The 127,840-nt window shown below is 41.4% G+C and overlaps 4 protein-coding genes across 6 annotated transcripts; 3 read left to right on the top strand and 1 right to left on the bottom strand.

Moving 5' to 3' along the window:
- Positions 1-9,554: 9,554 nt before the first annotated feature.
- On the bottom strand, positions 9,555-19,532 carry LOC128948355 (RING finger protein 151-like). Of its 3 annotated transcripts, XM_054293158.1 has the most exons (7): positions 19,480-19,532; positions 16,769-16,882; positions 15,585-15,808; positions 14,221-14,360; positions 12,236-12,428; positions 10,744-10,864; positions 9,555-9,788 (listed from the first exon to the last, which is right to left on the bottom strand). In XM_054293158.1, the coding sequence occupies exons 3-7, from the start codon at positions 15,788-15,790 to the stop codon at positions 9,555-9,557; spliced, it is 894 nt and encodes a 297-aa protein (XP_054149133.1). In that variant the 5' UTR covers positions 15,791-15,808; positions 16,769-16,882; positions 19,480-19,532. The 3 variants fall into 3 exon arrangements, with proteins under 3 accessions (XP_054149133.1, XP_054149050.1, XP_054149216.1); XM_054293075.1 differs by lacking the exon at positions 19,480-19,532 and having other exon boundaries at positions 16,769-16,936; XM_054293241.1 differs by lacking the exon at positions 19,480-19,532 and having other exon boundaries at positions 12,236-12,398; positions 16,769-16,932.
- A 1,713-nt stretch (positions 19,533-21,245) lies between these two features.
- RAD54B (RAD54 homolog B) lies at positions 21,246-84,598 on the top strand. Its single transcript, XM_054274530.1, has 15 exons — positions 21,246-21,303; positions 24,274-24,427; positions 25,081-25,252; positions 60,453-60,653; positions 63,856-64,143; positions 66,525-66,687; positions 67,371-67,596; positions 73,661-73,868; positions 74,372-74,511; positions 75,078-75,368; positions 76,710-76,885; positions 79,002-79,263; positions 80,564-80,630; positions 80,953-81,153; positions 83,836-84,598. Exons 2-15 carry the CDS (start codon positions 24,290-24,292, stop codon positions 84,060-84,062), a joined length of 2,760 nt encoding a protein of 919 aa, XP_054130505.1. The 5' UTR covers positions 21,246-21,303; positions 24,274-24,289; the 3' UTR covers positions 84,063-84,598.
- Positions 38,560-45,355, top strand: FSBP (fibrinogen silencer binding protein). Its single transcript, XM_054274403.1, has 2 exons — positions 38,560-39,428; positions 43,681-45,355. The coding sequence occupies exons 1-2, from the start codon at positions 39,058-39,060 to the stop codon at positions 44,204-44,206; spliced, it is 897 nt and encodes a 298-aa protein (XP_054130378.1). The 5' UTR covers positions 38,560-39,057; the 3' UTR covers positions 44,207-45,355.
- A 34,116-nt stretch (positions 84,599-118,714) lies between the features above and the next one.
- Positions 118,715-127,523, top strand: GEM (GTP binding protein overexpressed in skeletal muscle). The gene is made up of 5 exons (XM_054291478.1): positions 118,715-118,784; positions 120,479-120,821; positions 123,891-123,967; positions 124,469-124,673; positions 126,294-127,523. Exons 2-5 carry the CDS (start codon positions 120,488-120,490, stop codon positions 126,569-126,571), a joined length of 894 nt encoding a protein of 297 aa, XP_054147453.1. The 5' UTR covers positions 118,715-118,784; positions 120,479-120,487; the 3' UTR covers positions 126,572-127,523.
- Positions 127,524-127,840: the final 317 nt, after the last annotated feature.

Genomic DNA, 127,840 nt, shown 5'->3' with positions numbered 1-127,840 from the left:
GAAGCTCATCCGATTCAGAAACTCCCATCTGAGGTGAGAGGGAAATCTGGAGAAGGGATAGTTTGACTGAACACCTGCTTTGTTTATTGCTTCCTCTAGGAGGGAAAATGCAGCCTTGCTTACTCCAGGGCACCAAGCCTGTGACTGCAGTGCATTTGTGACTCCTGTGCTCTGCAGGCCAGTGTACCTAAATGTGATAAAGAGGTACTCAAACTTCTGTACAGAATGAAGTGAACCAAAGTGTGTTAATTATGGTGTAGACCCTTTATTAGTTCAACTTTTATACAAAGTGTACTTCAAAGTAATACAAAGTGTTACCATTTCTTATACACACTAGAGATTAAGATCTGTTGACTGCTGGTTTATCCTTGTGCATATAAAGGTAGAAAATGTAAATAGACTGGCAGCGACCCATAATGCTGGAAGACAGTTCAATGTTTACTCAGTTAATAGAAAGTTGCATAGAATTGTAGGTCTTGATAAAGGCATCTTCTGCATGCTAAAATCTCCCTGACCTACTGTACTCCACCTGACAACAGTACAGAGAAAGGCAAGGCTAGTACTGCTCCTGTCAATACTACCCAGCACTTCGAAGGAAAGTAGCTGTAGAGAAGCACCATGCCAGAAACATCCAAGAGGACAGCACATGGAAAATTTCATTTGCAAGGCTACCAATTTCTATAAATTGCAGGAGCTCTTTGCAACCAGGGACTATTAAAACGTTACTTCATACAAACACCTAAGAACGGTTCAGATAAAAGCATTTTTGGCCAGCCAAAATACATCACTATAGCAGGTATTTTGCTTGACTGTGCAATTCCCTTCCCTTCTATGCTGCCAAGAAACTCTTGTTTATGCAAGTTCCACATACCTTACTTAATCACTTGCTCTGAGCTCTGTTTCTGAATCTCCCAGGCTTGGTACTGTGACACTGTGCATCCACCTAACTGTGGACCATAATTTAATCCCCATTTAATTCTAATGCCATGTTAACTCCCTGCCACAGGCTGGCAGCTCACACTGGTAAGCTGGCTGATGGCACAAGCTGGTGAGGCCACATCTCTGCTTTTGGGCAGAAGGAACAGTCACACCACACTTGTTCTCTCTCTTTGCTCTCCCTCTTCCAGGTGCAAAGAGACAGAAGCTGCAATTCAAAATACAACAATTTGCACAGTTACTGGTACACTTGGAGCAGCAGTTCCACTTGTGAGGAAATGGAACTGATTAAAGTGTGATTTAGTATGAGGACAGTAATACCAGTAATTCCATGCTGGAATCCTCCTGTAATGCACTTTCAGCAGTGTCTCATATAATGCTAAAGAATATGATCATGACTAGGGAAGTATCATTTTCAAGTGAATGTCTTTAACTTATGTCAAGTCTAGTACAATATTCGGAGTCTTAGTTTTTGTGAACAGGATTAAGAGACTATTTGAAAGACAGAAAAAAAAATCCCTTGCTGCTGCCAACTGCTATTAAGAGCTGCATAATATGTGAGACTGGAGAAGCAAGAAGTAGATGAAATATTAACATAATGGGCTATTTAATGTCAGTCTAGTCAATTGTAAGACAGGTCAAATGATGATAATACTTCAGCAATGCCACCCTCTGAGGGGTTCATTAGCAGAGGAAAATCTGAAGTGCAGAACCATTACCAACCCAGAAGAATGGCATAAAGCCTAAAGTCACCAGAGGGACCTGATGCCATTAGCTACTGTGTGCCTATTTAAAACATCTCTGAAAGTGCTTGTTTGCTGCTAAAGGAAGCCCAAACTGACAGCCCATGCTGCAGCTGTGGACCCAAAGCATTGCCACATTTCCACATTGGAAGTTCAGACTGTCAGAGCTCAACAGCACAGCAGGAGTCCTTCCTTGCACCTAGGACATGTTTTCTCACAGTTTCATGTCCATCACTTAGGAGAAAGACAGCAGGTCAAATGCTAGGTAAACATTAAATAAACCCTATTTCCCATACTAGGAGGAATTTAGTCAGAAATGTGTGGGTGAAGTTTCTAAAGCAAACAAATGCAGAGATCCCATTATGGGGAACGCACAGAGCAAATAGCTTGCTTTCTTCTGTGGTCAGAACAGAAAAGATTGGGTTACTGCCCTCTGACTCAGGAAAGATGATCCAGCTCATCAAGTTCTAATGGATTCTGGAGTAATTTTTGTCTTTACATTAGGCAAAGTAGATAAAGTCACATCACAACCACACAGCTACAGTACACAGAAAAGCACTAACTGAATCTAATAGCGTGAAATCTCTGGTGCTGCGAAAAAGCTTGAAAATTAGTGTGAATGCTGCAATAATGTCACACAGGGCACAGACACTCACAGCTTGCTTGTTCAGAACACAAGAATAAACAGCATTCTTACTTTCTACCTATTGCTTTAATACACACTGATGTAAGTGAAGTGACTCCTGAACATTTAGTGTGAATGAAGGTCTTCCCAAATTATAGCTACAGGTTTACTGCTTTAGGTTATTAAATATGGCTGCTTAAGAGATGTGCTATGGCATGAATTGGTGAGATTGCTAGTGCCCCAAATACTCTCAATTACTTTACAGAAGAGCTATTTATGTCAGTTTTTAAATACACAAGACCAGTTTTTAAATACTCAAGACCTGAATATGTGCACATCTGCCTCAGTGGTACTAACGAAAGGGCAAGTTAGAAGGATTTATTAATGCCTGAAATTCAGACAGCTCTGACCACAGAGCTTCATAATGCAGACTGTGCTAAAGAAGATTGCTGCCTCTCTCTTTGGTTATGCTATTAGCTATAAAAGCATTGCTCTGAGCAACAGCAAGGCATGCACAGTAATGCATATAAATGCAATAAAACTAACATATTCGGGTTGTTGAATCTGCACACATCTTCCTGAGCCTCCAAAACTGATTTAATGCATTCAGTAAACAGAAGGCCAGGTATCTCTATAGTTAGTCCACTGGTGAGCTGAGAATATGGCTTAGTTAATCCACTGAAAGCAACATGAACAGGCTGTGTAAAAAGTTTGGAGAAAGTCCTTGAACACATTTCTCATGCAGTGCTTACAGATAAACCCCTCCTTTATTTGTGGGTCTGTTAAAAAAATCCAACTGCAAACTTTGAATCATGGAATCATCAAGGGTGGGAGAGACCAAGTTCAACTTTCAACCCAGAACTAGCCCTGCAACCCCTAAACCATTAACCATTGCTCAGCCCCAGATCCTGACAACTCTTCAACATCTTCAGGGATGGTAACTCCAACCAGCTCCCCAGGCACCCTATTCCAATGCTTGACCACCGTAACAGTGAATTTTTTTTTCTAACATCTAATCTGAATCTCCCCTGTCTGAGCTGAAGGCCATTTCCTCTTATCCCCTCCCTGTGGACACAGTAGTAGAGACCAGTCCCCACCTGGCTACACCCTCCTTTCAGGCAGCTGTAGAGAGTGAAAAGGTCCTCCCAGAGCCTCCTCTTCTCCAGACCAACAAACCCAACTCTTTCAGCTGCTCCTCACAAGACAAGCTTTCTAGACCTTTCATGAGCTTTGTTGCCCTTTGCTGGACATGCTTCAGCATTTCAATCTCCTTTTTAAAGTGAAGGGCCAAAACTTGACACAGTACTCGAGGTGTGGCCTCACCAGTGCCAAGTGCAGAGGGACAATCCCTGCCACACTATTTCTGATACAGGCCAGGATGCCATTGGCCTTCTTAGCCACCTGGGCACACGCTGGCTCATATTAAGCTGGTTGTCACACCCAAGTCCCTTTCTGCTGAACAGTTCTCGAGCCACTCTGCCCTCAGCCTGTAGCACTGCATGGGGTTGCTGCAACCCAAGAGCAGAACCCAGCACTTCACCTTACTGAACCTCGTACACTTGTCCTTGACACATTGAGTTTGTCCAGGTCTGTCTGCAGAGCCTTCCTAACCTTAAGCAGATCAGCAGAATCACAGAATTTCTAGGTTGGAAGAGACCTTTAAGATCATTGAGTCCAACCCATGTTCTAACACCTCAACTAGATCATGGCACCAAGTGCCACATCCAGTCTTTTTTTAAACACATCGAGGGACGGTGACTCCACCACCTCCCTGGGTAGATGATTCCAGTATTTGACCACTCTTTCTGTGAAAAACTTCCTCCTTAATTCTAGCCTGTATCTCCCTTGGCGCAGCTTGAGACTGTGTCCTCTTGTTCTGTCTGTTGTTGCCCGGAGAAAGAGACCGACCCCCAACTCACCACAGCCACCCTTCAGGGAGTTGAAGAGAGTGATAAGGTCACCCCTGAGTCTCCTTTTCTCCAGGCTGAACAACCCAGCTCCCTCAGTCGTTCTTCATATGGTTTGTGTTCCAAGCCCCTCACCAGCCTTGTTGCTCTCCTTTGGACACACTCAATCATCTCAATGTCCCTCCTAAAGTGAGGGGCCCAGAACTGGACACAGCACTCAAGGTGTGGCCTCACCAGTGCCCAGTACAGGGGAAGAATGACCTCCCTGCTCCTGCTGGCCACACCGTTCCTGATACTGGCCAGGATGCCATTGGCCTTCTTGGCCACCTGGGCACACTGCTGGCTCATGTTCAGCTGACTGTCAACCAGCACCCCCAGGTCCCTTTCCATCTGAGCACTGCCCAGCCACACTGCCCCCAGCCTATAACGTTGCAGGGGGTTATTGTGGCCAAAGTGCAGGACTCGGCACTTGGACTTACTGAACTTCATCCCATCGATTCTGCCCATCCATCCAACCGTTCCAAGTCCCTCTGCAAAGTCCTCTGTCCCTCTAACAGATCAACACACGTTCCCAGTTTAGTGTCATCTGCAAATTTGCTAATGAAAGACTCTAAATCCTCATCCATGTCATCATTAAAAATATTAAACAGAACTGGCCCCAGCACAGACCCCTGAGGGACACCACTGGTGACTGGCCGCCAGCTGGATGCAGCACCATTCATCACCACTCTCTGGGCCCGGCCATGCAGCCAGTTCTGAACCCAGCAAAGAGTGCTCCTGTCCAAGCCACGGGCTGCCAGCTTGTCTAGGAGAATGCTGTGGGAGACAGTGTCAAAGGCCTTGCTGAAATCCAAATAAACAACATCTACAGCCTTCCCTGCATCCACTAGGCGGGTTACCTGGTCATAAAAGGTGACCAGGTTGGTCAAACATGATCTATCCCTCCTAAATCCATGCTGGCTGGGTCTGATACCCTGGCCATCCTGTAAATTCTGTGTGATGGCACTTTATATAAACTGTTCCATTATTTTGCCAGGTACTGAGGTCAGGCTGAGTGGTCTATAATTACCAGGATCCTCCTTTGCACCCTTGTTGTGAACAGGTATCACACTGGCCAGCTTCCAGTCATCCGGAACCTCACCAGTGAGCCAGGACTGTTAGTAAATGATGGAGAGTGGCTTTGCAAGCTCATTTGCCAGCTCTCTCATTACCCTGGGGTGGATCCCGTCTGGTCCCATAGACTTATGAACATCCAAGCATTTCAGTAGTTCTATGACTGCCTCCTCTTGGATAATGTGGGGACCATTCTGCTCCATGACACCATCAACCAGCCCAGGCGGGCAGGTGTCTTGAGGGCAAGTCATCTTCCCACTAAAAACTGAGACAAAGTAGGCATTAAGCACTTCTGCCTTTTCATCATCTTCAGATACTAAGTTCCCTCCCTTGTCCAATAAAGAACAAAGGCTGGTCTTACCCTTCCTTCTAGCATTAATGTATTTGTAAAAACATTTCTTATTATCCGTTACAGAAGTCGCCATTTTAAGTTCAAACTGAGCTTTGGCCTCCCTAATTTTTTTCTGCATGCTCCAGCAGCCTTCTTGAATACTTCCTTAGAGACCTGACCCTTCTTCCAACGCTGATACATCCTCTCTTTATTCCTAAGCTCCTCCAAAATCTCCTTGCCCAGCCAGGCTGCACGTTTACCCCGTTGACTGATCTTTCGGCACACAGGGACAGTCTGTTCCTGTGCCCTCAAGATCTCTGTTTTGAGGCATGCCCACCCTTCCTGAACTCCTTTGTTTTTAAGGACTGCTTCCCAAGGGATGCTCTGAATAAGTCTCCTAAACAGGCCAAAGTCTGCCCTCTGGAAGTCCAATGCAAGAGTCTTACTGGTGCTCTTCCTGACCTCACCAAATATTGAGAACTCTATTATTTCGTGATCACTCTGCCCCAAGTGACCTCCAACCACCACATTTCCCGCCAGCCCATCTCTATTTGCAAACAGCAGATCTAACATAGTCCCTCCCCTGGTGGGTTCACCCACCAGCTGCGACAGAAAGTTGTCCTCCATACACTCTAAGAATTTCCTGGACTGCCTCTTTATTGCTGTATTAAGTTCCCAGCAGATGTCTGGTAGGTTGAAATCACCCACAAGAACAAGGGCTGATGATCCTGAAACATTACCTAGCTGCTTATAGAATAAGTCATCTACCTCTTCTTCCTGGTTGGGTGGACGATAACAGACTCCCAGTATGGTGTCAGCCTTGTTGGCCTTCCCCTTTATTCTTACCCATAGACATTCAACTCCATCATCATTAGTTTCAATTTCTACGGCATCGATAGTCCTGCTTAATATGAAGGGCCACCCCTCCACCTCTTCTTCCTTTCCTGTCTCTCCTGAGGAGCTTGTATCCATCCAGCGCAGTACTCCAACTATGTGAGTCATCCCACCATGTTTCCGTGATGGCAACTGCATCATAGCTCTGCAGCTGCACCATGGCCTCCAGCTCTTCTTGTTTGTTGCCCAAGCTGCGTGCATTGGTATACATGCACCTCATCTGGGCTACTGACTTCACCCCTAACTCAGCCTTGCAATTCTTGGGCCTGTTTCCAGATAGCTCAGCTGGTTCCCCTTCCCCCTTCAAACCTAGTTTAAAGCTCTCTCAATGAGGTCTGCCAGTTCATGAGCTAAAAACCTTTTGCCCTTAATAGAGAGATGTACCCCATCTGGTTCCAGTACAGCAGATTCTGTAAAAGTTTCCCCATGATCAAAGAATCCAAAATTTTGCCGATGACACCAACCCTTAAGCCACTTGTTGATGATGCAGATTCTCCTGTTTCTTTCACTGTTTTCCTGGGTTACCAAAGGGACTGAGCAGAACACTACCTGTGCTCCTGCCCTATCAACTACCTGACCCAGTACCCTGAAGTCCTTTCTAATTGCCTTGACACTCCTCAATCTCATCACTGCCAGCCTGGAGTATCAGCAGTGGGTAATAATCAGAGGGCTGAATCAGCCCAGGAAGTCTCTCAGTGATATTTTGTACCCGGGCCCAAGGGAGGCAACAGACCTCCCTGTGGGATGGGTCTGGTCGACATATGGGGCCCTCAGTTCCCTTCAGGAGGGAATCACCTACTACGATTACCCTTCTTTTCTTCTTGGTGTTAGAGGTAGTGATCCATCTTACAGATGAATCATAATTGGGGGGCTCACTGGACAGACAATTTTCTCCTAAATCATCCAGGACCTCATACCTATTCTGAAGTGGTATCTGGCTGGATGATGGGGATGGGGAGGAGTTTTTGTTATTACGTCCCCAAATGGGGACTCATTTCCACTCCTCTTCATCTACCAGGTGCCCTTCTGTTACCTGAGACGGGGAGGCATATAAGTCCTCAGTCTCTTGGTCACAGGGCTCCCTTAAAGATGGAAGGGCTGAACTCCACCAGTCTATTTCCCTTTCACTTTCCCTGATACTCCTTAACCTTTCAACTTCCTCCCTAAGCTCAGCCACCAACGAAAGGAGGTCGTTCACTTGTTCACACCGCAGTCAGGTCTCCTCCACAACACTCCCTGAAGCCACTGATAACCTCAAACACTCTGGGCATGGATGGGTCTGTACAGACACATACTTTTTGGAGGGCTCGACTTGGTCACTTACACTTATACCAGCCACAGTTTTTGACCATGTAGAAACCATTACTAACAGACACCTCAAACACAACCAGGCAGCAGAAAGACCTCAAACAACACAGAGGACTCCTTACTAGCAAGAAAGCTGGCAACCCTGCCTGCTTGCCCTGCCTGTGCCAACTGCCGCGCAAACTGCCGTGTATACGCCCCAGAGACTCACCACACCCGTCTGCCCGCTCCGGGTCGCCGCGCTCCCCAGACACCTCTTATAATCAGCCACTCAGCAGCAACACAGGAAGCTCCACCCCTTGCTCCTCACTGACTCACGATGGCCAATGTCTCTTCTACAGAGTTTATATCCAGCCATTGCAGCACTCCCATGATGATGGTCATCCCACCATGCTTCTGTGATGGTGACAACATCAAAACCCTCCTGCTGAACAATGGCTTCCAGCTCCTCCTGCTTGCTGCCCACACTGTGTGTTGGTGTAGATGCACTTTAGCCGGGCCAATGGTTTTGCCTGCATCACAGACCTGCCACCCTAGGTTCATCTTTAGTGACCCTCCCCTTTCTGAGGTGCAGTTGACTGGTACACTTGCCTCAGGGGAGGCAGAGAATGCTCTATCAGTCAATCTCTTCCTCAGATGCTCTAACATCCCTTAATCCTTCCACCTCCACTTTTGAGTTGTACTGCTAAGTAGAGCAGATCACTGATCTACTTCCACCCAGGTGTTCTGTTACCCTCTGATGACAGAGCCAGGCTCTGGTACGCCCTGAAGCCTGCTTGAGCACTAACACAGATGTCTGAAGCCCAAGTGACTGTGCAAATATTCATCTCTTGTGCATATCAAGTAGCCTTAAACCTGCCACAAGAAAATAAAGGATATTCGAGGTATCTATATATACTTTAAAGACATTGAGTACCAAATGACTGGTCTTATGCTTAAAAGATCCTGTAGAAATACTTGATAGTTTCACATATAAAAGCTTCAAAGTTTTAAGTAAGAAGCAGATCCATTCCCACAAACTCAAAGTTATTCACACATATGTTTAAAGGTTATTCTATTACCTCAGGCTTCAGTATTAGTCTCTTAAGTGTGTTATCAGCCTCAGAAATGAGAAGAAGCTCTAAAGCAATAGTCAACCTCACCCAAAGCTGTTACATAGCAGAAGAATTACAATTTAAAGTGCTTGCTTTCCATCTTTGAAATAAGACTTTCTACTGACCACAAACAAACAAAATATTATTAATTTCTATTACTGACTTACTGATTCTACTATTTACTTTTCCCCAAATTAAGTACATCCCAAATGATCACATTTGCTTTTTTGTTTCAGAAAGAGATACTGAAATGTTTTTTTCTTCCTGGTCCATAACAGTCAGTGTCTTTGACTTTAAAAGGCTGTAGTTTCAGTCTTGAAAAATTCCTGTAAGTGATGCAGTAAAGAGAGAACAAGACTCCTTTCCCTTTCTATAAAAACATTAGCTAAAATTATGTCTTCCAATTACTGGTTTTAATGACCAGTATTCCCTCGGGGAAAAAAATCTTCTGTTTGTTTTTATGGCCCCAAAGGAAATACAGTTCTAATTTAGACTTAAAAAAACCCCAAGTAAATCAGAAATTATATAAAGTTTACCAATCATTCAAAGAAAGTAGTTTGCCAGAAGCTGGTATTTGAAGAAAATGCTTTTTGAGCTCAGTACTATTTAGATAACAGTAACTTCCCTAGGTTTTCTTTTCACACTCTCTAGTCGTGTCAAAGGACGGAAATTTGACTTCCTGCTTCCCTCTGTAGTAGTCAATCTGCAGTCCTTCTGCAGCCCCTTCAGCAGCTCCATTAACTCCCGCTTTTCCAGCTCTGCCTGCTCCAGCTCTTGGCGGTGCTGCCTCTCTGCAGCCATCAGAGACCGCACATCCGACATCAGCCGTGACATCTGACTCTGAAATGCAAACACCAGTTTACTGCAAGAAACAAACTCTCTTCTAATGATGCTGCAATGAAGTGGAGCTGGCCACGCGTGTTGGGTAATGGAGTCTTCAGAATAAAAACCACCAAATTTTTTTTTTGATAGTGCAACAAATGTAAACAATTTGAGACACAATCCAGCATTCACCTTGTGGGATGGTCTTGTTCTAAAGATTCCAATATGTTTTACGAAAACATTTTGTTTGCATATTTTGTTTCTCATGAAGTATGGTAAGAAACAGCCAATTTACCTACATGCTGCTTTTATTTTCTGTTTCAAGAATCCAAACAAAATATGGTTGTGGTTATGTTCAGATACATTTTTCAAGGATTTAACAACAAATCCAGTAAAAATAAAACTGTGAACTATAAATTTTTTAAAACTTTTTAAAAGCTTTAAAAATGATTGCTTTAAAAATAATTTTTCTGTGATATAATAAAAAGAGGATGAATAAAAGGATAAGACAGCCTTGCTTGTTACTTGATGAAGTTTACTGTGAACCTTTCCAACCTGATCACAGTGCAAATACCACTCTTGGTAGTAGGGCTCTGTGTCAGCTCTGGACTAAGCCACTTTGGATAGCAATTAAAAATGGAGCTGAATGTTTAATTACATCCAGTTTGTGAGGCATACTCTACATTTAGACACTGAAAGCAGCTTCAGATTGATCTGCTGACAATGTTATGCATGCACAGAACACGGGTGGAGTACCCAGGTGAGCTCCAGTGAACCTGAAGCAGTAAACCACAGGAATACAGAATCCAGCCTGCTTCTCCACAGAGATAACCTGGCAAAGCTTTGATGGTTTTGTTCCCCATACTTAATGCCATTTTCCTCTGTATGAGACTTTATTTACAAAATAAGAAACTGCAACTGGGAAAAGCAAAAAGCTAGACTGTTAAGAGAGGAAAAAAAAAATTGTATTTACCTTTAGTTCTTCAATTTCATTTTGCAGAATACTCTCTTTTTGGACCATATGCCTTCTCTGTGAATCTAACCTCGACTCCATCTCATGTTTTGCCTCCTCCACTCTGCAGATCATTTCTGACCTAAAAAGTTTATTTCTCCTTGTTAAGTCTTGTAAGCAGAGAAAAGAATGATCTTCAAAATCCAGAAAGCCTTCTTGCAGCCAAGCAGACTGAACTGATTCCCATCAAGCTCTACAGAATGCCTCCGTAGAGGCCTGATTTATTTATTTAGAAAGAAAAACAGCATAAAGAAGTGCATTGTGCCCAGGGGCATTAAAGTGCCCATGAGGAGGCTATAGAGGGACAGTCAAATCATACTCCTCAAATAAAATATTCCTAGAACTCAAGAAGGTGTATTTATGACTTTAAGTGATTTTCTGGTGTTTGCCTACAGTATGTGCTTGCTGAGTGTTATGAAATAAGAAGCAGCCAAGATAAAAAGTCTGAATCCTGTAGTACTGCTAAACATGTAAGGAAGTGAGACAGCCTGTGTGTGTGGACATGGTAGGCACTTACAGACACAGTTTAGTGGTGGGCCTGGCAGCACTGGATTGACTGCTGGACTCAATGATCTTAAAGCTCTTTTTCAATCTAAATGATTCCATGGTTCTGTGTGTAACCTCGTTCAGTTTTATGGTGGACACTAAATGACAGTATGCAGTAAACTGTTACAGCCTAGTCACTCACACAGCCCCACAGCCAAAACCAGATGGCACTACATTAACCTTTTGAGCTCAGAAACCAGGCAGCAGAATCACTTGTGTCTCAATGCATTTAAACCATATTTGAGCCTGACTTAACAGCAGTGTTCAAAAGCACAACACTTAGGAGCTGAAAGATACAAATGGGAAGGAGCATGAGTGGGGAAAAAAAACAAAGTACAACTGGAATATAGTACAAAGGGAAAGCTACAGAAACTTACGTAAGAGGAAAACAATGATGCTGGTAAGAAGAGTCATATTCACTGACTGTTTATCTACCAGAACTTAAAAAAAAATCATAATTAGACCTTCAGTGGTTGAATCTACCTGTACTTGCCAAAATACTTACAGATTTTTATCTTCTCAATCTGTAAAAACATAAACTAAATACAATTCTTAAATAATGTGGCTTCATCTGTATAAGAGGCCAACGGAAAAATTAAATTGCCAGCTTCCATTTTCTTAGGTTTTTTGTCATTTTAAATAGTAAGCTTGCGATTCTGTTCAACTGCAAGCATTGGTATTTTAAGATTTATGGTAACTTGGAAAAAAACACCCAACAACAAAAGAATCAAACCAGCAAGAATTTAAAGTCCATGCTGACACATGATGAAGTTCTGGCCCGTTAGCATCAAGTAATTAACGGCCCATTTAACACATACCAGAATGCAGTGCTAGTATTTCAAAGTGCTTCCTGCAGTGACTTTGAGCCCAGCCCAGCCCAGCCCTGAGAGAAGGACAAGCTCTGTACCGCAGCAGCTCCAGCTCAGTCCTCAGCTCTGCCACACAGTTGTGCTGCGTGTCCTCGGCGCTGAGGATGGTGAAGCCGCAGCCGTTGGGGCACTCGCGGCTCCGGTACTCGCACACCGCCAGGTGCCCGTCCAGGTTCCGCCGCTCGATCTGCACCGTGCAACCTGAGCAGGGGGAGCAAGGCAAGACAGCATCTACAACAAAAGCACTCTCAGTCATTCCAAACAAAATCAGTCAAGAAAGGAAGCTGAGAGAAGTGATTTCCTTAGGACATGAAATATGACAGTTACACATACATAGCTACTCATACAACTCTCACTAAGATACTTATCCATTAGAACACTGAAAAGCTGCAAGGAGGTATTTTCTGTATTTTCTGTAAAGTCTTCTACTGCTGGTCTGGCATTAAGTCAACTTCAGTAATGACAATCCTGATGCCAAGCTAAGACACTAGCAGTTTGCCTGTGCTACCATCATAGATTGTAATGACTGGAATTTATAAAGAATACACATGTATTCAGTGTAAAAAAATATTATGCTATCAAACTTAAAGAAGTAGTAAAGAGAGATGTGGATGAGATGGAATGTAAACTTGTTTTCCAAACAATTTGTTGGGTCTTCTCGCTAATGTACTAGACCATAATAAGTTAGAACATTTATTTATGAACATTTAATAACTCACACAAAGATAGAAATATTTCCACAGAAATTCTGGGATACAAACTTTGCAGTTCTGTAGTGATTAAAAGTAAAGTGTAAAGAATCAAAAATTAGCACTATATAAATTACTGCTATATTCAACTCTCTAAACTTGAAGTTTGTAGTCTCAACTTATGAAGTCAAACTTAGGAAGTTTGTAGTTTAATTACTGAGACTGACTTTGATGAAGTACACACTTGCATTTAATTCAAAGAGAATAATGCATTAATGCAAAGAGAATATCAACTTAAGAAAACAGAAGCAATGGAGTATTGAAACTTCCCAATAAACCAAGCCAGAAAATGACAAATGAGTTCTCTAGAAGAGCTTTACTAATAAATGTAATGATTTGTAACTGAGGTACTCAAAATACACTCCATGTATTTTTGGAGAAGAGTTGGAGCAATAAGAGTTGGAGTGAGAGCCTTCACACCCCAAACACCAGTGCAGTGTAAAAACATAAATCTGTAAAACACAGTAAAATACATAAATCTGTAAAACACTACTGTTTCTGTAGGAAGTAGAACAGGTGAATCAATTATCTGCAGAAGTCACTTATAATAACTTATAAAATTATAAGAGAAAAATTATAACTTCTAGCAGAGCAATTCTAGTACCTTCATAATCTCATAATTAATTACAATGGCAGCCCTTAGCATCATTAATTAGATTTTATCTTTATCTAGGAACAGACAACATTTCAAATGAATTCAACTGGGAAATTTTAACAGTATGTTCCTTTTTAGAGGTATGTTTCTTTCTCAGGAGGTGTAGTCTTGCTTTAAATAAAAACCTCAACATGAACAATTCTAACTAGAATTTTGCTTAGAATAATTCTTATTTCCAAGATATGTTCTTGTTAAAGCTATGTCACAGAGCTGACAGCTTCACATGCACCAGGCAATCAGGTATTTTATAAATAAATTATGATCCCCAGGTCTTCTGCAGGGGCTACTGCATTCATTCAAACATCAAAACATGCAGTCAGAACTGGAAAACAAACTCATCATTTGACAGAAAACAAAACTAATGCACTACTACATTTTCATACATTTGAAGTTCATCATATTCATTTTGGTTAGTTTTTGTATAAGAAACAGTTGCTAATCATCATGACTGCCATATACTGGTACTATATTTTGTTCAAAAACACTGCTGTAAAGGGCAGATTGTGCCAAAGCTTTGAATTTCTGTTAGGAAATAATGGCCATTATTGCAGTTCTGTTGACAGGAAGATGACAAACGTGTTTGTTTAATATAAAGGATTCAACTTTGAATGCTACTCACCAGCATTGGAGCAGGGTATCTGACTGTACTCACACTCCCTTTCATGCCTGTCTATAGACTCCAGAGAACAAACCATTTCACAGCCATACTCTCTGTTTCTGCAATGTAGCTGAAGACGGTTTAAATCATTTTTCATATATCTACGTGCAAAGAAAAGAATTTGTTCTTAAACCTGCGAACATTATTGAAAAATTTCTATTTTCAACTTTTGAGAAAAGAAAGCAAGATTCCAATCTCCATTAGGAAAAATTGTGAGTAACTAGCTGAATTTATTTACTTTCTTAAGAATTCAAGTGACCATATCAAGAAAAAACAGCTTGAAAGAAAGAATGAAATATTCAGTCTCCAAATTTAAATGTGCAAATGAAATCTTTATTTTTGAATAATTTTTAATTGTGACCTTTCACTGGCTCAGCAGATATTATCAATAACAAACACCAGGGCTACTCATTTGCTATTTAAGTTCTATGTTTCTAAACACGCCAGACTAAAGGACTACAGTGAGTACAGACAAAACAATCTAAAAATTAAACTCTAGTACTCTGTCTACACTATAGCTAACTTCCAGATAGTAAAATCTCCTGAATGAAAAATTAAGTTATGAGTACTAAAAACGTTAAATTTACTGTAGCTGGAGACTATAAATACATAACTGTTAATCTGAGCAAGATTAGATAATGCAGATGTTAACCAGCAAGCAGCATCTACTGTTGAAACTGTTTTGTTCTGACAGTAGCAGGAATTACAGTTTGAAATAGAACAGTTTGTTTGGGGAAGACCAACAACAATCATATGGTCCAACTGCCTGACCAGTTATAGAAGGCACTAGTGAGAACAGCCCACTTTACACAACAAGGTGGTTTACAACAGACATTCCTATGTCTAAAGATCTTTTTTAAAAAGGATTTGAAGGTCATAAATTTGGTTAATATCTCCAGGAATTGTTAATTAGAAACACCACTACAGGACCTAACTAAGTCTGAAAAGAAAAGAGATACAGAGTGTGTAGTGACTAACATCAAGAGTCGTTTTGCTTGCTTTCTCTGAAATCAAGTATGGAAAAATTTTGGTGCGGTAAAGGACATTCAGAATAATATCCAGACAGGCATCTGGAATCAACATTCAAGATATAAAAAGGTAGAGAACAAACTAAGTGTCCTTTCAGCTTTGAAATCCTAACACCCTAACAGTTATAATAAATAGAAAATGCTAATGCTTTCTTGTAAGTAAGCAGTTGGTGTCTGCCACAGGCATACTGGATAAGACAGCCTGAGCAACAGTATCGACAGGAGATGAAGCTGTGCAAGCAAAACTGAGAAATCCTAAATTCATTAATTTCAACACACAGCAAGATTACTGGGTACCTATAGAGAGGTCGTAGCAAAGACACATCAATGACTTGTCTGTCCTCAGGGCAGTTGCTGTGATGAACAAGCCAGCCATGGATGCAGGCAGTGCAGAACGCGTGCTCGCAGGGAGCCTGCAGCGGATCCTCCAACACATCTCGGCAGATGGAGCACAGCAGCCCCTCATTGACATAGCCCACGAAGCGCTCAATGTCGTAACCCATGCTCTCCACACCTTCAGCCTGCTCAAAAACCCCAAGCACGCAGAAATAAAGCAATCTTTGGGCTGAATATGTGTGGGTAGATCCACAAAGAGGCCTGACAGCAATTCTAAAAACATGGAGACCATACAGTGAATAAAGAAGTGAATGTGTGAATGCAAGCAAACATTTACACACTTCAGAGACTTTCAGATTTAAGGGAATTTGAGAATTGTACTGCTGGATGTCAGAATCACAATTTTCTATCAAGAAATTCTGAATTCTGAAAGCAAAGACTTTGGCACAGTGGAGCTGCACTTCTTCTGAACGCTGTTATTGAACATAACTGTAGCAGCCACTCTGAAACATACAGCTTTTTTTTAACATGAATTCTACCTGAAGCAGAAACATCACACAAGTTCAAAAGCAAATGTTTGCTTTCCATTTTAACACCTTTCATATAATGCCCAACAAACTTAGAAAATGGTGTTCTTACCAACAATAGCTGTGGCACTTTCAGCTAGCAAATCCTGGATTTATGAACTGCACATCACTTAAGATGTTGTTTTCCTACTGAAAAAAAGACTCTCTAGTCACTGTAGCCTTCCATTTCAGAGGAACAGCATGAAATCTCCACATGCTTAAAGACACACTTAATATTCAGGAAGTAAAAGAAATCAAAACTGCAGCTAACCCTGAAATCATGAAGAGCTACTGTCTTTTCCTACATGATCTATTTTATAAAACTGAGAAGCTTTTGAATGGATTTGAAAGCTTTGTGAAGAAGAACTAATGGGCAATCTGCCTTCATCTAAATCCTATAATGAAAAACCTCGTGAAATTTGGCAAGACTCCACAGAACTTGCTTAAAAGAATAAGTTTTAGGCTCCACATTGCTCCTTGACATATAAAGTTACTTTTGTAAACCCACTGAGACTCATGAAAGAGGTTTTCATTAGTTATGAGATTTTCTAAATAAAATAGAAAAGGAAGATATCTTACCTTTGTAGATTTTACTACATATACATGTAGTTTGCCCAAATACTTCAGAAACAGTTTTCTGACCAGTAAGGCATGTAATGCTTCCTTCAGTTTCTCTTCACTGCTTTATTATGCCTATGAGAAAAATTACAAAGAGTAAGGCTCAGTAGTGTTTCCTAAGTGACTGAGTCCTATGCCTAACAAGCCAGCTACTGAATAGATGCTGTCCTAACAGCCCCTTAAAACCAAGTTTTCCAAAGCAAGCCACTGAAAACCTACAATTCAACACAGGATAATTGACTAGGTTAGGGTGAAAATAATCATCAGTCTCTGTTTCAATTACTACTGATGCAGATATTTATCAAAAAACTGAACACCCTGCTGATGATCCATTTTGAAGCCAGCTTTGTTTGTAAGACTGAAGACAACAGAATTAGTATTATTGAAAAGTAGCAACTGAAATCTGGTAAAATTATATTCCTGAAAAAGATAGAAGTTCCTTATTGACCTGTTTTAATCCAGTCATGACAGGCACTTAATTTTTTAAACAAAACTATTACAGTCAAGTCTGTTGTATTGGCAAATATCATTGCTGTGTAGCATAACTAGAGTTGCTCACTTAAAACACCACAAAAGATGCCATTACTGAACCCTTTAAGTTATGCTAGAGGACTTAAACTGCATATACAGATTAGTTAATATGAACTGTAAGCCTAACACTTTGATTTGGTTTGGTGAATCCAGAGGATTCTGCTTTTAGAAAACTTTCAAGGACAGGTAAGAGAGAAAAACTAAGCACTTTTACTGTCCTAGAGTTCTACTCTACTGTTCTAGTGGAATTGTGGATGCTGTGAGCTACATTTTGCACAAACACTACTAGTCCCTGAGGATCAAGTCTTCAAGACACTCTTCAGCATATTTTAGCAAGTTTAAAGACTAACACAATGCAAGAAAGAGTATTTTTATCAAATGGGGAACAAAAAAAACTTTATTTGTGCTTAACAAGAAATGAAGCGCAACAGCAACAAAAAATATATATATTATATACATATGCATCAGTATATAAATATATGTGGATGTATAATATAAAACCCCAGCCAAACTGAAGTTCAAATGAAGAGTGGATGGGAACTTTGAGGCAAAAAATACAATCAAGGGGGATTCTTCAGGACATTTTGAAGACTCATGTTGGAGCAGCAAAACACAGCACTGGAACCCTTGTGGCAATGGATCTGGGACCTATGCCAGCAGCTGTTACTGAAGTCCCAGACCTCTTCCAGGAGAAGTTTCCTGACCTGAATAATCAGAGATGTTTTATTTTCTTATCAACTTCAAGAGATGCACCTTAGTCAAGAGATAAGCAGAGGCAGAGCATCTGATGAACGTCATGCACTTTAGCAGTACAGATCACTTTACCCAGTATCTTTACCACAAAATGAGATAATTTTCAGCTTCTGCTTATCCCCAGAAACTTCTCACTTCTCCATTTGGCCTCAAACTTATTTTCACAATTGTACTGCAATTCACCAATTGTCACACTCCTTTTTAGATTGCACCTAGAAATTATTTTGTTGAGAGATGTCAGTTGCTTAAGCAAATAACTTCTAAATAGAGTAAGTCACATAGAATTATAATACTACTACTAATAATAATACTGTGTGATTTAGAATGCTGTTTGCTTATATCTACTTGCTTAGCATATGCAGCTTGGGTTGGTGGAAGCCTTAGGCTGAAAGCTGTGGACTTTTGCCTGGACATGCTTTTGGCTGGAACTGAGTTAATTTCCTTAGCAATTTTCCCGTAGCTGCTACAGAGCTGTGCTTTGCCTTTAGAATGAGAAGAATGCTGCCAACACACCGATGTTTTAGTTGTTGCTAAGTAATGTTTATCCTGAGCCTAGGACTTTATTTTAGTTTCCCACGCTCTACCGGGGAGCAGGTGCACAAGCAGCACAAAACAGGAGATGAGGAGCTCATGGTCATCAGCAGAAGCTGCAACTCGAGATAAGAACGGCTAAATGCCTGCATGGACATGGAGAGAGAGCCCAAAAAGCTGTTAGAAGACCCCAGACCAAAAATCACCACTGCATGACAAGGGCGTGTGAAGATCATGTAGGGGAGGGTGCATAAATTGTAAGGGTATCATTGTGCAGAGATTTCTTTGTTTGGGAGATAAAGCGCACTATTTACCTCTTTTTGCCTCTTACTGTTTCATATGCTTTATTTTTCCCTGCAGTTCTGGACAAGCAAAAATCTCCTCCAGACTTCAGAGGATTTTTCAACAGTTGTCATCCCACGTGGTTTGCCAGGCAGATGCACATCCACAACCAGCCCTGAGACTTCCCTGCCCTCAAACAGAGATTTGGTGTGGGTATGGTAACAGGGAGAATACAGGTGGGATGTACTTCCCACATCATCTCATAGCATGCTAAATGCCTGGCACTAACCAAAGCTATTCCACTGTGAAAGGGCACTGAAATGAAATTAGTGACCTTCATTTTTGCATCTGCAGTAGCTTCAGATTTTTAAAAAACGCTTCTTTTTCATGTGACAAAACAAAGCAAAACTGTTTGAAAGTCTGGAGTGAACCACGCCAGAACTACAGATGTGCACGGCTAAGAGAGCATTTTCAGAGATGCTGCAGGAACAGAGTCCATGCAGGGCCCAGGGAGAGGTGACACTGAGATATCACATTTCTTCAGTCTTTATTTTCACAACTTCTGCTATACAGACCCAATATTTCAGTGTGTTTTTTGCCACTCTGACACTGTAAGCCACTTCAGGCCAGCATCAGTGCCCAAAGGGGCAGACTCACCCCTTCAGCTGTGACTGTACAAGGCACTTGATGCATCACTCTCAGTAACTGACTTGTTTTAAGACTGAACTGGGGGGAAAAAATTAACTTTAGCAGTTTTCTTATAGTAGTCCAAGCCTATCTATCCACAAATAAATGTGCTCCCCACCTCCCTCCACCCCCTCCTTTGAATCAGTGAGAACATTTAATTTGCCCTTTTCCTGAACTAGCCCATGCAACTCACCATGCAGACAACCATACCCTGACTTGATTAGTTAGGCTAGAATTTCTTGTAGATGGCTCAGCAAAAGCTCGAGGGACTGTGTAAGTAGGGCATGACCAGGCATAAGAAACTGCAGCCAGGGCAGAAAGGGAAGAAAGACAGACAGCAGCAGTCAAGGATGCTGAGGGATGCTACTCCCTCAGCTCAGCTCCCCTAACTGGTACATTGGGGAGTTGGATGAACATTTGTGTAAGAGAGAAGGTACAGAGGAGGGTAAGAATAAATGAACAATGCAAACAACTGATTTTTTTTTTTTTTTCAGAAAAAAGCTTATATAAAAATTATGGGCCAATTTAAGGCCTGTACCAGGAGCTACATAACTACTATAGCTATTCTGTCAAAGAACATTTTTGTATGACACATGCTGTCCTGCACAGCCTACTCAGAACAATGCCATCCATGACATGCCTGGCACAGACCAGAATCCAGAGAAGGGCAATGGAGCTGGTGAAGGATCTGCAGAATGGAGTTGGTGAAGGATCTGGAGCACAAGTCCTATGAGGTGTGGCTGAGGGAGTTGGGGGTTGATTAGCCTGGAGAAAAAGAGGCTCAGAGGGGACTTTATGGGTCACCTGAAAGGAGACTGTAGCCAGGTGAGGGCTGGTATCTTCTCCCAGGCAGCCAGTGACAGGATGAGAGGCCAGCGCCTCAGGCTGGGATTCAGCTTGTACAGCAGGAAGAATTTTTTCACAGAAAGGGTGGTTAGCCATTGGAATGGGCTTGGTGATCCTAGAGGTCTTTTCCAACCTAATTAATTCTGTGACCACCTTCGGTCACAGGTGCAGGGCCGGGCTCTGCGGCCCCGAGCCAAGCCCAGGGTCAGAGGAGCTCTCTCCCCTCGGAATTCTGCACAGCTAACAGGGGAAAGGCCTCCGGATTCGGCGCGGGAAAGCGCCTCAGGGACGGACAACGATCCCAGCCACAGAGCACACAGCTGGCCTGGAAACACCTGGAGGAGGGACCCGACACCAAGACAGAGCACCTGCGCTGCCTCGGGCAGCGGCAAACACCCTTACAGCTGCACGCGCCCTTCCCGCTCCCTTCCCCACACGGCAGCGATGCCGCCGCCGGCCCGGCGCAGGGCCTGACAACCGCTGAGCACAAACCCCGCGCGGCGCCTCCCGCCCCGGGCCCGGCCCCACCGGGCCCCGCTGCCCCCGGCCCGCTCGCCGCCACTCACCCCGCCCGCCGCCGCTCGTCGCCGCGCAGCCCAGCTTCCCTTTACGGCCGCTCTCGCTTGACGGCGGCGCGGCGGGCGGCCGCTCCGCCATGCTGTGTGTGGCACAGACCCCGCAGGCCGGCACTGCGCACGCGCACGGCAGCGTCTCTCTGTCTCGGGTCCCGTCCCGCAGCGCGGCCCCGGCGCACGCGCGCCCGGCGGGAAGGGAAGGCTGCGCAGCGCGCACGCGCGGTACGGCCGGTGGGGCTGCCGGGAGAGCGCGGCGGGACAATTGAGCGCGGAGGCGGGACCGGAGCGCAGGTACGGGCGGCACGGGCGGCACGGGTGGGGAACTCGGTGGAAGCTACCCTGGGAAAGACGCTACAAATGCTCTAGCTCCAACCCCTCTGCCGTGGGCACGGACATCTTTCACTAGACCAGGTTGCTCAGAGCTTCATTCAAGCTGGCCCTCAGCGATGGGGCATCCACAAGTCCTCTGGGCAACCCGTTCCAGTGCCTCACCATCCTCAGAGTGAAGAATTTCTACCTTACATCTGATCTAAACCCGCTCCCTCAGTTTGAAGCCATCCCCCCTTGTCCTTTCACTACATGCTCTTGTAAAAGTTCCTTACAGCTACTCCTGATCTGAAGCGATTTTTCAGTAATGTTGATGCTCAAGACGATGCACTCGCTGCCTGCAATTTAACTGAGTAAAGCCGGTGCTGTGTCACACTCTGCAGTTGCCCACAGCCCCTTTTTGCCTTTGCATCTGTGCCGGCAGTGCCTCTTCAAACACTGCAGGAGCAGCTGTTAATTTTGGGCCGAGATGAGCATTGCGGCTGCCTTCAGCAGAGCTCCGTGCACACCGCGTTGAGCTGGATGTGTAAAATCTTGAAACAGTCTTTGTATGTATATTTAATTTTCAGTGCAGCTACAAATGTACCTTTAGGACCAAAGTACTGAAGCGGATTCAGTGCCTGACACACCAGGGGCAGCCGTGAGGCGGTTCGGGCTGTGGTTTCGTGGTGTGCTCAGGCATGGTTGCTGAGAAGAGCCAGGAGCAGTGCTTTCTGCATGGCTTGCAGCTGCTTCCCTGCCAGACATAACAGCAAGGCAGGTGCAGTGTGCCCTGGTGTATCGGTGCTGTCTCTGAGGAAAGGGCATATTTGCATATTCTTTCATTTTGTTGTAGTCTGGAGCTGTTCCTTGCCTTGCTACACTCACTCTGATCTTATCTGAAAGACCTGGCGTCAGTGGTTTACTGTACATCCCTGATGTTCTATTCCTCTTGGGTAGTAGTGTAATGGAACAAAATGTAAACATTTTTGTTATTATTTTTAAACATATTTTTACTATATTTTATGAAAGCTTGTATTTTAAAAGAAATATGTATTTCTGGATGCAGTGTTTAATTTTAAAACCCACAAACCCATAAAGGTCTTTGTAGTTGCAAGTAAGTAATACTGGTAATAGTGAAGTTACTGAGTTATCAAGGATGTTGTCTTCAAATGTCTTAGTAATTTTCAGATCTCCTAATGAGTTTGTTTTTATGGTTTTAGACCAAATGACAGTGCAATGGTCAAGTGGATTTAGAAAGCAGAACACTTTAATCATGGATATGTGCAATTTATGAATTGTGCAGCTTCTCTGTCCCACAGAACCTGAAGTGCAGTGGGCAGGGTTAGTGTAGCACTGCAGCCACGCCATGCACAGGCCTCATGCAGAGCCCTGGGGTGTCCTGTGCTGTCTTCCCAAGTGTCACTCTGCAGTGTAGGGTTGGGTAGAGAGCTTGCTCAGATTCCTGTGGCAGCTGAAGCTGGCTCTGCTGAGCACTGGCAGTTGCAGTCTGCTCCCCCTGAAGGTTCTTGACACCTTTGCAGCATTCACAGTGACTTTTCACACCACAGATACTCCTGTTATAATAACCAAGCTACTCCCTTAGTGCATAGGGTTAACTAAAACTCATTTGCTATCACTGTTGTCAGGTAAGCCCAACTTGAGTGAACAGCTGTACACACAGAGGCTTCTTTCCTTGTATTTTTAATAACAGCCACAGTGGAAGTGACAGGACTTGAGACCATTTTGCCCCTGAGATTTATGTCTAGTAACAGCATCATATATATGCTAATTGTGCAGCTATGGGGAGAGCAGTACTCCTGCCAGCAGTCTCGGCATGTTTGCAAAGTGTTTTGGCAGTGCTCTGTCACTGCTTCAGGGCAAACCTTGGGAAGAACGGTGGTTGTGCCCCAGGAAGCCACTGGAGTGCAGAGTAGCACCAAAAAAGGTGCAGAACCACACAGTCTGCTGCAGCAGGATGCAAACATGCTTTTCAGATGGTACAGAAGTTTGATTCTGCAATCTGTATTATGGTTTATTTTTGACCCAGTAGTTGGGGGGATAATTTAAAATAAACGTGTAAATGGGGAATTAAACCTGTAACTGCAGTGTAAGTTGTGCTTGCCTTCTTCATTTTGGCTGCTGTGTCTTTCTGTTGGAGTTTTCTTCTTTTGTTTGATTTCTGTCTACTACTTTGAAGGATTAAGACTATAACTGGTTTTTCTATTGGTTGCAAAGTAAACTTTGTCATATTAACATTGACATATGTTTGGTTTTGACCTAAGGCTGCTCAGGGGAATAATAGTTATATTTTGAGGGAAAATCTATAATACATTCCTTCCACTGTTCAAGTGGACATAACATGGAGCAATAATATCCACTGTAATTCAGTGATAATTTTCTCCTGAATGTTAATCTTATTATGGTGAACCTGAGTGACCAATGTAATTGACTGTTTAATGCAAAATGCTGGTCCCAGATATGAGACATACCTTCAGGATTCATTGTGCACTAATTCATTGTTCATTGTGCACTAATAATGAGCTTTTCAAAATTATGTTTCCAGTGTATAGAATAGTAAGTTTTGCTTTAAACTGTCTTTCTTTTTGTAAACTGGTGTAAGTTTGCTAAGTAGCCCTATATTGTGCATCTCTAGAGCATTTATTGCTATTGGGAACTGCATTTGTGGCTTTTTAAATGAAATTGGAGGTGCTCAGCTGCAGAATTTGCTGTAGTTGATCTTTCTTAGTAGTTAAACAAAGCATTGCAACAATACTACTTTTTATTAAATGTTATTATGCTTGTGAGTTAATATTGTTATTTGAAGATCTTGTATGCTCCTTTATATTTTGAAATAGTGCTTTTGTTGTCATCTCTGGATATATTTTTATATTTAGAGCCTATCCTGACTACAGTTGTCTTTATCTGCTTCCTTCCTTCCTGTCCCCCCTGCAGAGCAGTACAGCTGAATATGAGACGATCTGCAGCTCCCAGTCAAGTCCTAGGAAATGCTGGCAAAAAGCCAAGGTTTACACCACCAGGAAAATGCACTGCTGTTTGTATCAAGAATGAAACTAAGGAGATGGACCAAGAAATTAAGTTAAAGGAGGTAAACTGAACAGTGCACTAAAAAGTATTTTGTACAGTACTATGATTAAAAGATAACATCTGAGCTCATCACAAACAATCTCTGCTTAAAAAATCTATTTAAAACAAATTTTGACAGCTTTGCTGTCAGTACCTTTGACCTTGCTTCTCAGGTTAGGCTTCTCTCACTGTGGAGTGGTTGCAGAAAAATGTTTTTCAAATAAGTAAAATTAATCAGTATTGAGTCCAAATGCAAATCTCAAGTGTAAATGAGGTGGGGATTGCATCTTGGCAGGGGCTTTATTGGATTTTTGTAAAAGCAGTTAAAAAGCCAGGATACTTGTCATAAAGTCTCAATATGCTGAGTTGCAGTTCTGCTGCAAAGGGACTTTCTCTGAAACCTTTAATACTGACACAGAAAAGCAGCACAATTTAAATTTATTTATCTACAGAAGACTTGTATTAAACTAAATTCATAAACTATTTCCACAAGTGTTTGGTACTGTGTGCACACACATGTTGTGATACATATAGTTTTGCAGAGATGGACATATTTATATAACAATTTGATAATGACAGTTAATATGTCTTGAAATCCCTTCTTGTTGCTCCTTTCTCTATTTCTCTTCACCTGCATGCAGGAAATGCTATTGTGAACTTGTTTCTCTTTTGCAGATACATGAGAAAGAGGGAGGTGCTTCATTGCTATCTAAAATAAATATCAAGAATCAAAATGAAAATTCTACACAGTCTATGGAGTCAACTGGAAAAGTAAAGACAAAAGCATGTTTCAGCATTAACAAGTGTAGCAAGGCAGAAAAGAAAACACTAAATGTGCCCAAAGCTGGTAAGATGCTCTTTCTTTTTTACTACCATGTACCATAACAGAATTTTAAAGCTTATGCATGGCAGACTGCATATACTAAACTTTTGTGAAGTACTATTATAATCATTGTGCAGTGGTGGCATTATTTGGTGTTATACTGGCTAGAGTGAAGGAAACAAGTGTTAAACAAATTTTTTAATAAAAAAGGAAAGAGCCAAGGTGTTTTGGAAGCCATTTGGTAGTGCTGCTATTCAGGTTTGTGTCTTCCTGAAAAGCCTTTTAGTCAACTCACTCTAATCTACAGTTGGTGCAATACAAGAATTGTAATACCTTAAATAGTGGGGAAGTGTTGGAGACCTTGCTGACCTCATGCAGAGAAAGCTAACAATTCTGAATGGATTCAGGTTTTTTCAGAATTAATGAGGTTTTCTTTTCTTCAGTGTCTCCAGTGGGCACTTAAGGTTTAAGCCAACTTTAGCCACAGAGCAGAACTGGCTTTGCTCATTTGTGGGTGTGCACTTCATCAGCTGTGTCCTGGTAATGAATGCCTCTGACAAACCAGGGAAGAAAGCTCTGCAAAGACACTGAAGTGTCTGAACTATAGTAAGTGCACTTGGATGGACCTGAACAACATTGTGGGGTTGAGTGTCTTCATTTCCCAGTCTTGGTGTGCCCTGACCACAGATGCAGCACAGTTCTGTGTTGTGTGAATGCAAGTGTATGACCTCAGGAGCCAAGTACATCTTGAAAGCCTGGCACTTGAACTGGATTACTAACACTGATGGATGGAAACTGCTCCTTTTGGAGCCAGCTCAGGCATTTAAAACACCTGTCTTACAGTTATTTCACTATTGTATCTTTGTTATTAATTACACTCATAATAATGGTTTAAGGTTCGTTTAATTAATAACACTTTGTGTAGTGAGTGAAGTTTTAAAAGAGCATTTCAGGGCCTCTTATCACCTTGAATTATTGGAAGGCTTTAACAGCTGCATTTTATTTTGTTTATAATAAGACCTCTTAAATCTTGAAGCCTCACTGAAGCAAAACTGTCCCAAAGTCCAGCCAATAGTGAGGCTAATTCCCAGAAGGGAATTGTTCCCAACAGGCACACATATGTCCTATATACACATACACGAGTGGTCACATAGGCCAGCACAGACATGGAACACAGCACTCAGGCAAGCACAAACAGTGCCCATGGACACATCCCTTCCCTTCTCTGACTGCTTGGGTGAAAGCCTGTTTGTGGGAAAACAAATGAATGGATTTATATGTAAATACACATGCACACAGAGAATTTAGATCCCTGCAGTAACTGACCTTATGCACTGCCTCTGTTCAGTAGCTGGCTCCTTGATTTGTTGGACACCCCAGCTGTGGGCACATCAGCCACAGAGCCCACAGCTCCCAGTCCAGCTCCTGGTACACAGACCTGCACTCCCACAGGTACAAGGACACTGTGGGTCCCACAGTAACTTGTCTTAGCCTTCTTACCTTGGTCTACTTAGTGGTGGGCTCCTGGACTCAGTGATCTCCCAGTTGCCTTGTGCCCAAGACATGCACATGTACAGACATTTCTGGCTGGTTGCTGAACTTACCAGGAGCCAACCCCCAATATGTCCTGGTCTCTTGTGTAACTTGCATGGACTTTTTGGTCCCTTCAGTGGTCAAGTCTCAGACCCTCTGGTCTCTCCAATATCTGGTCCAGACTCATGGCTGCTCCAGTATTTGGCTTTCAAGCCTCTTATCCTACTTGCCAGCTAGTCCACGTTGGTGTTTGTTAGCAGTCTCACACAGTGTGTCCAGGCAGTGCACTTGGTCTCTGGCCTCTCTGCTAGCTGACATAGCAGGTACCTGAGCTCTGTAACCTGTCCAACTCCAGCTTGCACCTGGGAAAATATTTAGAAGTGTAGTTTGGTAGGAAGATGGGACTTGGTCTGGCAGTAGGATGTAGTGCATTGCTGAGGAAGCTTACTGACCTTCAGCTGTTTAAAAGGGTTGCCTTCCCTACATGCTTGTTCCTGCCTGAACCATCTTTGTCTGTCCCTTCTGCATGTCTGTGTAGTTTTTGATTCTCTTTTTCTCCATCAAAGCCCTTTCTAGCATCTGGGGATTGCACAAATTCCAGGCCCTGGTAGGCAACAATCCTCTCCATTCTCCAAGGTGCTTTGGAAAGCCTTTCCCATTGACTGTTCTGGATTTCAGTCCCAGAAAATGGGAATGTGATACCCTGATAAAATGCTGCCACTGGCACGGTTTGTGACCCAGAGTGTGTGCACTCTGTTTGGCAGAGCTTATGTGGGGAAATTCAGCTTCCTCACATGTCTTTGTCTTATGGCTTTCATGTGTTTCTGCTGCATGCTCAAACTTCCAGTTGATGCCTAGACTTCAAGAAAATTTTCAGTGTCTATGGGACATATTGAGGGGTAATGCTTCCCTATAGGTACATCTACAAGAATTTGTATCTGCTAGTTCTGCTTAGCAGTGCACTTAAAAGATAAATAGTGGATTTAATTCCAAAATAATCTGTGAAATCAGCAGTCATTCCAGAAAAAATGTTATGAAGTAGAAAAGATACTAAATGTCTTTTCCATATCATGAATTCTGGGTGCAGCTGGTATGGGTCCTCTGTGATGACTTTAGAAAAATAACCAAAAAGTTGTGGAGTGAAACTGGGTGAGCTGCTTCTGTTGATGTGCTGTTGCCTTTCTGAACAAGGCATTTTGTGCCAAAAGCCTTTCTATGCATGCAGAATGAGGCTAACCCTGCAAGCCTTTGAAAAGCTGCCATGAAATGTGCTATAAAAGAAGGAAGTCTAATGTCTGTGTTAGTTATTGTCTTCAGGTTCACTGGTGAGGAGAGCACTGTAGTGAAAAAAACAACCTGTACTGAGTCTTCCTTAAATCTTAAGTAATTTTTTAATAACTTAGACTTTCCAAGACAGTTTCTGCCTTTACATCACTTTTGTCAGCTATTCATCACAGCTAATGTAATGATTACATTGATTATGTAAATCATGACCTTCTTTGTAGTGTGAAGTTAAATTGTTTTGTCAAAGCTGGCTTTGGTATGAAATTCAGAAGTAATGGAAACCAGTTGTAAAAGCCACAGTCAGTTGGGGGTTTTTATTACTATTAATATTGTAATGGAATTATATTTGACTGTCAGTCTCTGGAGCCTCATACTTCTCTGTTAAAGGGGCATTAAAATAATTTTAAGATTGAAAAAGTCTGTGTGTATGCATTATTTTGGTCTCCATATCATTTAATGCAGATGATAAACAGTTTGATAGTTATATATCACACTCAAAGCTGCTGTGTTTGGGTTTCCAGTGCAGCAGTGGAATGTGTAAATAAATACCCTAGGTTCCATTGAAATTCTTTTGAAACACCTGTGAGCCATTGGACGACTGCACTGTTCACAGACCTAATCTTTCTGAAACCCAGCCCGTGAAAATGCTGTACATTCTTTCAAAGAAAAAAAACAACAAAAAAACCCCAACAAAACTCAGTTATCTGACACATGGTGTCCATTTCTTAGAGCAGACAAGTAAGAATTTTATTAGATGGAATCAATCTTAAAAATAGAGCATATCTGGCTTAAAAGATATTTGTTTTTCTGCACATCTTTAAAAAAAACCTTTGCACTAAAACATCATTAATGAAAGTGAAGTGCAAGGGACTCTGAAATTCTGTGAGATGAGGTATTTCCAGAAACATTAAATAAGTTTGTAGCAACAGTTGAATGAAACCTATGTATGTGTTGTAGTTTTAGGAGTGTTTGAACTATAAGATTTTGAACATGTTCCTTGGGCAGTTTATGACTTGTGATTATAATAAGTTCTGAATACTGGAAAATAATGTTACATGTTTATTTGTAGGAAAATGAACTTTACTACTCCTTTAAGAATTGGTATTTGCTTCTTTTTAAGAGGAATGAACATGGCAATCTCTTTGGTACCTTTGTTTTGTGTTCAGAATATAATACTTGTTCACACAATGGATCTTTGGGAGGGAGGTGATTTAATTGACATTGTCATTAATACTTTTTCTCACATGCTTCCAAAGAATTCAGCTAAGTGTGCATGCTCTTTACTACTTGTCCTCATGACATTCTGAGGTTCTATTAGCAATAACAAGAAAATACAAGTAATTTGCATTTGAAGAAACAATGGACAGGCAGATCCCTAAACTATACTTAGTAGCGAGCGGGATTGGCAAGAACTGAGGTTTTTACCCATGTTGCCTTCAATTTAAGGATTTAACATATATTTATTTTATTTGTATGCAGCAAACATAATTTAATTTATGTTTATTGTCTGAGTTTACAGCTTACTTTCTGTTGGTACTTTTAACCTAGCAGAATGTTGCTGTGTTTTGCCCCTTGGGCTCACTGTTTTGTGTGTGGAAATGAACAGCTCTTTCACCTGAGCACTTGGACGCAGCATTCCAGCGGGACTGAGATTTCATTGTTTGAACCGGATGTAGGTGAACAGAAAGAATGGACAAAGAGTTTTTTCTGTTACAGCTCACCACCTGTTTGGTTGGTTTTTGGTTCAAGAGTACCTTGTTTTTCATCCATGGCTAACATCTGCTAATGCATCTTCCGAGAGGAACTTTGCCAGAAGTCATGGGCAGATACTATCTTTGAGCTAACAGTGAGGACAAATTGTAACTGTATTTCATAACGTGGTTAATGTGCTCACCCCATGTCTCTAAATAGATATTTCTGATAATATCAGCTGTACTTATTATTTGCATACAGCTTTGAATATATTTTCTCTATCTTCTCTGGAATATTAATGTCTACTGACTACATTCGTCTGTAAGATTGGGATGCTTTGCATACTTAAGCTTCATTTTTCATAATGTGGTTCCTTCAGCTTTCTAGAACATTGTTACAGGTCTGTCTGATACCTCTTATCACTTGATATCAGTAAAGTCTTTTTAACCAATTAATGTGAATATTGAGAGAAAATCCACTGTTCATTTACCACAGTAGCAATCAATTACCTGTCACTTTTAATCAGAAGATTAAAAAATTTTATTTTCAGGACTTTCATATTGTCTAGTTTCAGTCTTAAATGTGTACTTACTGTTTCTAGTAACAGAACTAAAACCATTCATGCCTGGCATCTCATAATGAAGCAGATTATTCCTAGAATTACTTTGATATCTGCAAAAGTACAAGTATTAATTTAATTTTTGTTGTTGCACTTCACAGATGAACTAGAAAAGATATTTCAGTCAGTCTATTTTCGTGGTGGAGCTGCATGTGTAGTTGCAGTTCTCTGTGTCCTTTAAATGTTTAATAAACAGCTGGTAAAGCAGTTAAATCTTTGGGTAAAAGATACTCCATAATCATCTGTAGCTCTTAATAATTACCAAGCACATCTTAGAACAGCTAGATGTGATTGGATTCCTGAGTGTAAGTAATTTATTACTGCATTGTTTGCAAGTAATATTTTACAAGTCTATAAATTTTGTTGTAATTTCTTATTCAAAATAATATCAAATTAGTCTAACAGATCTTTATGATTTAAAATGTTCTCCTTCTCCCTGCAATGTTCTAGAAGAATAGTTTATAACAGCAAACAGACAAATTTATAGACAAGTTTGTTCTCAATTCAGGACAGTTTCTTTACTGTTTAGGTGTCATCTGTGCCTGTTTGATCAGCCCATCTCAAGAGATGGGGACTGGTTAATAAAACTGGGCTGATGTAAACACATTGTAAGATAAATTGTCTGTATCTGACTGGATGCTGATTCCAGAAGTGTTCATTTACACATCAGTCACAGTGGGTCTGGTGTTTTGTGCTCTGTAGCTTTGGGATTCTCTGACATCTCCTCAAGACAACTCCTTTTACTTGGTGCTCTTCCTTGGGGTGTGAAATGATGTCTTCTACTCTGCTGCTGTCCTAAGGCCTTCCCTAGTGTTTCCCCAGCTGATTGTGCACACTGGGTGTTCCCTGGGCTGTTGTCACATTCTAACTGTGTTTATTCATCTTGAATTTGGGATGCCCACCAGCTGAGTGCTTGTAGAATTAGCAAGTGCTAATTCTTGTAGAATTAGCAAGCAAGAGTGAGATGGGAAGAAGGAACTTTACAGCAGCTTCACCACCAAAGGCAACATCTCATATAATGTTTAGCAACTGCAGAACTGCTTTCCTGGATGGGGCAGCCGTCTGCAATGCTGCTGTAAGACAAATCCAGACTTGCATAATTCTAGTGGGATATTTCCACAGTTAATTTATAATTTGGTATGATCATATCTTGCTGTGATATGAATAACTAAGCTTTATGTAATTATAGATGATATAACCAGGATATTCACACTGGAGAAAAGAGCAGTGAATTGGCAGAGAAATGTACTTTTCATTTGCCCCAGTTAAATGTGCTTTGCATTTGAGCTAATGAAGATAATGAAGGAGAGGGGAAGGAAACCAGGAATCAGAAAGGTATTACATGATCAGAAAATAAAGAAAAAGAATTCTAGTAGATGTAAGATATTCAACATTTTCCAAGGAAATTGGAGGGATTAAAATGAAAGTTTCACAGTAGTAATTTGTCTCTTAAATGGAACTGTTGTTGCTTCTTTGCAATGAAAAATAAAAATTTTCTGATTCTTTACTTTTGAGCGATGATATATCCGTTATTGAAGAAAGCTGTGCTCCATGTAAAGATGATAGTCTTTCATGCATTTTAAAAAAGGTATTAAGTTATTGAAAGTGAAAATTTATAAACAAACAAGCAGAAAGACTTAAATACTCATGCAGAAAGAGAGGTCTGCTTGGAAACTGCAGATATAAAGCAAATACCCATTTCCAAGGGCTGGCAGGGGATATGTTGGGAAATTAACTTACTATCCTAATATATTTATTACAGTTTAGCTCCCTAGAGTGGTAAGCAAACACACAGCATATAGTCTGCAATATACAGAAAAATAAATTATCTAATACTGTAACTTTAAAAATGAGGTACTTGAAAAATACCCTGCAGAGAGATTATCTTAAAGAATTCAGGTTTATCAGTAATAATTCTTTCTATTCCCTCATCCATTCTGAGGGGAGCTGTACACATAGTTTCTTCTTACTTCTTTTTTGATTTTCAAAATCTGTTACCAGGCTATACGAATGTAAGATGGGCGAAAAAGAGAAATGCATGGCTATTCACATTTTCTCACATGTCTTTATTTTCCTTTCTCTCACTATTTGTTTTCTAGTTTGGAGTGTGGGGATTTGGTGAGTGTGCATTTCCCAGCTCTCCTGTCTCCAATAGATACAAAGGTGGACTTAAGAGAAGATGAGGGAACACAGCTTTTAGGTGGGGGGACAAGAAATGCCTTACTGAAGGGACCTGGGTGTCATGAGTGTGATGACAGACTAGGCCTGAATGCCTTCAAAGCTAGTTGTCAAATCTTTCTGTGGCTGTGCTCATTGTTTGGATCCCCTTTGTTGCCATGTCAGCCTAACTAGAGTTCAGTCCCAGCTTTTGGCTTTGGGCCTTAAGTTTTCCTTCAAACAGAAGCTTTGTCACAATATGACTTTCCTTGAGCCAACAAGATAATGATAAGATTGTTATCTCACTGTCTTCAAAACATCCACTGAGCAAGATTAGAAGAATGGAGAAAGCTGTTTCTCTGTCAAATGCAGGGAATAGTGCACAGGATAGTATTTTCAGGATAGTATGTCAAAGCATAATCTCAACAATTTTAATCTCTCTGAACAAAACAGGAAACTTGCAGAAACTTAGCCTCTCTTTGACTATTTCGTTTCCTAGGGGCTATCTTGCTAGTGAAGAAGTGAGAATTTAAGGAAAATACCCTGGGAAAATCGTACTTTCAAACCTTTCTGTATTTCTCAGCTGCTTCTGATTAGTCATCAAAAAGCTTGTTGAGAGGATCAGAGAAGGTATAAGCATGTATTAGGAATGGATGCATTTCTTAATTTGTAAGTAATGGGGCTCTTAGCTTTTCTATTTTTAAGGACACAGCTTATAAAGTGAAGAGCTAATTCATGGAGCTGTACAGTCACATAGTATTAGAGAGTCCTGTATTTAAGCCAAACTTGGTTTGAAGGATGGTTACTGATATGAATGTGTGGGTCTTGGAATGGCACACTGAGATGAAGATAAATTCTTTAAAATTTGGCATGGAGGGCATTTTAATTGGCTAATTCATATATTCCCCATTTCAGTGGGCTAAATGTTGAGAGAATGCCTTATATCAGCAGAGAGGACAGAATTGTATTTATCTTTGATGCTTGGAATTTTAGCTGATAAGAGCTCTGAAGGAGGCTGGAACCCTTGTTCTTGCAGCAGTTTCAAGAACTGTTAGAGGTTGGAAATTAATACATGCTAGATGCTGATCACAAAAATAGATGCAGGACAAAGAAAAGAGGTAAAACTTCACCTTATTTGTCTCATGCCCCATGCAGGACAGAGGTTTAGAAATAATTGTGCAGGAGAAAGGAAAGGAGTGGTCTGAGAAGTTCAGGTACATCAAAGATAAAAACAATAAAATATAAAACTGATGGTGAAAGTGCTGATGAAGACGAGAAAAAAAATCAAGTGACATAAGAAAGCCATTTGAAACACAAATGACCTAAAAATATTATTTCTAAAGGGTCTGGTGTGAATATATTTAAGCCCTATAACTTCCAGGTAAAGTTAAATTACAGCTTTTGGATCACAAAACCTTGTCATCTTCAACCCTCTCCTTAGTGATTAATGCCTGCAACCCTTACCTTTAGACACTGCTCATGAAACAACTGTCCCTGTGAGAAACCTTCTGAGTGGGAAGTTTTCTTAGGCACCCTTTGCTCAGCAGGCTCTTAGAGACAGGCAGATCGAATGACTTGGCACTGCCTTGCTGTTCTGTCAGTAGAGAGGACTATATGATGACCTAATGGAAGTTTTGCAGCCCTTTCTACCTATAGACACTCTCATCTTATGCAGCTGCCAAATTCATTTGCAAGGGTAAGCAACTGCCTTGATACTTGCCAAATGTTTCCACTGCCATAATAGCCCAGTGTATTCAGTGATGTGTAACATACCCCATCCTAGCTGCTGAATCTTTCTACATTTTTGTAAGCACAGGGGTGCCAGGGTTCCATTTTAGCTTTGATCCAGATCTTGCTATCATCCTATTCTTCTCAAGGATTTTCAGGCTCCTAGGTGATTGCAAATGCTAACCACAGGTCTCTGCAGAGCTGGTTTGCTTGCATATTACTAAACAGGAACAGAAGTCCTTCAGACTTATCCTGGGGCTACTACTTTGTGGGCACAGCACCTTCACAAGGCTTAGCAATCTGGTGATTTGATATTTTTTGCACTAGAAGGTCCCAGCCTGAATCACTTAAACTGGTGTCCTTCCTTTCAACATTCATGTTTGTTGTCTGTTCCAAATGGCATCTTTCAAGACACATTCCTTCTTAGGGCATCCTCAGTTTTCTCAAATGTCTTTTTCATGTACCTTAGAGTGATTCTTTTTCTAAGACTGTCATGGAGAGATTCTTCCTCAGTTCTGTGTGACAAAAGGTCTTCCCTCTCCCTCCAAAATGTTCCCCTCATTTAAGACATTCTCCTTCTCAGGGTGTTCTGTCTTATAAAGTGTCTAAATTTACATGGGCCACTTGATGCAGTTAGTGGCTATGATACAAACCTATCACTTGTCAAATTTGTGGCCACTGAGCTCTTTCAGCAATCCATAGTGATTTGGCTACTTTAATTCCTGACTGTATCATAGCTGTGATTCTTTCCTCTCAATAGTTCTCCAGGATGCACTGTTTGTATCATTTTCTGGCATTAATTCCAGACTTTTTCAAAGCAAAATCAGAAGGTATAGAAGGTAGTGAAGTGATGTAAGGGGTGCATATATGTTTATTTTCTTCAGTGGTGAGCAGAATTTCTCTCCTGCTACCTGTTGTTTGCTGTTCCCTCGGTTGTGGTAATACAAGTCTTTAGGAATATGGTTTGCAATTCACCCTACAATGATCCAAATAGAGTTTGAAAAAGCTTTTTCAATATATTTATTTCTGTGAGTTATTTGTCCTGTGGCATACTGGATTAGGGAACTGTTGGTGATTAAAACTAACCCAGTTTAGAAAAAAATGATTAATATGAGTTGTCCAGGTTTGTGAGTGCTCATATCAGCACAGTTAAGGAGCAGGAACATGACACGGTTGGGGGGAGGCAGAAATTACTGTTTTGACAATGTACCACATCTATGTTGACTTAAACCAATTATTAAATTCACATTAAATTCTTATGCTTGCAAAATAAATAGATTATTCTGTAGCTAGATCATCTTGCTGAACTGGCTGTGCACTGTGTTGCATAAGTGCAAGTGTTGGTGGAAGGTGTAGGATGAAGGGTGGATTGTGGCAACATCTTTGGTTTTTGTAATTGTCTTGGAGCTACACCTGCTGTTTCAGCTTGAAGATGTCTATATGTATCATTAATATCCAGGCTTTTCAGATTCTGTGATTTCTTATCCAAGCACTGATATAACCTTAGGCTGATGAGCAGAACTATTTTAAAAAGGGAAAAAAAATAGGAAGGAAAAAACATCTTGGTTGGCAGCCAGCTTCATTTTACACTCATGCAGAACAATATGCAATTCAGGCATTTTATCAAGCTTTTGCTCAAAAGAAAACTTTATAGCAGTATTTTGCTATAATTACATTAGTGTGGAAACTTAGTTTCTCTAGCAACATTAAGCACTAAGGTAATAAAGTAATACAAGTTTAGATAAGTCTAATACTGGGAGTTGCTGTATCTGGTAGCCCATTATAGAGGAGACTGCTGCAGCTCCTGGTGCCAGGACCACAAGGATGTATCTTTAAGAGGCACATGTGCACACTATATGTGAATATACAGACAGAATCAACACGTTCAGCACTCATGCAAATACAAGCAGCTTCAATGGCCTCATCCTTTCCATTCACTGGCTGACTGCGAAGAAAGCTTGCTTCTGGAAATGCTTATGTACACAACATGGATCCTCCAGCAAGAGGCCTTAAATTCTTATCTGCTCAGTTACTGGTCCCTGGATCCCCATGTCTCCCAGCTAACAGACAAACATGCATTGGGTCTCTGGTAGCTGGTCCTGGTGTCCCTCCAGTAGCCAAATCTCAGACTTTCTGGTCTCTGCAGCATCTGGCCCAGACTCATGGTTGCTCGGCTCCCAAGCCTTCTGCATGGCTGGTCTGGTTGGGGTTTGCCCGAGGTCACACACTGGCACAGCTACCCAGGCTGTGTGCCTGGGCTCCAGCCTCTGCCTTCTGGTGCCCCTGGGCCCCTGCCACCCGTGGTGGTACAGCTCCAGCTGCTGGCATCTCTGTTTCTGTACACTGTCACACCCAATGGAGATTTTCCCTCACCCAGGAAAATAGTTACAAATGTAGTTTAACAAGCAGGTAGGACAATCTGGAGTGCTCAGGCCCAGGGCATGGCTGAACCACCATACTGGGCAGCCACTGCTTACATACACCTGGCCCCTGGTAGCCCCTTTCCCCCCTCCCACTATCCTCCTGTGCTTGCTCTTTCCCAAACCACTTTCATGGGTCACTATCCCTCGTGTTGCCTTCAGTTCTTCTTCTGAATACCCAGTACTGCCTTCTGCAAACCCAAAATACTCCTTCAGGCATCTCACAATGAGTCCCATACCCAGTGGGCAGTAACCCCCTCCCTAGGTCTGTGAGGTGGTCTAGAGAGCCTCTCCTGTGAACTCTGGGTCTCTCTCGCCCCTGGGGTCTGGGAGCAGCTGGACTGAGGGCTTGGTTTCTTTCATTTGAGTTGTTGAGGTTCCTCTGCCCCACACTGTTCATTTGTGCTCTTTGTGTCTGTGGGGAGGAGCCTTTAATCACTGACTTATTTTTGTCTCTAAAACGTCAAGAGTCTGGGTGGGCACTGCACAACTGCTCCAACAGTGGAGGGTGCAGCGTAGGCTCACCTGTGACTCCTCAATGCTGACACTGCCAGAGTCTGAACTATGTGAAGCACATCCAATTCTTGTTCAGTTACTGAAGAACAACTAAGAACATAAATTAAAAAAACCTCAAAACTCTAACCACCAGCTTTATATTCTTAATAATAGTAAAGTGCAAAGGGAGGGGAAATAGGAAAGGATTAGGTGTTTATAAGTAATGGTTTTCATACAGTGCTTCTAACCACAAGAGTATTTTGTTTCTCAAATTTAAATGTAATAGGCTTCAGATTATAAAATGCTTTATTTAATCTTGGCTTGAAAGCAATGCCAGCGAAGTGGACTGGTCACAATTTTGTTAGGTGGTACTGACAAGCCAAGTCTTAGAAATGGTTCCAAAAGTGCTTGTTATTCTAAATGCTAATTGATTTTTAGCAGTTAAAAGTCTCCCTTTGTTTCGTGTGAATTTCTTGTTTTAAATGCGGCTTGTGTCTGCTTTGGGATTTTTCCCCTTAGAGCAAACAAGTTTATACCTAGATCTTTATAGCCTTAGGATATTTCAAGCTATAATTATTTCTCTTTCCTTCCCCCTGCTTCTAGGCTCCCTTGTTTTCAAGGCTGGACATGTTAAGCTTAGGAAGCTGCTGCCACTATTTCAAGTGGTGTTTGTTTCCACCCTCCGGACGCTTTCAGTGGAGTACATCATTTTTCAAACTTAGTTTTTGCTTTTTGTACTTGAGAACACCTTTCCTTCCATCTACTACATTTTCTCTTTTTCCAATTTGTTGCTTTAGTTTAGACCACAGAAATTTAAAGCCTTGCATGCGTTTTTATGTGAAGGCTTGCTTTAAGGTGATACGTTGTTGAGCAAACATTAGGAATTGGAGGCACATCTTGTTAATAAAAATCAGATTTTTTTTTATCCTGAAAAAACGCCCGGATAAATATAATAAAAGTCAGTTGTTTGCTGGTGGATATTATGAAAACCCCAGTATCCACACGCTGTAACGCACTCGGTAATCTGTCACGGCCGCGGGCAGCCCCAGCCCTTGCGGGGCCGGCTCGCAGCCCCGGCCGCGGGCCGAAGCCGGGGTTCGCCCGGGAGCCGCCTCAGGGCCGGCGCGGCGGCGCTCGGGGCCCGCTCGCACCGAGGCGTTCGCGCCGCTCCTCCGGCGCCGGAGCTCGGCCGGGGAGCGCAGCGGGCTCTTTAAGAAGCCCCCGTGCCGGTGGCTGTCGCCGGCTGCCAAGTGCGGGAGAAGCCGAGCTTTGCGGCGAAGCCCGAGCGTAACCAGCCGGCTGGGGGAGATGCCGCCCCGCAGTGACTGACAGCAGGACCAGCTCTATGCAAATGGCGCCGGGGGCTCTGCCGGGGCTCTCTCTCTCCACACGCGCCGCCGCCTCTCGCCTCCCGCTCCCCGTAACGCGCCCTGCCTCGCACAAAGCAATTGTTGCTTTTTGGGGGGGGACGTCGTTACACGTAAAATCATCTCCAGCACGGTTTCAGTTTGAGATTGTGAGAGGGAGCCGGGAGATGTGTCAGAGCTTGTTACTCCAGCTAAATTAGGTAATTTTTAGCTGGGTAACGTGCTAATCTTTAAACCTTTATGTTTTTAAATCCTGCATATGTCTGGTCTCTTCATACAAAAGTGTATTTTGCTTGTTTCTTCTCGCCTTCTTCAGTCTGAAGCCTTATGTAGGTCAGGCTTGGCTTAAGCAGATTTCCTGAACCTGCGTCAGCTTAAGCTGAAGGAATTTTAATAAACCCTCCCTTGTAGGCGTGGGCCTAAATGAGACTAGCCTAGTTAAGCCTGATCTTTTTCTGTTTGTGAAAAAGAGCTGAGCAGAGCTAGGGACTGCATGGTGGCTCCAGGAACGGCTTCCTTAATTCAAAGATAACAATGGTTGGGAAGGCCAGATCTTCTAATTTTACCTTATCTGAAAAGCTTGATTTGCTAAAACTCGTGAAGCCGTATGTTAAAATTCTCGAGGAACATACCAATAAGCATTCTGTAATAGTGGAAAAAAACAAATGCTGGGATATTATAGCTGATAACTACAATGCCATCGGAGTAGATCGCCCTCCTCGTACTGCACAGGGCCTGCGCACGCTGTACAAGAGGCTCAAAGAATATGCCAAACAGGAGCTATTGCAGCAAAAGGAGACTCACTCAGATTGTAAAAGCAGCATTTCCGAGCCAACCAAGAAAGTTGTGGAAATGATTCCACAGATTTCCAATGTGTGTTTAAGAGACAGGAGCGGTGTTCAAAGGTGAGACAATTCTTTTTATTTTGTTACTGAATGAAAATTATGGCGCCTCCTATCTACTTTGTAATGCTTTTGCTTGTGCTCAGGCTCCTAAAGGAAGTGTTTATCAGAGAAAATTCCCAATTGGGAAACAATGACAAAAATAATACTGCTGTTGTTTTATGAGAAGCTTTATGTTGACTTAGCATTGCATTCATTTTTTTCAGCTCTTTCAAAGCTTGTTTTAGAGTCTTTGTCATACTCTGGAAAGTGAGGGTTAAGAGAGAATCAAAGGGAAATAGTAGCTCCAACCTCTACCCCTCCCCTACCTTTTAATAGGCAGATTATTCAAACACTGGCAAAGTGATGGCTATTCTCCTCCATTTAAGGTAATACTGCAGTCATTTTGCAACATATGAAACTGTTACCAGTTTATATAGGATTTTTAATAAAGTTAGTTCACAGAGCCAAGAAATCTTATTCACCTTTTTTCTCTTATTTACTTTGGTGTTTGCATGTTATGTTTTAGCTAATCCCAAACCTTTAAAGAAAAAAAAATTGATTCTCCACACTGCAGTGCCTTTGTGAGTGCAAATGTTTTTTTAAATTATACTTTTCTTGTACTGACGATGGTTCCCTGAAGCTGGAGCAAAGCTAATTGCAGTCTAAACTCCGAGCAGTTCTGTGTCATATGTGAGGTAGTTTAAATACAGAGAGAAACTGAGAGGTACAGCACTAGAAGTTTTCTCTTTTTTTTTTTTTTGCGAGGTTTCTTTTTTTTACTGCTCAGTAAAGTGAGACACACTGTCTAGATTTGAGCCAGACATAATACAGGCAGGCACTGTGCAGGCTTTCTCCCACAGCTGGCTAATGCCCCTCATATCTGACTTGCAACACTCTGCTGGTTCTGTATTGGTCCTTGAGGGATCAAAAAATGCCTGGGTCGGATTTTGGTTCCTCCAGATACAAAAACTAAGCTAGGGAGTGGGGGAGGGAAGTCAAATAACTCCCCAGCAACCTTGAGAAAGCTCTGATTTTTCTTATTTTCCCAAGCAGATTAATGGGAAGCGAACTTTCCGTATTTTAATCAGATATACTGATAGTGAGTGCAGCAGCGTAACGCTCTAAGAAAAGCTGGCATGCGCACACTCACCGAATTGGATTCATGGTGCCACTGGTTGAACTGAATGGTAACAATTGTCTAAATCCCAACATGCCAGATGCTCTAAAAATATTCTGTTGTGGGTCCTTTGCGTAAAGAAGTCTAAAGCAACTGGACTGTGCTGCTGCTCCTGATGAATGCCCCTGGAGGAACCATTCCAAAGAATTCTCTGGAACAAAATGAGGCTTTTAATTGCTCTAATAAAGGTTGCAGTGTCTTGACTACCAACTTTGTAAGGAGGGGGAAAAAACCATAGTGTGAGAACTTTAGTTTGTAGATCGGCTTATAAAAAGCACTGACGCTGTTAGTGAATGATTAAGAGCTAATGATCTCCATAGTTTGTCTCCTGTAATTTAAACAATTTTTGCAGTTTTTTATGGGTCCTGGAACACTGACTTGATTACTGCTTACCCAAAATGGTTGTTCCTAGGAACAGCCACTACACTGTGGGCTGAAGGAAAAGAACATAATTTACAAGATTATTTTTTTCCCTGCCCAAATATATAATTATTTGATAGTTCTCTGAGTTGCATTTTATTCTGATTTTATAAACCCAGTGTTGGGTTTTAACTCACCAGGATATGACTTAGGTTTTGGAGGAGGGAAATATGACTTATAAGGAGCCCAAATTCTTAATCGCACCTTTAAGGAATTTCTAGCTTGCTGTGATTAAATGAAACCTGGTGAATCATGGGTGCCTGCAGGCTTATAAACACCATGCCCCAATTGTGGTAACTGTTGTTTGTCTTTCTTTCAGTCAAGTTGTCAGAAACAACATTAGTAACCACCATACAGGCAGCTCTTTTGTTTCTCAATTCCTTCTTTCTCTCTTTGCTGTCTAATTGTTTTCCACTTAAGAGGCTGACTAAGGGGAAAAAAAAAACAAGCCTCATCAGAGTTACCTGAAGATCTGGTAATTTTTCTAGTTCTCTGTGGATTACACTATTAAGAGTGGATTTTTTTCCACTGTTTAGAGGCTTTAGCCTATGCTACACAAAATCTCACCTTTCTTTCTTCTATTTAACCTCTCTTACTTTCTCTTTCTGCTCTCTCTCCATTTCCTTTTGTCAGAATGACCTGCTTCTCCTGCTGGTTGTTTCCACTTTTCTCAGGCTAGAAGCTGGCCAGGAGCCAGCAAATAAGAAGGAGAGAAGCTTTATTAGAAGCTGTGGTTGTGAAAAGGGGGAAAACTCAGAATTACACTCAGCACAGGGGAAAACAAGTGAAAATTTGTGTGCAGGATAATGCTTCCTATGCTGAGAGAACTAAAACAATGTGAGAAAGAAGCATGTAGGAAAAAGTGAAGCTTTGTGGCATGAGGTAGAAGGGAGTAAGGTGATATAATTGATTCTCTATAGGCAGCTCAGGTAACAGTCAATAGAATTAAGCTTATCTTGGTTTTTTCTTCAGAGGATTAATGAAAGGTCAGTTTTCAATACTTGCTTCAGATGGACAGTACTTTTAAAAGAATTTTAAGATTAAATAGTTTGTGTGGTTGACAGGCTTTATTTTTGGAAAATATATTGCTCTGACCCTCATGGGCCTTTTTGCAAATAAGCATTGAGAAACTTTCATGCTTTTATTATAGAAAGTGCATTTTCTTGTTAATGGATGGCAGGCTAGGTCAGGGTCCTTCAGAAAATGCAACTATGATTGCTTATTTCTTTTAAACCCAGAGTTTCGAAGACCATGGGAGAACCAGAAGTTAGGATCATGCTACCTTTTCATTAAGGAGGTAGTGCATTTATGTGAGAACAGGATGTCTAAATTACATTTCTTCTTTGCTTCTGGGAATTTGAACCTACATCTCTTACTAACCAGGATGGTGTTTTAATAATCAGATAGTTTCTCAGTGTATGGCTTGTCGGGCTCTGAAGGCATTTTAAATTGTAGAGAAACGCCATGGCTCACCCCCAGATTTAAGATGGCAACTCAAGTCCTCCAGGATTGGGGAGCATCTGTGAACGTTATGTTCATCATGGATCCACTTGCTGCCTTTGACTGCTAGCAGCAGTTTTTGAAGGGTTCAAAAATGTTTTTCGTCTGCAAGCACCAGTTACAGCCTCTGTTTTAGACAGTCCTGACCATGAGAGTGCACTGACTTGGCTGTCAATCCCAAGTTAATATATTCGTGTTGCCATGTAACTCTATACTGCCATCCCAGTCATGCTGCAAGTATTCTTTGTAGATCTGTACAGTAATAGATCAAGAAGCTGATCTGGCTTAAAAAAACATTACCTGAATAAAGGAGTGATGTGCAGAAGTGTAGGGTTTCAAACACAACTGATGGTAGACAAGTGTCAGGAACAGCTTGAGCCATTATTATCATCAAAGCCAAGGCAATGCCAAATCATGATTTGAGATGCTGCTGACTCAGGGATTTACACAAAGACAGATGAGTCAAGTGGGTGTTGGTCTTTAAAAAAGAAATGCACAGGACTATAGCCTGTTCTTAATGGAAACATTTCTGTGTCTTGAAGCTTCAGAAGAAATATTAAGATGGACGATTCAAAGAGAAGGAGCAAGGATTAGCTTGGTTCCCAAATCTACTGGCAAGGGTTGTCTTTTAGGCTCTGGTTTCTTTTCCCAAGGCTCTTAGTGTAATTTTATTTAGTGATTATTTTATGTTGGAAAAAACCCCTAAATACTTGGGTGCATGAATCAGAAACAGAGCACATTAAAACAGGGGGAGACAAATAAATTTGGAAGGTGGGAATGGTTCTGCCATAGTTCACTCCATCTAAAATGTCCTTTTAAAATGAACCTTTTGCATTATATAAACATTTTCCTCTCTTACTTGCATGACTTGGTGCTGCTTTTTTTTTTAAATATAGTTTCATGTGTCATTAATAGCCCTTCTTGCTTCTTCAGTGTCAGAGGGACCTACCAGATGAGGTCTCTATTTTCTGTACTGCCTTTAGAGCAATAAAATCTGAGTGAGACAGGGCTGTGTCTGTGTGGTAGAAAGAGGGGCACAAGTGATGTTCAGGTAATGGAATAGAGTCCTGGGCACAGATAGCAGGGTAGTATTCAAATGAAGCTTTGGTTACTTACAGCTATGCCTTTTAAAATAGTTTTTAATGGATTATTTAAATATGATTTTGTGTGTTCTAGTGCTAGTATCGATAAAGAAACAATTGCTGGCACCAGTTCACCACAGGCAATGTTGGATCACCATCCTGCGACAGTCATGATGGACTTGCAGTCAGAAGAGGATGTCAAACCTCCTCCTTCTCTGATTATAGACTCCCAGCAGAATGAGAACTTAGAACAAGAGGAGGAACACCAGCTGGTGCATATTATGGAAAGGTCTCCTTCAACATCAGTGTCTTCAGTTGATATGAGAGTGATGATGTCTCCTTCCCCTGTACCGAGAAGAGATGAGTTTTTTAGGCTTGAGGTTGGAGAACGCTTTAGACCAATGTGTGGTTATGACCCACAGATGTTGCAAATGTTGAAAGAGGAGCATCAAATAATATTAGAAAACCAAAGAAAAATTGGTCTTTATGTCCAAGAAAAAAGGGATGGTTTGAAAAGAAAGCAGCAACTGGAAGAAGAACTGTTGCGAACAAAAATCAAAGTAGAGAAGCTGAAGGCAATACGACTACGCCGTGATCTGCCAGAATACAACAATATCTAAATATTTTATTACTTCTGTCATATTCTTTGAAATACTTAATAATAAATGCAAAATTGTTTCTTATGTTAATATGGATGAATCAAAATCTGGGCTTGAGACATGAAAGCATATGTTGTTTAACAAGTACCTTAGAAAGATACCTCGTGTGGGTTTGAATGCACCAACTCTTCTGGTCTAAAGTATAGTCAAATCCATGTTTAAGTGTTTAGATTGATAAAAATCCAAACTTTAAAAACATTTCCACTTATCTCTAGAGTTTTGATGAGCTAATGGAAATTTAATTCAGTTCTTGTTAAAAATTTTGGTCATATACATTATTTTTTCAAATAATCACCTTTAATATCTTAATGAAGTTGCAGGTAAATAAATGCATATAAGAAGGAGAAATAAGAGGCCATGTTTAAATGTTTTATTATTTTCAAGTTGGTAAATCTTATGACAGTAGTGACGTTTTGCTGATATAACAGCTTGGAAAACAAAATTACTGGATTGTTATATTTTTTTAATGTTCAGTAGACATTTGAATAAATGTACATCTTTTTAAAAGTTGATACTTTTTAATTGTTTCCAGTGGAGAAGTGTTTCCATAGGATGTTATCAAAAGAGAGATAGTGAATGCAACACTTGGTTTTTAAAACTGCATGCATGTGTAATTTGTGTGTACAGTTACCATGATTGTGTATTCAGTTATAGTAATTATACTGGTGATCAACCATATAAATATCTACTTTGCTCATTTGCATGCATAATTACTGCAGTGCATGTGCAACCAAGACAGTTGCAGGTGCCTTTGATCAATATCACTATGACTATAAGCTACTGAAATAAAATAGTTTCTGTATGTAAGTAACATGTGACTTGAAATCAACAGCAGATTGTGTTATTCTGGGTCCCTTTTATAGATCCTGTTGTTCCCATCTTTCGATTAGTTTCAAATAAAAAGCCCCAAATGAAAACAAAATTGATTCTTCTGTCTGTCCTGGTAGCAGCTGTTTCCTCTGTAGTTATGATCAACTTTAATAACTGGAAGAAAAATACATGAAAAATATCAGTCCCAGATGATTAATTTCTTCATAATTCTTAGTCTCCTGCCTCTTGTGAATGTATCCACAGCTGCCTTAGACCTCTGGCTCCTTATTCCCTGTAACAATGCTTTCCCCTTCCTCTAACCTTTATAGCAAGAAAAGGAAATGAAGGATAGTATCAAGGAAAAAGACAGAACAAAGGAAATATAATTCCTCTGGTGCCTCCTATCTCAGAGGCCCCCAACAACAGAATGAAAAAAAGCAATAGGAAGCAGACTATTTCTTCCTTGCTCCTGTCATCACTGTTTTCCCAAATTGCTTTTTTTCTCCACTCCCACAAACCTCTGCATGCAAGCATGGGGCAATGGTCTGCATCAGCAGACTCTCAGCGAGGTAAGCCTCACACCTTGTTGGTCTTCTGAGTAAATCAGACACCACAGGGGTAGGTACTTAGTAAAAACTGAAGACTGGGAGCATGTAAGCATAGCTGAGGAGCTAATGGAGCTTAAAGAATTGTAGTTAAATTTTGTGATATAATAATCTTGACTGTCACTGCCCAGGATAAATTTAACAAGTTTCAGGTAGGAAAAGTAAAGGGAAGCAAGTCTTTTATTTGCAAACTGAGGAAAACTATAGAACAGTGAAAACAGGTGTTGACAATCTGGAGTTCCTCAAAACTTTTTCAGTTGTTTTCTTGAGAAGAGAGTACTGTAAGTGTTCTGGGAATTTTTGTGTGTACTGAAAATGATGATGCCTGGATAAGTGGCCTTTGTTCCAGTACAGTCCTTGGCTTTCTGCTGTGTTTCTTAGTTCAAGGACATTGATCTGTTTTTGTGTAGCTGGAAACGCTTCAAGGAGATGCTCACTTCTCTGAGTTTACAAGAATCAAAATGCTTGCTTTACTAAATAAATATAGATTTTATTTGTTCTGCTTCTCAGAAATGGGAAACAGTACTAAATTATCTGCCCTTGTCTTGTAATTTGAAAGTGTCTGATCTTATCCTTTCAGTTGAAAATCAGAATTCTGGTTTCTAGTGGCAAGGAATTAATTTCTAGTTTATTTTCTTATATATTATGCAAATGACCAAGTTTTTAAGAGTTCATAAAATAATTCCCATACAGCTTATTGTCTTGCAGTGGTACCTTTGAATTCTAGGTACTCTTAACACTGGCCATCAAAATGTTCTGGAGACTTTAGGGTGTTTTCTTCTGATGCTATATGAAGAGGTGACTTCCAGGGTTTCTACTAGCATGGTATTTTTATTTCAAGGACTAGAACTAGAGGAGTTTTCAGTCTTGGAAAGCTTATAGTCTTTTCTCAACTGGCAGGCAAAGTAGTTGCAAAAATAGGACCCTGCACAGAGCAAAGCCTCCCTTGTGTTCTTGATGTTGTAAGGGGAAGGATGCAAATGAGTGAAGAAATAAAATGCAGTGTCCCCTTATAGTTGGTGTTCTTCCATGTTTCATTGTTCTGACTTTTGTGTCACTTGTTAGTGGAAGACTTTTGTTCTTTTCTGCAAGCAGCACCTCTAGTTCAGAGATCTCATGTTTCTCATTTGCTGTGTTCTCAGTTTTGTTTCTTTTAAATTTTGGGGAGCTTGGGAAAGGGGGAGACATCTCTTGAGTGTCCATGGAGCTCGCTCTTCCCTTTACTAGTGAGATGATTATTTCCTTTCACTAGAGAAATGTTTCCTCCTTCAGTGCCATTATATTGCCCTCTCAGTTCAGTGTGGTGCTGACTATATCTTACACCTCTCTGTGCTGGTGGATTTGCATTTCTTTCCCACTCCACATCTGCTTTGCAGTATCAGGTTGTCTTTCTGAGTCAGACTTCTCACTTCTCCATGCCTGTTCCTGGTTTTTTTTCCATGTATTCCTAATGTTGGGTACATGCACCACAGCTGTGGCTGGTCCTTCTGGACCATGAAGTGCTATGAATTTTTACTGTTCCAGCAAATGATACTGTGCTAGCGTGTGTGAAAGGGATGGAAGGAAGCCCTTCCCTCCTTCACCCTCATTCTTATCCTCTTACTCCCTCTCCTACATCTGGCAGTGCCATTCCCTGTCTGCATGTTTATAATGTACAGAGTACAAGCAGAGTAATTTTAGGCAAGGACAAATTTCTACCATATGCTCATGTCCTTCTACTAATATAACTGCAGCAAACAGGCTGTACGAGTAACTTAATTCCCAACATCTAATGGATTTATGTTTAGGATTAGAATAAAAATTGTACCTATGATAACTTTGTAATAATTGTGATAGCATCTTGTGTCATTTCATCCAAGTAACTGGTTAGCAATCAGTCTATCATTTCCTTGCTGCTACCTAATTATCTTGCTGTTTTTGTTCCTGCTTCCCCCTGTAAACTTTTGATTCCTGTGGAATGCTTGCCTAATTCTTATGAGGTAAAAATGGTAAGAGACAACACTCCAAGACTGCAAGAGATTGCTTGTAGCTAATTGTAGTTGTCATACCCCTGTTTTCTAATATTTTCTACTTAACTAGCTTAAATTTATTTCTTTCATTCATACTTCTACACATTTTCTGACTTAGGATTCCACCCCCCCCACCAATTAAAACTTGAGCTTGCATACTGTCTTCTTTGGGCAAACTTGTGCTCACTGGATTTCCAATAGTCAAAGCCATTAACTTCCTTTCAATTAGATGATAGTTGTTTCTGAGTGGGAGGAAGAAACAAGAAATTGTGCTACCCAGGCTGCCTGGCTAAGGTGTCTTTTAAGATTTCCTATGTCTTTTTTAAAAGTACTTTAAGATGCTCCCATGTCAATTTCAACTTCACTAAAAAAGTAAAACAGTTACTCAAGAAGATGATAAAGTGTTGTTTTCCTAAGATGTTGATTACTTTTCCATTTTGCTTATGAAAATAAAAAGAGGCCTCTAAAAAGAACACTCTCAGCATTTAAATGCATTAAATATAGCTTCTCAGTGTGTATACCTAACAAGGAAGGCCATTATTCTGTTTTCAACATCCAGGTCTTAAATAATTTGAGAAGTCTTACTGATGGTGTCTTAAAGTAAAAAAAAAAAAAAAAAGAAGAAGAAAAAAGTGCTGTTTATAGTAGTTAAAATAATGTCTGTTAGCTGTCTGTGTAATACAGGACTAAATTTCAATCATTCTGTGACCTCTGTTTCTGTGTTTTATCTCTTGTTAAAACCACAAGTGTTTGCCTTGGTGTCAACCTGTGTATAGTGATGCTTGCTCTTGAATGGCATCCAGTTTGTCTGGGTAAAGTTTTTCTCCAGCTAAAGATGCAGTTTCCTGAAGTTCCATTGAATGCTAGCTAACAAAATATGGATTCTTCCTTGTAAAACCTACAGTTGTTCAGTGGTAAAATAGATAGTTGAAAACCTTGCTTTTGATTTGTGTGTGTGGGGAGGTGGATGAGGGTCAGAGAACCCAAGGAGAGCTCAGCCATCTATAGGCACTGGCATTCCCCACTGCCCCTGACTTTCTTCCATGCTGTGGGATTTTCACTCTGTTTTATCCCAGTGATTGCACAGAATGATTTGTTGTTGCATGCAAATATCTCTTCAGTATAACACCTTGTTTGACTCTGTATCACTCACACAAGAAGAATATAATATAATTTTAATTGAATACTTAATCAACAGTTACTCCACATAATTTATGATTTCTATTTGCTCTTTAACAGAATTGCAGACTTGGAAAATGCTGCTGATTTTTTTTGTGTTTTACACATGCAATTATATATTTTTTGAAAAGGAGTCATTGTTTCCTGGCCATTCCCTTTTGGCTCTTGATTTTCATTTATAGTTAGGCACAATAACTAGCATAATTTGACATAAATATAATAGAAAAACAATTCCACTGGCTTACATTGCCCCTCCAGATTTGGTTGACTTCAGAGCCCAGTGTGGTTAGGGCTGTCATTTTGTTTACAGTATTCTGTGTTGCCATTTGCTTGCTTTGTGTGTTGGTGAAAGAGTCTTGTCTGTATTGCTAATACTTTCTCAAAATGTGTACATTTTCAAAGCTTGGAACTTTCTACATGCTTGAAAAAAGTAAACCAGCTTCTAAATGACTGATTTTTTTTACTTTTTTTTAGCTTTCATTTAGCAGAAGCACTTGGACAAAGTGTTTATCTAGTTTGGGGATGGGGAGAAGGGATGTCGGACTGCCTGTGGTTAGTTGCTACAATATTGTTTGTCCTGCATTGCATCACATAACAACTTGCAGTAGTGTCAAGCTGTAGTTGTTGTTAATCACTGCATATGTCATGTGAAAGAAGTAATTCATCACAACTCAGCAGCAGTTTGCAGATACATTTTCCATAGGCCACTTGTTGATGCTATAAAGAACACCATTTTGTAAAGTCAAAGCTTTTATTTGAGGTACCTAACAGAGATACAGGATTAAAACCGGTATGTGATATTGCTATTGCTGTGTTCTCCATTCTAATATGGCATTTGTTTCAGGCTGCACTGTAAGCCACCCCAGACAAAATTGAATTGTAAGCTCTGCAGGTTTCACCAAGTAATGTCTGCACTGCTTTGCACTGTGAGGAGGCTTTGGCAGGAGGTTGTACATGACAAGATGACCTTGGTAGCATTAACTGGCAGTTTGGCCAAGCTACTTTGTGCTGTTACCTCCTCTCAGGCTAGAGTGTGTGTGTTCTATATATGTGTTTGTTGATGACTCATCTTTTTCCTGTGAAGCAAATTGCAGGGAGAATACTCTGTTTAGCATATATTGAATTTTTCTCATCTTTTCTTTGTAGTGTTCCAGTTTCCCTGTGCTTTTGAAAAAGTACTTGAAACTTGGCATCAAGCTGGTCTTTGGCATTCATATAAAACCTCACTCAAGTTTGTCTTAAGTTGTAAGTCATTAACAAACGCAGAAGGTGGTCATTTTCAGAACAAGTTTTTTACACTTTGGATGTTGTCCGTAACAGCTGATTCTTAGGAGTCAGGCCTGTCTAGCCTGAGCACATTGCACTCTTGAGAGTGGATCAGGGAGTTCTCAGCTCTGAACACCTTGAAGTGAAAGCAAGAAAATGTGTCTGTAGTTCTGCCAATAATGGGACAGACAGCCTCAGTGAGGGAGCCATTTGTTTAGGTCCAGAGGGTTGCAGATGACAACAAGGATCTCAAGCACATGCGGCTTTCTTTTGGGGCAGTAAAGATTTCAGAGCTGTTGGACTGTCCAGCTGGATGGATAATGGCCCCAGCTCTTTTGCAAAAAGATCAGCAGTAACCTGGAAAATACAGAATGTAGCTCTGTGATTCAGAGTGCTGCATAGTGTGTGTGCAGAAAAGGCTGGACTAAGTTCATTTAGGGAATTTAGCCTTTGCTGTTAGTTATAATTATTTCTGCTAGATAAAATATATTCCTTTCAGAATAGTTTTTGTTATGTAACTATATGTGCTAATTTGCTGTACTTGAGTTTTGAAAATACACAATTCCTAAGTGAACTTCTGAGATGGCACTAAAGATGTTTTTCAGCAGTGCAGAACTTAAATCTACTCAGAAAGTTTCAGATCCTTTAGCTGTGAAGATCTAGTGGGCATCTCTAAAGCTTGTTTTCAAAGGAAACAGAGATAAATTTAATCTTTTTCTAAATCTCATGCTTCTCTCATGAGTATGCCCATGCACTTATGTTCGTAGGCACTCATTTACCCAGTGAGACACACATGGGGCAGTGGGCAGTTGGGAAGAAGAGCTGCACGTGCTGCAGAGGCTTTCCAGTGACATCAAGGGTCAAAGCAGTCCTTTGGGAACAGCAAGTAGAGCTGGGCTGCTGATGGAAAGCTGCCACATCTCCATGTCTTCTAGCGTTTCCTTATATAAGTGGTCAGCTCAAGACCAAAAATAGGCAGGGTTGACATAAAGTAGGGTCTGTTATAGGCATCACGAATTTAGGGCTTCCTGCATGGAATCATCTTATTAATTGCATTGGAATTTCAATGCAGTTTAAATTGTATTCAGTTTTCTTACATCTAGAGCCAACAAAGGCAGCACGGTAAACACCTTGTGTCTCCACAGTGATGAATTTCTTCTGTTCCCTCCTTCATTTTCCTGGTTCTATTTTTCTTTCCTCGTAAGAATTACAACTAAAGCTCTAGGTTTTTGTGTTTGGGCCATAAATATTACTTTTCTGCTTGGACTACTGAATGGATTACATTTATGTAAATCAAAGTTATGTAACTTGATTTGGAAAGATTACTTTTTCCCTTTCCAAATATTTCGTCAGCCACTCTGCAAGTAATCATTGCTGCATAACACATGAAAGTTCTAAAAAATATGACTCATCCTTTGTGTGCCTCTTCACAGGGTAATGTCATAAATTTTAAACAGTCCTGTTTAAATAATTTAGGGCAGGAATATGTTGTGTTTCATGCTTGTGACAGTGGGCATAAGTTTTATTGATTATTTGTATTTGAAGGACTCTACTACAATCCAGGAAAATCAAAGATGGCCATTAACAAACACAAACAGGACATTAAAAGTGTTTTACTTCCAGTATGTGCTAAAACAGATGTTAATATGCAGGATATGTAATCTTAATAAATCCTTTTCTGCCTGCTTGCTTTTTGTTACTGATCTGTCTTTGCATTTCAGAAGCAGAGATTTTGTGCAGTACAGAAATAGTTTTCTAATAGTTTTCTTAAAAAAATGACAGAGGTAATAAGAAATGCTTAAGAGAATGCCAAACCACATATTTTCAAAGTACCACATATGGGTTTAGCTGAATACCTTCCATTTACACTTAAACACAAAAGGATGAGCACTTACATCTCTGTAAACTGCTTCCAAAAATGACTGCTTTTTGAGAAGGCTACAATTAGCCTGTGATTGTGTAATCGTCTATTAACTATTTTTTAATAATGTGGGGGTTTTGGTAATTTAAATATTTGAAATATTTTCATATCACATTTACACTCTAATTTATTGCAATAACATTCAATATTTACAGAATCCAAGAATAAAGTTTGCTTTTGGGTCTCACTTCTGCATTTATTTTTTGAAGTAAAAAACCCTTTACTTGACAAATTAATAAAAACAACTTTCAGTGTGGATGGCAACATTAAAAAGTATAGTAAACAGTCGATTTGGATGGCATTTGACTGGTTCCAATGTTTTACTGAGCTGATCTGGCTCACTGCACCGAATGATGCCTGCAGCCTTTCAGAATTCTCAATGATGCTGCTTTTTCCTTTGATAATAGGACTTGCACATCTATTTCTGTAGACCTGACAGAAGCTTTCAGCTTAGTTCATTAAATTTTTACAGTGAAAGCTGGAGTCAGTTGGATTTTTAGACAGCTGAGAGGTTTAGGAAGAATAGTTTTCTGCCATGGAGATGTAATTTTGAAAGTATGTGCTCTCCATCCTCCCTCCTCTACAGCTGATACCCTTAAGAGGTAAATGTTTCATTAAATGGCGATTAGAGGATTGTTCCTACAGGTTTGAATGACGTACATCTGCCAGCTCTGTTATTGTATATGGAAGGGTCCTGTTTGAAAATAAACGTTACTACTCAAGTGTTCAAAAACTCACAAATAACACAGCCTGAACCCAGTTTTCACATTCTGTTGGCTATCACCATTAGGTACATGATTAAGGATTGTATTTCTGTGGGCTTCCTTGCCAGTTCACAGAATGGACTGTGTCAACTCAGCGAGTCACTATTCCCTATTTTCTTTCCACCTCTTTGTTCAGTTATAGAGCTACGCCTTGTTCTCAGCACATTTTTCAAACTATTTTGAATTATTTAGCTAAATTTTTTTTCCTCTGGTGCTCATTGTGATAGTATCTGAGTGCCTACGAGATGTAATTGCGTTTCACAACATCCTTGTGAGACGAAAAGTTGATGCAACCTCCACTTTCTAGGAGATAAAGTGTGAGTTGAGGCAGAGAGAAAAACACCAAAAGGCTCTACTTTTATGGATGGTGCAGACTGAATCATGGAGGGCTGCATTGTCCCAGTGCTTTAGGATACTGTACAGTTAATCTTCCCCAGCCACAACTTCCAGTTACACCCATGAGTGTTCACTCTTAATACAAATGAGACTGAATCACAAGTCAGGCGCTCAGACAAATATTTGTTGCTGAAAGTTGAGGTTAAATGACTTTCTTTACATCACAGAGAAACTCCAGAAGGCATTCAAGCAAAGTCTAGTCCTTTAAGGTATTATTCAGCTTATCTAACCACAAGATTTGACTATCTGTCCTTGCAGCCTTGTCCATCCCACACCTTTTGCAATTTGCAATAAAGCAGTGCAGGGATGGCAGAGACAGCAGCAGCCTTTTTTCCTACCACTGTTCCTGCCTTTCCAGCAGTTCAGTTCTCTGCACTGAATGAACAAGAGGTCCCATGGCAGTGTAGTGCAACATGCTTTCTCTGAAGACTTTATCATGGATATTTATGCACAGTGGGGCAGATCAGATCACTGGAACACCTTATTTTTGACATCTTCAAACTTTGCTTGACTTCACAGCCTTAGAACTATTCACTTGATGAAGATGGGTCATAGGAGTCGTGGGCAGATGGGTGGCATAGTTTCTTACCATAAGGCTGTTAATCTTTTGGGTTTTGGAGCAAATTAACATTTCTAAAAAGATTATTCCATATAATTTGGTATTTTCATCTATGTAAGACAGGGTTGAGAACCTTATCTTTCCCCTTTAAAGTAATAAATCAAATTACTGCAGTAAAACGTCACTGAATTCAGTGCACACCATTAATATCAAGGCATGCAGTGGTTTGCCCAGTGAGTTTTGCCCAAGTCTGATGACAGCAAAGAAATTGAAAGACGGATAATTTTTTGTGTTGAAGAGCAGAAGGTACTGAGGGGACTTCAGGGAAAGTGATATGATGATTCAAGCTCTAGCTCCTGCTTTGTCTATGTGGACTTGTCCACTAAAAGATATTTGTCTGATTCTGGGTCTTCTGCTGGTCCTAAAGTCAGAATTGATTTGGGTTTGTCTTGCAGGGAATGATCTGTGAAATGGATCTGGTTCAGGAGCTTAATTACCTCCATCTCTTACATTGCATCTAAACTTTCCATTGCAGCCTTGTTCCTATTCCCATTCCCAAAGGAGCAGCTACCAAACCTGAGTCTGCCCTGTTTACCAGGATGTTGTGTTAATGTGAGTGCCCTTCATGTCTTTGTGCAGTCAGTGCCCTTCTGTGCCCAACTGCTTGCCATTTTTTACGTGACAATACTGTGTTGTCTTTAGTTGGTTTCTTCTGTTGTCATTTTCCACTTCTATTTTCCCTGTCATTGCCTAATCAGCTCCTATTCTCATTTTTTCCTCCCAAGTTGTCCTGTGATTTCCCTCAGTGTTTTCCAGCTGTACATGTTCCTAGTGAATCTTGCATTTTGAGGGTCAGAGATGAGATGCAGTAAGTTTTTTTTTTTTTTTGCACCACCCCCTACTCAGAAAATTCTCTGTCTGGTCTGGTCCTTGACTCTTATACTGGACCCCAATCCCAGTCTGCCTGAGTGGTTCTCCCTAACCATCTTCCTAACATATCCTGTTGTTTTCTTACTCTTTTACTCCCTGTCTGGTTCCTAGCCTTTCCCTGCATGCTCAGCTTCCAGCTTAGACTTCCAGTCTTTTACCCAGTTGCCAATTTTCCACTGGTTCAACATCAGCCTTCCTTTCCAGCAATAGTCTTTCTTGTTTTCAGGCTTCATCTCCAAAATTGCTTTTCCTTGTAGCTGGTCTGTGTCCCTCCTGCCATCCTTACTTGTTTGGTGTCAGGAGGGGGGAAGGTGTTCTGAAGGAGAGGGCCATGGAAAAATTCCCTGCTGGAATTGTGGAAGAAACTCAGCTTTGGTCTGAGCAGTGAAAGCTGTGACTGCAGAGAAACCTGTTCTCAGCCTCAGTTAGAGCATGTCCAGTGTGTAATCCTCAAGAAATTAAGCTGTAGATACTGTAAAAACTGCATTTATTTCTAAGATATTTTAGCTTTCAGGAATGGAAAAAGTTTTAGCTTAGAAAAAAAAAAAAGTGTTATCTCCTCCACAGATTTTTAGATTCTTTACCAGAGCATTGAGTTAGTAGAGCTTCTAAAAGAAAGAAGAGTTCATTGTGGCTAAGACTGGATTAATCTGTGATTTTTTTCTTATTAACAGTGATTTTTCTTTCACTGCCAGTTTTTATGAACATTGTGCATGTGTGTGAATATGTGTGCTTAAATTGAGACAGCTAGCATGGAAGATGTACTACGGACTAATGGAGGCCTGGCAAAGTTATTAGCTATGAAGACCTGGCAAAGTTATCAGCTTTGTAAAATAAAATCTGTTAAAGGAAATCCCCATAGTATTGCATGGTCAGGAATCTAGAGGCTAGTTTGATTGGCATTTCAGATTGTTAAGAGACTTTGAAACAGAAGTTTAAAAATATTAAAATTTTTTTATCATTTGCATTTTTCTTTAAAAATAATTTTGGATTTAGAACAATTATGTGTTTTCCAAAGAAAATATTCCTGCTTGAAGAATCAGTCTTTAGGTGAATTTGTTATCTATGCTCATGCATGAGAAATGCATTACAAATGCATTTTGTCTTGGAAAGAGAGGTACAAAGCACTGGCTTGTAATCAAATTACTCTGAAATGTAATCCCAACTGTCATTGATTCCTGGAGGTTTAGGACAAGCCAGCTTGACTCTTACTGTTTGCACTCCTCCCGAGGTCTCACAGAAGTGCCATGGGAAGAGTTATTACATTTTTTTTCCCATCTTGGAGGCACACTGATATACATTTACATGCTAGCATAGTATTAAGTTTATTATTAGACTGAAATAGCTTTGCAAGTGAAAGATAATGCTATCTGACTCATATTTCTTTAAATATGCCTGGGATATCTTCGGAGTGTGTGACATATAGATCTTCCATAGGCAACTAGACATTTAACTGCTGTGTAAATGTCTGTTCTCAAAATGTTACAAATTAATTAAGGAACTTTTCGATTGCTTCCTCAGCTCAGAAGAAGGAGATGGTGCAGGCTCCATGGAGCAGACTGATGGCACCTGAGCAGAGTCACTGCCGAGGCTACAGCAGAGCACTGGCATTGAGTTTGGGTTGTGGTTCATTCAAAGCCTCAGTCTCCTTTTACTGCAGTTCAGATTTTTTTATTTGCCTCCCTCTACTTAATTATTCTTTAGTGCTACAGAGTGCAACTTGAATCAAAATTGTCCTCTCTAAGCTGTAATTTTTGCATTGTGCCAGTACTTTAGATTGAGAAGATTCATAGCAGTTGAGGGAAAACTCACCTGTTGTTTCATACGTGCTTATGTCATGGAAGTCCAGGTGTGAAGGTGATGGGTAACACAGGACCCATGGTTTGAAAATCACCCCAACCTAACAGTAGCTGCTACAAGAAAGATGGGCAACCTCCCAGCCTCCTTGGTCCAAGCTGCACATACCCCTTCCCTGTATTGGCTGTAGTGATGGGATTCATTGGGCTGGCTTTCCTGCAGCTGGCGGATGAGAAGCAGAGCAGGAGAGGGAAGGAAAGGCGAGCTCATGGGCTTTGGCAGCAGGCTGCACTTGGATGGGGTTAAGGCATTCATGAAACCACACCCAGGCCAAGGTGCCAGTGCTGGGCTTACTAGAGTGTGTCCCTCTGGAGTGTGCCCTCTGGAGTGTGCCTTCTGGAGTGCTCACTGGAGTGTGCCGTCTGGAGTGCTCACTGGAGTGTGCCCTCTGCAATACTCACTGGAGTGTGCCTTCTGGAGTGTGCCCTCTGGAGTGTGCCCTCTGCAGTGCTCACTGGAGTGTGCCCTCTGGAGTGTGCCCTCTGGAGTGTGCCCTCTAGAGTGTGCCCTCTGGAGTGCTCACTGGAGTGCTCCCCTCGCTCCTCAGGGCAACGCGTGCGCTTACGGTGCTGAGCCACAGTGCCTGGAAAAGGACCCTGGGGTTACCCTGGGGACTCTTTCACAGTGCAGCTGCTTTCTTGCTGCTTTGGGAGTAGCCTAATGCACTTAATCGATGCATTTTCTCTAAATCCTGCTCATCAGAAACTGGTTAAACTGGTTTGCCATTGGAATGCTCCCCATCCCTTCTCCTGGATCCCGTCCCGATTTCTGTAAATCATCACCTTCCTGAGGCTGCTGAAACTTTTCCTCATATCAGCGAGGCTATGGTTTATATCTTGAAACCTAAGCCCTTGTTTTCTCAACCACAGAGAGAAAGCTTTATTTGTGGGAGCTTTTCAAAGCCTTGTTAGCCATGTCTTTAAAGTTCCCAAGCCCTTCCTTTGGGAGGAAAGCCATGCCCCTTGCTGCTGTTTCTTCATGGTTAAACGAACCTCACTGTCAGGCTGGGCTTTTGGCTGCTTGGGAGAGAAGTGAGGGGGCATGATTTCCTGATGTTTCTCATACCACAGGGTATGCATGGTTGCTGTTACTTATTAGTTTCACTCCAAACTCATTAACAGCAGAGCCCAGAAGGTACAATTGCAGTTTGTCTTCCAGGGTCTCAGCAAATCCAGTTTTATTTCAGATACTGTCTATCGTCTCTGAGCAGTAAGGGGTTTCTGTTGAATCCACTGCTCACTGTACCCCTATATCAAACACGGAACTTAGTTCCTGTGCATAACATACCATTCTCATTTCAATTCCTGAAAAGCTCATGACACTGTAGTTACTGAATTTGAATATTCTGCTATTGCACTGTAATAATCTTTAAAGTTAAATAGGTGTGAAGCTGAATACAAACAAAACTGATAAGATAAAAAGAATGTTGAATGCAAGTACCTACTCAGCATTGCTGGTGAAAAGGTTTAGGTTTTCTATGCAAGGAAATTATGTGAAAGATAATTTTGAGAGGATGTAATTACTTTTACATAGAAATGTTAATAAAAAAAAGACCTTACATTTTTATCTGAAAATATACTGTAGTTATTGGCAAAAGAAAGATCATTTATGTAGCATAGAAACAAATTGTTATTGAATATTTCTGTAAACAGAAGTTATGGTAATTCAGAAGACAAATTGAGGGAAGAAATCTGAACATTGCAGAAGCTATAATTTTTCATTTTCCCCATAGAAACATGGTAGTATTGCATGGAATATTGGTGCCCAGTTTGCTTCTTACTGGGGACAGGATGCTTTGGAAATCTTCAGCAAAAGTCACTATAACAAAAGGCTGTTAATTTCCAACTTTGCTTCTAAATTATTTGTTTTCTAATTATTTTAAATGAAGCAGGGATAAGAAAAGTTTGAACACTTGTTATTGATTTGAAAGTTAAGCTGCTGGTAATTCAGATAATACCATCCAGGATGCCCTGAGTAAAAGAGCAATGACCATAACACAGATCTCAGGGGTCACCAAACTCATGTGGGAGGTCAGTGAAGGAGACAAAGAGGTGGTCATTTGTTTATGGATTGCCATCCTTCAAGAAAGAAGAAGAAAATCCTGCAGTGAAATCTCCAGTTCTTGCAGTAATAGTTTAAAATCTTAATATAAGGAAAGTCGTTGTTGAATAAACTAAGAGAATCATTTTGAAAAACAAAAAGAAAACCATCTTGCATTTATCTGTTGAATCAATTTACAATTAGAAGCTCAATATAGAATAAAATTAATCTTTTGCAAGGTACAGGTTTCCTCTCTTCCCCCCTCTCTTTCACTTCTCTAAATCTTATCACTTGTGATTACTGAAGATCCAATAGAGCCTTTTAACTCTTTTACAGAGCTGCAAGGATTTTTTTGTTACTGTTTGGCTCATTTACCAAGATTCATCTACAAAGAATCCCCTACATTTCAAAAAGGGTTACTGTGTTCCATATTCTTATCCTTCTGTGAAATGCCAGTGTTCAGTAGCTGCTCTGTTATTCCTTGGAGATGGGGACACATCCGCTGCATGAAACTACAGATGTTGGCTAATGGAAGGAACATCTACGTATGGAAAATCCTGTCTGCTGTGGGCATTGTGTCAGCATAGAGTTCTGTACAGACAATACAACTTCTGGGGTGTTTTGGAAAGAATATTCAACTAGATAAATACAGCATTTTTCACTTAGATAATACCTTTTTAGTAAACACCAGTCTGAAAAATGGAACTCATTTTAGATGTGTAACTTAGGACTATTTTGCAGTTTTAGGAATATTGACGTAGAAGTGGTAAAGCTGCTTCTTTGTTGGACTGTTACTGTGAGCAAGAATTTCCTCTTGCTGCTTCTCCTTTAAATACCAGCACACTTGCAAATTTTGGAAAAGTTAGTCTGTGGCATAAGCGCTTTTTTGTAACAGATTTGTATAGTGTTGAATCCCAGATGGAATCAAAGGAGCAAACCTATTTAAGATTTTAACCAGCATGCAAGGGTATTTTAATGAAAATTAGTCTGATTCTCCTTTTGAAGTTGTGCATGTGCTGAAAAGGAATGCTGCAGATATTCCTTTAGGTAATGCTGGTGACTTCTCTACCATTACTTGTCTCAGATTGCTAACTCTTGAAAGCATGTGTTTATTCTAAATCAATATTATAATCAACTGCTGTCTGTTCTGTTATCTATTTATTAACCTAAATATTGCTTATTAATATTGACATCCATGGCACTTCTAACTGGGTAACTGCTGACAAATATAAATCAATCTAAGCCTAGTTACAGTGTTTGAGTTGGTGCATACTCAAGAGATGGTCTGCTTCAAGATTTGCACAATTAGTTATTTTTGAAGGGTGCAAGGAAAGAAGTTAAAATTATATTTTGTATTATTACAGTTATGGTTATTCTGCTACTTTGTAGAGATGACTTCAGCTCCAGATCTGGTTCCTGGACTCCTTTGTTCCCTTTTCTGAGTTCTGCCTTCCTGTGCTTGCTTTCAGAACATTGCCCAGCACCATCTCACGAGGACCCTGTTTTCATTTTTTCCTGTGGTCATTTCCCTTTTGCTTTTTTTTCAGCCTTTCCTTTTATTCTTTTTCCATTCTTAACATTTTGTATATATGTCAAATTAGCAGGTCACTTACTAATGCAACAAGTAATCTTATTTCCCTGGAAGTACATACTTTCTGAAACAATGTAATGTTGTTTTGTTTTTTTTTTCAGGATTGTTCCTTGTGTGGTGTTCTGTCTCAATCCAAATTTGCCATAAGGACAGGAAATATACCACTTTGTTTATATAAGATGACATTTATGGATTGGTCTTGATTTTTTTGAAATGCAAAAGACTGTACACCTTATTGGGAGAACCTGAGATATTCTTTGTTATTTTATTTCCCTTTTAGATGCACTCTATTTGCCAACATCAGGGACTGCAAAGGAAGAAGCAGCTCAGGAAGCACCTGACTGCCTTGTGAAATATTTCAGTGTCGTGTGGTGTAAGGCATCAAAGAAAAAGCACAAGAAGTGGGAAGGCGATGCTATTCTTATTACAAAAGGAAAGTCAGTAATATTGAAAGATATGGAAGGCAAAGACATTGGCAGAGGTACTGTAGAATTTCATGCTTGCTCAAAGGAACACCTGGCAGAAAATCACTGTGCTTTGAATTAACAGAGACCCAGCTCTTTAGATATTTCAGTTCTTCATACTAATGGTGACCACAGGATGAAAAAACAGTGGAGATTTTGAGTTTGTTTTTGGTTTGTCTTTTTTTCTCAGAGTGGGGGGGAAGACTGCAAGACAGCTTTATATTTATTACATATAAGACAGATGCATGGGGGAGGCTGGAGCAGGCTGAATAACATAATTCACAGAAACACCAAATGCTAGTCCAAAGAGAGAATCTGGAAATCAATGGCTGTACTAATTCAGCAGCGGTGCTAAATGAGAGATGAGTAGTTGGTTTTGGTTGCTCACATAATACAGAAGTGAAGGAGTTAAAATTTAGGGAAAAGATACAGGTAATTTTCTTGTAGATATCTTGGTCAGCAGTCGGGCAATCAGGAATTTCAAAAGTTGGATCTTTACTTTTCAGCCTGTCAAACAGCTAAAAATATTATGTTTGTTGGAAAGACAGACAAACAGCAAAATTTTCCTGCCCAGCCAAAGTCAACTGTGTAGCAATTTTTAGTCTTGTAGTTTTAGCAGCAGCTGCTGCTGTAAGACATAGTTTGGGTTGATATCAGAGTTAAAAATAAGACTTGCAAACCATAGGCTGCCATCAACTTGGAGCAGTAATTTTTTACTGAAAGCAAAGCAAGAATTAACTTTGCTAATGGAGCCAAAGATATTCTGTAAGGGAGTAGGATTGGACAATGTTTTTGCTAAGCATAATTTGATTTATTTTAGGTCAGAGATGGCTTCTCTGCTCTTTTGTTACAGCCATGACATTGTGATCTCATGACATTGTGAGCCTTGTTAGGACCAGGCAGTTTTGATTTGCAAATCAGTCTGTGACTTAGAAGTTAATTTGAATTTATTTATAGCAAAGCAATATATGTACAGACTTGCTTGTTTCTGAAAAAGGCAGAGTGAAAGAGAGTAATGCCTGGAATGCATCAGCCACCACCCTGTTGTTCTTCTGTTTTTTCAAGTCCTGTCTTCTTGAATTAGCAGCAAACACAATAGAAAAATGAACATTGTGATTTTCTCTTAAAACTTCACTTAAAAAAAACTTGAAAGTTTTTTTACCATGTTTGATGGTGTCAGAGAGCACAATACCAATGTCATTAGTGCTAACTTGCCCATTCAGAATTGCTTTCAATTCATATTGATTCTAAGAAGATAATACATGGACCAATTTAAGCAGTGTGAGTGTTAAATTTCTGCAGTTATTTAAGTCACTGAGTGAGAAGGAAAGGTCCAGCAGTGGTGCTTGCCTTCAAAATTGTATGTAATACTGGGAATTTTATAGTGTGCATGAGCCCTTGGGATTATTATTTTTAAATGGGAAGAAAAAGGCAAAGGAGAATTTTTCTTTTTTTCCTTGGGCTTACCAGGGCAGGATCAAGGATGGCACAAGGGAACCTAAAATCAGCACAGCTTATAGCTCATTTTTGAGGCAGCAGAACATCTTACTGTTCTCCTCTGCAATGTCCTAATTCCTTAATAATGCATTGCAAAGAATTTAGGACGTGCTCTCTTGTAAATTGCTGTATGTTACAGAAACGGTTATTTCTGGCAGCTGCATAAACAGTTGAGCTTTGTAGTTTTGCTTTTTGCCTTCTCAGTTTCCATCTACCCTTAAAGCCCATCCAGCATTAGAATTAGACTCTTCTGACCAGAACCTGCACAGGGATACACCTGTATTCGGTGTGTTCAGCCTGAAGCTATGTGGAGGTAATAACAGAAAACAAAAATGCAGAGCAAAGGGGATCATAAATGTCCTCCCTAAGCATCCTATTTAGGAAGACACATGTATTCTTTTGTGTTCAGGCATCTTCAGCTCTTTCCTGAAAGCAAGTGTTCCTTCAAGAGCCAAGCAAGGTTCACTGTGTGCTTTCTGAATACTTCCAGAGGAGAGGAGGAAAAGTATCTCCCTTTCCCATTTGGCCAGACTGTTTTTCAGCACGTGCTTAGACTCTTAGACTGTGAAACACCTCGGTAATTTTTTCCTCTTAAAGGAATTCAGATGCAGAGCTTCACCTTCCAATCTTTCACATTCCTAGAAGTGGCAGACCCAAGCTTTGCAAACAGTTTCCAGGAGTCTTTATATATGGTGTTTGTTGGATAAAATGTGCCTTGGGAGGCCTTGCTTCTTTCTTCATAGCTGAGTGATTTAACTGCTGGTCTACACAATCTATCTTACCTTTTTTTTTGTCTGGGTTTTTTTGGTTTTGGTTTTTTGTTTTTGTTGTTTTGGGGGTTTTTTTGGCGTTTTTTTGGTGGTTTTTTTTTTTTGGTTTTGGCCTCACTAAGGATCGAAGCCTGTTTATCCAAATTTACACAAATTCAAAAACTGAAGTAAAGAATTCTGAAACAGAGATGTGGCTTTGACCTCTCTGAGTTAAGAAAATAAATTATATGTCCTCTGATTCTTATGTGAGAGCTTCAACCAGTAGACTGCTATTTAAAAGAAGGAACCCCCACTCTTTCCTACACTGTTCTCTTAAAAGGAAGTGGCAGCTGTAGCTGTATTTTGTAATGACACCAGCTGTAGCTGTGTTTTGGAATTGTATTTGTAGCTGCAGTGAGAATGCCCACCTGACCAAGCCTAACAAGTTTTGAACTTAACTTACTCATAAATCTTGGCAATAATCAGAACATGTTCCAGAGCGTATGTAGAAGTGAAGATTTCAGAGGCATATGAATCTTTATGTGTAAGAAAACTAATGTAGAATTATTTAAAAAGTAGAATACACCATTTAGATCAATAGCAGGAGGGGTTAGGAGACTTCTTTTGGGGGCATGAAAGAAAGGGAAAAGGACTTAGGATGGTTATTGAGGGAAACTTCTGGATTTTACCACATGGAGCTACTTTTTAAAAGCTGCCTTAAACAGTTGTTTGACATTCAGTAGACTTGGTTGGTGATGAGGATGACTGAGTCTTTGCTCATATACTTTGCTAATTCTGATTATTAGCACTCACATGTCACTCTATTAAGGAGGGAAAGGCTTTATGTGGAACAATTAAATGTTTCAGAATGAGTAACTTTTTCACAGTTTTTCGTTCCTGCAGATGAGTACTGGTTTTAAGGAAGTAGTACTTGCTGTGTTGTCCTAATTATTTTATTTTTATGTTCTTTTAGGTACTGGATATAAAGCTAAAGAGTTAGACAGCCTTGATGAAGGTCAAACACTGATGGTTGGCGGAAAAGAAATTGAAGTGATGGGTGTAATTTCAGCAGATGATTTCAACAGTGGCAGGTGTTTTCAGGCTGGAATAGGGACTCATGAAACAGATGCATCTGCATTATCTCAAACTAGTACAAAACTATTCTGTAAACCATTCAAAAATGTCTGTCAACCCAGTACTAAAGAGAATATGCTCAGAGATTCCCAAAGCTGCAAACCTCGCCATGATCCAAATGCCACAAGTAAGATTGAAATTTTAAAGTTTCTTTAAAAATCCTCTGACTCTCAAAAAATATTGAATGTCTAACCAAAATGTTCACGTTCCTCAATGTATTACTGAAGTATTTTTGACATACAGTACTATTATCTAACCATGCTAGGATTTTGTCGTGTGTGTTTCTAACAAGTAAAATACTCTGCACTGAACAAAGTTTTTCATAGTTGTTACAGATGGCTATGGAAACAGAGTAGTTTCTAAGAGTTTTGCCGAAGAAAATGAGTTTACTGATCATGGAAACAATCTGACACATACTAGGAGTTCTAGATGAGTTCCAGCTTCCCACTGGGGTCAGTGACATACAGCCATAATGTGACAGCACAGTAATTGCAGTGGAGGATCAGCAATAGAAAAGTTGTGCCACTTTGAGAGAATTGCTTCTGTCAATGCCTGATCCTTCACAGCCAGTGAGTGTAACTAAAACTCAACCAGATATGTTTTGGAATAAATGTTTATAGTTCTGTGCTGAAGAGCCATGAGAGTTCACATATTGTACAGGAACAGGCTGGTTAAGCAGTTGTGTAAGTGGTGTTTGTTGATTATTAAGCAGAACTATTTTTTGTCTACAAACCATATAGGAGCTATATTCTGCTGGTAGCTCTGTCTTTCAGATGGAAGATAAAAATGAGCGTAAAAAAGGTTGCTAAGCAGAGCTGTGCTTATTTAAAAAAATACAACTATTTTTCTATATTCTTGCTATAATACCTCCCTCTGAGTTCTTACATCATTTCCTGATACTGTGAGACTTCTGGAAGCTGTTACCTGGCTGCTATGTAAATAAACAATGAAATCTTAGTAAAGTGGTAATTATAAAAGAGCATCCTTATTAACACCAACTTCTGGTCTTAATTTAGCCTGATTACATTTTATCTAAGAATGTTCCTTCCTGAGATTGCAAGATGATGCTGCATTAGCATTCTAACTGAAAATCTGACCAAAGAAGGCCAATATATTCAGCATGTAAATTAACAACTTTGCTGTTTCTGCACTAGTTTGTTAAAGAGTTAAAAGTATTCTAGTTGTCTTCTGTGACTTCTAGTGAATTTGAATACCTTGTATCATATTTTGGGAGCTCTCAACACATCAATGGGTTGGGCTCTCAGGCTTTAGGTTTGCTTGCACAGGAGGATCATGTTATTTAATGCCTGATTGCATTAACTCTTGTAGAAGTTACTGAGATACTTTACAAGACCAGGACCTTATATTGGAACAGTCAGAGGTTTTCACTTCACCATGATGTCTATGGCTATAGTTGATTAAAATGCAGCTTCTACAGAATGGAAAGCCAGCAGAACAGAGCACAGTGGCAAAGATATAAAGCTACATCTTCCACATACAGTTTTTAAGCTTTTAGTCCAGTGTTTATCCAAGCCTTGTTTCCTCCTTATTTTCATGCAGATTTTTGTCAGAAAAGTTATCTTTTTGTCTCCACTGGCTTTTAAATATATGCACATGCAATTTGATTTAATCCATCAGAACTCAACCCTTTTTCAGTAGGAAACAAAATCTCCCTGACTAATATAAGCCTTCAACCAACCTATTCCCATAAATAAATTATCAGTATAGGTTTACTCTAGTGACATAAAAATACCAGAAGCCATAAATTGCTTTCCCATTCTGTCCTCTGACAATACAGTTTTTCAGTGAAGGTGTGTAGCAGCAGCAGGAGCAACCCAAGAATGGACATTGTCTAGCAAAATCATAATGTTTGTAAACAGATTATGGCAAGCAAAACTGTTATTCAGATGTTGCTCAATACTTCATTCTGTCTTTGCCTCTGCATGTCTTCAAACCCATCAACTTCTTTTATTCATGCACTGTGGCAGTCTTTGTCAGCTCACACTCAATCCTCCCTTATTTTTCTTTGACAAATCAGTGGCTTTTACCTCTGTTTCTTGGGCAGGGAAGTCTTTCTGGGCTACTGCAAGACTATCCCCTTGAAATGTACTATTTAGAGTATTTAGATTTTATGTAGGTCATTGGTTTTTTTCTTGAATTTTCAATTCAGAAGTATTTTGGAACTTCTTCCAATTTATCTCTATGAATTTAACTTTATGAATTCAAAGTCATCAAGCAGCTTTTATTAGGTAGGCAGTTTCACCTCATCCAAAAAAACCTCCTCGTATTTCTCAGTTTATCATCTTTACCTTTGAGAAAAAACTATTTGGAAAGTCTCTTTAAAAGAATGGTTTTTTGTAGAAGGCAATCTAGGTACTTATAAATGTATTTTCAGTCTGAGAATGGTCAATATAATAAACAGTATTTTTAACAGTAATTAGATCATTGACTTTAATAAGTTTTGCTAACAGACTAAAAGTAATGCTTGATTATGCTTTGAACTTGAAGATTCTCTGGTTATGCCACGACCAAATGCAAGTCATCAGTGGATGTTCAATAAGGCTGGTTTACCTGTGGTGGATGTAGTTGTAGATCCTTACATTGCAAGTAATCTCCGCCCACATCAGAAAGAAGGAATTATATTTCTGTATGAATGTGTAATGGGAATGAGGTAAGGTAATAATTATCCTTGTAGCTTTTAATACCTATAATATTTTCCTGCCTATGTTTGAAATGTGACATCTTAGGAAGTGTTGAGCAATTTTTCAGTTAATTAATGTTAGTAATTTTCTCCCAAAAGCGGCTGCACAAGTTTTTTCTGACCTAAATGTCGCATCACACTTGCCATGACTTTACCAGATGTCATGAGAAGCTAGTGCACCAAAAGGCCTGTCATTTCTATGTACCAAATTTTGTAAATACAGATATAATCAAAGCCATGCTGAAAAACATTGTTTTCTGGGATTTATATTTCATAATTCAAAATTATTCATGCAATTTATAATTCTGGCATTTAGAATAAAAAAGATGTTATTTCAACCTGTTTCAAAACATACATCATTGTTTTCAAAAGTGTTTTCCCAAGCCATAGATTCCTTAGGGTATTGGATAATTCTAGTTCTAAAGGCAGATTTAAACTTTAGTTTTAGAGGACTACTGAGTTACAGTAGAAAATGAGAATTTTCCTTCTAAGATCTTCTAGTACAACTGAATAAAAACCTACAGGAGACATAATAAGTATAAATAGGTTCTTTATACTTAGAAAACAACCACAGAAGCAAATCCCTGAAGCAGTTGTGGATAGTTACAGATATGTCCTTTAAAATGATACCAGCACCTCGTTCCCTCTTACAGAGTTAGTGGCAGGTCTGGAGCTATTCTGGCTGATGAGATGGGCTTGGGCAAAACCCTGCAGTGCATTGCCCTTGTGTGGACTCTCCTGCGCCAGGGGCCCTACGGATGCAGACCTGTGCTAAAGCGAGCACTGGTGGTCACCCCTGGGAGTCTGGTGAAAAACTGGAAAAAAGAATTTCAGAAATGGTTGGGAAGCGAAAGGATCAAAGTCTTTACAGTTGATCAGGTAAGATTTATTTCCAAAAGGGGATTAGGTCATTACTGGCTCAGAATATAGAATTTATGGAGTTTTTTCCTCTTTTCTTTTTTTTAAACTAGAGACAAAGCCTAGTAATTCTCTGTTAATGTTAATTTGTAATACTTTATTTCTTCTTTAGATAGTTGTCCATATGGGTATTTTGCTGTCAGTCACCAGTCATAACCCAAGCTCACGTGTAGCATATGTCTGTCTCACCTTTCTTCTGGTTTCCCCTTTGGAGTTGTCAAAGGTGACATGCTCCTCCCTGTGCCTCTTCAGCTTCAGCAAGGAATTTTCTGTTATGTATCAAAGTGCACACCTTCCCTGTTTACATACCAAAGCATCTACCTGTTTCTATGGTAGTTGCTTTTGTTCTGTACTGAAAACTTCTAATTTGTTTTGGCTGCCTGTTTTGGGGTACTTCAGAAGGTTATTCCCTTTAGTGTCACAGTCAAGAGTTAGATCTCTGTTGGGATGATTTAAAGTCTCAAGAGTTACCAAGCCTAGAGTCTCAGTGTTAGGTAATGAGACTATCTCTTGTCTCTAGAAGAATGCAGACAAGTACAAATCTTATTAAGAAGCAGGATGATGCTGATCCCTGTCCCCTCCTGTAGTGAAGCTGTTCCTGCTGCTATTAACATTCACAAGTTCCAGGGAAGTGGAAAGCTTGTAGTACCTCCATGGGTGCTTGCAACAAAGATGAAGATACTTGTCTTCCAAAATTCTTTTTTAATCTAATAATTTCATACAGGTAGACTGATGAAACAAATAGTACTTCATTGTAAAGGTTATCAATTTCTTACATCAACCAGATTTGCCTTTAGTTTCTTGAATTATCCTTAATGGAAGAATGAATAATTCAGGTGAAGCAGAAGTTTTCAATGGAAGTTTACTTCTTGGTAAACTATACACAATTTTGTAACAATAACAATTTCTTTAAATTTGACTCATTATTGCCAAACTCTAGAAACTGTAGGTCTTCCACTGAAAACAATGCATGTATAATAGGTGCATTGTGCATAATTTTTTTTTCTTAGTAACTTGTTTCAGGTTGTGGAAGTGAAGCAAACTGACTTGCCAGGAACTGTAATATAATATAGGGTGGGATGGGAGAAATGAAATTTCCTAAAAGAAATGGATACAAGGCAAAATATAATATGGCAACATTTTAACCTAAAAGGCTAGTTAGAGATAATGAAACGTTTTCTTGCAGTTCTTATGAATAATGTTGGGAGGAGAAAGCCTGAATGTGATGACAGTTACTATGCCCCAAAATGACAGTAGCTTTCACTTTCTTTAAATTTAAATAACTTTAAAACTGTTACTCATCTCATTGGACCTATTTGACTGGGGACACTCTAACAGCTGTGTTCCCAAATACCACAGAATACACTGTCATGCAAAAGGAACACACAATATGACTTGCCTGGGGTATAATGAGGTATTTCACAATAACTTACTGTCTATCTTCTCTGGAAAAACAGCAATTACCATGCTGTTATTTCTCCAGTATAACTTAAAGAAAGAGCTTGTCTCCAGCATTTTCTTCTGTTCTTGTCTATAAGGAATGCATTCAAAGAACTGCTAGACTTTTTAAAATGTTTTCCTCACTTTCACACTGAAATGCCATAACCTAATCCTAACCCTTCAGTAACAGACTTTTTAACACACCAGGATATTATCTTTTAAAATGTGATTGCACTTTAATTATGTTAATATGCAAATACCATGTGGAGAACATTGCTTTTAAAAGGAAGGTATCTCCACAAAGGTTGCTTTTAGGTCTTGTTAATTCCTATTTTAAGGATTTGCAATGTGTTTGAGAGAATAATTCCTTTATCTGTCTGCAGAGTATCACTTCCTACTGGAGTTGTTTTGATTTGGTTTTGAAGTCAAAATATCTGGAAAAATAATTAATTACAGGTCTGCATTGCTTTATGATTCAGCATTTTTGAATTCACACTTTACCAGCTACATTGGATTTGAACTAGTGCAAAGAAAGGCCTGTTCAAAGAGGAAGTCTGGGACATTATGGACCTCTTATACTGATTGATAATTGCTCCATATGTGGCTCCAGGCAGCTCACTTAAATCTGTCAAGTCACTTTGGGTAATTGTTAAAATGGAGGCTATAATATAGACATATTCTGCAGCCAGTTAAGAGTATGAATTAATTACTTGAAATTAGCTTGTAAATTTATTTTAATTTTTCATCTTTCAACCACTGCTGTTGGTACATACAGTAGGAAATACATTATATTTGACTGCAGGAGGCTTGTAAGGGACTCTCCTTTTTTTTTTTTTTTTTTTTTTTTAAGGAGTTCAAACTCCCCCGCATACTTGATATTTTTCCAGGGGAGGGATGTTGGTGGCTGTTCCCCAGTGCCTCAGGCCACTTTCCCCATCTCAGCTCACAGCCTGAAAGAGTACAAAAAGAAAATGGTTTCTGAACGCTGGGCATCTTCTGGTGCTTGACCATGCCAGGAGAAGTCCAGAGAGGCATTACCTCTGTCTTCAAGGCTGCAATGTGGAGCCTGTATACTGGGCTGGGACAACATTGGGTCTTCCCTACAGGGCTCCTCTGTGTCTCTGTTCCTGTGTTGGGAAATTTTCTGCTCCTGCTTTGAAAATGGCAGTAAAAATACAACAAGAAAACAGGCAGTTAACTACAGTCCTGGAAACAACAGGAAAGTTCAAGTCCAGTCCCAAACACCTGGAAAAATGGGTGCAGGTCCTTGTCACCTGGTCCTTACTACTCCTTGCTTCCTCTGATGTGCTGGGCCTCCTTGTGAGCAGCATGTGGGGGGCTGATCTGCTGCACGGTACTTTGTGAGATTAATGTGCTGGATTCATCCCATGGATTCATCTGAATCACCTGCTAGGAGGCTCTAAAGGTTGTGATAATTAAGTTGTGCTGCTTTTACAATGTATTACACCATCTGGCTCCAGACTTAGTTGTCTGTGTTTGGTAACTGATCTTGTTTGGAAATAAAAAAACCTTCTAAGGCTCTAGACTGATTTGTTTTCACAATTAGAGAGGTTGCAGCTTGTCAGCTGCACCCATAGTCTGCTTAGTTAGTGAACACCTTTAGGACATAGGAAGAAGCATTCAGAAAATTAGCATCTGGAGCCAAGTGGAAAGGTAAGGGACATGCCCACAGGAGATTTTTGATTTTTCCAGTTTTATGCATAATTGCACAATCCTAGTACATTTACAAGTCTGCACAGACATACAGCTGTTTCTGTTTTGGAGGAAGCTCTCTGTCCCATTACAGTGACTATTTAGTGTGTGCATTTCCTTCAATAGACAGGAAAATTCTTGGTGTCTTTTGAAGGGAAAGGGCTTGAAGGGTATATAAGAGAGGGGATGGTTGCAGTCGTTTTCTGACCAATAATACAGAGATTAGAAATCTATCAGTAGACAGACATGTTTTCTGGGGCTGATTATGGACTCTTTATTTTCTGAATCCCAGGGTGACCTTACCTGTTGGCCAACCCATCAATGTTAAGGGCTAGTAATAAAGTTAATCAGAGAATAATCGTGAAATATCCCATTGAAATGGACCTCAAGGATCATGCAGTCCAACCTTTCTTGGCAAAAGCACTGTCTGGACAAGATGGCCCAGCATCCTGTCCAGACAAATCTCCACCACTCCCCTGGGGAGATTATTCCAGTGGCTGGTGATTCTCATGCTGAAACATTCTGCTCATGTGCAATTGGAACTTCCTCAGGAGTAACCTTGTACCCATTATCCCTTGTCTTTTCCATGTGACTTCTTGTAAAAAGGGTCTCCATTTTCACTTTAAATAGTGGAACATGGTGATAAGGTCTCCCCTAAGTCCTCTTTTCTCAAGGCTGAACAAACCCAGTTCTCTCAGCCTTTTCCTCTGTCACAGGCTTCCCAGTTTGTGGCTCTTCCCTGGACCCTCTCCAGCCTGTCCACATCTTTTCTGCACAGCAGGGACCAAAACTGAGCACAGCATTCCAGTGTGGCCTGATGAGCTCTGAGCAGAGTGGGACAATGACTTCTGGATCTCTGCTGGTGATGCCCTTGTGGATGCAGCCTAGCACCCCGTTGGCTCTCTGTGCCAGCACAGCACTGTTTGCTCATGCTGATCTGATTGTCCACCTGGATCCCCAGATCCCTTTCCACAGAGATGCTCCCCAGCTGGGTGGATGCCAGCCCTATGGTGCTGCACACCTGAGTTATGTTTTCCCAGGTGCAAGACCTGATGGTTGCCCTTGCTGGACTTCATCAGATTCTTGTTAGCCACTCTCCAGCCTATCCAAATCTTCCTGCAGGGTGGCTCTCTCTTCCAAAGCATCCACTTTCCCACTCAGTTTGGTATCACTGGGAAACTTCATCATGGTGCACTTGATCCCATCTTCCCAATCACTTTCTGAGGATATTAAGCAGAGCTGGGCCTGACACCAATCCCAGGGGACCCCACTCGTGCCACGCTGCCCATTTGAGGAGGAGCCATTGACCAGCACCCGCTGGGTGCTGCCTCTCAGCCGGTTCCCACCACCACATGGAGCACTCATCCACACCACAGCCCATCTGCTTTTCAGAGGGAGGCTGTGGGAAACCATTCTGAAGCCTTGGAGAAATCCAGGAGGCAATATCCACCCAGCCCACACCAACCAAGCAGCTTGCTTTGTCGCAGAGGGTGACCAGGTTGTCAAGCTCAGTTTGTCATTGGTCAGTTTATGTTGGCTTTTCCCAACTCCTTGTTTCCTCTGATATGTGATAGCTCCCATGAAGATTCATTCCATAACTTTAGAAGTTCCTCCTTTAAACCCTACTTGTAGATGGGGGTATTATCTTTCCAGTCCTCTGGCACATCCCCTGCTCTCCTTTGATTTCTCCAGAAGTTATGCATTGGCCTTGCAATGATGTCAGTCGACTCTCTTAATACCCCTGGGCAATGTCAGGGTCCATTAATCCATAGGGGTCAAGCTCCTGTAAGAGCTCACCCCCACCTTCCTTCACTGACCCTGGTGGGTCTGTAATTAGCCTGGATTTTTGTTCCCAGGGCTGGGGGCCCAGCAGTGCTGGTGAAGACAGAGGTAAAGAAGGTGCTGTGACTAATTCACCTCCTGTTTATTGGTGGGCCAATATTTTCCTTCTGTTTCTGCTTCTTTTTTACGTACTTGGAGAGCTGTTTCTTGCAGTTCTCAACATCTCTGGCTAAATTAATTTCTAGCTGAGCTTTTGCTTTTCTGTCTGCATCTCTGCAGGCCCTGGCAATGCCCTTGTAGATCTCAACAGGTATTTATCCACATTTCCATCGCTGGTGCACTTTGCTTTTGATTTTGATTCAGAAGCTCTCAGTTAAGTCAAGGGGTCTCTTGCTCCATCTGTTTCCCTTATCTTTAAGGGGGATGAACTATTTTCATGCTTCCAGAAGAGCATCCTTGAAAAAATCCCAGCACTTGGGAGTTCCTTTGACGTCCATGAAAGCTCCCTGCAGAATTCCTCCCACCTGAGCTCCAAGCAAGCTGAACTTTGCTCTTCTATATCCTGAGACCTAGAACCAATTCAGTAGGTTAAATAATACCAATAGGATATAATATTCAATAATATAAAATTAAATTAAAATCTACAAAAGGAACTCTGGTAGACTGGGTTAACTTCCTACTGGACATTACAGGCTGAGATCCAAAGTGAATGTACCAGGAGCTACCTGTGGCCCTTCATTACCTTGGCTTTAATTATTCATTTGGAGCTTACCCAAATGCCAGCAGTGGAAAGCTATTACAAGAACTCTGCTTTTCACCTTCATGGTAATGTATCTCAGAGGATTTAAAGGCTTAAAAGAATAATAAATTTTCTTTTAATGAGGTGGTAAAATTCTAAATTGCTGTATCAGATCTCTTTCGCAAATTAGGAAAGAATCAATAATCTGAAGTCATGTAGGAGATAGTAAATACCTTGTGTCATGTGAGAAGAAATTTCTGTAATTACTGTATTTTTAAGGAATGTGATGATTTTTAAGGAAGTGATCTCCAATGAAATAGTTGTATAATGTATTTTCCTTTATGCCTGCAGGACCACAAAGTAGAAGAATTCATCAGTTCTCCACTTTATTCTGTTATGATAATCAGTTATGAGATGCTGTTGCGGTCTTTGGATCAAATTCAGGCTGTAGAATTTAACCTCCTGATCTGTGATGAGGGACATCGGCTGAAAAACAGCACTATTAAGACAACTACGGCCCTTACTAGTCTGTCTTGTGAGAGGAGGATTATCCTTACTGGTTAGTATCTATAGTTACTTTCAGTATTTTTTTATGTTGATAGTGCTAGGTTGGGGTAAAAGAAAAGCACGAGATCAGTTGGAATTTTGGCAATGGGTATTAAATGAAGAAATCTCAGATGTTTAAAAACAGGTTATTTCCAACTGTTTTTACATAAATATATCAGTCTTCAGGGGCAAGCAAGGAGCCTTAGATCTTCTGTAAGGGAATTGGGACTCTGCACTCAATGTTTTCCTTTGTAGTTATTTAATTAAATTTATTTAGAATTTGATTCTTTAAATTCCTTTGTCAGAACAATTATATCTGCAGTCTGTTTAGTTAGGAGTACAGTATCTTGTTATTCATGGTAAAGTTTTAGATCAATTCAGGACTCTGAGTAATTCACACAGAAATAAAACATCTGTTTTCAGGATACATTGTCAATATTGACCCCTGCATTCAATGTACTTCCATCAGTTTAAAGTAAAAATAACCAATTGCAGAATTTTTTTTTCTCTTTCAAGGTACTCCAATCCAAAATGACTTGCAAGAATTTTATGCATTAATAGAGTTTGTGAATCCAGGAATACTTGGTTCTTTATCCACGTATAGAAAGATATATGAGGAGCCAATTGTCAGATCTAGAGAACCTTCAGCAACAGAGGTATTTGGTTAAAAAATCAGTTCTAGAAGAAAATTCATGGTAAAATGAAATTTGTATTCTATGGAGCAAAGTGAAGCTCAGGACTACTAATAGTAGCTGAAGTTTTTCACCTTCCTATTGATATGAAGTCACTTGTTTTTCAAAGGGAGCAGAAGGAGAACACACATGTAAAAAACACCTCATTTCAGCTGCCTAATGATTATCAGGCAATAGCATTCCCCAAAAGGCCATGTGCATTGCCATGTGACAATACTTTGTCCATTCTTAGCTTCTCCACACCACTGCAAAGTCTGCATGCTTTCACTGCATCTTGAGAATAGAATTCTAGAATATAATTCAAGCCTTGGATGTCATCTGGGACATTATTTTCCTTTGTTTAAGACTTTAGAAACCAGACATAGAATTAATGCAGTGGTAGTAATTGGAGAAGAATTGGTCATTACAGTGGATGTCAGAAAATGGTATCATACTTTTAAAAGGTTATTTAAATACCTAATTAAAATCATACAGAAGATTGTTCTGATGAAATGCAAGATTCTAATTAATTTCGTACTTTATTCTTTTAGGAGGAAAAGGAATTAGGAGAAAAAAGAGCAGCAGAACTCACACGCCTCACTGGACTCTTTATTCTAAGAAGAACACAGGAGGTTATAAACAAATTTCTGCCCCCCAAAAAGGAGAGCATAATCTTCTGCCGACCAACAGCGCTGCAACTTGAATTGTATCGAAAACTGCTTAGTTCTCGTGTCATTACATCCTGTCTGCAAGGCAGGCTGGAAAACAGTCCCCACCTAATATGTATAGGAGCTCTGAAAAAACTTTGCAATCATCCATGTCTTCTGTTTAAAGCTATAAAGGTATCTATTTGCACGGGGGTGTGTGCTTGCAATTAGTCATTTCAGCAGACACGTGCCACTAAAACTGTTATCAATGTGCATGTTGCTTAACTTAAGGTCATTTCCATACTCTCACATGCAGCTTGCTCTAGGAAGTCTGCTTTCAAAAGCACAAGTGTTTGGAAATCTGAATGTGCTCAGGAAGAGTATCTCACCAGTTTCCTATTGCCTTATGCTGTTTTCTCTTTTTTAATGTATTTTCCATCTTAACCTTGTCTCTGAATATCTGTAAAAATACATAGAAATGTGAATTTTACAAAGAGCACTATTAACTAGGGATTACTAGTCTAGATTACTAGTATTACTAGTATGTCTGCTGGTTTCTCTGAAAGCTCCCTGTCCACATGATATTTTCACTTTTTCAAGCTTAATGACCCTGGGAGCTGCAGGCTCACGATGTCAGTGGTGCTAGATGTCCCCATTACCACTTCTCCTAGGGTTGTACATAAAAAAATGTTTTTATTCCCATAGGCAAATAGTATGATAATTAGAACTTGGTAATAGTAGGGCCACTAGCTGAAGTCCAAGTAAGGTGGGTGCAAATGTAAATCTTTCTTTAAAGATGTACTTTATGACTTTGGTGGAATATGCACAGTGCAGTATCCCTCCTGCTTTCAATGCTGCCAAGTAAAGTTCATTACCTTTACTTCATAGTATATGCATTAGAAACATTTCATATGCAAAAACACAAGCCTTTATTAAATATAGGGATGGAGAGGACGGTATGTGCAAATAATTTATTGCCATTGTGATTTTGGCATTTGAGTGGTCTTTTTCCTCCCTGTGAAACATTGATTTTCTAAGTACAGCAAAATATTACCTGTGTTTCTACTATTTTATTGGTTTTGTTTGCCAGCTTTTCTTCATTTCTAGTATTAATTACAGTATTTTCCCAAACAGAGTGAATGATTGGGAAGTTTCATAATAATTATGGGATTTAGAAAGAATACACAATGTATTGATTTCCTTCTCACTTCCAAGGTTTAGATATATCTTTACTGTGGAAATACATTTGTATGGTTGTTTAAGTAGAGGACTTGTACACATTTTTCAGTTCTAAATATTTCAACTTTCTCCTTAGCTTCAAACAATGTCTTAGATTAGAGAATGTAAACTAATATAAACTATAAGTATTTTAAAACTTCACTTTCAATCCTGTGTTGGAAGGTTGTCATGCTCACATAATACATTGCTTTGTGGCAGCTTTTTATGCCTCCTTTTGTCTTTGTGATAAAAATATAGCAATCTTAAAAATTTTATGTTAGAGGTGATGTGGAATTTTAATCCTTTTCTTTTCAACAGGAAAAAAGCTGTGATCCTATGTCTGAGGAATATGATGAGTCCAGCCTCTATGAAGGTGTAATAGATGTCTTCCCACAAGATTATACTTCAGACACTTTCTGTGAAACTGATTCAGGAAAATTGCAGGTGCTGGTGAAGTTGTTGGCAGCAATCCATGAGCTCAACTCTTCTGAAAGGCAAGTGTGAAAGAAAGGTACAAGGGAGGTAATGGGAGTGACCTTCTGGATATTGATTTGCTTTTCAAATGCATGGGGGTATAACATTCAAATTAAAGGTATTGCAGCTGTTTGCAGGGGTACCAAATTAATTTAAACCTTGTAGTCCTGGCTTTCTTGTTAAATTGTGAATTCAGAACTTATAGCTGACGTAATTTTTAAAGATGGTCTTCATATTTTTTCCAGATAGTGATACTTCTATTTTTTACACTCTAAAACAAGTAAGATGGTTTGCTACAGCCCTTGTGCTGCACCCTGTACTTGCAGAGGCTTTCCAGTTCTTTGTTTCTTCATGAGAAGATGTGTTAATCTATGAAATGGCACTGAAATATTTTCATTACTAGATTATGAGTTATTTCCTCTTTAATCACGCTTAACTGCTCACTGCTTGCTGCCTTTTCTAAAGTTCAGGGAAAACATTCTCCACAGATAAACTTGCCCAGCAACCACTTATTTCCCCTGTGGTAAATGCCACTGACTTGTAGGAAAACTTCTGGCTATCATGGAGTAATAGGATGCACACGATTAATTTCTGTGCAATTGCTTATTTGTGGGAATCTCACATGATGTGGTGTCCCAGGATAATTTTTTATGGATTCATTCCTTAAAGCCCAAGTGTTCCAAAAGTATTTAACTTTTAACTTTTATTTCAAGTGATGTTTGAGTAGGACACACTGTAATTCAGTAGTGGGAAGTAAGAACAGATCTCTTGACACTGATGGAATGGAATCTGAAGATACTTTCTTTCACAAATCAGAAAGTTGAGCCTGTTGCTGGAGTTTATGTACTTAGCATCCATTGAAACCAGTGAGAGCTGAATATCTAAAAGTACTGTCCTTAGTTTGTGTAGGTCAGTGAAACCAGGAGTGTCAGTAAAACCTGCATCAGGTACTCTTCAGCAGTACTTTAGGGGCTGCTGATTTGAGGCATTACTTTATGCCTGAAAGTTTTGTTGCATTAATACAGTGCAGCTCATGTTTATTTTTCTTTGGTTTCTCTGCTTTCGTTGGTACTGAATAGTTTTTGCAATATACAAACTCAATTCTAGTCCTAATCTGAAGTTTATATTCTATTTTTGAGTGCAGACAAAGATGTGACTGTTAATGTTGATTGACGAAAAAATAAGTCTTGCAAAGTCTTTACAAACAGATCATGGATGTAGTTCAGCTGTAAAGTGTAATAATTAAAATATTCTAAAACACTTCTAATATGTTAATATTTTAATTTTCCCCTGAAATTATTTGTCTATTCAGAACTTGTTTTTAATCAAAATTATTTTTAAAAAATAATAAAATGTATCATTACTTTAAAAAAATGAAATATATTGCATTTAATTTAGATGACTAAAGACCTCCAAGTGAGATCTGGCAGAAAATGCCCTGTTCTTTCACTTATGGCTTAAATTCAAAAGATATTTGTCTACTTAGTAGAATCATCCTCAATATTTGGGAGGATAGAAATGCTGTATTTTCAAACCTTTGAAACCTAATTAGACAAAATTTCAGAGAAAATAGACCAATATAGCTTGGACCATTACTGTAAGGGATCAGACCTTTCACTAGTCATCCCTGTTCTTTTCAGCCATAAAATGTAGGAAAGTCTCTCTGCTGTCCTACTCGACTGATTTTTGTTGGAATTTTCTGAGGTTTTCTGTAGAAATTCATAGTAGCTTTTTCAGTAAGTAGAGTTTTATATATACATTATTTATTAGCTCCTACAACATCCTCTGCAAATGCTGTCTTAACAACAGTTATTTTGTATAAACAGATTTAAAAAAAAAAATTAATCTTTGTGATTGGTTCTGAGTGCTGCAATCTGCATTATGCCATATTCTGTTGCAAAAGGAGACATTAATTATTTAACACTTGAATGCTTGACTGTAAGTATAAAGCATCCAGATCTGGTATGTGCTTCTAATTAACTGGAAATGTTTTATATTGCAGAAAGTAAAACTAACCCTGAGCTGATGTGGAATTTTTCACCTTAATTTTATTTTCTTCTATGTGTTCAGTGATTTGTTGTTGGACTTTAATTTTACCAAGGTCTGTGTTGATGACTTTGTTTTACTGTTTGACAGAGTCGTGTTGGTATCCAATTACACTCAGACATTAAATGTATTACAAGATGTATGCAAGCATTATGGATACTCCTATACCAGACTGGATGGCCATACTCCTGTCTCCCAGAGACAACATATTGTGGATGCTTTCAATAGCAAATTCAGCCCAGCTTTCATCTTTTTGCTCAGTTCAAAGGCTGGTGGAGTGGGACTGAACCTGGTTGGAGCATCTCATTTGATCCTGTATGATATTGACTGGAATCCAGCTACAGATATTCAGGTCTGGTAACAGCTGTGTACATGTGGGTTGGGATGGGCATCAAATGAATTCTTGACTGATTTTGAATTGCCTGACTTTACATGCCTTACTGCTACCAATTATCACATTGTGTCTGGACAAGTACAACAATGAGGGAAAACTCTTCCTGAGAAGAAAAGAAGAAATATTTCTCTGTCATATTATGTATACTGGGATCAGTAGAAGCCCTCTTGCAGTAAAAAATAAAAAGATTAAATTCTAGTTTCTTCAGAGGAGTGAGTCACGTATCCTCTTTGTCTCTTGATGTCTTTTTATCTGGAGAGTTGCTGTGTTTCTAAAAAGAAAAGGAAAATGGGATTAGATTGCATAGCAAATGTTGCTGTTGATTTCCAATCCCTGAGAAAAAGGGAGAGACTCTGATCACAATTGCAAGAATGAGAAAATCACATGGCAGTGATGCCAAAAGAAAGAAAAAAAAGTCAATGCCGTGCTATTCTTGTAAAGGCACTGTTGGCCTTAAGGGATTATTTAGTTGGCATGAGAGTCTTCAGTTAAAATAGTCCTTAAAAATAACAATTAAAAATATCTTTTTATGAACTCAGTAAGAAACTTTTTATTGTAGAGTAATGCTGTGTCCTTAATACCTGAAATAAGCCCTTGCTCCTCTTCCCAGGGTGAATTAGTACCCTCATGTGGTCACTTGTCTTGTTGCTTGAAAAAGTCTGGTAAATCAGACAAAATTGCTACAGGTTGCCAGAGACTACAAGCCTATTGTGTGTGTTTGTACTGAGGATGTAGGTGTAACCCATACATTTTTTAAAAAAAGATCATATAGCAGTACTCAGTTTCACATTTTATCTGTTTAAGAAATAAAAGAGGTGCGAACAATCATTTTTAGAATTTCAATAGAAATGTAAAAGTAACTTTTAAAGGTATATTGTGGAAAAAAACAATTTTGAAGATGGGGAGAATGATCAGTATTCCTGAAATATTAAATAGTTGTTAATGCTTGGAAAACAAATATGAAGAGGGGATTTCTTTTAGGAAATAACTGAAACACCTACTTTCCTACTTTAGTGTACAGAAAGGAAGAGAAGCATAAATGGCAGAAAGTAAATTATATTTTCAAAACTGTTTACAATTAATACTAGAAAACTTATAGAAACAATCACAGAGAACTATTGGGGAATGCATTATCCAGACAACATCTCTTTGAAGAAGTGGGCAGAACTGGTAATTCAGTCAGTGAAGGCTACAAGCTTTAGTGAAGTATCCTTGTAGAGCAGGCTGTTAATGCTCTTCATCTTCTTGCTTTCCTCAGGCAATGGCTAGAGTGTGGAGAGATGGTCAGAAACATGCTGTCCATATCTACAGGCTGCTAACCACAGGTCAGAGATGGTGCTCAACTTACCCAGAGTGGGACAGATGTTGACATTTTGTCCATAAAATAAAGAGAGGGAATGATTTTGGAAATAATTTGTTCTTTAAAAATATATATTATTAGTTCTTTAAAAATATATATTTGTTCTGAGTTCAGTTAAGATGGAGAGATCACACTGATTCACTTGCCTTTGCTTTGCTTTTTCTGAAATAACTGAAAATAGTGATTTAGCATTTCCTGTGTATATTGTTATCAAGAAATGAATTTGACTTCTTTTTAAATACTGGTCAAAAATTATCCCAATTTATCTGTTTTTCTTTTCAATACAGGTTCAATAGAAGAAAAGATTTATCAAAGACAGATCAGCAAACAAGACCTTTCTGGGGCAGTTGTAGACCTTTCCAAGACATCTGAGCACACACATTTTTCTATTGAAGAGCTTAAAAATCTCTTTACTCTACATGAAGATTCCAGCTGTGTTACTCATGACTTGCTTGAGTGTGACTGTATGGGAAAGGTTGACCATCAAAGTGAGTTTGTTTTTCATTATCTCTGGCCACTGCTGTGGAATCCATTCTTTATATATAATCTGTCTCCGGAGAAAACTTTGATTCTCAGTAAAAGAGGATTGAAATAATGAGGTTCATTATGGAATCTTCCACACACTGGCTGATATATCTAATCCATAGGAGTCCCTCATAAAAGGAGGAGAAGATTAATTTCTTGCAGTAACAATCAGTTCATTTATCATGCAAGTAGCAAATATGCACATCTATCCTTTCTGTAGGGACCTGTCTCCTGTTCTTCTGGCATATCAAAGTTGTTTTCATACCTTGCTCTTTACAGGTATATAGGTTTAAGTTGGAAACAGGATTTAAAAAAAATAAATGATCATAAGTTATGTTTGCATCTTAACCATTTTTGTTTTTATAGCTCATCTAGTCTCTTAAAGGAAAGAGTGTCTATTGCCTTGGTGTGTTTCTCTTTTGGGGTGTGAAATATCCATGTACACTATTTGCAGGAGGGATAGTGTGGTACCAATACTGATGTCTTCTAAATGCACACAGAAACCTCAATAAAAAGAGCTCAAGAAATGGGTACAAGAGTGTGTATTCTCAATAGACAGGGACAGGAAAAGAAGTAATGCAGACCCAGTACTTTTTTCCTTGAAGGTTTGCATGTTCCCAGGTAATAGGTTAGACTTGTACTTCTTTCTCATCTCATTCTACCCAAAATGAGGAAGACTTGGCTAGTGACAGCACAGGGCTTCTGTAGACATAAGAATTTGATTTTCTCCTTTATTTTTGCTCCATATGCTGATTTAATCATCTTTGTATCTTTCTTTAATGATTGAAAAATTAGACCTTCTGTTTCTTTATAAGTGATTTTCTAAATGTATCATCCTCCATTTAAGTACTATTACAGGATCTGTGTGGGAAAGGCACCTTCTGAGTTAGATGTTGGCCACATTTTCCCAGTGGCATGCAGTGAGGCATGTGTGGCTCCTGGATTGCAGAAATCCAGAGAAATTTTGTGTTGCTGCTGTGATGAACACTGGTGCTTGCAATTTTATTTAGCAGCTTGCAATTGTCTTAACATCTTGAATTCTTGTCTTATGCTTTGAACATACTTTGGTTTCATCAATTAAATCACAACATTGGCCTCTTGGGTTCTGTGACTTTTTCAAGGGTAGTTCCTGTTCCCAGTGAACAAAACCTTTTGGCAATAAATCAAGGAAAATCCTGAAGGCCATTATTAGACTTAAGGGGTGGTAATGATAGTGTGAGGGGAAGGTTTGACATCTTAAAAACAGAGGACAAGCTGGCTCATTGTCTCCCTAGTCAAATTGTTCTGAGTCATGGCATTCCGTTTGTTCACCCCAGAATGCAGCTACCACTAGCTGGTCTCTTTGCCTTTCCTAAGAACAGAAAACTCAAATTACTGCATCAAGAACCAGATTCCAGGTTACTGGGGATAGATTCTGCTATACAGAAAAGTCAAGAATTTCCAATGATTTGTCTCCTCCATTTCTAGCAAGTTTGATTCAAAAGATGAACTAAAGAGGAGCCAAACAATATAATGCAGGTTTCACAGCCATCATCTCCTGTGGTCCATTCACACTAGGATCATCTTTAGGAAACTACAGGGGTCTTGAGAGGAGGATATTTCCTGTGCATGGATCATGCAGATGGGTTGCTTGCTATTCTGCTGCCCTTCACATCAGCTACAAAGCCATAAGCCTGTTGTTTTACCTGATCATAATGTGCTTTAGGAGTTAGGAAGGCAGAATCTGCAAATGCATCTATTCTAAATTTTCATCTGGCCAGTAAAAAAATGTATTTCAAGTCTACTTCAAACATCATATGTCAGTCAAAAGGAAAGTTTTGTGTTTATGAATCTTTATGGGCTCTCAGAAACTTAAAAATACCAGGAATAGTCTGAGTCACGCTGCTCATATCCCTGGGCTTTCCTAATGAGCACATAATACTGCTATGAAAATATTTGATGACAAGTTTTAAACCAGTAACAGTACTGATGCAATTTTTTTCCATACAAAATTATTTCTTCATTTATCCCATGCATCAGGTGAATCATAAAGTCATCAATGTGTGACGTGCACTGCAATGACCTGATACTATTTGGGGCTTTAGGATCCTCTCTTAAAAGTGATTTAATCTCAGAGGAATAGTCTTTTCCTTACTGTGATATACATTATTGTGTATATTGAACAACTTGGCATAATCTGGATGTACAGACTGTACAGATCTAGTGTGCTGAGTCAATGAAACAGCTACTCAAATTATTCTTAGCTGGCTGGAGTGATTCCTTTTGGGAAGAAATTGAAGCTATCATGAATTTTGCTGCAACATACAGCTAGATTCAGATTTACCCAAAGAATGAGAGCAGGCCAAATGTCACAGAATTAGGAAGACAGAGGAAGGGAAGTTGGCAAATAAGATATTCCTTTCCCATCCATGTGTAAAAGGATTTGTCTTTATGCTAGCATGTGGTAATTTTGATAACCTTGATCACTGAGCAAGAAGCAGCCTTCCCTCTCTTACTGTGGATATATGTTTGGATTTTGTTGGTACAGAATGATTATATGTGCTGTTCTATTTTCTCTTGTTTGTTATCACCAGCTGTCTTATTGATTCAGACTGAAATTTTCTGCCTTAGTTTTCTCTGATTAGTCTACTGCATCATTTTTTCAGATTCTTCCTCAGAAAAGCCTCCCGTATCTAGAAGCTGCCAGCTTGAACAAAACCATGGGAAGCCTAATTCAAAGAAGCCACTTTCCATGTCACAGCTGATGCAATGGAAGCATTTCTCTGGGCAACATCAGACTCTTGCTGATCCTTTCCTTGAAAGGATAAAAGAAAATGTTTCTTTCATTTTCCAGAATGTAACCAATCCTACTTCCCCACCTAATAAAACTTGAGTGTCTTTTTCTGCAACCTCCTTGTCATATAGGCCTTGTAAACAACTGATGTGCAGTTACCTATTGTTTTTTTGCCCAGTTCTGTTTTGTGTGTTTCTTGTGAGATTTCTGGGTAAATGTGATTCCTGGTGTTTATACAAAGTTACAGTTATTACTAAGTTAATCATACCTGCTGTAATTATAATACAGATTTTTAAAACCAACTTTGCTTTCCAGTATTTTGTTCCTCTGATATCATATATGCACATTGATTTTTATGCACATTACTACTGTAAGTCTACTTTGATTTATAGTTTTCATTTGATCATAATAATTTATTGCTTGTAAAGCTGGCAACTCTTCAGCCAAATTTTATAAATTAGGCAATGCTATATACATGTATATAAAGAGACTGGTTGGATTTTGTTATAACAATGTTATGTGTCTGTATAAATGTAGCTTTATAACAAGGTAGATTTTTTTTCTGTTGAATTTACAATTTAATGAAATTCAGAGCAATAGTCACTAATGTCCAAAATTCTGAGGGCATGGCTTGATACTGTGTCAAAATATTTTTAAATTCTCCTATTGTTTTTACTTAGGAAAATAAACTATTTCTCAGACATACATAGTACAGGATTATCTTCATTTTGTTAGCTCCTTTGAAGAATGTGTTTTGTCAGACTGAAGTACTGAGCATTTTTATGCTATATTTTATAATGGCTGTATTACCCCTCTTTGAAGACATAAACATTCAAAATCAGTTTGTAGCTTTTAAGTTAAGTACTTTGAAATGCCCACAAGAGCAGAAGAATGGATAATTTTCAGAAATACTGCAAACTTACAGAATTTGAAGGACCCTGAGCAAGAAGAGAGCTCCATTGTGATAATCCTGCATTGTGTTTGATATGATGATATATAGTATATGAGGCAACAGAGCCTAAGTGCCCAACCAAATTTCAGAAGCATTTAAAATTATTCTCTGTGTTACTGTTAGTACGGCTTCTTTCCCTAGACTGGCATTGAATTCACAGCCCATCCTAACCCATCATCAGACATTCTCCTTGCATTTTGATGCAGTTTTGGAACTTGAAAGCCATGTGCACTGACCTCTACTTGCCATCCATATTTATTTCAGAGGGTTTTTTGAGTTTCCTTCCACTCTAATGCACGTTGGCACCTGGAAGTAATGAAGACCAAAATGAGACAATGATTGAGAAAGTCCTAAATTCTGAACATATTGTGTTCTTGGTAATAATTAGAATTATGCTAATAGGTAGAGTTTAAATAACATTTTAGGCTGGCTGCTAAAGAGCTCTTTGTTCACCCTGTGAGTGTTGGTGGGGTGGCCACGCTTATCCAGCTGCTGTGGTGCCCATTTGCTGTCAGACAAAGTTCGCACAGATCATTTTGCTTAGCAAGGACAAGGTTTGCAGCTCTGGAACTCAAGGTGGAGATTCCAGGCACTCTGTATAATGATAGTTATTGTAATTAATAATTATCTGAGACTGATGATACTTAGATCTGTGCTGCCCATAAATCTCTGTAAGATCTCTCCTGCCCTTGTCTGCAGGAGCATGTCTGATGCTGTCACAGTAAGTAATGCCGCTTCGAGGTCAAGAAGGCCAAAGCAGCCCATGCAAACACGCTCAATGCCAGTCACAGCCTCAGTACAATTCCCTGTCTGTGCCCAGCTGTGCCAAGCTGCCCCAGACCTCTGGCAGTGCAGCTGCAAGGTGATGCTCAGGGGACAGCTCCTCCTGCATCACCCTGTGCGTCACTGCCAGCCAGGTGTGTGTCCCCCTTCACCTGTCATGGCTGCAGAGCCTGGGGGAAGTGTGCATGTGCTACTTGGTGTGTGGGTGAGACAAAACCATCCCAGTAACAGGTTACAGCACATGGCAGATGTGATGCAGATTGAAAATCTGATTCATAAATTTTATTTATCCTGAAAAATTATGTTTCTCACTGGAAGAATACATTGTGGAAAAGATAGGAAGCATGAATACAGACTCTAATTTACTGTGCCATCTGTGATTCTCTCACAGTAGTCTGCAACAGCCTTCATAGTGGGACCAGCCCATCCTGCTCATGTTTTATCATAATATAATAATCAGCATTTCCATACAGACTGCAGCAAGTGGACATGTGAATTCCTTCACCCTTAGTAGAGAAATGCCTCCTAGGAAAAGCCCCTGTAGTGAATTTACCCTAATCTAACTGTTGACTGGTAAGGTACATTGGGGATTTCAAGTCTCCAGCTGTGCCATGTTGACCCTTCTCTTAACAAGTGTGAAACCTGAGAGAATGGGGAAGGTGCTGAAAGACAAATATCAGGAGGATCTAGCAGATGGTCTCAAATGCAGCTTCTGGATTCCTTGCCAGTGCTGCCAGCTCTAGAACCCTCTGTAATTTATGTTGCATGGTCTGACAAATCAGTGTCTTAGATCAAAGACTTGCTCTGCAGAAAGGGAGAGGCAAGGGATGTTGAAGCAATGGCTCTGTTGTAGTGCAATGCTTGAAAAAGCAGGTGTTAATTAATGTACTTGGTTGCCTTTTCCAGTGTTTGAAGGAGGCAAGCATTAATCCACCTAATGGTAGCTCTTATGGACAGATGCCAAAGAGTCAGGCAAATCTGCCTAACAACAGGGCTCAAATTACCTCTTCATTGCAGCACAAAGACCAGCAGATACTACAGGTGTAAGCACAGTGGCAAGCAGCATATTCTTTCAACAACAGCTGAGCACAGATTGTCGATATTTGACATTTGGCAGTGCTACGGGACCAGTACAGAGGAATGCCTGGGGCAGCAGGTGGTGAGTGCAGTGCCAGCTGAACACCCCAGTGCCTCTATAGGTGTGAGATGTTGAGGGTTACCAGGTCAGGGTGTGCTCCAGCTGAGCTGAGGCTGTTTTAGGGCACTCCCTGGAATAACACTGCTTTGAGCTGGTTTTCACCAGTGGTCCAGTGCTTGCCCTGTCAGAAGAGAGATAGGAAGACACACTCTTTAGGGAATGGACTGCTAATCTTAGAATAGCTGCTGCAGGTCTGTGAATCACACTGGGCAGGGAGGCCTGTCAGCCAGCCCTCAGATACAGCAATCGATGCTGTGCTTGTTCCTTGCCAGGTCTTGGATGGGAGGAGGGGATTTTGGAGGATTTCAATTACTTCTGGTACAGGGCATGCTGCCAGAGAGACAAGTGTACTGTGTGTTCCAGCCTGAGACCAACCCTGATTTTAAAAAGCAGAAGGAGTGGTGTTTTATTTATTTCTGTATACTGCAGCAAAGTTTTTTTTAAATGGGTTTCATGTGACTGTTTTTGTTGATTCAGCTTTTAACCATCTTGGCACGAGTTTTCTTGTCACTGAGATGGTAACCCTTAATCATTATTCTCTTAAAGAATGACAAGCTGAATTATAACTCCATTCACTTTGGTGTCATACAAGTTTGTATGGCAACTGCCATAGAAATGTCTTGCACTCTGACAAGAGGTTGACATCAGGTCCAGTTAAGGGCCTGCCTTTTTCAGAGGTCATAAAGTTCTTTCACTTGTCATCTGGTACAGAAAGGTGCCAAATGGTGACTGAATGATTCTGTAATGGAAAAAAAACTCATGGGAAGTTCTTAAAATGCCAAATATGGAACAAGCTTTGACAACTGCTTGGGTTTACCACCAAGAATTTGGAAAGACATGTTCCAGCCCTTGCAGGCAAGTAACACACAGAAGGAAAGTAGTTCTTTCATGTGCTTTCCATTGAATGAAAAGTTGACGTAAATCAGGGTTGTTTATGTGTGGCTTAAATAAATTATGTGTTTGTGGCCAGAAGATCTGGGAAGGCTATAAAGAACAATGAGAAAAACCACTTTAAGCTTTATGGAGTAACTGAAGAATAAGCTGAATTGAGAATGGTTTTTAACACAGCCTTGTGTGCTTTTCCTTGGTACAAAAGCAAGACTGTAGGCACAGGTACTCACAGGACTTAGGATGTGTGATGCACTGTTCCACTCCTGCAAGGTGGTACATGTTTGCACAAGCAGCACCAGGCAGAACCAGGTAAGTAATCCTGAACACTGCAACCAGCTTGTGAGTATTGTGCTAGAAATTTCCTTTCTTGGGCACATTGGTTGCAGCTACCTTTCTCCTGGCTTTTCATCAACATGTGGAAATATAAACAGATTTGGAGAAAATATGCCCATGTCTCTGGCTGCTGCTGCTTCCAGCCTTTCCTTCTCTCTCAGCCTGAGTTCTCCCTGTACTCCTTTGTTTGCTTAGTTTGATTGACACCCACTTGACAACATATGCTCTTCATTCCCCTCTAAATAATTTCCTTCCAAGAAGGCAAAATGTCAGTCAGTGTGACAAAAGCCTGGCCCCTGTGAGTTGGCTTTCTGGGTGTTTTCTGTCAGCTCGTCATAGATCCTTTCCCTCTGTTCACGTGTCACTACCTTGGCCCAGGTTTTAGTTTGCTAGAGTGTGTGTTATGACATGTAATAATGAGTTCCCTCTTGACCCTTGACTTTTCAAGGTTCCTTTTGAGGGATAGATTTGCTCAACAATAGAAGTGCAGTCTGAAATTTCCTCCCTCTGCCCGGAACATGTTGCCTTTGATGGAGTTTTCATCCTGTAGGTGGTTTGGGCAGACAGGTCTCCACAGCCTCATTGAGTCAGAGTTCTGTGCAGGAATCAAGGCTTAGCCAAAACTTTGCAGACCCAAGATCTAAATTCAATTCCAGCAATAAATTCAAGCAATGTGTTAAGTAGATGAACCTTTGTGTGTTATTCATGGTAATGTCACATTTGATGTGTGTACTACAAATGGAGAAGGGGTTAACAGTGCTTCCTAATGCTAAAGCTGGCCAGCACTTCCTGCTATACACCACTTTCCTCTTTCCTTTGCTGCTATGAAATTTTTCCTCTTTTTTTCCCTCATCAATTTTTTGCTGCCAGGCTGATTTATGTTTGTGTTGCATCAAAACCTTCAGCAAAAATATCTGATCTGTTCCTGAGACAGGGTAGGAAAAACCACTTTGTTTTGTCCTTATTCCAGAACTGGAAACCCTTCTGCTGAATTGCCTTCTTGCCTTCATATTTTGGCTAAGGACTTAAAATAGAGGTGGGAAAAAATAGGAGGAAAAGGCATGGCTTCTGCACTAACATGTTTTTCACTGTTCCCCTTAGTTTCTGCACCAGTTTATAAGTATTTGCAAAAAAACAGGCAGTAGAAATATTCTTTCTTTTGAGCAGCTAAAATGTCCCCTGATTTGTCCTGCACTAAGCTTTTATGAGACTCAGAGCTGCACAGTGTTATCAGTTTGAGCAAGCTGCAATCCCTCAGAGTTTTACCAGTGATCAGGCCCTGAATGTCCCACATCCCACAGAGTGACTAAATGCAGTCTGACCAGAGTTGTTTAAGAGATTCTGCAATTCTTGACTCCAGTTGCTCTCTGCTGGGCAGGCCACAGTGCCACAGTTGACAGCAAGGAACTGTCTCATCTGTGTCCTAAACTAGTCATTCCCTCCACCTTCAGGAGGAAAAAAGAACCATGTCACTCACTGAGTAACACTATAGCTAAGGTGGGTTGGGGTAAGGAAACTGGAGAGATCAGGGTTGTCATGGAGAGAGAAAAGGAAGTGGAGGGGACTCGGGAGAGCAAGGAGATGATAGGAGAGAGGAAAAGACTGGGCAAACAAAGGCTTAAATGGTGACCTGCTGACTGAGCAGGATGTGTGGGGAGGAAGGGTAACAAAAAATATAATCAAGATTGGAACCAGATACTCCTACTAAACAGAAAGGATTGAGTTTGGTGAAAGGAGTGAGAGTGCTTTCCTCCAGGTCCTGTAATGGACTCTTTGATTACTGGTCTCACATTCTGCTTTCAGTAAATGCTCATTGTGGTTGGTTAACCTTGACTGGACACCAGGTACTCACCCATCACTCTCCTCCTCAGCTGGACAGAGGTGTGAAAATATGACAAAAGGCTCACAGATTGACATGAGGACAGGGAGAAATCACTTGCTGATTGCCCTCATGGGCAAAACAGATTTGACTTGGGGAAATAAATTTAACTTATTGCAAACCAAATTCCAAGTAGGATAATGAGAAATAAATCCTAAAATGACTTCCCACACCCTCACTTCTTCTGGGCTCAACTTCACACCCAGTTTTCTCTCCCTCCTCCCTCCCAGCAGTGCAGGGGGATAGGGAATGGGGGTTGCAGTCAGTTCATCACAAGTTATCTATGCCTCTCCTTCCTCTTCAGAGGCAGAACTGCTCACACAACTCCTTTTTCAGCATGGGGTCTCTCCCATGGGAGACAGTCCTCCACAAACTGCTCCAATGTGAGTCCTTCCATAGGCTGCAGAGGGGTACAGTCCTTCAGGAACAGGCTGCTCCAGGGTTGTTCCCTGCATGGTCACAAGTCCTGCCAGCAGACCTGCTCCCCATGGGCTGCTCTCACCATGGGCCCACAGGTCCTGCAAGGGCTCTGCTCCAATGGGGCCTTCCATGTAGCCACAGCCTCCTTCAGTTCCCCCCTGCCCTGGCCTGGGGTGCTCCAGAGGCTGCATGCAGCTGGATCTCTGCTCCACTCTGGACTCCATGCTCTGCACCATGGGTTCCAGGGGAGCCTCAGCTTCGGCACCTGGAACACCTCATCCTCATCCTCTGCCACTGTTTCTCTCACATGTTCTCTCTCCTCTCCTCCAGCTGCTGTTCCACATTTCCAGGCCCTCCCTTTCTGCCTCCCCCTTAAACACATTATCCCAGAGGTATCACCACCGTTCCTGATTGACTCAGCCTTGGCCAGCTGTGGCTCTGTCCTGGAGCTGGCTGGCATTGGCTCTATCAGACATGGAGGCAGCTTTCAGCAGCTTCTCACAGAAGCTACACCTGGAGCCCCCTGCTGCCAAAATCTTCATACTCAAACCCAATACACCCGTGGAGTCACTGGCAAAGCAATTGTTTCCTCTCAGCTCATGTCTGTAAGCTTCCAGAGTCATTGACTTCTTTGCTATTGATTTGTGCATCACTGGAAATTTGAAAGTATAATCCAGATGAAAAAGTTTGCAACTTTCATTGCAGCATGACCTCTTAAAGGACACAGATACTGTTTTGCAAGCTGTGGACATTCAGGATTAATGTTGCCTTGTGGACATTTAAAGACCTTGCACATGTGCATCCCAGTGAAGTCTTGTGTGAGCACATGTTCTGTTTCCTTGCTTCATCCAGCTAAGAGGATGGACAGCCACCTGGGAGTAAATTGTATTGCAGCTGGTGTGAATAGAATTGGTGTTTTCTACATGTACAGAGAAATCTGGTATAATTTCAGAGCAGTCATTCCAAATTAGCCAGTATCTTAGTCACAGCAATATATGAAAGATATTAAAGTATTAGAGAGCATCCAAAGGAGGGCAACAAAGATGGTGAATTGCATGGAGGGGAAACTGTATGAGAAGCAGCTGAGGTCACTTGGTCTGTTCAGCCTGGAGAAGAGCAGACTGAGGGCAGACCTCATTGCAGTCTGCAACTCTCTCGTGAGAGGAAGAGGAGGGGCAGGCACTGATCTCTTCTCTCTGGTGACCAGTGACAGGACCCAAGGGAATGGCCTGAAGTTGTTCAGGGGAGGTTTAGTTGGATGTCAGGAAGAGATTCTTTACCCAAAGGGTGGCTGGGCACTGGAACAGGCTCCCATGGAAATGGTCACAGCACCAAACCTGACAGAGTTCAAAAAGTGTTCCAAAAAGTGAAAACACTTTCAGGCACAAGGTGTGACTCTTGGGGATGGTCCTGGGCAGAGCCAGGAGTTGGACTCGCTGATCTTGATGCTCACTTCCAACTCAGTTTATTCTGCGTGACTTTTAATTGCTGTCTCTAGTATCTCTGCTCCACCCCATAAGTGCAGTTAGGAACTCTTGGTCAGATAGCAGTGATGTGAAGATAAATTAGTCAAATTCTGTGCAACACTTGTCTATCTATGGGAGAAATCAGTAATCCAACCTGATGTTTAGAGAGAAGGTGGATCTGAATTCTTATCAAAGATGCACAACAAAAGAGTAAGAGGAGACAGTTATTGACTGTAGAATGAGAAAATCTGAAATCTGACTGGAAATAATAATAATAATAATAATAATAAAAAATAATAATAATAACAACCACCCCACACAGCAAAAGAGATCAACATTGAAAGAGGCCTCCCAGAAGTCTGTGGAAGCTCTATCCTTAGCAGTTTTTGAAATCAGACTGAAACAAAATCCCAAGTAACCTGATCTAACATTGAAGTTGGTGCTTTTCTCAGTAGAAGGTTAAACTAGAGGACCTCCTAAGGGTCTTTCCAATGTAAGGGATCTCCTGGCCTGTATTAGGAATATGGAGAAAGTACAGATCTGTAAGGCATGTGACTGACTAATCGTCACCAACTATTGTCAAGAGTACCTTGAGTTCTAAAACCTGTGATAGATGTAGAACAAAAGAATCTGCTCAGGAGCAGTGAGGTTTTAAAACCTGATATGATGAAAGAGTTCAGAAATCCTGCTTTGTGGAGAATATGGAATCAGCAGGCTGAAAGAGTTGTGAGGTCTTTTACTGACTGTGTGCTGGCAGCTTCCAGAAGCCAGAGTAAACCAAGGAGCCTGAAGCTGCAGATGAACAGTGGAAGATTGCCTAAGCCTGAAAGCCACTTGTCAAGATGCTTTTAGCAATGACTCTACTCTTTGTCTAGCCATTGACAAACTGTGCTATTTTGCATAGCTGTACAATAAAGAAAAGCTTAACTCAAAAGCAGGAGTAACCTGTGTATCTCCTCCCAAAGATGTTGCAAGTTTTAATGGTCTCAGAAGCTGTTGAAGAAACTGCTGAAGTGTTGCAAAAAAAATCTCACCTTTGATTTGAAAGCTAAAGACATCCCAGAAATTACCTTGAAGGTCTCAGACACCAACAGACGCTGTATTAGAAGGGAAGAACATGCCGGAGATGAAGATATTGCTGAACTTGACACTCCTATGAATAGAACTTGTTTGGAAAATAATTTCTGCTTTCCCTCTACTTTGGCATGCAAGCAACTTCTGGAAAGAAGCTTCCAAGAAAAATATTACTCACCAGCATTCACCTTGAGCATACATCGTCAAGAGGACATGAAATTTCCCCCAGGACACAACTTATTTAGTTCTGCACTGAGATGTGCCTGTAAAAGTTATCCTCAGACAATATTCTATGATTCTATGATTTCTTTTCCTCTCCATAGGAGAATTGCAGAGGTATCAGAGTGCTGAAAAGACCACAGGTATAGCAGGAGAACAATAAGAGCAAAGCTTTGGCTTCAAGCTGTTTTTTGTTTAACTGGCTAAGCAGTAAAAGTCCTGGCTGCAAAGGACTGCCCCAAGCCAAGTTCTCTGCACCAAGCTCATCCCTCCTCCCACAGTGCAGCAGCTCTGGCAGTGAGAAGGTGCATTGCTTGCCTCTGGAGTGAAACCCTGCCTCACAGCACTGGAAGTTCTCTCCCCTGTTCTCTCTCATCTCACCTTTGTCAAGGCCCATGCCCCTCAGCCGGTACAAGCTGATGTAGGTCGTGCCTGGTGGCACAAATGCAAGCAAAACACTTGTTTAAAAGCAATTAGGATTGCTTGATACTGTGCTCTTGTCCAGCTTTGGCTGCAGCAGTGGTTCTGGCTGTGAAGAGAAGTGTAAGGGTGTGAGTGTCTAATTTCAGCTGGGGATTTATTTGGGGCATTGGTAGTGGGGAATTAAGGTGATTTGGGACCTCCTTCTCCACTTCTGGTTTCCAGTTTCCCTCCTGTAGTTGCAGTCCTTGCAGATATCACGCTTCTGGGGCAGGCACAGCTTGTTTTGAGCTGTGTGTTCCTGCAGGCTGGATGCAGTTGAGTTGCCTGTGTGGCTGCCCAGGGGTGCTGGGCTGGTTTTGGGAGAGCTGAGGCATCGTGCAGCAGAGAGGGACAGCGTGCTGCTCCCTGCCTGCAGGCCTGCACTGCAGCCCCGTCCCCGGGCCTGAAACTCAATCGTGAGCACACTCAGGCACTGGAGCAGTCTGCCTGGGAGAGGGATGGAGTGGCACTTGGGGACATGATTATTGCTGTACTTGGCAGTGCCACATTAATAGTTGGAATTTATGATCTTGAAGGTCTTTCCAACCTAAACAATTCCATGATTCTATGACTGTGGCCCTGCTGGTCCTCCTGCTCTGCCCTTTGATGTCAGAGATGCTCCTGCTCTTGCATGGATCATGTTCGATGAAGCCTCTTTGCACATCCGCGGGAAGCAAAGCCAGTCCTGCCAGCAGCCCGGCTGTGTTCGTTTTGCATTTCCTTTCTTTTCCGAGAGCCTCCAGCAAAGGCAGCGAGCGAGGCTTCCTCGGAGGGTGACCTGAGGGTGGCAGCAGCTGCTCACGGTCCCGGCGCTGCCGAGCCTGGGCCTGTCACGGAGAGCGGGCCCGGGAATGGCAGAAGGGACACAAGGCCAGCCAAGCACCGGGAGCACTGCTGCCAGGGAGGTGCCTTTGTGTGAACCTGAGCGCTCCTTCCGGACAGCGACACAGCACAGCCTCTGTTTCTGCATTGAAACCAGGGCTATCTGGGTCTGGTGACCGGCTCTGTCCCGAGCTAGGATGGGATGATTGATGGGATGATGGGATGATGGGATGATACCTCCCGGCCAGGAATAGTGCAGCCTGCAGGTTGGTAACTCACGGGAATGACCAGAGTCTGTGGATCAAAGCTGCAGCTTACACCTGACTGGGGCACCTGACAGCTCCAGGAAACAAGAACAGACACTGTGGGCTACAGGAGCAAAGGAATTTGGGTACCCAAGTACTGCCCTAGTACTGCTATAGGCACTGAGATACTCAGAGTCCTGAAACCTCTTTGCAGCTGCAGCCTGAGCTGTGAGACACCTGAACACATTAAACACCTACCCCAACCAATAAAATTCCCTGAGGATAATCTCAGGTTGCTGTTTAGTTGTCAAAGACGTGGCACCATGATTAAAATGCCCTGGTGTCTGTCTTTTCTCCTCATGCTGTAGGCATCTGTGGATCCCAGCTGAGGTACTCAGCTCTCCCCAGGCATTGCAGAGAATGCCCCTGCATTCAGCTTGGGGCTGTGATTTCTGAACTTGGGGAGAACACTGAACAGCTTGGTGCCATAATACTGAGTTTCAGAGCATCTGTGTCTCTGCACATCTGGCTGATGCTGGCACCCTTCTCCAAGGTTTGGTTACAAGCCAAGAGGAAAAAGTAGAAATGGCTGCATAGAACTGCTCTGTTCCTTTCATTTCCAGGGCCAGCAGAAGTCAGTAGGATCTTGCAAGTGATTTAAGCCTGAGCACTTCTATGAATTACAATGTCTCATAATAGTTTGAAGAGGTTGTTCCATCACAACATTATAACCTTCAAACCTTCCCTCAGTGGTGATTAAGACCATGGAAGGTCCCACCTCTATCCATTACCAAATTTGGCCACTTTGCATCATTCTATCAGGATCCAGGATCTTGGAGTTTCATTTGGGAGGGTCAGAGTCCCATGGGACGTAATTAATTCTTACTGCATTACAGTTAGGCAATAAAATTTCGAGACCACACACAAAATTTCTTTCAGGCCACACTTCTCCTGAAATCCTTGGGTAAGAATTGAGCTGAAGAGGATCAATGCTTCAAGTTTGGCCTTTTGTTCTTTTGCTGAATCATGAGTGTGCCCAGAGTCAGTTCAAGCAAGCCTGGCATTCTCCAGCTGTTTTTTTCCTGTTACCTGTGAGCCCTTGCACCTTAGGAGTGCTCAGATGCAAATAGAACAGAATTCAAGATACAGGTGGCTGATCTGCTGTGGAAGGTATCTGAAACCACTGTGTCTTACTTGTTTAGTCAGATATGACCACTTTACTCCACCTTCAGTGCGCACCATGTGGTCAGTACACATCCCTGTAAGACACATCTTCTACAGCATCTAAACCAAAACTGACTGGGTTGGTTCCAATGTGATGCCATCTGAAGTGCATTTGTAAGAACTGAGGAAGTACCACCGGAGAAAGGTGTCAGGGAAAAGTCTGGTAAAATGTGGGGAAGCATTCTCTTGCATCACTGATAACTGCCTGTCAGAGTGGGTGCTGTTGCCTTTTCATTTGGCAGTATGTTGGGCAGATAACTTCTGCTGACCAGAAATTCCTTGCAGAAGTTGTTCATTGTTTGCCAAAGCTGTGTGCTGCTCTGCTTTGCCCAAACCCCTGAGTGCCTTGGAGCTGGGACTGATGAGAGCTTGTGTTTGAATGAGTACAGCTTTTAGACAGTCTCTGCCAATGATGTACAGACTAGTTTAATGAAAAGTTAAGAATTAATTATCCAATGTCCAGCCCCTGGCTGCTACCAGCAGCTGTCAACAGCAGGTCCTGTTTTGGTGTGGCTGAGGGTGGTTGTGCTGCAGAGAGGCAGGAGCTGTGTCTGGACCCACTACAGGCTTCTGCTGAGCCCTGCAGAACGTCTGCAGTCGGAGCCCTTTCTCTCTCCTTTGTCCTTTCTTACAAGGAAATAGGTCAGGAAGGAAAAAATCAGGAGCTGGGAAGGAGGAAGATGAGAAGTTTCAGTGAGAAAGTGTTCCTCTTAGACTGGAAATTATGCACTCTCAGTGCTGAGCTCCTTCGACACTCCAGTTCCCTCTCTGGCTGTGGGACCACCCTCCTGCTTGTGGCCATGGCTGATACCTTGGGTTGTAGCTTTTCATTTTTTTCTTTTTTTCAATTTTGTGCTGCTTTGGTGTGTGGGTCTGGGTTTCATATAAGAGGATAGTAAGGTGTGGGTCTTAGTTTCATATTCAGGGATAGTAAACTCTTTTCACAGAGTAGGTGGACAAAACAATTCCTTCTCTTACTGGGGACCCAAGGACGGCCAATCCAGATCTGAGGCCCAAGAGCATAAACAATGGTGGACTGAAGAGAGAAAAACAAGAAGGATGGGACTTCATGGGCTGGGGCAGTAATTGGACAATTAGCTCCAATATGCAAATGGACCAAAACTTTTAAAAAAGTGAGATTTTGTGACCAAGCCCTCCTTTTCTTCCATCTTGGAGCCATCTGGGCAGAGTCATGGCTTTGGCTCTGGCACTGCCTTTGAAGGCTCTTCAATAAATATCCTTTTCATTGCCCTTAACTCTGTCTAGCCTCTGCTCCAGCTGCTTAAGGCATCATGGCTAGCAAGGAGCTGTACCCAGGTGAGGGTATGGAGACCCAGGCCAGCCCTGGGCAGGGCAGAGGAAGGCAGGGTAGGAAGGGTAATGGCTTCCTTTCACTCAGACAATATTCAAAGTAATTTCTCCCCCCTCCTCCAGCTTCCCACATGATTTGTCAGGCCAGGAAAGAATGCAGAATGTGATTTGCATTGAACAGCAGTCGTGCCGGTGGGTTGTGCTGATAAGGAGCTCTGATCTTGCCCTGCCTCGGAGCAAGGGCAGCAGTCCCTTGTCCCCCAGCCCAGCTCCTGTCCCAGTGCACCCGTGGCTGTGGCAGTGGACTGGGGGCAGTGTGGGGATGCTGCTGGTGCAACCCCAGCCCAGGGGCAGTGGCTGCTGCTTTCTGACACCCCACTGTGAAAACCCACCCCAGCATCTTCCCACTCCCGCATTGAGTTTTCCACCTAATGCTGCCGTGAGGGGTTGGACTTGGGAAAGAACAACTTTCCTGAGTCTTTTGGCTGGCTATCCTCAATAAAGGGTGTCTCTGCCTTTTTTAGGAGGGGAGACACACATTTGTGGTGCTGGAAATGTGTGTGAGAGGAGCCCTGCAGAGAAGATGGCATTACAGCTACCGACCTGATGCGCTGCTCAGGGGAGACAAGTCTGGTGAGGAGCCATGCCAGCCTCCTCAGGGGGTAGGGCAGTGCAGCCTGCAGGGAGCAGTGCCAGCACCTCCCAGACCACTTTGGCATGCCTCTCATTACCAGAGAAGAGTTCAGTGACCATAAAATGCATTTTATTATAAACATAAAATGCCAGATTTCTAGAATTCAAAAATTATTTGCAAGTGTTAAAACAGGAACATCAATTTATAATCAGTGGTTTTATGGGTGAGGACTCCTGATACACCCTTTTATGCACTCTGGGCTCACAGAATTAACCTGCAGCTGTTACAATTGTCCCAGTCTACCAGGTGCAATTTCATGCTTCAGTATGTGATGCCAGGCAGGAGCCTTAATCCTGAATATTCTCTATGTATATTCTTATTTCCTGGAGATCCATTGGTTATAAACATTCGTTGGATTTTCTGGTAATGTAACATGCTGAAGTTTAACTAATTACTGTTTAAATTTCTGCTCCTCATGTTAATGAATTCCATTAGAGAAGATGTAAACTGACCCCCCCAGCTGGGCAGCACTGCAGGTGGATGGGCACGCCAACGTAAAGCAGTTACTGGAGGTAAAGCAACAGCACTGGGGGCACAGTCTCCTGGCTTGTCTCAAGTGTAAATGCTGGAGACAGATACTTTTCTCCGCAGACTTCAGGATGGCTGAGATGTCTCTCTCTGCTAACTTTGCTTAATTAGTGTTTTCTAGTAGAAGTTGTATTTTAAAAGCACAAGGTTACAGACATTCTGAAGTAGCACCTTAAAAACCTGTCGATGCCAAGGCAGGCAGAGGGATGTAACGTAACATTGCAGGAAGTGGTGGGATGTGACACTGCCCTCACTTGTGCATCTGAGAAGATTCAGTGGTGGAAGCTCCAGTGGTGTTGGAATATGGAGCCTGAGGACTACTCTCAACAGATAGTGTGTGTCAGAGTGACAAAAATCCATGGTAGTTGTGAATTGTCCTGCATGTTAATTGCCCTGCATCCTGGATGAGCACTTCTCCAGTTGTTTATCAGCACTTAACACTATACAAACTCACTGACACAAGTTCAGTGGTTTAGGTGCCTTCCAAAAAGGCCAATCATCTCTAGAATTTCCTGTCATTTGCTGTAGTGGACACAGAACTAAAGCCTGACTGTGTGGCTTCATCTCCTAAAAGGAGAATGCAAGAGTTGCTAATTAACTGCATATTTTATTATCAGACCTCCTCTTCCTGCCTGCTGTGACTGTCTGTTGGTCATGCTGTGTGTCCAGACACTGATGGCATCTCAGAGAAAGCCTTGAGGTAGGTAAGGTTTCCTTTAAAGCCCTGTGAGCTCATGAGAGTGAGATAGTGCATTCCCATGTGGTTAAGTTATCCACTTACAAGCTCTGGCTAGAAGTGTTAGCATAACAGCCTTGGGTTGCTAGGAGGTGCTGTGTGGGGATTAATTAATCAGGATGGTTGTGCCTTCTGTTTGCCATCATTGCTGATACAGAAGAGAGGTTTTCAAAGCCAAAGGCTGTGATGGACTCTTGTCAGGCTGACAGATTTGTGTAGAGAAGCACACATTAAGGCAGTTGTGGCAAAAGTTAGTCATTGCAAAACACTGCACAGGGAAAAAGCTGAGCTGTGGGGCCCACAAGAGGCTCTGTCTGCTCCAGGCTGCTCCTCTGTCCACATTGTCCCGGGCAGCAGCAACACTGAAACAGCTGACACTGCTGAACAAAAAGACTTTCCTGTTGCACTAAATGGGTTAAAAAGGCTGAGATTAAGCTCAGAGATTTTTGGTCCAGTTTTGAAGCAACATCCTAAACTTTCTCAGTGCACAAGTAAGAGATTTGGCTTGTCCCTTGCAAGAGCAGGGGATGCTACCTCAGGTTGCATCTCCTTTACTGTAGCTGGTCGAGCTGCCCAGATGGTCACTTTCTGATGTAGTTCCACCCATATGGCTGAAGGCAGCAGATGGGAAGGAGATGGGATAACAGTAAGTCAGCAGACAAAACAGAAAATCCATGAAGAGAGTGATAAAACCTAATGGAGCTTGGAGCAATCTCTTCAACTGGACACCAATGAGTGCCCAAAGCTCCAAACTGCAGTAGACACAAGACAGTCTTGATCACATGCACACAGAGGACTGAATCCACACAGCTTTCAAATGATTTTAAGACACTAAATTCATTTGACAAGCAAGCTTGCTGCTAGTTGTCTCCAAGCATCCATTCCCTGGGAGGTACTATCCAAACAAAAATATTTTGTTTTCCCTCAGTTGAAGTCAGGTGTTTGCTCAGCTCTTTGAGAAGAGTGCAAAAGGAAGGCAGGCACAGTGCTCAGATTCCAAAAGCCCTTTGCAGGTGACTCTGCATGAGGAACTTTCAGACAGCTGGCCCCAAGGGTCCTGCCTTCAATATGCCCCTAACCAGGGATGAGCACTCTAATTCTCTCTCATGCTTCTCAGAGCTGCTGCCTGGTACGGGCTGTGTGAGACTGGGGCTCAGAGCCCCCCACCAGTACTGTGTGCTGACTGGAGAGCTAAGCCAGTCAATCACTGCAGCATGTCCAGCACTTGGTGGGGGTGTCAGCAAGGGAGAAGGCTGGATCCAAAAGTGAACATGAAATGAACTCTTCTGCTGCACTGTAGGGGAAGCACGGGAACCTAGCCTTAATAGAAGAACCCACAACATCCCACCTAATGCCTGTGTGCTCCCTTTTCTGTTATCTTTGTCTATCAGCCATGAAAAGAGGGACCTGCATGGAAGGTAGGGCAACCTTTTGGTTAATAGTCAGTTCCTTTCACCATTCTTCCATAGGGGAGCTCCATATTCTGAAGAAATTCAGCTCTGCAGCTTCCTCTTCTCTATGCCTGACCCCCAGGCTCATAGAAGAATTGCAGGTGGCCCAGAGCAGCTGAATGCCAAAACTCATGCACCAGGCTGATCATCTTCATGGAAACAATCTGATATATAAAAGCAGGAATGTACAATAATGGTCGAAAGACTTGGTTTGGAAGGGAGGACATGAGCTTCCTCTTTGGGGCCTGTGTCATTTCCTTGGGGGTACAGTGCCGCAGCCCGGGGTGTGCATGGCCCTGAGTCCCTTCCAGGGAAAGAGAGGAATACACACTGCTTTCCCTTTCCTGCAGGAGTGCAGGGTCCACAAGACTATTACGAAAACCCTGTTGGAATTCATTTCAGGACAGAAATGACTACTGTTTGGGGTGGGATTTTTGTTTGGGGGTTTTTTTGCTAAATGGATATTGCTGAGTACTTTACATGTGTACTAGAAGTCCCTAAGGGACCAGGCTGTCAGATAAGTGACCAGTCTGTGGTTCTCAGTAGAAGAGTTATGATCATCTTGGCCACAACAGTGGCACCTGAGGGCACACACAGTGCAGAATGTTAAACACCTGAGAACATTGTTAAGGCAAAATCCTATATGCCTATAGCCCCTGGGGTGTACTGTCATTGTGGTGTGGTTTGGTGGCTTGTTTTGCTAGTGTTGATCCCCCAAATTCCCACTCGTGTTGCATTTAAGAGCTCAAGTACACATTTTACTCCCTTGCACCATTGCTAGACATGAGGATGGACAGTCAGTGCCTTTTCTGCACTCACAGTCATGTACAGGTTACAGGTGCTGGATGTGACCCCAGTAACCTCCCTTCCTGTGTGCTGCATGCCTCAGTGCAGAACACTCCCTGCCCAAAGCTGAGAGGGGGCAAGGCTGAGCAGGTTTGGTTTTGCTCCCTCCAAGGGGTTTGAGCCCAAGCACTGCAGGATCCTGTCCCAGCTGCTGCTCTCACTGCTCTCAGCACTGCAGTGGCAGTGTGGCTCCTGTGATAAGCTGTTTCCCAGCCTGCAGTGACACTCTGCTATTTATAATGAATAGTTACTGGAATAGCTCAGGCAGCAGCCACAGACCTGCAGAGCAGGCACTGGAGCTACAGTAAATGAGGCTGTGGAGTTTCATGTGCACTTCCAGGAAAAGAAGGTTATGCTGATGCCAGAATAACACATTTCCCCACTGGCGCTGGCACCTCTTTCTGGGCACTGCAGCTTCTAGCAAAAGGTTTGCATAAGAGAGTTGTTACTGTACAAGCTTCTATTTCACATCTGTCATTACCTGCACCTACTGGGCTTGTTTCTGTGTGCCCATCTGCCCAGACATCAGCTGCCTGCCAGGGTCATGGAAAGCTGGGGCTTGTGGCAGTCTGATCAGTGCTGCTGCTGAGGTCTGTTAGCCACTGGCGATGGTGGCTTTCAATGCAGATGGCTGCAAACTGTTTTTTACTTTGTACCTCTTCAGTGAGTGATGGTAGCCCCAATTCTGCAAGTTATTTAGGTTCCTGCTACTGAAATCTGTGGAGACATAATGTCTAAATTTAATCTTTCAGAAGGTGGGTCTGTTCTGCTTGCTGCAATTCAAATACATAGAAGGATCTCTATAAATATTTCAGGGCCTCAGGGACAAACTGTAATGTGGCTGCAAAACTAGGCACACATACATCTCCACAAGAAAAATCACATTGCAGCAGCAATGCAGAAACTGTGCTCCTAGCCTGTCAGTACTTACTGACAGATGCAGAAAGACAAAATATAGTTAATGTTTTAGAAATAGGCTTTGCACTAATATAGGTTTTCAGTTTCCAACATGTTTTTAAATGAAGCAGAAATTACATGCCTCTCTGCCCTCAGATTTTCCTCGTTAGCATTAATCAAGCACACTTGACTCACTTACAGATGAATTTGATTAGGATCATGTATACTCCTAGGAACCAAAAATAATGAATCATGACCGGAGTGTACGTGCTGTTACAGCCAACATTGCTGCTTGGTGCCTGCTGCAGCAGTGAACTACTAGAAAGCTCCTGGAACTGGGTTCCAAACCATTGGCAACAGGAGGTGGTAAATGGCACACATGAAATAAAGCAAGACCACAGAGAATGGAAAGCTATGAAGTGCACAACTATTTAAATGCCTATATAATTGGTTGAAATTCTTAATTTTCTGACATAGGAAAAGTTAGAATGGAAACTTGACTGTGTCTACATGAATACACAAATATTTTTTGCATATGTTCCAGCCTCTGGCCCACACTTGCAGCTTTTAGATCTTTGAGCTCACTTACATGTCTCATTTCATAATGTCAACAGATTCTTCTGCTTGTCTTTTAGCACTATGGAAAAAAGATGCTTTCCAAAAAAAAAAACCCAAACCCCCCAAAATCTACGTACAGTAGTATAGCTCTGTGTGTAAATCTCATTTTACACATTCACTGCTGCACATGTAAATTCATGCAAAGCCAATGTGCTCAAGCACTGGTTCAGAAGCACCCAGGGGATGCAACATTTCACTGCCTGTAAAAATGTTTGTTGATAAAAAGACAAACACAGGAAAGTGCTTCTGTTGTGACAGTTTATTGATATTCCACATAATTTATTCTGACCTTCTGTCATCCTCCATTTTTCCATTTTTTCTTCTTTTACAGTTAGTTTTATTGTACAGTAATTCTTTTTACACTCATCTCACCAGCGAGGTCCATGAGGACCATCTGTGTGATGAAGAATATGTAATATCGGTAATCTCTATTATCATGACAACTGTCTGGGCCTTTGACAGTTCTGCAATCTACTTAATCATTTACCTAAGTGACTGAAAATGCCTGTAAGAGGAAAAGTAGACATATGAAAAGGGAATAATACATAAAGAAACATCTGCATTGAGATCATTTGTCATTTTTGGAAAGGCTTTGGAGAATGATGCATACATTTAGTATAGCGTCATGCTCATGACACTGTGGATCTTTTATCCTACTTGCAGGCCTTATCTGGCATGTATTGAGCTTTTGTCATGTCTACAAGTTCCCTGCTGTGTGGCCTGGCTGCAGGGCCCTCCCTGACCCTGCCCAGTTCTTGCACTGGGTGAGGAGGGACTGCTCTCCATACCATTCCATGCTTAGCAATGCTTACTTTGCAGCAGGTGCCTTTTCCATCAGCTGTTTGCTCTTTCTCTTCTGCCATCTGCCTTTGCCCAGCAAGCCCCTGGGGCTCCCTGTGCTGTCCCTGCTTCCCAGCCCCTGTCACACTGCTGCAGGCCTGGCTGCAGGGTGACTCCTCCCCAAGCCCCCTCTGTCACCCTGTGCCTTCAGCTCCTCCAAAGCACGTTTTAAGAACTGGCTTTTCAGAAGCAAGAACCAATGTATGTGCCAACACATGCCATGACCAGAGCAGGTAACTGTGCTGCTAAGGAGCAGAGGATGCCTGGGAATGGAGCATCAGTAAAAGAATTCCACATTAATTCAGATTCCTGCCAGGGAGTTGCAGTTACCTTGAATTCTCTTTGTGATAACAGCAACAGAAAACCTCCCTCACTCCCACTGCTTGCTGGTTTATGAAACACTGGAATGGCCTTGGAGCCAGGTCACTGGCAATTATCAAGATATTAGGAGAATATACAAAGAAAGGAAAGTTTGAAAAGCATAAACATATTTCATGCAAGGTTTTTATGGACATTTCCAAGGGTAGATGTGCCAAAATGTTTCCACTGGAAACTTTATATAAAATTATTGATGTGAAGGGGTTCTGCAATCCTGGCATGTCTCTCCCCTCTCCTGAGAGCTGTTGTAGCTCATGACAACTCTGTTCTGTGTACTGGGAGCATCAGCAGCTGGAATTTATCATCTGTTAGTCTTAGTCTTTATGTAGCTCATTTTAGAGACTCCACTGGTAATGACAGCTTTTGCCCTTTCACCTTCAGGACAGCTTGGAATTCATCTCTTAGGGCCAGAAATCAGCCTAGCATCAAGTTTATAACAAGAAGAAAAATAGCCATTTATCATAGTATCAGGCCAATTTTTGGCATTCTTTAAATTCCTTCAAAGGACAGTCAGAGGGACAGATGTGTCATTGCAGCTCTGGGCTCTCTTTCACCCCTGCTCTGTAATTGTGTGATGCTCTTCTGAAAACCTTCCCTTTGCTTTTTTCACTCTTCCTTGCCCATCTAAAGATTTTACCCAAGAGTTTTCTGATGCCTCATGGACTAATAGCTACCTTTTAACCTCAGGGCTCCCTAATAAAATTATGGGGTTTTTTTTTTAGCTGTGAGCTGCCTTGGAGGTGTGACTATCCTTGGCTGCCCACTGCAGCTCCTGAGCTGGTGTCTGTTTTGGTGACCATGCAGTGGAAGGTGTCTTTCTCTGAGAGGGGGAGTTTGGGGATCTGTAAGTTCAGGAAACACATCTCCCAGGGCTTCTGATAAGGTGGATTGTGGGACATCTCTTTTGATTACACTTTTACCATCATGTCAAGCTGTACTGGACAGAGGGGTTTCCTGGTGGCTATTTGCCTTCCCATAAGGTGGGAAGGATATAGTTTCTCTTCTTGCTTGGCTCACAAGAATTATTTCCTTGAAAAGGCTGGCACAAATTGAATTCCTGCATAGTAACCAGAGGGACTGCAGTGATGGTGTCAGTCCTATTCTGCCGGCACGTGCTGTCTGTCAGAGTTCTTAGAATAAACAGGGTTTATTCAAGAGATTAAAGCTGTCAGCTACAGCCAGTGACAGCCAACAAGGTGGCCTTTCCCTTCTCACATTCCACTGAGTGTTGTGCCCTCTCTGCCTCCAGATGGCTCAGCCTGTCCTCTTGAGGAGCACAGCATCCTGAGTCCTCATGCCCCAGGCGCTTTAGACCCAGGAGGCCTCGTGGCTCGTGAGTATCCCTGTGTGGAATCCCCTTCCAGATGGGAGGGGATGCACATCCACGCCTTGTCCTCAGGAGGTTTCCAGCCTGTGCTGCCTGTGGGAGAGCAGGGAGGTGGCACTGCCAGCAGGGACCCCGCTGCCATGGGGAATCCCCCTTGCCAAGTAGCTCTTTCCAGCCCTTTTTTCTACTGATGCCAAGGATGTTTGTTTTAAGGAGCCAATGAATCTGCCACAGGAATCTCTTGTATTGGGATTACATGTGCTATTAATAAAAATTGCCTTCAACTTCTAAATCGAGGCACTTAAAACCCACAATGAATGCATTCTGCAGTAATGAAAAAAAAACCCAACTTTTTTGAAATTTAAATAGATCCATGAACTTTTGTATCATGCAAGCTATTTTAAAACTGTAAATCTATTCCATTTTTTCCATTGTGGCTGTTTTTATGTTTCATTGTGCTCCTACATAGGAAAGTCTTTGGTCTTTTAATAGGAAAGATTTTATGTTTCCAGGCACAGGTTTTTGTGCCTAGCTCAATAGGCTTGGTAAGAAACTAGCTTTTTGACACTCCTTTTTCTATGGTACAAGATTTAAGAAAGGAATGAAAGAAAGTATTAAAGTACGATTGTATTAATAAATTAGTAAGTTCTGGAAACTTAGATCAAGGTGTTCTAAATATTTCTTTTAAATAAAAAAAATAAAGGACAAAATCTAAATAGTGGCAAGGTGTTCTTTTCTGTGATTTCTGAGAAATCCAAGCATGACTCAGACTAACAAACTGTCTGAGGCCAAATGTTGTATTATTACAAACATGGCCTGAAACTGGATGATAAATCCTACAGGTAGTGTAAAGGTGTCCTAAAAGCCCAAAAGCTGTTTAAAATTCTGCTAGAAAATGTACTCAACTCTGCTCCCACACCAAAAACTCTCTTATCTGTAGACATGAAGGAGAATTTATCTACAGTTTTCATTCTTCCATATCTTTTTGTCTGCTGTCCTTTGTGCCTAAAAGATCCCTACAAGATCACAGAGCTATTTCACTCTCTGTTAGTTTGCATAAAAGTAATTGACTATTCTGCATATATTTGATGCCTGTTGTGATGATGATTTGCTCTGGCCATTGCCTTTCCTGTTGACCAGTGCTCTCTCTTTGTTTCCTTCTGTTTTCCATGCCTCCAGTTTAATAATGAGGTTGACAGTTGCCTGGGACAATGGTTATGTTTTTGATATATGTTTGTGTAGTGCTTGGCACAATGCAGCTCGTGCAGCTTGGTCTCTGACTGTGTATGTCAACCAATAATGATGTTGTTTCCAATTGTTTCAGTCTTCAGAAGTCCTCTTTTAAACAGTTAGAAGCAAATTGTTATTTAAACAATATTTTCCACATCAGTTATGATTTCTTTAAATAATTTAAGTGCTTTTTCCAATGCTCCTCACAAGCACTGCGTTATGCCTGTGTAATTTTACTGATTTAAAGCCAAAGATCCAATGATACAGAGATCTGCTCCAGATGTCTGAATAAAGCTGCACAGTTCAGGCACTGAGCACCAAGTGGTGCTGCTCTGAAGGCAGTGCCTTGCTCGTGAGAGGCAGCACAGCAGGTGCCTTTAATACCTGGCGCATGCACTCAGTGTCAGCAATAATTAATCCTCAGCACTATTCCCTTGGAGCATTTACCTGTCTCGTAGTACTTAAGGGATGCCCCTTTTAAGCACAGGAAATGACACAAACAGCAGAGCTGTCACTGGAAAACATCCCTGTGCAGGGGAACCCACGACGCACTGGTTCATCACTGTGTGCGAGCTCTGCTCTGATTGTCACATTAATCTCTTTCTATTTCCTAAGAGGAAATCAGGATCTACTTCTGTACTAAGCCAGTCTCTAATCCTTGTTCCCAGCTAAACATAACAACAATCTATTTATATATTGGGCTATCCCCAATCACACCAAAAAATAGCATAACCTAGTTCAGCTGTTGGGTAACACCAAGTATTAGCAGTGGTTATTTATATCGTTAAGATGTTTTAGACTTCTGCATTAAATAAAAGTTTATACTGAGCTTTTAAATGTTTGCTGTCACTTACAGCCACACTGGCTCGAATATGTAACAATGTGATGATGGCCCCCAAATTTTCTGGGCTGGCCTGGCTCAGCTGTGACCTCCCGCACGTTCCCTGGCTGGGGTGGCAGCTGAAGTACCTGGCTTGCCTGAGCCCTGCAGGACACAGCCCCTGTGGCAGCCGGGAGTGTTGCCATGAAGCTCTGAACTTGGCAGCTCCTTCCCTCCACTGCAGCTGGCGAGGTGACAGCAAGCAGGAGGGTCTGTTCAACCTGCTCAGGAATTTCTCCATGTATGCTGGTGTTTGATAAATCACTTTTCCCTCAAATGCACAGAGCAGAGTTTGTGTATTTGAACAGGTGGGTTTTGGGAACTTGCTGCTCCATTTGCAGGAAAGTATACACTCCACAAGTGCATCATGGAAAGACAGTAACTAAAGTAGTGACGCAGACTTTAAATAAATAAAAAGGTCACTACCAGGTGATTTGTACAGCTCTAATATAATTAGTAATTAATTTTAGAGACAGTGCATTGCATTTGACTCTGCAAGGCACTGTATCTTACTTTCTTGTGTCTGAGTTTGGGTTTATTCTGTCTTTCAAATTGCTACAGAATGCACAGAGCTGGCGTGGCTGTCAGTCTTCATGCATTACTATGACTGTCACTGTCACTGTATTTAATTTTTCTAAAAAAAATTATATGTGATTGCTACTTCGATTACTTCAGACCAAGCCAGGACCAGGATAAGGCAGCTCCCTTAGTACTGGGTGTTGAACTGGTGAAGGTGGAGAGGCACCTTCAGTAGGGACCAGTGATACATGCAGCTGCCACTGAGGAAACACTGGTATGGTCTGGAGGTGAAATTACAGCGGTAAGGCCAACAGCAGAGTGTTGCTGAGTGCATTCAAGGTATGGAGCAACCCATTAAATAGCTCACTTCTCAAGTTGTCTGTTGAGTGTCTGCTCTTTCATTTCCACAACTTTTTATTACACTTTTCTAAAATGCAGGAAGTTTTCTCCTCACTGAGCAAAATGTTTCCCAGTGTTCTTCAGACATGGGAAAAAAAATTCCAAAAACCAGTGGCATGTAAGCCAGGCATGTCCTTCACAGAAAGTTGCACTATGTGTCTGATACCTCGAAAACTTGACTGCATCCTGGGTGAGGGAGAAGTAACCTCATCTTCTCTCAACTCTCATCACTGATAAAATGCTGTTGATGAAGGCTGTTCTCATCTCCACATCCTCATCCCCACTTTATCCCAGTTCCACAGACTTTCAGCCTCAAGCTGATGAAATGTGCAGGTTCTCTTTTCTGTAGAATTTGAACAAGCCCACACATGACTTTGTACATTTGCTCCTGAGCCCCTCATGGGAACAGAGCAGCTGATGATCCCTTCAGGTGGGTCTGCGAGGGTTTCGGAATCAGCCAGTGCAAGGGCACCCACGGGGAAACTCCTGGTTTATCACCAAGCTGAAGAAATACCTCCCCTGCCTGTGTGCAGGGTGAAAAGGGGCTGTTCTGTTAGTGATGGTTGAGGAACACTTTGGAAAGCTGAAGTGGTGCAGCACTTAGGTCTCTCAGAGTTCCTTTGGGCTCAGAAGGGTTAGTTCCTTAGTTCCTTAGTACAGTGACACGACTGTAGCAATAAGAGACTGAGGCACTGGGAGTCTAGGGGCCTCCAAAGAGAGCAGTTTCCTGGGATCCTGGCAATGCGAAAAGTGAATTACACACTGTAAGTGATATACTATCTGCAAATTCAACACTTCTTGAACCTGCATGGTCTCAAGGAGTCTATTGTATGAGTTGGACATGTGTCTCTGACAGTCTGTCTCTTGACCTCTTTATCTCATCAGGTTTTCTTTTTTTATTCAGATAGAAGGTTAACAAGGGCAAATTTGGGAGGAAACTTCTGAAGGGGTCCCTCTAAAAAGCAAATTGAAGCAGCTCTTCCCCCCTGACCTGTTCAGGAGATAAAGCTCCTTTGAGGAAAGTGGAAAAAACTGTTTATTTAACAAGCAAAGTATTCACAAACACAAGAAAATGAATAATATTAAACAATGGAACCCTTCACTGTTCTGAAGAAATGGCAAATTCCAAGGCGGCCCTTCTGCAGGTCAGAGTCCTTTAATGGGTGTGTCCGTGGGTGTGTCCTCTCAGTCTCTCACAGTTTGGGGGGACCCCAGACCACAGTCCTGGTGTTGCTGGACAGAACAATGGCTGAACAGTTCCAAAAAACCCTTCTGGCCTCAGCTAAAGAGAAGAACCAGCAAAAACAGCAAGGGAAAGCTCCCCATCTGTCTGCAGAACGGAGAACTCCAAGGGCACTGCTTATCTCTGTGCTTTGAATGCAGCTGCGAAAAAAAATTCCACTGCTTTTCCTTCTCCCCCACCTTTGCTCTCAGGTCTAGTTTTAAAGGTGCAGAACTTATTTCTGAGCTAAACAGACAAATGGGGATACAAGTCAGCATCATGAAGCCACCCCAGGACAAAAAGTTAACAAGCTGCATGCAATGTAATCAGAAGACAATCCAGTGGTGATGTTGAAGGCCTCTAATGAGGCAAGTGAAGATAGCAGAGAGAGTCCAGGGTAGTGAAGGCAGTAGAAATGTTCTGTGCGCTGTGAGAAGTGTGAGCATCCAGCACAGGTGCTGTGCAGTACTGTTGAACCAGAAATGTGCAGGTATATGGGGCACAGAGTCTTCATTCTCTGTGGAACATATGGACTTACTACTGTTTTGTCTTTCCATAACTTGGACATATTTCTAAATCTCAGTTATGCTTGACTCTGACTAAATTTAAGGGTGGTTTCTGATGTATACCAGTGTGAGAGAAGGAGGTATTTCAGAGGAGCAGATATTTGAAGATGCTCAGGTATGCTGTCAGACAGAGTTTTTCCATATGATCCTCTAACCAAAGAACATTTTGTACCCTAAGGGTGCTTCTCGTTTTAGCCCCATCTTCCTTAAGCTGTGAGTGAGGGAGAGCATAGGAATCAATCCAGTGCCAAATCCTGCCTTAGCTGCTCTCCTCTCCTTGCTGAAGGAGCCCATTTCCCTACACTGCCTCACTGAGATGAAATTGCTCTTCTGCATACCCTGCTAATGAGGCAAAGAGCTACTGGAGGCAGAGTTACACTGGCCAGCAGTGGTGATGTAATTGTCAGCAGCAGAGTCTTGGGTCAGAAGTCAACCAGGAGTGGACTTGTAACTAGGAGATCAAAATATTTTCTCTGCCTTTTGCAAAGGGACGTGTCTGTATTGTTCCCCCTTGCTTCTCTCTTTGTTGATATGTTTTATCATTTCAGTTCATGTTTGTGGGTCTTACTTGACAGTGTGACAGAATTGTTTAAAATCTGTCGGAGCAGGGCTGCAGAGAGGGCACAGTGTGATGGGAGGGACACAGGGGCTGTGCAGCTGCCTCCCCTGCTCAGCTCCTTGAGCTTGTGACTTTGAATTAGCTATTTTGCTTTTAGCTTCTCAAACTGCCAGCCTGACTGTTGTGTAAACTTCCAGTAACAGAGGATTAGTGAAAAACAGGGATACTTCCACAGCCTCAAAAAAATCAAAACTTTTTCCTACCAGTTTTTCAAATTTTGTACTTCACGAGAACAATACATGTCAGGTACCCAGTTCAGAGCAGCTCACCTGAGAAATGGGCTTGACACACAAGTGTCAGTTCTTCTTTTCTAGTCACTTGCATATTTTAATCAGTAGCATGCTTGGTGAGAGGATGAGAAAAAGTCCTCCCTTATTCATAGGAAATTTTAGTGTAGAAAATTCTCAGAAAGTGTTAAAAGATGTGTTAATTGCTGTGAAGGAGGGAAAACATGACAGAGACCTTGCAGAGTCCACTACTGGGAAGGACGGTGTTGTCCCACACATTATCACAGAAACATGATTTGCACTGGAGCACAATGCAGTGAAATTATTGGAAGTTCTGCTAGTCATCAAGATGGTTGATTAGAGTTATTAATGTTGGCTTTTTTTTCTATGCCCAGCTCCTCTGTTTACTGCTTGCTTTCAAAATGAATAAATTTGATTAAAACAATAGAGAAAAAGCAAAAGACAAACTAGAAGTTGTTGTAGGAGGTCACTCTACATGCTTGATCATCATCATCATACACGTGTGCATGTGTGTGTCCTAGCTAGAGGGCTCAAGAAGATCCTGCTGCAGCTGTGCCTCCCTTTTCTGGCTCCTACAGAATCCAAGAGCCTTCAGTGCCAAGGAGCTGGCTTCACAGGATAAGATTGCAGCTGACAGCATTGTAACTGCTGCTGTTTTACTGAGTGTGTTCCCTGAAAAACATGCTGGCTGTGATCTCCCTTTTTCAGGAGCCCTACTGGACGGAGCAGCACGTGTCTGCAGTGATGCACTGACAGCATGCACTGGCTTGCAGAAGCAGGGCAGAAAACTCCACCAGCCGTGTTGCCATATGTCTGAGGCTGTGAAGGAACAGCAGTTGGTGCTTGGTCACTGGGGATGGCAGCAGAACTAATTCCTCCCCAGAAATGTCTCAGCAGCTGCTGGGAAAAGACCCCTGTTGCCATCCATGGTGAACATGGCACCAGTACAGGTTTCTCCTGTTTTATAGCCAAGTTGCTTTGTGTATTTATGCACCCTCTGTATGAGAGGAGGAATATTCTAACCATGTACAATGATTAAATCTTAAACCTTGTCATACTTATTGCCCACCTGAAAAGGACATCAGTAAAATCATCATCAAAATTAGCCTTTAGGCCATTAGGGATTTCTTCATTTCACTTGACTGCCAGTACAGCTTTCAGACAGTGCAGTTTAAAATCAGCATTAGTGCAGAGACTCATCTCCCCAACCCTCTGTGGTCAGTGGGGAGAGAGGCATCTCCATGATTCATCAACCTGTGTTAGATGAATCACCCTGGAGCTCCTTGGTTAACCCTGTCTGCTTCGCTCTGGAAACAAGGCAAGCAGTTTGAATGAGGTGAAATTAATCCTACCTGCAGGGGCCAGTGCTCAGTTCACCTGCCATGAACACCGTAAAACAGAGGTGAAGAATTAGATCTTCAAAAAGAAAATAAACAACTTATCTTCAGTTATGGGTTCATTATCACATCTTACATTTTGGAAAGTGGAAAGCACATGATAAATGACATAAGGGTAAAGCCATGTAAATAAAAGAGATGCTGTTGTTCAATTAAGTAGACATTATTTATGCCTGACTGTGTAGCGCATCTTGCTCAAAGGCATTTTGTATGGCTCCAATCCGCTTAAAGCCTGACACTAGAGAGTGTGTGTTTTGCTGATAAACATGAGCCCAGGAGCCAGAAAATCCAAACAAGGCAGTGAATCACTGAGCAATCACATGAAGCATCACTTTACTAGGTGCTAGTGTGGCAAGCAGGCAGCTGAATGCTGAACCAGGATTCTGGGTGGACGATAGTGTAAACGGGGAGAGATCAGAGCTCCCTCCAAGAAGACCATATTTAGCTGTGGTTTTGCTGCTGCTGGTTGACTGCACAATAAGGAGAGCTGGGGAAGGGTATGACATCCAGACACCACCGCCCAGCTGTGACCCAATGTTTGGAGGAAGGGCTGGTTTAGCCACTGCCATGTGTTTTGTGTGACGTGTTTCAGCCCGACACTTTTCTCCTGGTGTTGCCTGGACTGAACCAGCCCAGGCAAACTCAGCTGTGCCTCAACCACGTGCCACCACCTTTCCTCCAGGAGTGCACCCAGTGGGGGTTGGGGTCCTGGGGACACCCACATCCCTGCCCACCCTCCCAGGGCTCCTCCACCCTGCCCATGTCAGCCTTGACCCAGGAGGGGGACTCCTCCACTCAGACAATTAGTACAAAACATTTTTTGATTATGCAAAACAGAAGGTGTTTTGCAAGCCAGGGTGGGTCAGAGAGCTCAGTGGTGCTCTCTTGCCATCCCAGTACGGCTTGTTGTGTAGATAAATGCAATCTAGGACCTGAAAGTCAAGATCTGGTCACCATGTGGAATATTTTTAAAGCAGATTTGCTTCTATTGGCAGGGCTTCCTTTGTATTTCTGTGTGAGTATGCCTGAGTATTGATAATTATTGTTGGCTGCACTCAGTGTAAGAATCTTGGAAAGCAAGGGGAAGAAGAAATTGCATTTGGAGGAAAATACCTTTTCCTGGATCTCCTTTCAACAGGTCTGAAGATCAGAATGAGATCATTGTTCTGCTGAAGTTTCTAACCTATGGTTTGCTGATGCAGCAGTTGCCTATTGTTAAATTACTATATTCACTTAGTGGTATAAAATCAATGTGTAAAACTCTGTGAATCCTCTAGCTGCAAAGGACACAGTGGCTCCTGAACCTGATCACACTGAGGACTGTGGCATACTACAAGGATCCCAGCTACAAAAAATCTTCTGTGCTGGTGCCATTCATCTAAAGGTTTTTTTAGCTCAGTATTTGGAGAACATTTATGGCTAGCTCACATTCAACTATTGTTAGTATGTTACAATTTTTTAAAATTGGCATTGAAAAGCACATTTATTTATGTCAAATGTGACTTAAACCCATTCCCTGGACAATTATTGGTGGAATTCATTAACGTCATTGAGTGCAAGAGTGGGAAAAAGGCAGTCCTTTTGCTAAGTAACTCTTACTGAAATAATCCAGTTTTGCCATTTGCTCTTTATCATTGCTCTTTTTTCTCCCCTCAAAGCTGATAGTTCTTTTCATTTCTTTTCAGTTAACTAGACTAAAATGTAACTTGTATTTTATTATGAACTGAGCTGCACTGCTTCCCCTGGCTGCTCATTTCTCATTTTCTGCTGAGTCTTCTACTGTGCTGGCTTAATGCATTAATGAGGAAAATACCTTTGGACACTGGTTATAGCCAACAAAGCTCTGCAGTGCACAGATATAGAACACACGTTCCTTTTGGTACATCAGAATCCAGATTATCTGCAAGTAATAGACTAATAAGAGGTTCTCCAATGAGTCAGCTGATTAAAGGCAATCCTATTCCCTGAGAACTCTAATACTGGCTTTTACAGCTAACTTGTGCAGATCAGTGCTTCTTCCCTATCCTTGTGCCCATCACCAAAGGGTCATGTTCCACTTTTAGTGCTCATTTAAAGAATTGTAAAAGTGCTGCTGTGATGTGGAAGGAAAGGAGCTGGTGGAACAAATCCAGTACTCCCTGCAGGCAACTCTAGGAGCAGGGCCTACAAAATCTACTCCACTGAAAAGAGCAACTTTTTGGATTGGATGCTGGCACTTTCAGGTGCTTCTGACTGCATCCCCTAAAATGAAACAATGTTTTATTATTCCTTAATTTCTCAGTGTCTTTCTCTGCCCTGTCCCCCTCTTAAAGCCCTCAGTAATTTACTTAAGGCATATAATCCTTCACTTCCCTACCTCATACATCCCAGTCTCAGAGTGCTTGATCCCTTGTGCCTTTTCAGTCAGTATGGAACTTCACACTGAGTCCTTGGATGTGAATTGGGATCGGCAAAGGCAAAGCTGTGGACATAAGTTGGTGTAAGTAATCCAATGGTCCCACTGCTGTGGGCCCAGTGCTGCTTCATCCCACATCTATTTTTGCTTTTTGCGCTACGTTTGCTCACCAACCTGCCTGTGGCTGCCTGTGCAGTTGGAATGAATGGTGACAATGGAGCAGCTTCCCTAGGGAGGGCATGCAGTGACTGTGGGCACTCCTAGTGTGTCCAGCACTATCCAGCCCAGCACCCAAATTCATTTCTGTCCATAGCTGCTGTTTTTGGTAGGGCTGAGAATAGCCAGGGGCCTGCCAGCACTGCCAGATGTGAGAAGCAGAACAAAATGTGAAATGCCACAATGGTCTGGAGGAGAGGCAGACCTCATTCACTGCCTGTGCAGGCAACTCACTGCTGGGAGCAAAGTCTACTCAGTCAGGCCTTCTGAGGGGAAAGATGAAGGTGAACTTCTCTGCTGGATGTATAGGGAGAAAGTGCACTTTCAAACATGCTGCATTCAGTTTTCATTGAATGAAATCTGAATTTTGTTTTTCCTGCTTTTTTAAAAATTTTTTTCCTCTTGTGAATTTCTCTCCCACTCTGAAATGGTTTATGTCCTCTCTGTGGACAACTCTTACACCAGAAGGTTTGAGAAACTACTTTTGCCATCATATACATAAATTCAAACTGGCTAATTAAGTGTCAGCTAAAAAGCACTGCTTTTATATCCAATGGAAAATTTCTGCCTAATTGCTCTGGGCATCACCTGGTCTAATTGTAATTGGCTGGGGAAGGATTGCAGAACTGCTACTCTGCAATGTTTACTTCATCCTGGCTGCAGGGAGAATTCCTTTAAGATGTGATTAATGAAACAGAGAGTGGATAAGATGGAAGAAAAACAATGGCCCTGATTTTGGTATTGCACCAGGCAGTTACGTTCAAGCACTCGTGCGCTTTGCGACAGCGCTGGCCTCATGGTTTGTCTCTTCTCGTGCCTGAGTCTTGGGCAGGCACGGGACTTGCAGGAGTGTTGACCAGCAAAGAGTGCAAAAGGGCAGAACAGACCAGGACTGCAATCTGTGGGATTGTTTTTGTCCCTGAGAAGGACTCAGTTCATATATTTCAGTGATCAGCCTGCTATTATCCCTTGTAAGTAAGTACCCAAGGCTAAAAAGGCTGCATATCTCCCCAGCTTCAAAAACAGTTAAGAAAGTGTTTCCCCCACAGATAGAGTGAGTGAAGGTCATGAGGGCTGGTGGCATTCCCTGAGGAGCAGCAACACCACATCCTGTGGATGTGTAGTGCAGAATGGGACCTGGAGAGTGAATTGTCCAGCTGGAAAACCAAAGTAGGCTCAGAAGAGACAGTACAAAGGAAAACACACGTGCAAGTTCCCCAAGTACAAGTGCTTCATGCCATGGCGGGACAACTGTTCTGGATGGCTTTAGGGAAGAGATACATTGTGTGGTTCTGGAGAGATGTGTTTTCTTTGTCTGTCCTGAATTTTAGGGAGAGGATATGAAAGATGACATCGAGCAATTCCTAATCTAACAGTAACTACAACTAAACACAAAGGCTTTTCTGACTTTGGTTTATTTCTTCTGTCTGCACTTTCTGCTGTGATATATGTTAAACATTTGGGTGAGACATTAGAGCCTGCAGTTCTGTTGCAATCACTCTGGCCATAAATCTCTCCAGTCCTGCAGTGGACAGGTTTTGCTTTTTTACTCAGCAGTGACAAATTACAGACAACTTACACAGAGCTATGCAAACCATAGTATTCCACTCACCTTCATGCTTTCCAGCATGTTTCAAAAAAACGATCAACTACAGTTGGGTATGCCAACAGGAAAGGTATTTTTGCAAAGTAGTGTCCATGCCACAAACCTTCCTGGACAGAGATGTAGTTACATTTTGTGGGGTAAGTGTTACAAGCCCCTCTGTACAACCTACAGAGAGGGATGTGGCACGTTGTGCTCTTTGGGATTATCACTCAGCAGCAGAGGCCCAGAGCCTGATGAGCAAGAGACAGGTGAGGTGAAGATGCAGGACCTGGGGCCAGTTTACCTGCTGCCAAGCACTGAAATACATGTGAAGGAAAATCAAGGCATATTTTTGCTCAATTCTACCCTCAGTAGATCTGCATAGTTTTCATGCATATTGATGAGTACCTATTAGTACCTATTATGTACCTATGAGTAACTATTAGTTTGTGAAAAGCTCTAGGCTTGTAAAACTTGAGATTGGCTCAGGAGGTCCCTGAAAACCCTCATGAAAGACACAGGAATGCAATAAAGCCAAAAGGAAAGCAAAGGAAGGAGATTTCAATTGCAGTGTTAACAGGAGATGTTTCCTGCGCATCAGTGTTCCCTTCAATAAAGGTGCATTGTCAGTTAAAGATTTTCTTGCCTGTAGAATGGAAAAAAAAAAAATAAAATTCCCCTGTTTAAAGCCAAAGTTGTTCAGACTTTCTGGGATAAGAACTTGTCCTATCAGATTCAGGGACCAGGAGATTGTAAATATAAATGTAAATATAAAATGTAAATATGTAAATATAAGAGAAAGCAGTAGGACCTCATTATATTTAATCCAGAGTCTGGATAACTGGGAGCTGGCTACAGGGTTTGTGTATACTTATATAAAAGTTGTGGCACCCCTAGAAAGTAGTTCTGTCACAGTTTCTTACTCTTCCTTTGCTAATGAAGAAGTATGTTGTTACAAATTTCAGCAGGTTTGGATTTCTTGCCTCCTGGCAAAATTTCTTGTGCCAGTCAGCTGTGAGGCTGTAAAAATTTAAGGACCAGACCCTGGGTTTGGGGCATGTACACTATATAGTGATTGTTCTTGTACACAATGTCAACACTGTGTGACTCTGTGCAGACTTTGTGTGCTCTGATGCATCTTTGCCAACATCCAGCTGCAGTAACACTGAATTCATAGCTGGATGTCTTTTCAAGCCCTTGGTAGTAAAATATTGAAGCAGAAGTGCGAGAGAGATGGTTATGCAGTTCAGGAGACTGGGTGCAGTCACTTGGAGGCTGACAGAGAATAACAGGTTACTTAATATTGGAGCTTTAAAAACAAAGAATCAAACAAAACTCCAACAAAGCTCCAAGAATAATATTCCTAATTCTAAAAAATTTCAAAATAACATTCAGATATTTTATTCCAGAGAAATGTTTTGTCCAGCAGGGTGTTAAAGTGTGTTTTGCAGACAGAGAACAGATACAGAATACATTTACAGAATTTCATGCATTAAATAAACTTAGGTAAATTTTAAATCATCATTAATTTTGATAACATTTGAATTAGAAGCTCTCTGAGGCTAAATGACATCTATTATTTATTTTTGTTCCACTTTCCTGTTTTCATCATGCAAGAACCAAAAGTGTTTATTTTACTGGCAATTTTAAAACAATCACATGATTTTGAGTAAGTCTTTTGAGATTGTTTTGAGAGAAGTTTTTCTCTTCTGCATGTCTGCTTTCCCCCAGCTGGGGGCTGGCTGTTGTATGGAAAGTCCAGCCACGTCACGGAAAAGCCCTGTCTCTGATCAGATGGGCTTAATATAAACCAGGTTTGCTGAGAAAGAATTAAAGAGGCAGTCGCAGAGCAGGGGAGGATTGACTTCGGCAGAGCTGCTCAGAGTGCACAGCCCAGCGAGAGAGAAGGGCAGGAGCAAAGGACTGCTCTGGCTGCGGGAGCCTGGCACAAGTAAGAGTGCTTTTGGATCCACTCTTTTCCTGCGGCAGTATGGGGTGGTAGCAAAACCAGTTTGAGCCTGGAGCACAGTGTGTGACAGGGACTCGTTCGGCTTTTTATAGTGAGGGATGACAATTTGTTAGGGGCTAAATTGTAAAGTGTTTGTGTTTGTGATGGTTTTGTGAGTGACTGCTTGTTGCAGGTTGTGAGTTACTCTCTGTTGTTTGACTGAATCAGATCTGGCTTTTTTCATCTGGTCTTTACAATGGGCATACTGCAAGGAAAAAGTGCATTTTAGAATTCAACCGCAGTAAATATTTAATTTTGTTTGTGAAGAAGCCTTTGCTTGTGTATGATTTCTTCTTTAGATGTATTTCTTGCTGACAAAGTTACTGTGGCTAGGACCATGTAAATGATCTCCTTTTGCTCCAAAGTACTGCACATCACAGGGAAAGTATTGTGTATTCTGTAGGAAATTCAGACAGTGCTTTTTCTACATATTTGTCCTGGGTCCTGCTGGAAATTTATTCATAGAAGTTTTCAGACAGTTTTGTGTGAAGAAGAATAGCAATTTGTACCTGTTGCTTTACTGTTCTTTTTATTGTTCATGACCTATAATTGAGGTTTGAAAGTGTTTGGGTGAATTTTATGGACAATTATCTTATTTACTGAAATGGAGGAGAGAGCCGAGAAACATCAGATATAGGGCAAAAAGGAAAATGTCTAAATAATGGTCACTTTGGGAGCTGGAATGCATCAAAGTAACTTTCCTAAAAATGGTAGGTATTGGCCTGTGAGAATGACATCACTCTTCTCTGCCTCCAAGCAAGGCAAAATAGAGTTTGCTGAGTAAAATGTAATTAAGAGCTATGATTATGTAAGAAGAGTGAACCTAACTAATTAATTGTGTGGTAATGAAGTTATTGATTTAATATCTATAAATTAATGAGCCTTTACTCTCAGTTGTGTCTCCTGTAGAAGTTATGACTTGTACCTCCTCAGAAGAGCTGTTGGATTTCACTACATTCTCCCTCTTACCAGCCAAAAAGTCACTGTCTGAGGCAGAATCATTCTTTGTTTACCTGGCCACAGACAAGACCCAAATCCACCCCATCATAGCAAGGCTTGCTTGCATGACTTTTTGTACCAGGGCTGTCTCAAGAGTGCAGTGAATGATGCCTTACTGCTTTCCCAAGAGTTTCAGCTCTTACCTGAGTCAATGAGAAAGATGCCGTGCACCAGCAGTGGGAGGCAGCTGAGACCAGAGTCCCTGTTTGTCCCCAGTGATGCCAAAAGGAGGTGAACATTGCCTGCAGCACAGGCAGTGTCTCGGCAGGGCTGCAGCTGCTGTGTAGCACCGCTGTGCTGAGCACTGTGCCCTCCTCCTCCTCCTGGGACACAGCAATGCCTCCCTTTCCAGGACTGGGCTGCACCCAGCACAGCCAGGAGCCAGTGAAGGCTAAACAAGATAGGATTTAGCATGCGAGGGTGGTATTATCCCTGGGAAACAGGCTCTGTCTCACTAGCTAATGACTAAAATACTTCTTTGTGCATCACCAACTCACTAGAGTGCAGAAAAACTAATTTTTTCTTTTCTCACATATTAGATCCCTACACAGGAGCAAGATGTGGCCCCTTGAAGCTAGTAAGAGACCATTTCTAAATATTTTGTGGGTAACATTTGTGATTTCCCTGTTTTTCACTAGGGGTTAAAAATGACTCTCAACAATGTTACCATGCGTCGCACCCACAACAGCAGTCTGCACCAGCAGCAGCAGCGATGGAGCATCCCTGCTGATGGGAAGAACCTGCTGGTCCAGAAAGACTCCAATGAGTACAACCCACAGAAACGATACACCATCAGCCCTGATGAATATTACAGAAGGAGCTGGTCCTCGGAGTCATCCGACTCCGTCATCTCCTCCGAGTCTGGCAGCAGCTGCTACCGCGTGGTGCTGATCGGGGAGCACGGCGTGGGCAAGTCCTCGCTGGCCAACATCTTTGCAGGGGTGCACGACAGCATTGACAGTGACTGTGAGGTGCTGGGAGGTAGGTAATTATTAGATGTTAAATCCTGGGGTGTTGGTGTTTGCTTGCAGTCAGCTCTGCCGGTAGTAATTGGCACAGAAAAAGAGAGAGGATGTTTAATGTAAACCAGAAGTAGCAAGTGATTGGGTGTGAGTATCAAAACTGATTGAACTCAAGCACCTTCTTTAAGAAAACAAGAAAACAACAAAATAAGATGAGTAAGATACTCTCCAACAATGAGTGAAAGCCACTGAAAGAGAGCAATTCAGATTCCCACGCTAATTAATTCCAAAATACCTGTTGGAAAATCTCTCATTCCTACCTGTGATAATGCTACACAAGAGTCTGCTTCAGCTTTCATGCTGGTCCAACATTTGTGTCACCACTGCCATCACAGGGCTGACTCCAGCTTTCCTTGTGGGAGAGAAAGCAACTGAAGGTCCTCATGATTTACAGGAATTAAATACTTTAAAATCATATAAACAAAAAGTCACTTCCAAAGTATCTGCCATTAGAAGTCATCGCAGCTTTTCTGTATAAACACATTGCTTTAGTACAGGCTATATGGACTTTGAGTAAAATATGTGAAATTTTGAGTAAAAACCTTGTTTCATGTTATTTGCACAGTTTGGGCTCCTCCAGGAGGAAAAAATATATAGGTCCTTCAACAGAGTAGGAAAAGTCCTGTTGCCCATTGGGGGAAAGACACAAGCTGTAGGGTTCTCTTTGATGCTTCCTCCTTGTTTCCCCGCCTTGCTTTGTTTAGGATTGAGAAGTGTTCTTTAATCCCAAAGATCAGACCATGCCGAAGGTGAAGCTGTAGCACCAAGTCCTGAGCTATACTGTGTGCAAGATGTTCATGGGGAAGGGCTGTGTTGCCACAGAAATCTGCTGTGTCTCCAAGGAGATAGTTGCTGCTGCTTTCAGGGGACATGCAGTTTGCTGCTGGGTTTTGTTTGTCACTGTGCAGGGCTTTATTTGTCTCTCCCTTTTGTCTCCTGCCGGTATTCCCCTGGTGTGATGGTGCCAGTGCTACCACAGAGAATTTCTGGGCTTCTCTTCCAGCCTTCAGTGGGGCATAGGCAGGACAGCTTATTTTTTGTGTGTTGAACTCTCCAGTTAGGGGAAGTTTTGCCCAGGATTTAAAAAAGCCCAGTATCAGGAAGGTGTGATACACATTTTCCTTACTTGCTGTCTCAGACTGGGGACACAGAGGTTTGTGCCTTTGGGGGATTTCAAATTCACCGATTTAGGTGTGCTCTGCCTTCAGCTTCTGCCATCAGCTTTTTCCATAGTTCTACCAGCTCCTCAGCCTGGAGTATCTCTGATAAAAGTTTTCCTAGTGCTAAATGACTGAAGTAGAGTAGGATCCTTGGACAAGCCATCAGGAAGTGCAGCTGATTTGCTTTGCACACCCCTGTCAGGCAGTTTTCCCTCATGTGAAGCTTTGTGGTTTCCTCTTTCCACCACACTCCCAGCAGCATTGCTTGGAGTATAGCAGTGAAAGATTTTCAGGGCCAGCTCTGAAGAGATAATTTCAAGTCCTGCTGTTATCTCTCTTTTTATTGTCAGCTTCGAAAACAGCATGAAATGAACTAAGTGCTCACTTTCAGTGTTTTTTATATTCTATGGAAGTTCCTTAGGACTGACCACGGTGCAAATGAGTGCTGAATATGACTATTTAGGCATTCTCAAGGAGTGTGATTGTGCATTTGTAGCTTTTCTATATGTAATGCAGTGCAGAAGGAGTCTTCTGGATTTTGTTCTCTAGTGTGCATGGAGCTTGTTCTCGCACAGATACTCAGTCACTTGAAAGAACTATTTACTTTAGCTTTACAAACTGGAACTTTAGCTTACACACTGGAAATTTAATTACATGAGAGGATAGTTTCAGGGTAGCCAGCTTACAGAGAAGTACAGCTGCTTTTATGGAGAAGCTTTGCTACTGAGTGTAAGATGAAGCTAAATCATGAACACAAGCCTCATACTCTTGGGACCTCAAGGGAAACCACTCCTAGTGATTTTGTCTTTTTAGTCTTGACATTTTAAGCATGGCCCCATTTGACTTTATTTTAAATGTGTAATATTTTTGGCTTATTCTTTTACTGGGATGTGGATCCCTAGCTTTGAGGAAAGGCTCTGATTACAATTTAGGGGAAAGCTCACTTCATCAGTGCCCAGCAGAAGTCTTATGAGGCACAGGTTAGACAATACCCTATATACAAGTCTGGTTGGGACAGATCCTTTAAATGCTGCAGTACCTTAAGACTGGCCTTTTTTTCCCACTGGCTGCTAGTGGGAGATTAGAAATGGGTCCAAACTTCTCACTGCTCATCCTAATGTCCCCAGCTTTGGGGAAAAGAAGAAAGATTGGTATTTGAAGCAGATTTCACAGCAAGGGTTGATCAAAATTCAGAGTGGCAACAGCCCCCTAGACCTAGGCAGAACTTTGCCACATGGCATTTATAATCTAGATATGAATTTTTATGACTGCAGTACAAAATAACTGACCTGTGCTTTTTTTGTTTTTCTGCTATTGGACATCAAAGGTGATGTGGGAAACAGTGTAATGGGAGAGAACGTGCAACTGAAGTCTCAGTCTCTCTCAAACTCAACAGCTGTTGTCTCACAACACCCTGTCCTCCTCACTTGGTAGGCTGTTTGCTGTATTGCTCTCAGCTGCAGTGACTGTTCACCCGTAAATTGTCCATGCTAAAGCGAAAGCAAATATTTTCCATTACTCAGCCTTGCTGGCCTCTGCTGCTCCCATGGGGCAAATGTTCAGCCTTTGGTTATTTCTTCCACTGGTTCTATTTTCTCTCTCCCACATAAGATAAAGAGACTATCAGCCAAAATAATGAACATTTTGTTTCCTGATCTTTCATCTATCATGGAAAGTAAGGCAACCAATAATGAACAGAGTGCAGATTCATTGTGGATGGAAATGAGGAAAGAACTGGATGTGAGCCAGCCTAAAATTTTGGCTCAATAACTCTGCCAACAAATCCCCCACATTCAACAACTTGGATTTTTTAATGTATACGATGAAACACATTAATATATCACCAACCTTTCTGCTTTTCTCTCCAGAAGACACATATGAAAGAACCCTGATGGTGGATGGGGAAAGTGCGACTGTTATACTGCTCGACATGTGGGATAATAAGGTACTTTAATTTGTTCCAGTCAAATGCTGACAGGAAAGTGTATATGAATAACTGCTAACATAAAAAGCAAGTTTTCTTTGTGAAAGAAAATAGGTGTTTCCATAGAGCAGAATCAGGGAAGATATAGGATTATCAGGGACGATATAGGATTAACCCTACCTCACATCAAGGCAAGCATGCCTAATGGCTCTGCACTGTGAGTCTGAGAAGTGCAAGTCTTCATTTTTTTTAATGATAAAACAAAACATTCAAGCTTTCTTTCCAGACCATTTTCATTCCAGCCTAAAGCCAGCAAAATAAATTATCTGGGGCAATTTTTTGCCCCCCTTTGTGGTGAAGTATTCATACCATCACCACTTTGGAATTACTCGTAGTATAAGTGTGATTCAAACCATACCCATTACAGTTTACAGCAGGAATGCATTTGGATTCTCTAATGTTTTACTTTCTAAGTAAAATCTGCTCTGGGCATAACGATGTCTGACCATTTCATTTGAACAGCGGGAGGGAGAATGGATCCGAGAGCACTGCATGCAAGTGGGAGACGCCTACTTGATCGTCTACTCCATCACGGACCGGGCAAGCTTTGAGAAGGCCTCTGAGCTCAGGATACAGCTCCGCAGGGCACGCCAGAAAGAAGATATCCCCATTATTTTGGTTGGCAACAAAAGTGACCTTGTCAGGTGCCGTGAAGTTTCAGTGGCAGGTAAGGAAATGATGAGCATAAACCCGAGATAAACATTAAAAGTCATCTAGTAGCTTTTGGACAAACTGCAGTGCTCTGGCTGAGGGAGTACCTTGTGATCAGGACTAGGCAATAAAAGAGTAATAAAATAAAAGAGGACTGGAACAGAGGGCAGAGGACTGGGAAGGGTCTGCCAGATCCTTAAGCCTTCCTTGGTAATACTGTTATATGTCAGATGATCCCTTTTCTTTATTTATTAAGTGCCATCATAAATGGGATTTCTTACCTTCCAGCTCCTAGTGTAAGAGCACTGCAATATGTGATTTCTCTGGTAGCTGGAAATCCTTTGTATTCCCAATGCATGTTTATGCATAACAAGTTTAGCCCCGTTTATTTTGCTGCCAAAAATTCTCTTCTTTATAACCATTTCTCTGTCCTCCCTGACGAATTAAAATTCCCTCTCCATCTTTGTTTTGCTAGTCTGGGCAGGAACTGTGCAGCCTTTTAGAAGAGGTCTCCTTATTGCCTTGCTTTGGGATGCTAAATCAGCCTTCCCTTGGCTGCACACAAATGAAGAACCACTAGGCCCATAAATAGGAATCGAGAGATTGTTGGGAGCACTGCTGCTGGCTCTCAACATCTGCAGCCAGTAAAATATCTTCTTGGAAAGTCTTCCCTGAGGCTGAGGTGGCACACTGTAGTACACAGCTGTGCATTAGATGTTCTTATCTTGGCCCATCAGAAACATGGGTTCTTCTCCTCAGCATTTTCTTGTCTCTGCAGCTGTTCTGCTCTTCTGTTTCCAAGTTGAGCTAGACTTTTTTCTTTTCTTTGTGGATGTGTGCAGTTCCTCTGGCTCCTGTCACAGCTGCCCCAAGTGAAGAGCTTGAACTGAGGGGTTCATAGGCAGCCCAGGGTTGCCCTCTCATTCCTCTTTGCCCAGATTGAAAGTTCCTTAGAAAGATGGCAGGTGAATCCATGTCACTTTAATGGCCCTGGCAATGAATTCATAGCAAGCCAGAAATTGGCTTGTGTGAAAGACAGCTGTCAGGTTTAGCTTAGGCTCATGTAATTGAGAATAAGAACTATGACTTCAGATATACCCCTAAAGCTATGGACACCCTTTGTTAAGGGTTTTGTACATGTGTCTGTTCTCACTGAAATTGCCACAGTTCTAGGGCTGTGGTTTACACCCATGGCCCATGAAGGAGGAAAGTGCTCTGCCTCCAGTGCTGTGCTGTATGCCTGGAGAGTGCCGCCATCACCCTTCAGTGCAGCTTGAGGGAGCCTGCATTGCAGATGGCCAGGTAGTGCTGAGCCATTGCTGGCCTCCCAGCCTTCAGTGGCTCAGTGGCTCAAGTCCATCATTCTGCGCTGCCTTCAGAGCCAGCACTGCAGGCTGGGCTGTGCTGGGAGGGGATTTACCCCCCCATACACCCCCACTCCCTCTGGGAAGCAGCTGTGACACAGGGCAGATGGATGTTGGGCTAGCAGGCAGCACCAGGTGATTAAAGGCTTATCCGTGCCTATATCAGGCTTGAGGAATTCCCTGGTGGCTCTGACTCCCCGCACATGGCAGCTTGTCCCTGTTCTCCCCGGCCCTGTGACCCCATGTAACGTTCCCACCTTGGGATTTTGCAGAGGGGCGAGCCTGTGCCGTGGTGTTTGACTGCAAGTTCATCGAGACCTCAGCAGCTGTGCAGCACAACGTGAAGGAGCTCTTCGAGGGCATCGTGCGGCAAGTCCGGCTCCGCAGGGACAGCAAGGAAAAGAACGAGAAGCGCCTGGCGCTACAGAAGCGGAGAGAGAGCATCCCCAAGAAAGCCAGGCGGTTTTGGGGCAAAATAGTTGCCAAGAACAACAAGAACATGGCCTTCAAACTCAAGTCCAAGTCTTGCCATGACCTCTCAGTACTTTAAGAACACTGGACTCTGCCAGAGCTTGCGGCATTTTGCCGACATTATCTAACTTTGTCATAGGACAATCAATCAATCTATATTAGATTGGGCTATCAGTGACTTAGGTTCACAGCTGTGATTGTGATGATATGTGCTGGCATAAGAACAGCACAGTGCATGGAAATAGCTCTTCCCTTTTTTAAAATTTTTTCTGATTTTTTTTTTTGTCAGTAGTTTTAAAAGAAAAGCATAGACCAGAATGACCCAAAGTTATGCTGGGAGCTGTTCTGGAATACACCTGTTCTTTCTCTTCTCACCTTTGGACAATAGTGTAAGAACCTCAAACGCCATAACTTGGGAAGTGAAAACTACTGTCTTTACTCTTTCTTCTTGCTATTAATATTTCTTTTTTAAAAATGTGTAAAGAATTGAGGAACTGACTGGAGATTTGTCCCTTGTCAGTTGTCTGGTCAGGCTTGAGCACCCACAGCTGAAAAAAAAAAGCATTTTTGTAGAATTACCACAAAGACACCTGTTTGGTATTTTTTCTTTATTTTGAGGATTAGTTTCAGTGAGTTTACACATCTCTTACTTTGAAAATATTTAAAGGAAAAATCCTACAGTCAAACAAATTTTCCTCTCATGTTTTCATATTATGGGACTGTTTAAAAATCATAGTAAAATTAAAATTAAAGTGCAAATTGTATCAAAGTGCATCAAGTGCAGGATGCCAAACCTTTAAAAATCACCTGAGCTTTTTTATGCCACCACGTGGACTTCTTGTATCCATCCTTGGCCTTTCTCTATGCCAGAGCTATGCTGTATTTATTGTTGTGCAAAATAACAAGCATTTTAATGTCGAGGGGAAATGTATTTATTACCAATTTTCTTAAGATAATAATGTTAATTTTATTACTGTTTTCTATCTAATATCTTTTTTCAGATATGCAAGTTTTTACTTACATGCCTTGTAATAAAATAAATAAAATATATGACTGCCTTTGAGCCTCAGTATAAAATCCCTAAGAATGTTTTCAAGCAGAGAAAAGATTGTTCATGCTGGGCAAGTTTGCTTCTTGAGAGGTGCAGAGAGGATTCCTTACATCTCTGAGCACAGGCTGCATAGCAACCTAGCATCTCAAGGCAGGAAGCGCCAGGAGCCTCAGAGACGAGTGCACAATATCCCTCACATAAAAATGGGGTTGGGGTGACAGAGTTAAAAATAAATCACTTCTAGCAAAGGTGTTTGGCTTTTAGCCTAGAAACACTTTAGAAATGTAGATGAGTACT

This window comes from Melozone crissalis, unplaced genomic scaffold, assembly GCF_028551555.1.
Source record: "Melozone crissalis strain CALT ecotype California unplaced genomic scaffold, PUWL_Pcris_2 ptg000002l_1, whole genome shotgun sequence".
NCBI classification, from domain to species: Eukaryota; Metazoa; Chordata; class Aves; order Passeriformes; family Passerellidae; genus Melozone; species Melozone crissalis.
Note: the sequence above shows the minus strand (reverse complement) of the source record. Positions and strands in the feature narration are given on the sequence as shown.

Excerpts from the sequence above, each read along its gene's own strand:
- LOC128948355 (XM_054293158.1), bottom strand. The coding sequence starts at position 15,790 with ATGGGTTACGACATTGAGCGCTTCGTGGGCTATGTCAATGAGGGGCTG. Across the intron at positions 14,361-15,584 it reads TTGCTACGACCTCTCTATAG|ATATATGAAAAATGATTTAA; the intron begins GTACCCAGTAAT and ends CTTTGCACGTAG. Across the intron at positions 9,789-10,743 it reads ATGAAATTGAAGAACTAAAG|AGTCAGATGTCACGGCTGAT; the intron begins GTAAATACAATT and ends TTTGCATTTCAG.
- RAD54B (XM_054274530.1), top strand. The coding sequence starts at position 24,290 with ATGAGACGATCTGCAGCTCCCAGTCAAGTCCTAGGAAATGCTGGCAAA. Across the intron at positions 25,253-60,452 it reads ACTAAATGTGCCCAAAGCTG|ATGCACTCTATTTGCCAACA; the intron begins GTAAGATGCTCT and ends TTTCCCTTTTAG. Across the intron at positions 79,264-80,563 it reads ATCCAGCTACAGATATTCAG|GCAATGGCTAGAGTGTGGAG; the intron begins GTCTGGTAACAG and ends TGCTTTCCTCAG.
- FSBP (XM_054274403.1), top strand. The coding sequence starts at position 39,058 with ATGGTTGGGAAGGCCAGATCTTCTAATTTTACCTTATCTGAAAAGCTT. Across the intron at positions 39,429-43,680 it reads GACAGGAGCGGTGTTCAAAG|TGCTAGTATCGATAAAGAAA; the intron begins GTGAGACAATTC and ends TGTGTGTTCTAG.
- GEM (XM_054291478.1), top strand. The coding sequence starts at position 120,488 with ATGACTCTCAACAATGTTACCATGCGTCGCACCCACAACAGCAGTCTG. Across the intron at positions 123,968-124,468 it reads TCGACATGTGGGATAATAAG|CGGGAGGGAGAATGGATCCG; the intron begins GTACTTTAATTT and ends TCATTTGAACAG. Across the intron at positions 124,674-126,293 it reads CCGTGAAGTTTCAGTGGCAG|AGGGGCGAGCCTGTGCCGTG; the intron begins GTAAGGAAATGA and ends GGGATTTTGCAG.